Source organism: Calonectris borealis, chromosome 3, assembly GCF_964195595.1.
Source record: "Calonectris borealis chromosome 3, bCalBor7.hap1.2, whole genome shotgun sequence".
Lineage (NCBI taxonomy): Eukaryota > Metazoa > Chordata > Aves > Procellariiformes > Procellariidae > Calonectris > Calonectris borealis.
The window spans coordinates 108,128,527-108,250,422 of NC_134314.1; the positions used below are offsets into that span (position 1 = coordinate 108,128,527).

Below are 121,896 nucleotides of genomic sequence, written 5' to 3' on the forward strand. Positions count from 1 at the left end.
AGAGGGACAATATCAAAGATGTGGGAATTTAGGGAAGCCTGAACTGCTTTAAGACGTTGGAAGAAATCCCTCACTGTTATCTTCTGTATAGGAGCTAGATCAAGCTACCCCATTTAAACTAGCCTAGGCAAACCTAATTTTGTGAGGGATCATATTGAGGAGCAGACCAGCTAGCTTGAACTTAAAGAAAGCATCACTGGTTTGGGTTGGTTTTTTTAATGAATAGGAGGTGGCTTAGAAGAAATACATTAATCACCCCTTGAGCCAACAATGTAGCTTTTACACATTTAGAGGTTAGCGAATAGACAAAACTAGTAATGTTTTACAGGGTTTTACAAATATGAGGAGAACATTTGTTTTTCTAAGTCAACCCTGTGTATTATGAAGAGAGTGCATACGCCTTTTTCCCTGGAAGCAGCAAGATTCAAAGAAGAAACTCTTTTCTCCCATTCCTGACATTGTTCAGCTCTTGCATGGATGAAAAGGTGATTCATTCAGCTTCTTCCTGGCTGTTATCCCAGCATTTGTTCAGGTGCTTCTTTAGTCCATCTCCCAGATCTGTTTCTACCAATCATTTTCTGCCTCATGCTCTTTCTCTTCCAACACAACCCTCCCGAAGAACCCCAGCAGCCAAGCCCTCCCACCCACACAGGCAGGTGATGCTGTGCTGATGGGGGTCTGCGCTTCAGGTGAGAGCTGCACCAAAGATTTCAAAGATGGAGGAAGGAGTTAATGAGCGGCCAACAGTAACAAGTGAAGTAATTTGCTCTATTAAAGAAAGAGAGGATTTTATGCTGTACGTGCCAGTTATACAGAGAGAGACAGACACCATGGCAACAAGCTTGTCAGGCAGTAGCAGGGCACTCCTTTAAGATTAACTATCGCTGGGGACATCATTAGTGGTGAAGAAACTTCAAAAGCCTTGGAATTTGGGTTCCTTTCGCACCCAGAATCTCACTTGCTTTTATGGACTTTATTTGAATCTCCAGTCTCTAAGCTTAGGTTGGGATAACAACAACAGCAGTGGGATTTTGGATGCATCCTGAATAAGACAGAAAGGAAAAACGTGCTCATGGTATCTCAGCACTTCCAGGCCTGCCAGGTTGTCTAAACTGTATGGAAATGAAGAACTAAAACATACCATTGAGTCAGGTCCAGCCGAATTGTCTGAAATAAAAAATGAAAAGGATTTTGAAAAGGACTGCTCCTTCTGTGCTTACTTGTAAGCCACAGATCTGATCATTAGCCTGCAGTGATGCAAAAGGAGACATCTCTCTGTAAATCTCCCATTCTGGGAGGATGAGCAGGTGACAGATAACTGCATGTATGAGGTTGATTCTTTTTATCCTCCTAGCTCGTCAGCAGAATCCCAAATCCCCGTGATTGTCTTGTACCTCATGCAGACACTTACTCTGGTGCAAAGCTGCTGTCAGATGCTGATGTGGTCAGATTCATACCCACGGGATGTTCCTCTATAGGCAACCACAAGACAATTCGTGCACAAGGAGGTTGGAACTCTGAACATGGTCTAATGTGAATCACGTTTTACAAGAACAACGTACAGAGTTCAAGTTTTCCGTTCACGAGGCTGCAGTGCAAATGAAAACATTTCTCTGGGAAAGAGGAGAGAGAAAGGAAAGATCTGAAGAGCCATTGCAGAGTCTCCATGGGGGGGTCTCTTTTGCTCCAACTTATTTATAAAGTGCTAAGAGAGCCATGCAGCATGGCTTTCATAGTGACAGGGAACGTATCACAAATTCATGAACCTTTGTGACTTGCCTGCTTTATAATTCCCCGTGACTGAGCTACTCAAATCTAACAGGAGCTAGCAGTGCTTCACAGCTCCGAAAATGAAGCACGGCTAGCGTGCAGGGTATGAGAGTGCAGGGAGTCCAGATGACCAAGCCCTGGCTCAGCCCACCATGCCCCACTGCTTCCACAGCGGCTGCTGCAGGCATTTTAGTCAAAGGCATTTTAGCCTCATCAGGACTAACTGGGAGAACTGATGAGAGCAGACATTTGTTCAGCTTGCAGCACAAGGAAGGAAAATAAGGTGGACATTAATCATCTTTTTGCATGTGCGTCAAGTAAAAAGGAGAGGTGCATTCAAGGCTTATTTTTGAGCAGTTGTTCTCTGAGACCTGATAGCCAAGTGCTGTGCTCAAAGAACAAATGAAAGAGGAGGTGGCTCCTCTGGAGCTGCCTGCTTCCGAAAGATAAAGGAAGATGGAGTGCAGCACTCTGCCCATCCTGTACGGGAGGGTGAGAGTCACCGAGATAACTGAGAATTATTGTGGTGGGGGCATCTTGCTTGATGTAAAGGGAGAAGAACTGGGAGCGTGCAATGGATTTCTGTGTATGTTTGAGTTTTCCCAGTCCTGTTGAGAGAGGCCTTTCTGTGATCATAATTGGAATGAACTCATGAATAGCGCATGTGAGCAGAAAGCAAATCCGAAGCTGCAAGCAGTTAGCTAACCCTGCTGCATGGTTAGTAAGGAGAACGTGTTGCATACTCAAGATACACAGCAGGGAATGATACGTTCATCTTACCGAACAGGCAAAGCATTCACTAGAAAATTCTCAAAGTTTTGGAAACCTCAACTTGCCTCAGGTAGCTCTGTCTTCCAGGCAGGTGGAGGTACGTAGACATCTATTGTTGGTGAGCAGGCACATATCTACTATGAGAAACTGGTGGCAAGCTAAGACAGCTGCGTGCATGTCATGACCAGGCGCACAGGGACAGCAGGGGAAAGCCTATGGTTCCTCTGCTGGCTGTTTTTATTCTGCAACTTGAACTAAAAAGTATTTATTTCTCTTTTACTAAAGGTAACTTTAAGTTACTAAAGTACTTTAAGTTTCCAGCTAAAAGTCTCTTTAACTAAAAGTATTTATTTCTCTTTTACTGGGACCTCTAAATGAAAGCAGCAAATACCATCTATTAGAAAAGCAGAGCCACGCACTGAAACAGGTCATACATCCCTTTTAGTCAGACAGCTGTAGCCAGCACTAAGAAGAAATGCTGGGAAATGTCAAGCGGAGGCTTCGGGCTGTCAACGAGGCATTCTGTGTTTCGGAGGCAGGAACCGAACAACAGCTTGCTTTCTGCTTAAAGAAGGAGCTTAGGAACAAGCAGGCGTGGAGAAAGGTCCCTCTCAAACACAGCACTGAAGAGAGAGGGGGACGGAGCCTTGGCCCCACGTCTGCCTTGGGGACACAGATCTCCTGCACTCCTTCCACTCCTGGGGAGAGGTGTCAAAGACATATCATCTCATCAGATCTTTACTGCAAGTTACAGAAATGTTTTATGATTGCTAAAAAAGACTGCTAGAATATCTTGCCTGCATGGCTGTGCTATTACTCTTTATAATACTGTGAAATTAAATGCAGGGAGATTTTTTTTAAAGGGCAAAGGTTTTACAAGATCTTGGGAAAGCATAGCACTGTCAGCTGTTACTATTAGCGTCAGTTTCTTCTTTAAATCATGATCCACATGAGCACATCCCTCACACGCTCAAGCTCCTGGACCCCCTACACGTGCATTTTGTGTTCCTCCTCTCATCCTGGCCTTCACGAGCTTCTGGGCTCCAAGCACTCACGTCCTAAAACTCCAAACCCCACCTTTGGGCACTGAAGTACACATACGGACAAACATTCATAGGAGGAAAACTCAGCTGAAATAACTGCAGCAACTTGACTATGGCCTTCCATCCTTGCTCCTTTTCCTAGAAGACTGAGCCAAGACTTGTGGACGAGTGCCATTGCGTTTGCCTAATTCCCTGTTCATCCTTGGGGCTGTGTCCATGCCCGATTCCCCTGTGCTCTCAGCAACTCATCATCTGCCTCCGAGCTCCTCACCTCCAGCTTCTGCGGGTGCTTGGCACAGCCGAAGTGGGCAATTGGCTGGGAAGGGAGGTAGCCAGAGCAGTAACACAAATTTTGCCCAGGCTCTGAGCATGGGTTTCTCTCTGTGAAACATATGCTGGACATTGCAGGCAATGGAGATCCCTTCCAGGATTTTGAACACCGCTGAACTTCGATGCACAGTCAGAAGTCAAACCAAAGCCACCTGGGCCCATCTACGATAAGTCAAAATTTGTGACATTTCAGTGTGACACACAGAAATACTCTTTGGGCAGGAAAAGTAAAGGAGGTTAGGTTTGGGTTTATTTGTTTTATTTGTTTGTTTATCTATTTGGTTCAAGAGTGTATTTATTTTCTAACTGAAAAGAGATCACTTCATTTTTAGTAGGCTTAAAATAACTTGCCAGTAATAAAAACAAGTTTCCATAACAAGGAGAAGCCGAATGAGTGGTTCTGTGTTCAGAAGAGCCTCAGAGGTCTCTGCTGAATTCATCGACCGCGGTTCAAACCAGTGTGCAGCACAGCCACTGAGGGAGAAACAGAACAAGGAGTCAGACCATCTGGAAGGTCCACAGGATGCCACCAGGGCACTCTACCACGGCTCTGGGAGAACAAGCTGGGAAAGGCTGGAGCTGTGTTTTAATCTGTTGTACGTGTAGGATCCATCTGCTCTGGAACTTTGGGGAAATTTATTGCCAGGATCAGCCTCAGACGTTGCAAGTGGGGTCTCTTCTGAGGGAAGACCAGTTCTCCAGGGCAAGCTGTGTGACCTTTGAAAAATTCTAGGGTCGGAGTATGCAATGTACAATTTCAGCTAGATTTAACTAACTGTGACTGAGGGTCACAGGGCTTCCTAGCCATCCTCCTCCCTTTGAGCCGGTCTTCAGCTGAGAAGACTAATTGGATAGACCTCTTGGGGCCGCTTCCAGCTGTTTCCTGAGATATATTTGTATTCTGAAAAGGGAAGACTCAAGCTGATTGCTTTTATTACAGCTTCAACAGGAGACATTTGCATTAAAAACAATGCAGGGAAAAAAAAGACCTGGCATCTTAAAAGGTCTCTTCTAATTCTGGCAGGTTGATCAGTACATTCTCTGCCAGACAAGAACAGTTCCCTGCTGTTTGTTTTCTAATGAATTGACCACTGCCCTCTGAAAGTAGGCAGTGAAACACACGGTGTAAGCATCTTCTCAAGCGGCCTTAGGGGTTTTGAACATATCTTTACTTTTTTGCTCATATAAGGTAAATGTTCATTCTACTAATTTGGACAAGCCTTCCAAACTGAAGAGCTTTTTCACATAAACAAACTTTCCCTTTGAATCACTATTGAGTTTACCACTTATAATAATGATTTTAAATAAATGTATGTTAGTGCCGTCCATTGCTGTAGCTTAACCAGATGTTATTTCAATCTGACCAGCCTCACCTCAGCCAGAGAGAGCTGGATGACTCCACTCTTGTCTTTGTCCAGGAGATTAAACACTTCTGAAAAGTGGAAGAGGGAAAAAAAAATATTGGATATAAACCACAGAGTTTGGCATGTAGAGAATCAGTCTGACAAAATGTAGAAGTCTGGCTTTTTGCCATGATCTACTGGAAATCTAGACTGGTTCTGTAAGAGAATATTACAGCTGTTCTTCTTTCCTCTTACAAGTCGTTTCTAAGCCGCTTCATGGGGCGGAATAGTCAGATCTACAGCAGCAAACTGAGAATTGGCAGCAGGACAACTATAAAATCTGATGCAGTAGCATCTGGTATGATCCAGGGACAAACCTGTAAATCACTTCTGAGTAAGGACTGTAAATCATAAATGGTACCATTTATAGGAGATGGGACAACTTGTGGGCCAGAGCACTGACCATAAAGTGTAGATGACTGTAAAGCAGAAGAGCATGGTAGGTTATGAAAACATGTCCCCCACGCTCCACGGTCGTTCAGACAGAAAGGCTTTTGCTATTTCTCTGCTGCTTTCTCCAACAGACACAATTTTGCTGGCACCCTCACATTTCCATGCAATTTGCTACATTCACAGTTAAAAGACACCAAATACGTAACGAAACCCCACAGTTTTCAGGAACTCCCCTTGGCTGATGGACAGAGGCACTTACTGAACAGGGTCTCCAAGCGGATCATACAGGCCACAAAGCCATCAAAATCAATGGTCAGCTTGCTGCAGGCGTAGCGGATGACAATGCTGTGCTGCACCTGATTGTTGAGCGTGAAACCTGAAGGGATGGGAAGCACACGATCACTGACACAGCAGGTTAATGTGCTGTCTTTGATGTGACTTACCCATGGACTGCCGCAGCTGCTGGCAGACCTGGGTGAAGAATTGAGGACTCTTCCTCACAGAAGGTCTGTTGGGCTCCATCACCCACCTCCTCTGTTGTGGGTCCTTTCCAAAGCCCATTGTGCTCGGTGAAGAGAGGCATAAAGTTCTCCCACAGCATTCTGTCAGACTGCATATTTCACATTGTTTCACAGCATAACTAGTCCTGTGTTCCCCAGATAAACCCCTAATTAGCGAGTCTTGGTGCTGCAGCTGAATAGCAGTGATTGCAGTAGAGCCAATTGCTCACATAACACATTGGGCCCTATTCAGGCCCATATTAGTGCTATTTCTGTCTCTGGATCATTCACATAGACTCCACCGAGCACAAGACAGATCAAAAAAACAGTGCTCCTCTAGATGCCTCTAAGCTGGCAAGCACTGCTCCAAAAGCGAATAGCACACATCAGAGAGGATATCGTTGGGCATGCCTTGATCAGGCTTGCACCTTCTCTGGTGAAGAGAAAGGTGGTGGGAGGAAATGAAAGAAAAAGAGAATTTGGACATAGCTCTGAAAGAGGACAGTTAGATTAGGAAATAATGAGGCCAAAAATAGAGCAAGTCATAATCAGATGGATAAGCAATGGTCACAGTATGGACAAAAATATCAGTGGTTCATAATGCAGAACAGAGGATGGGTTTTCATGTATATAACAGCAAAAGGACATAGCAGTATGCGACTGTCAGGAAGGGAGAATGCCACTGGCAATGTTGTGATCTAGGAGACGGGAGGGAAGCAAAGCCATTAAAGGCTCTACTGTTCTTCTGATGTTTGGTGGGGGTCTGCAGTGATCCGACGGTGTCCCCGAGCAGGATACTCACCTGCCTCTCTCAGGGCATTTCGCATCTCATGGGAGTCGATGGTACCGGAGTAGTCACTATCCACTTTCTTATAGATTGCCTGCAGCAGAGGAATGAGGGAATGCAGAAATGGCTTTTCAATGAGTCCCCGTGCAGCAACGTGATGGTGCAAGCACAGGCAGGCTTTGGCTTTCATGGCTGGGTAACAACGGTAGCGAAGACATGGTAACATAAGGCTCGCCGGGAGGTAGGAGCCAGAATGAAATAATCAGGGATCCTCTAGGGTTTAACCTTGGTTTGCTAGTCCACGCTGCAGCCCGTGCCCTGCCATCCTCCCTGCTCCTGTAGCTAGATTAAAGCCAGGACATTCGTGCCTACCTCTGCCGCGTCCACACCATCACTCTGCTGTGCAGACACAGCCTCGGGTTTCTGATGGCTGGGACAGGGGCTGCCCCTACCAGCCCAAGCTCCTACTCTTTGAAATGTTAATGAGCAAGGGAAATGCTTCAAGTAGCTACTGGCAAGCAAGGCAGACTGGGAAACACGTTCCCATGGGCTGGCAGCCTGCCTGCCTTCATGTTACATGGTGGCAGACAGGTCACTGAGGAAAATATCCTATCATTTGGCAAACACTGCAACAGACCAAGTCCATTTTGCTTAATATTTCAGATGAGATGACAGATGCTTCCTACTGCCAGCAGGTTTATTAGCCAGAATTAGAAGCCACCCAGACCTATAGCTGAGACTGGAATTGGCTCTCAGGGCTTGCTCTGCCAACACCAGCCTCAGGACAGAGCCGGTGCCTCCGGCTGAAGGAGAGCTGAACATCTCCTCGTGAACCTTCAGGACAGATGCTCTGTGCTGACCAGCATCAAGCATGGTAGCAGCAGACTTGCCTGAAAGGGATACTGTCAAACAAAGCAGGTCCAAATTTGACCTTCCTTGAATCACCTGCTTGATTCTGGGTGCACTTCTTGGGATATTAAATCCTCTGCTAGAAAAATAATTCAGCATTTCTACAAGATTTAAAAAATACAAAGCCAGGTTTTTCTAGGTCCTAAAAAGATGTGTTTCTTGTGTTTGCTGATGCTCAGCTGGCAATGTAACATATCACATCAGCAGAGACATGTTCATATGAGCTTTAATACAGCAGGCAGCAGAGAGCTGTCTTTGCCAGCAATGAAAGAGGGTTAATCTGGCTTTCCATAAGGTGTTGCAAATTACGGAGCATGATGGGGCCAAGGTGAAAGAGGATCTGCTTGTGTCCTTTTAAATCAGAGGTGCTTCCGAGCCCTGGAACAAACTCCAGCCATGAGAAGGAAGGCTTCCAAGTATATCTGCCTATGGTGGCTTAACCCTATCTCAGTTCTGGATCTGTACTTCAGAGCTGAGAGGGAAGGGGAGACAGTCAGAAATATTATGTTACCAAATACTTTTGAATCTTCATCCAAAGTGTCTTGAATTCTACAAGTCCCAGGGTGCCGGTCCCATTGGTCTGGGGATGTTAAGGCATGGTTCAAAAATCAGGATTCCTCTATCCTCAGCAAAACTGGAGAGCAACGAGTTCTGATAAAAACAAATCACCCATCACAGTGCCATCTCAATGCCGTATTCATTCTTGCTTGTAACACATCTCCATCTCACACGGACATGCCCACAGCTTTACATTTGCTTAGCTAAAGGCATGCCAAGAATTTCTAGGCTATCTGCACTCTCAAGGAATGATATATGGGATTGCTAAATATACAAGCACGATTAGATCCACTCGCATTTTGTACAGTTAACAGTATATTAAAGCCCTTAGGGAAACAAAGGTCTGGCCTCAAGTGGACAAATGTTAGAAAGCAGAGACAGGAACGGCGAGTGAACAGAGTCAATAGCAGGCTACACAGTCTTCCCCCATGTCCTTCAGGGCCTTGAACATCCCTTCCTATGGAAAATTATGCAGAAACAAGGAATTGGCCCCCATGATGCTGTACTTATTGAGTTGCCCTGTTGGATTTGGGAGGCTGTGGAGTGTAGGGCAAAGGCATTGCTTCTCCTAACAGCCAGTGATCCACAAGATCCACAGGTAATCCCTGCTGACCTCAACATGACCACGTCATAAGACCAACATTAGTGTAATCCTGGCAGCATGGCTCTTGACCGTCCCAGTGCACTGGCTACCTTCCCAGCACGTCAAAGGAGTACTGGGCAGATGTGCTGACCTCTCCTTTTCCCTTGGCTATGCAAAGCTTATTAGGTCCCATGTGTCCTACAAGCTATGCAGAAGGATATGCTATATCTATATAGCATATATACTATGTACAGCATGTACTCATAGCCTTTCCCCTCTGAACAGACTCTCCAGCCCGTCTCCGCTGCTTTGTGCTCTGTGGTCTATAAGCAGTACCTAACTTAGAGATGGAAGTTGAGGTTGTGCTTAAAACATGCCTTCTGCCAAGCACGCTGTGCATGCATCCGAAACTGCACAGCTGCATCCAGGCAGAAGGTCCCTGCTTCTCCTCCCTGCTATTTTTAGGGAAAAGTTTAAGCAATGAGAGATGCAGAGCAGGTAAGAGAAGAGCCGATGACTAAATGGTTCAGGTTTCTGCCACCCTGAGCTGATAGAGCTGCTTTGCTGAATGTTATGCCTCCAGCCATGTGCCTGGACAATGGAAGTGTAAACTTAGCCTATCTTGTCAGGAATTTTTGCAAAGGAGATCCAGAAGCTTTAAAGGTGATGAAATGATGTTCAAAGGATACATCTAAAAGGCTGATCATCTCCCTGCAAGTATTAATGTTGAATCCATCACTTTTAATATCCGTTCCTGTAAAAAAAGGAAGTAAAAATCCAAGTCAGAAATACTTTTAGACAGATATTTTTCAGCAGACAACCTTGGAGATGTCAGCCACCTTAAAATCTTGTTAGGAAAGTAAATGCTCTGCCATTTCTTCCACTATTTCCCTTCAGCTGATTAACATGGGTTTTTTGGCACTGGGGCAGGGGATGCTAGTGGTCTTGGGGGGCAGCGTCTATCTGTCCACAGAAGTTATGCAGCAGCATAATAATATCTTCCCGTGGTCCTCCCAAGAAGGTACAGGGAATACAATGCCTCTGTGGGACATTGGCTGGCAGCTTTTGGAAGGGGAGCACCAGGTGGTACTTTTTCCCCCCATATTAGAGGTTCAACAAGCCAGGAAAAACTCAGCTAGGGGTGGACAAAAACTCAGGTTTTCATCACCCTTAGCTGGTAGAGCTGGGTTTTGCTGGCACAGATCCCATCTGTGTGCTGATGGACCCAAGCACAGACATTCACTCTGACCAAAGAGCAACTTTATGTCTCGCCATCTCAGCACGTGCCTCTCAGCTCCATTCAATGGGAACCACATAACGCTACTTACTCTTTGCCAAAACCCGGTTTAGGATAGTTTGAAGTTCAATTGCAGTCACTTCACAGTCCTGGACAGAAAACATATTTTAGGTGGTAACACAAAAACTATTTGAAACAAACTATATTAATTTGCTGTCAGACATCCGCAGACTATTTTCCTTCCAACCCTTATCTAAGGCATGTAAACCTTTAATTTTTTTCTAACACTTTACATTTACCATCAGACATCACATGGAGGAGATCCTCAGAAACCATTAATATATCCTAGCCTTTCAAATGGAAAATAAGAAGTTTGTTAGGTGCCATGATGACATGACACAGTAAATGTTCACTTTTTAACAGGTTTGACTGATTGGGTGTCTGCCTTCTTTCTCAGCTGAAGAGGTTCAGGAGAGCATTTGAGATTTTCCAGGCTTATGGAAACTACAACCAAACAATACTAAAATTGCCTTCTCAAAACTCAGAAAGGCCTTTCTAACTAACAAGATGTTTTCCCTCTTCAGTACCAGTGGCCACCTGTTCATTAAGAGAAAATCTGACGTGACAGCCACAGGCTAGCGCAGCAGGGCTTTGTAGATGCTGAGGTTTGTCAAATACAATAAATAGAGAGAAAGTTCAGGCAACAGTTTTTCCGATTCCCAGGGCTTCTAAACAAAAAGGAAGGAATTGGCCAACTAGGCAATTGTCAGAATTATACGCTAACTCCACAGGTAATTTATTTCACCATGGGATAATATTTTCACAGTCTTCACTCCCATCACGCCTATTTTCAAAGTTATTCCATGCCCTGCATTACTGAGGGAACAAATCACATTTTGCACCAATAAGAAGAACAATGTAGTAAAACTGTTCTATTGTAAAATAAATTGAACAGGAACTGTGAGTTCATAAAAGGGGAGAACTGCTTGGTTTTTTGAAGACTAGACAGTAAAAGGAACTGGCAAGTCAAATATTTGCATAATCATAATAGAGAGGTCCCAGTCTTTTTCTTTCATTTTAATCCACTTACCTCTCCAGAGAGCTTTTGAAACAGAGTCTTGAACTCATCATCTATATCTTTGTTATCAACATGAGGCTAGAGGAGAGAGATGACCAAGAGTGTGGTTTACAAGGTGATTCTAGAAAGCGAGCTGTGGATATTGTAAAGCAGCTTTACAGGGGACTGTTTGCAGCAACAGAAAATGAGCACTTGCTCTGCAGCAATGGCAAAACAGAGGCACCACTTAAATCACGACCAGCCAGGGGCTGGCTTCATTTGGGAGTAAATACTTTCTAAGACTGATGAAAGTGTTTTCTTCTGCTACCAAAATAGTTTTATAAAATAGCTGCAATGAAAATGCTGCTGCATCTGGCCATAGCATTTCAGCAGTTCCTTGGAAGTCTGCTTTTGCAATTTCTCTTGGGGCTTCAGGAAGACTATTTGTTTCTATGAAAAGGATCATTCAGTGCCCTCCCCGCCTTCTCCTACCTGTACTAGATGGAAGGATAATTTAATGTGTTCCAGCCCAGTCTACAAGGGTGCAGTTTCTGTTCCACATGGGCCCAGGTACATGAAAATGCACATGAAACTAAGCCATGGAGATACGTAAAGAATGCCCATAACCAAAAAATATTTTTCCTGAGCACAAACACATACTGTGATCCCAGCTCAGGGGAAAAATAAAAATCTCACCCCTGTTTTGCCCCCACATTATGAAAGAAAAGTCTGTTAAAAAAAAAAAACAAAGAACCAAACAAAACCCCAACCAATCTGCCCAGCTAAGACATTTACCTCATATGGTTTTGCAGCCACCACATCACCAATCATCCTAAGGAAAAACAGAAAAAAAAAAAATAATACAACAAGAAATGACAAGTCTATCATTTGCCCTTAAAATAATTAGCAAAATAAGCTGGTTTAATATAAGGGGTTACCAAATGCATAGAACAAGCCCCCAGGTTTCCTGCTTCCTACACCTCTGTCTGTCCCGCCTCTTCAAAGATATTTTCCTTCGGAAATCCAGCCTTGTTGTTCTTGTCTTATATCCAGACTCCTTTCTGGAGGAGTTTTCATTCAATGGCTGCTATTGATACAACCCTTTTTAAAATCATCTCCTCATTACCATACTCCCAAATCCTGCACTCTTTAATTGTGGGAACTTCTACTTCACAAACCTGAGGGATGTAATTACCACTTGAGTGCTTGCTGGAGGCCATCTGGAGAGCCATGACTCTCTACCATGGATACGTGTGTGTCACATATGGTAGACTACATAAGAAAATAGGTCCTAGAAATGGGCCTATATTGCTGGTTGAGGGAAAAGATAGAGCACGGGATGTGGGTGCAACACCTGACCTTTCCCTTGGTGTGCCTCACCAGCAGCAGAGGAGGCTTTAGAGAGGAGATACGCACTGCGTTTTAGCCTGTTTCTCAGAAAAAACTCGCAAGCAGAACTCTCCGTTTTTGTAAGGCTCAAAAGTGGACGGCACAATGAGGTACTCTCCCCGGGGCAACTTCATGCGGCTGGAGACTTCACGCAGGTTGACATAAGGATCAGACCGGGCTGCTGGTTGGTTCCTTGCGAAGAAAGCACGGTTCACATGAATATCTGTGTTATTTTCCAGCTGTGGGAAATGTGTTTTTGTTAGAAACCATTTGACAATTCACTGGTAATCCAGCCGCCCTATTGCAATTTCACTGCTTTAAAACCATCTCACTTTTTTTCTTAGCATAAAATAATAAATCCGCAAGTGATGGCGTAAAAGATAACCACCAGGGTTCTGTCATGGGAAACAGTCAGGCAGATAATTAGAAGGGGAAAGTATCTTCCTTTATAAAGATTATATTTTCACATGCCTCTCTACAGTCTGCAATGTAAAATAAATAAGAAGATCATAATGTGTGCTCATATCTGGTCAAACTTAAGTTGTCCATGTATTGAGCCTTTCACAGGCTGCTCATGAACAAGTTTAAATTTCAGAATGTTTTTGAGCAATTTATGGTATGGGATAGATCTCCTAATTGCATAGGACTTGTAGTCTCTGATTTATTTAAACAGACAGGAAATAATAGTAAACAGAATACAGTAGCAGTCACAAGGGTGAGACTTTTGGGGCCATATTAGATGATTTACCCAACTTCTATTAGTAATACTAAGGGTATTCCTTTGGATCATGTGGAAAATAGTACTTAACTTTTCCTTAATACGAAGATACTATTAAACAAGTGAAACATTGCATAGCTCACAAAACAAAACACCAATGTAACAAGAAACAGTAGTGTAAGAATAACATCTCTGTTTTAAACCTCCTATTCATGACTTTTGCTGCACAGGGATGTCTTTAAAAATGTATGATTCAATGATCCACAAAAAGTGCTGTGTGGTTGACACAGGGTGGGGAACATTGCATACGGATAAGATTTCTGGCTATCTAAGATCAGAGCATACAAAGATGTTATCAAACATTTTATAATCATTCAGTTTTTCTATTGTAAACTGTAGAAAAATACGGGGCTTTTTCCTCTTTTGTTCTGAAGATAAGATTGGATTTGGTATTTATTCAACTACCCCATCCTTTCTGCCCACTCAATCTTAAGCTAAGTGGGACTGCAAAGATTAAGAAGCCAGATCCATATCTTTTTCAATATATAAAGTTCATTTTCCCTTTGCATCTGCAAGGCTGTTAAAAGAACACAGTTAATTGCTACATGACCACACATTCATTTACTGAGAGAGAAGAAAAGGACTGAAAAGCCAAGGAAAAATTGGCAGTGCAGGCTGCTGGTCCTCAGTAATGAGTATAGGCTATTCCTTCTGCCAGACACCCCTGGGGTCTCTTTCTTCAGGAATGAAAGGTCTCTTTAACTCACTATTGACATCTGGGAGGATTAGGAAAGGTTGAGCGGGGTTTGTTCATTACCAGGAGCCCCAGCTCAGAACTATAAAAGGAATGGATCCACAGAGTTTGGCATTTCTTCGAAACAACATTAGCTACATTTTCTCAATTTTAGAGTGCAGAGTCCCTGTTCTGCCTTCACCTCTACTAAATAGACAAATTCTGACCTCTGTTATACAAACTTAGTGGAAGCCAAATTTCAACAAGTATAAATGAAGTCAAGATTGGGACTCAGATGTCTGTAATAAAGCCTTATGCCCCAGTCCCTTGGAAATGGTTAATCAGAACTTGAGATATTGGTCCCGTGATCCAAGAACAAAGCTCTCCAGAAGAGCTGTCATTAGTAAGGAAGAAGTCTTCCTGGTAGCTAAATTCTCCAGTGCAACAGCAGGAGCCCATCTGGAGGCTAGAAGTCTTCAGCAGACACTACATACCTCCTGAGGGATCTGAAAGGAAGAGAAAGAGCCAATGTTAAAGGGCTGCTACATGCCCACATCTATCATTAGAAAAAAAAATCAGATAAAGCCTCCTTCAGACACTTCTTTTTAATTTTCATTTACAACCATATATTGTAGTATCAGTTATACATGAAGTTCTAGCTTGTGCTAGAGCTGTTCCAAAGGAAAAACAGGATCTTCATCCAGAGGAATCTATACAACATTTAATTGCTTTTCTCCTGATATGGTGTTGTGAATTATACTATTGGTTGGAAATATTTGGGTAAGCCTTTAAATGTTCAGTCAGGAAAGTCAACAAGTTAGCCCCACTTTGCTAACCAGAAACAAACTGAGAATTTATTACAGCAGACCTAAAATTTACTAGTCTACTGTTACTGGAATATGATGAAAATATAAGGCTACTGTCACTAGGAGTCAGGCTGAGGATGATGACACTGTTGTAAGGTAATTATAACAAGTAACAAAATTCAAGATTTGGCCCTTCCTAAATGAACTAAATCGCTATGTTAATTTGTACCTCCACATATGAGGTAGCTTTTCCAAAAGCAATTAGTTGTCTTGAGAGCACAGATTCCAGTGAGAGTCAAAGAGAGCGTCCTCCCAAGTCCCAAAAGAGTTTTTGAAAATATTGCCCATACAATGATTCTGGGGCCTGAGATGGCCCCTTGAGACCTCAGGTCTTGTTCCTTATAACCAGCATACTAGAAGTCCAGCAGCTTGGTGATGGGCACACTTACAGTTATTATCAGTAGGCAGTTTGAGCTACATGGCTTGCAAAACCTCTGCAGGGCAGGTAGACTTAGGCATACAACTTTTCACTTTCTCCTGCAAAGAGATCTGCTTTAGGTCACCATCCACGCTGTCCTAACTGGACCTCCACAGCCACAGCATCATCTGCAATGGTGTAAATCTACAACAGTGCGTGACCCAAGTAACCTGGATCATAGCTGGACGTCTACCTGAGATGACTTAGCAGCCATGTCTTTCAAAAGAAAGTCTTCATCTTGTTAAGAGTCACCAAGTCTACCCCACTATGGAAAAGATCACAGAGGAGACAGGTGGGATGAAATAGATGCAAAGCACAAAGCCTCTGTTAACTTCTCCTGGGCTGTACTCAGTGATATGAGCAGACAAACATCCTTAATGTGCAAATTCAGGATGCCAATAGGCCAGGGTGCTTGGCACCAGGCAGATGGCAACTCGGAAACGTGCTTGGTGAGAACCATTTGTGTATGCAGACACTTAGGCACGAGGGAAAACCTGTCCTAGTTTTGAACCATCCTGCACAAGATATATTAGCAAGAGTCAGCCATTCCCATCTGCTCCCACCTGTGCTGGCTAATGATCTTCATCCAGTGGAATCTATACAACATTTAACTGCTTTTCTCCAGGTATGATATTGGGAATGATAATACTGGTTGGAATTTTTTATATTTGCTTCTCTCCCCTCACATCACAGAAATTAGAGGTGACACTGTAGATTTTTTCCCTACGTTATATTTTTAGAGACAGAAGCAATAGTGGGAGAATCAAAAAAAAAAAAAAATATTACTGAACCAGAACAATAGCATGGTAGACAATGAATCAAAACAATTTTCAAATGCAAGGAAAAAATAATAAAAAAAAGAAAGTGACTACTGAGCACTAACGATAGGCTGTAATCAGAAACACTTATCTGGAATTGCCAGGCACCCTGAACCTGCCCCCATTCAGATTTTGTAAGAGAAGGCTTTCAATGAGACTGGTGCTAAATTATTGCCTCTAGTTTTACACTGCTCTCCTGTTAAAGTGGGACAAAAACTGAGCCTAAATTTATCTGAATCTTCCCATATTATGTGGGTCAGGAAGAAATGAGAGAAGGATTTGAATCATCTTGCAAAATCCAGTTATTATTGAAGTGTAGTGCTGAATGTCAAGATGTAGCACATTGCTAATTTTTTACAGTGTAACAGAACAGGGAATAAAGCCTTTAATCAGGAACAAACTTTACCTGATAGAGCGAAAAACCAATACTAAGCAGAGCTTCTCCCATTTTCTTCTGTCTCCTGCGGTTCTTCTGCATCAAGCCCACCAGTATAGTACAGCACGGCTCATTCAAACTCCCTTCATGGTCATCATCGGGTTCATCCAACCGGATTTTAAACTGGGGATTGGTCCAGTATGTCGCTAAGAATTCCCAAGGCGAGACAAAAAGGAGGAGATTTTGCTGTCATTGTAGCCAAGATGGCTGTCGCTAGAATTACAGAGAATATCTCTTTGGAAGGACTTTTGCCTGGAGTTTTTCCAGTCCTTTCCATTACATTATATGTTTTTATGTTTTCACAGCTATGCTGAATATCAGTTGGAGCCATGGCAAATCAAAGCACCAAGGTATTTCCTGGGGAGTAATGACCAGCAGGGAGGAGCTGATATCGTTAATTCCAGCCAGTCATTTATCTCCAGGAAACGTCCTTGGCCAAGGCTGTTACTGTTGCAAGGGGACCAAATGCCAGACAGCCTCTCCAGAGGTCTAACCTGAAAATGAATGGCAAACAACACTGCCACCGAACTGTGACACTTTCCTGGCCTACCCAACCCGCCGGAGGATTACTCCAGTCAGTAGCAAAAGCCGTGTAAGCAGGAAAAGCAGACAGAGAAAAAAAAGGAATACAGCCATGAATTAACTGCTTAGTGGGTCGGTAATCCCCAACGAGGAAATAAGTGTGAATTAGATCTTGGTTTAGGCTGCCAAGCTTTTGCTTACTATCTAAAACCTGCAGAAAGTGCTGCACCTCCAAGCCCTTCCCACCAAAGCCCCCTCCGGTTCACAAGCGTTTATTTTGACTGTTGTGTTGGTATTTCACCAACTGCCCCCTTGGCTGGGTCTCCACCTTGGTAGTTCTGGCAGCCCCCAGCAGTCGAACCCCGTCTCCACTCTCCATTAAACAGGGTAAGGTCCCATTTATTGACTTCGTTGCTTGTCAGGGTGTCAGGAGTCAAGTTGCAGATCTCAAGGCGGGTGAACTGCCTTTGAAAATCCGAAAATGCCATCCTAGTGCACAAAAAGAGCAGGGTTAGTCCATCAGCCTGCAACAGTCAAGGCAAGCGCAAATGGATGTCTCTCCCAACAGGGCAGCAAACGTCGGTGCTACAGAGCTGCCCAAAACCCCGTTTAATTGAACTCTGAAGCTTGGCACTGGCTTTTGGAAAACAAAATTTCCCACTCCCTGAATGAGCTGTATCGCCTGGAGGCAGTTGTTCTCAATGGCTGTTACACATTATGGGCCATTTTCTGTCCTCCCCAGCCGTGGGCAATCTCTCATGGATCATACTTCATAAGTAAATTCACTAAAATTGGTGGAACAAAATGTGCAAGGAGATGCCATTTAATGGGAGTAAGAGTTGGCCCTTATGAAAGAGTCACTCTGTAGAAAAACAGTCTCAGTTTGTGTTTTGCTTTAATTCTATCGTTAATGTTGGTTTTACCATTCCTAGTATGTTTGCATGAGTGACAGACCTTGATCACTTCATGCCGCAAGCAGAGGTCTGTTCTCATTTCTCAGTGCCTTATGGCCTATATAGCTGATTACACTGAAAGGCGGTGGACGTTTATCTTTCCAGTCTAGGACAGAGTGTCATGGATTCAGTACTGATCCACATATAATCAGCTACCTGGGATGGGCTTTCCATTAGGTCTGGGTAAACAGACTCTTCCCAAGCTGGTAATCTAAACTTTTTCATTAGTGTGTAGCATTTAGGCAAAAAAACAAACCTCAAAACATAGAGCAGCTGAGGTTCATTCTTGCCACCTCATTAATTTTATTACCATCTGGTCTCTATATTTTGGATAAGCACTGAGTTATGCAAGCTCTAATAAAAGATAATACTTGAATGGGAAGGGAGATAAACAAGAGGCTAACAACACACACATATGTCATTATTAACCCTTTTGGTGCTGGCAGTTTCTCTCCATCCAACTGAAAAGACTGCTTAAAAAGCATACGTGCACAGAAAATGTCCAAAAGTTTAAGCTAACAGAATGATTCTCACCAAAACTCTCCATCATCTGCTTGCTTATCCAGCACCTGTTTTTGTTTGGGATCAACATAATTCCATTCAGGAGCACTGCAGACAAAGCACAAAAGCAAGCTATTCAGTTGTTGTATTTTATTCTACGAGATTAGAGAGTTAGGCTCTGTCTTCAGTTACAGCTGATAAAGGAGTATGTATTTCTTCAACAACTAGACCTTCTGCCCCTCCCAATGGCGGTACACACTGCGACCTGACTATACAGGGCTGGAATTAGATTGCAACCGTATTTGCAACAAATAAGCCTTAAATTGAATCATCACTGCCAGGTGCCAGAATGTGCAGATATTGCAGACTGGCTGCATTAGGTAACACGCAGCCTGAAAGGCGGGCAGAGCTGCTCCATTGTAAGATCTGTTGGGATGCTGGATAGTCTCCCTAGGGAAATGATATAAGCTCCACTGCTGGGGTCACCAAAGAACAAGAAAGCAAAAAAGGGGGATTAGAAAATGTACTGCAGAAAACAGCATTGCTCCTTTCCCATACTGATGTTACTGTGCAGCAAGCTGGATTCTGCTCTGATCCGCTCCCACGTGATGGTGCGGTTCTGCACCTGCCCCAGCAGGGTTCTCCCACGGTAAAACAGGTGCAAGAAAATCAGGATACGGCATGTGTGCGTGCCTGAAGTGGCTTATCTTGGGGCTGAGCAAAGCAGCTATGATAAAGATAAGAATAATTCTAATGTTTACCTCTGTTTTCTATCGTTAAGTGTTATACGACATCAGCACCAGTATTGCAGTCAGTCAGGACAGGAAACTGCAATCTCAAGTATTGCATGAAAAGACATCATGGCCCAAATTAAAGTAAAATTTACGCTGTTCTAAATATAAAAATAAAAGAGGTGTTGTCACTGCCATTCCCATGAGATTCCAAGGTAGCTGAAGCCCAGACAGTTTCTGATAGATTTTCAAACTTCTGGGTTCTTAGCTTAGTCAACATCCTCATTTTTTCAAGATTCTCTAGTGAAAAACAGATACTGGCCTGATTTAGAGCACAGCAACCTTAGAGTTGAAGCAGAGGCACAATGGTTTAGCCGTGCTATATTTCCCAGGAATGGGAATGGTTTGCATATCCTGCTAAGGTCCTGGCACCTTCAATAGGATCAATCTGAGAAAAGTCGTCTTGTAAAATAACGTGGATATGGCTTGCATTGCGCTGCTCGCAATTAAAATGTGGGCTGTTCTCTCTTATTAGAAAGCTTTGCCTGAGGCAGGGAAGAATGTCCGCTGGGCAGAGCAGATCAATATCTAACCCGGCTAATAAATTAATAGTGTTTTATTCCAACTGATTTAGTATCTCCCCTAAATGTGCTTTGTGATTGGATTAACTGCATAGTCCCAATTTAATTTTTAAAATATACCAAAATACACTGAAGAGGGAGAAGCAGGCGCATATAAAAACCTACTTATCACTCCAAGCTCCAGTCCATTCCACTTCACCCCAGGGATTTCTAAGCCTCATTAGTTTCTCTGGCTGTCCTCGGTAATATACCTAAAAAGATCCACAACAAACAGAGCCTGAGCACTTCCAATATTGCAATCATCACGGGGCAATTGTTTTTCAGACAGGACAAAACACAAGTTGTACTTGAGTGATGCAGTCTATTACAACTTGCAATAGTTAAAAGACCACCTACATACCTTCCACCCTTACTTTACATTATCCTGTGCCATCAAGTGAGCCATTAGCTGCAGCACTCACCATTTCATATAAAGACAGCAACATGCAAGGGAGAACATCAGCTACAAAACGGGAGGGTATCTACATCCTCAAAAGCAGGAGATGTCACACAACGCAGCAAGGCTGGTAAGAGGTTATTTGGCATGGACACCTCTGTAAGGATTCCAGTTTCAGAGGAGCAGGAGTATCTAGGGCTCACTGTGAAGGTGAGACTAATGGAGGAGTTCATGAAAGAGGCTGCTTCTTCTTTCCCATTAGTGCTGATTGGCAAAGTGCACGCTCCCACCTTATGCAGTAGGAACACGTGGGCAAACGGCTGCCTCTTCTCCTGTTTCTCCTTTCCATACCCTCCATTTCAGTAACAGCTTGGCCCACCTTTACATTTTGTATTCCAGTCTGTTGGTACAACACAAGTTGCAGACTGCACGGTATACTCTATAACTACCAGTACAGAGCTTTCAAACTGGCTAAGTACTACAGATGATACTTTCTTTTTCTGTAAGAGGGTGCATAAGGTAGCAACATTTTTGTTTGGTCAGTCACAGAAAGACATCAAAAAGTTGAAGGCACTGCAGTATTGCAACTCCAAGTTGTTTTGTATGATGGCCCTGGAGAGGCTGACTTACCTCTTCTGCTCCAGTGACAGAGTAAGCATGTCCCTTTACCAGCTTGAGACTTGTGATTGCTTCTATATCAGCTGCAGTAGTTATCTGGGACAATTAAAGTATACACATTTAGGACTACATATTGTGTACAAACACAGCTTTCATGAGCAAATTAATATGGGCGGAGATATCCAAAGTGGTATGCACAATAAATATCAATATTCCTGATGCAAAGTGTATTAAATAGGGGTGAGATCCACAGCAAAAGTTCACCTCCACAGTTTCATGCCCCTAAATATGCAGTCCTAGCACAACTGAGATTCGAGAATGTATCATGAAATCTAAATCTAAATCCAATTCCCAGCTCAGGTAACAGATCCAGTCATTTGCAAAGATGTGTGAGTTCGGCTCTAGCCTATCTCAGTTGAGATCCAGCATATCAAAATTTCAACTCTAGTAATCCTATATGCCAGGATTTCAAACAAGATAATGAAACGGGATGTGAAAGGTGTGGAGTTTCCAAAACATGTACAAATATAATCTGTAACTTGAAAGAATTTGCATTACAGGTGTCAATAATCTTTGGGATTGAAAACCAAAGCCAAAATCAGACTACAGGCTACAACGGAAGTACCTCAAAGAGTTTGTCTCTGGGAGTTGTGTCTGGAGCTGAAATTACACAGAATTTGAATGAGAAAAGATACTCAGAGAATGAAAACAGAGTTCAGGAAGACCAGTCCCCAGTTCATGGCTCAAAGTATTATCACAGGCTGTCTTGTAAAAAGGGAGGCATGACAAGAGTTGGTTATTTGGACCCTCATCCAAAGTTTTTTATAACTAAAATCAATAAAAGTTTCCCATTAATTGTAGTATGCTTTTAATTCAGACCTTCCTACCTATGTCTAACATTGGTCCAAGCTTTTTTTACAATATGGACCAGATCCCTGAGAAGAGGAGCTAGGAGAGTAAAGCGGCTGCAGTCTCTTACATCGATGGAACAGCCAAGCAACGACCCCACTCTCAGAGCCTTCTGGATGATTTGGTACAGGTCTGAAGGAGCCCTCCGCAGCTCATAGGACTCGGAGATGCCTCCAGTAAAATCCTCAAAGCCCTCCATTGTGGACCCTCCTGTGAGAGCTTCATAAGAGCCATTCAACCTGTGGGGGAGATGACAAGAGCTACATAAGGGGCCATCTCCACTTGTAAGCATTGGCACTGCAGAAAGAAGGGTTCATAATTTAGTATCCCTCAGTCCGTGTGATCATCAGTGTGACTTGGGGCACCAGAAGTAAAGCCCCTTGAAACAGACGGCTGGCAATACCCTTTATGGACCTAAAGGAAACTGTAAATAATGGGTGGAATGGAGGCTGCATTTGAGTGAAAGGCGTTGTGTTTAACACCACAACCGCCTGGGCAGTCAACTTCTGCAAACCCAGGAGCACTGCCTCCTGCTTAGCCACCGTACTTGGCGTAGGCCTTCTCCAGCAGCGCGCTCCAGAACTCGTTGCCTTCCTCCGAGTGCGTGAAGAGCAGTTTCCCATTCTTGGTGGGCAGCCTGTCATCCACCACGACGTCCACCCACTCCCCGTACTGCCAGAACTGGTGAAAAGAAGAAAGGAAAAGATGATGAGGGCCGGTGCGCACATAATAGCTTCACACTACCATCTTCCTACCCCTTCACTTGTCATCAGTTCCCCCTGGATAAGTCACTGTAAGGTTCCACTCCCGTGTTGGACTCCTCTCCCTTGTATTAGAGGCAAACTCTTCCCAGCCCTGTGAAGCACTGAGCAGGTTTCCTAACGCTGTATTAAATTTTGCTGAAGGTATTATTAACAGTAACTTGTTGCACATAACATCTGGAACACTGTCTGTGCTCCATGCAGAGCTTACATGGTAGAGAGTCCAGAAAGCTAGCGTGTAGACAGGGCACTCTAAAGTCTCTTTTCTTGTCTACTCTTCTAAGGCGCAATCCATTGAAAAAAAAAACAATGCCCCTGTAAAAATGCTGCAAGGAGAGGTCACCCAAAGGGGAAGCACTCAATAGTGCTAATCCCTTCTGAAAATACTGGGAAATGTATGAAACATTGCTAATGCTAATTTTTTACCTGAACACTAAAAACATTTACTCCAGAATTTGACGCAGTCCTGAAAGAAGATAATTCACACACCCTCTGCTGAGATGAGCTGGTGGAAGGGATAGGTATGTGCTCTATAACATCTGTCCTCACCAAAACACTTCCTTTAGCTTTGTAGAGTGAATCCATACTGCTCACACCTGAGCCCAACCTCTAGTCAAAGCAGGCTGGCTCAGTTCCAACACACGGGGTCTGCAGGCAAGGAAATCCAGGCAAAGGTGCAGGGAGGGAAGGGAAGGAGGAGAAACTGCGTCAGCCTGAATTCACTCTTGACCGTCGACAGCGACAGAGCTTGGCTTGACTCACGTGGTGTGATGGTTTGGCTCAGTTTACAAAACCTCTATAACTCACCAGAGCCCTATCAGCTGTAAGACAGCAGAACCTAGCCAGTAATCAGGTGTCACTTAATGTTATTTAACTCTACTCTTCTTTTCTTCCCCCTTCTCCCCACCCCCCCAATTTCACTTACACTGTAATTCTTAAATATTTAGCCTGTGCCAAACACAAAAAAGCTGCTTTTAGCTAAGTACTAGCATTTTCCTCTTTTATTCTCAATACTCTGATCATATAGGTACCTGGAAATGAAAGATTCCAGCATAGTCCTTCTGGAAACTCTGAGCCTTGGGAACAACGCGGTACAAAACATCTGGATTCAAAGTGAGAGATGCAATGGCAGCTAGGAGCCAGCAATCACCTAAAAACATATACGTTACAAGGCAGAAAAGTTAATTAATAAATAAGGGTTTGCCAAGCTGATTCTTACACCATTATGTCACGGTCTCATCTAGACTAAAATGCCAGCATTAAGTGCTTCGCAAGGTCCTGCCAGACTCGGTATTGGTTCAGCAATCCATTCTTGTTTTGGTGTGTTATTTACCGCTTTTGCTCGTTTTCCGCTCACCCAGACCGCATAGGTATCTTGGGGTCTCTGAGGCTGATCATGGTGGTAATTTCAATGGTCTAGTTTGGACTTTGCTGTTTTTATTTTTTAATGAAGCTGTGAAAGCAAGCTGCTTTATCTAAACTTGTCAATGCCCTCAGGAGACTAAGAACATAACCAGAGAGAGGAGGCATTTGAGGTACGTGGGTTGCAAAGCCTGGCTGGGCACTATAGAGTTAATGACCTACAGTACTTTAACTAGACCCAAGCCACCACACCTGGGAAAGGCAAGGGCCTAGAAGGTGTCCAGAAGAGTGCAAAAGCTCTGGGTTGATAGAAAGGTGGTGGGAGAAGATTCAATGGATAGCAGATTCAATTCCTATCTTTGGAGAAGATTCAATGGATAGCAGGCACATGCAGGTGGCTATTCCTTCTTAGCCCTTTCTTTGAACCAGCACTTAGGGCTATTGCTATGGATTTGCCCGTGAGTCTAATGGAAACTGAAGTCTCCTGGGAACTCTACAAGGAGGTGAGTCCTTTCTCTGTCCCACTCCTTATCCTGGAAAGGATGGGCATGCCCAGCCCACGCTGGAGGCTGGATGTCTCTCAGCTCGAGCTGTTTGCTGTGTTAGCTGCTTGTTGTGGATTGGAGGTTGTGCGTGTGGAAGCCTCTATCACACCAAAGCTGGTGCGCCTGGGAAACTCAGTGACTCATGCGTTTCTTACAGTATTTGCATACTGCAAGTAGTAGGAAGAATTTTTGTGGTTCTGTGTTATTTCTGAGGTGTGCAGAAAGTCTAGGGAAAAAAAGCTGCTCTGAAGGTACTAACATTCTCCGGGTTCCCTGTGGATTATCTGTGCCAAGACATAGTTTCTTTGTGCAGGTGCATATTCTGAAGAAGGAATTGGTGTAGCACCTCTTGCTTCAGTGGAAATAAGCTAACAGAGAAACCAAGGAAAGAGTTTAATCTGTAGCATGATTTAATATCTTAGAGCAACAGCTAACTCTTTATATTGACTTGGGCTTTATGATTTAGTGTCACGATGAATATAATTGTAAAGGTAAGATACGGGGACTTGCCTGGTGCTGTGTGCTCCCTGCTGCCTGTACCCCGCTGGGAGGTACCCAGGTGCCTCCTACGAGCTGAGCAAGAAACAGCTGATCCCAGTTAGGCAATCAGTGACCTGAGAAACACCTATAAAGAAGTGCCCCTGGTGTAATGACCTGTAACCACCTGAGCTGGCTGATCTGATATGGGTGGAAAACCGTGATTCACCCAGTGTGCCAGCCCAGGCATTTCCAATGAGGAGGGAAAACTTAGTATGTGAGGTGTCACTTGAGCTTTCCTTGAGGATTGCTCTTTGTCATCCTGGCTGCCACATCCAGGAAAGAGCATTCAAGCTGGAAGGGGGTAGAAAATGGCTGGATTACCTGCTTCTCCCCATCCACCTGCATTTCTTATGAGAAGAGGTTAAAAATTGCTTGTCCTGCTCATCCTACACAAGTGAAGTTTGAAGCGGAAGTGTGAGGCAGGTTAAATGCTACTTTGCAGAAAAATCGTTTGAGCCAAGAGCTCTTACTTGAAAGGTAATATTTCCCTTGCAGAAGAGAAGATAAATTAAAATAAAAAGGGTTGTGAGATGTTTAAACTGGAAATAGGAAAAAGTTGCTGCTGTGCATACAGAAGAGAGAGTCCAAAAGCCTCAGCCTCTAGAACAACTATGAGCAAAAACCTTCTAAAGCTCATCTTCAACCTACCTCTTTTACAAATTATTTTGCATTCTGTGGAAGAGGACTCGACTCACTGGCCTGGAAGGTTCCTTACAGCCTTAGGTACCTATGTATAAAATAAGTAAAATTGGGAGAGCACAAGGCAGGGGAAAAAAGGCCTTAAGAATCTCCTCTTACAAGAAAATGTAGATGCACGAAAAAATGAGACTGCAAACACTCAGACCTGCTTTGTATCTATTTCTTTGAGACTTTCCTTGGTACCGGTGTATGTCTTATGCTGTTATAACTTCTGCTTTTGCTTGGAGAGGTAGAAATAATGGTGATAAATCTGGGGAATGGCTCTTCAGAGGAGGAAGATGAAAAGCCTTATAAAGTTAGAACTGAAGCCCTCATTTTTTCAACTACCCCAGATTTTCTTGCTGCCCTGGCTGTTCCTGGCATGCTGCGAAGCACAGAAGACTATTTCTGAAAAGATGGGAGGGTGGGGGTCCTGGTGTCCCTGTTGTGTCCCTCCACCCCTGGTGAGACCAGAGGTCTGTAGCAGTGACGAGTCGGTGCTCTCCCAATGTGCAACATCTGGAAGGGTTTCCCCGTCCTGGTCCAGGACAGGATTTACAGTCAGTGAAGGGGAAACTACTCTGGGCTTTGCTGAGCATGGTGTATGTCTGATGCACAATTAGGCAGAAGAATCAGTGAAATGAGAGGAGTTGCCTTAAATACGTTATTTACTTCCCTGACTCAGAACTAAACAATTTCAGAATCTCATCCCTATAAGATGCCAAATGCAGCGTGAAATCCTTTATAGCTATCTTACGGTATGAATTAACTTCTTAGCATCTGTGAGAGTGAGTGGCATTGGCACTAGCACTTCTGCCTCCCTGCAAACGTGCCATGCAATCTAACCTTCCAGGGAAGCATTAGGGGCAAGTCTGCTCAAAGCTCGCCTGGAAAGAATTGTATTGGAAGAATTGCAGGCCTTAAAAATAGCTATGCCTGCCTTGAGCAATGCGGAGTCCTGTCTCTAAACCTTACTTGGGGGCCTAATATCTTTGGCTAAGCTTGCGGCTAAACAAATATTAACCGTGGCCTCTGAAAGGAACCAGCTGGGAATTGGCTGCTGTGCAGTAGCCTGATAAAAAGGATGGTTTGCATGAGGTGCCTAGATGCAGATGGTTTGGGGCCATATTTTATATAGAAGTGATGCATTACATTCAGATTCCTGTAATATTGGCTTTAAGACAAATGAAAGAGGATGCAGGAATCTGTCCATACCAAGGAGCTTCCAGGATGGAGCCTAAACTGTGCAGGTTGCCTCTTATCTTCTTGTACACCACAATGGGATCCCGGCCTATTAATAAGGTTTCTCAGCCCTACTGGATAATGTATTACTAGTTGTACAAAAGTACAAGTTGACAGTACATGTTCCTTTTTTCAAAGTTCAACACCATTTTGTCGGCACCAAATTTCAGAGGTTTTTTTGTGGTTGTGCCCACAGTATAGTGCAGCAGCACAAGCTCCCTAGAAAGGCAGCTTATGTAGGACCACTAAAACTTGTCCTGATTCAGATGGAGGTTATGCGTCACCTTTCAAACTGTGAGGAAAGTATTTGATTCCCTTCCTAAAAAGTGAATTTTTGGAGGGGGAGGAAATGAGGCCAATTGGCCAATGAATTAAATATTTAATTAAACTGTATTTCCAATACAGTTATAGTCAGAAAAAATGACAATATCAAAAAGCATTTCTGCTCACTGTATGCGTTTTTGAAGTTGTAGCCTTTTAGCTTATAAAAAGAAATTGTAAAAAAAAGTCTTCTCAGCATTAGCCCTGCAAGGCTAAATCACCTACGGACACATACACTGCTTTCTGCTCAGTCTCATATTTCATGAACAAAAGTTTCAGACAAGTGCCAATTACAGTGTTTACTGCTGCTGCTGAATGTGCTAAAAAGAGGCCAGCTTGATTCCCGGATCTGAAGTAATTTGTAATGTTGGTAAAGTCCAATTCTTTCTTTTCTTTTTCTTTTTTTTTTTTTTGTAATTTGAAATAAGCAATTCTGACCTTCAGTTTGTGGTGGAAAGGGCAAGCATGAAGCCTAGCTGTGCCTACATATATGTATATATGTACACACACACGTGATCTTGGAGAATTACTTTGCCTATTGGTGTACTTGAAATAAAACCACTCGCTGCTCACAGATGTACTGAGATGGCTCGTGTTCTCAGTGCTACGCAGGCACCTCCTGGTTTTCAGAGATAATCGAATTGCTGCAGAGAATACCGAATCCTTGGTGACCTGGGAGCTGAGCGACTCCTCTATATTGATGATGTTTACCCAAGCGCGCTGCACTCACAGAGGCCATAAAATAAATGAGAAATTTGATTAGTTTCTGTTGCCACGGAGCAGTGCTCAGTTTCTGTTTAGCTACCATCAAAGTGCCTAGACGCAGAGCATCTAAACTCTTCATTGATCTAGTGATGGTGAGTTTGAGCCAAAAGTCCAAGTGCCTGGTTCCAAGACCTAATGGACAGTACAGAGGCGTTTCTGTCCTGACTGTACTCTGGCTTGTCGCTATTTCAGCAATGCCTGGGGTTCAGAAGGGATCCAACTAAAATGCTGTGGCTCTTGCTTCCCGGTTTGTCAAGCAGATTTGACTCTCAGCTTTAGTCCCTGCTGGAAGCCTTTCTTCAGAGCTCGTAGTACCTGGGGCATCCTACCAGACATCAAGGAAGCACTGACACGCTAGCTTTATAATTTCTGGCAGTGCAGGCTGTTCCTGCTTTGGGATTTCTAAAGAAGGCTTCCTAAAGTTTTTTGAGGAAATGAATTAAGCTCTGCAGCTGTACAGAAAGGCAAAGGAGCACTCAGCAAAGGAACAGGCTTTCTTCTCTTTGGGATCCGAGTTGTCAGTGAATGTATTTCTTGAGATCTAGGGGATCTATCTCCTAGAACAAGGATCTCAAATACCCCTGGGCCCATGGGACTGAACATCAGTAGGGTCATATATTAATGTCTATGGAAAAATAAGTGAACAAATCCAGTACTATTAAGCACTCTCCTGCCTACAGGAGCTCCAAAGGCTCCCTCAACAGGTATCAGATTTATCTCAGAGCTGTCGAGCTTTGGTTTGTTCTCCAACCTACGCTTAACCTTCTCAAATCTGCACACAAAGACTGTGTGGGGTGGGCTCCTCAGCTGGTGTGAACTGGTGCATCTGCGTTGGCCTCAGGGAACTTCTCCAGCTGACAACCCAGGCCAAGGGACCTGCAGCTCCTGGAGTGCCCTCTGAGCCTGCACAACAAAAGGCGCCCCATGAATATAAATGGTGCAGATCTGGAAAGTTAATATTAAACTGAGAGGGTTTGAGTATGTTTTATATTCTTTAAATTAAATTTCTGCCACTTGCTTCTTAAAACCTTCTGCAAACAATTCTGGGGTTAACTTATTCAGATAGCTGCAAGAAAACTTCATAAGTCACCTTCAATAACACAGGCTATGTGACTGCATTTCAAGTTGTTACTAGGCTATCAAAAAGATATGGTTCAAAGAATGTTTAAAATATTTCAAGTCTTTCAAGTTCCCATCAAACTTCCCAAGCTGATATTCATCTAGCTTACACTGTTGTCAAAGAAATAAGTTTAATGGAGTGAGACTAACTCTGGGGTTTCTTGTTCCTTTTGTTCATATAACCCCAGACCTGTAGCGTTATTTTTAAAAGAAAAGAAACATGTTTGAGAATATTATTAAAAATAGGCTCTATTTCCCTAAAGGACTTGTTAAGGGGTCACATACATGGCTTATGTAAATATGTAATGAGGGTCTGTTTCAATAGAAGTGTTTTTACGTGAGGGCTTTAGTAACAAGGGCTTTGATATTTAAGGTGTTGGATCAAATACCAAAAAAGCATAGTATACCTCAGAGATGTAAACCAAATACCTGAATGCTAAAAGAGAATTCCCATGCCTATATTCTGAAGTTTATTTTCGTGAAGGGTCAGCGTGTGTAGAAGTGATTGTAAGGAGCCTTGCAGAAACAAATTGGATTATCTTTGATTATTTTTTCTTTGAGAGAGAGAGAGCGCAAAGGAAGTTCCTTTTCTCAGAATCAGATATTGGGGCTTTTCTTCTAAGTTTAGGAGTCACTTTCAGGACCAGCACTTGGGGTAGTGCCCACTGAAGGCTGGCTTGAGAAAGCCCAGAAGCAGACACCGTCCCCAGATTCACGGGAGGCTTTTGGATCCAGTTCTGTTGTTTGGTGGATTTTGGCACTACTCTCTAATGAAAGCCCATTTAGCACAAAGGACTGGGACTCCACAGAGACATTCAGGAGGTGGCAGAAATAAAAAGGGTCTCCGGGTATTTGCATTCAGTTTCTAGGCTTAACACAAATAATGCATTGACCTCTTCTAGTTTAAGAGCAGGTAATATTCTTCAGCCCTTTAGCTTGCAATCTGTCAAGGAAAATGAGGTTTTACTTCAGGCATATGATAGATATTTTTTTTTTATGCTATTATAGAAACTTCCCAAATTGGAGGTGACAAGAAATGTCGCTTTTATTACTTATCTGAACCATTTTCCTAAAATACAGTAAGTAATTTCCCCATACTCTGTTCCAACATCCACTGAATAAATATCCTGGAGCAAGTATATGATTGGGTGTCTTATTTTTAGCGTTTGGAGCACAGGCCCACACACCAGGGAATTTTTTAGCAATAGCTTTAATGGTGCTGTGTTTACAGGACCAGCATTGGTATTATTTATTGCCAATGACTTGCAGAAATTGTTTGAATCTCATTTGCACAATGGATGGGCTCGAAGACCAGTAAGGTCAGGAGTACTGCGGAAAGCAGCGCAGGAGGGAGAAAGGCTGATTTCTCTGTGTCTAATCTATCAAATTCTCATTACAAGAGTTTCAGCCTTCTCGCCTCTATATGTAGTCAGGAGAGGTTGCTGCTGCTGTCTTCTGGAGCTGGATCTTATCAGCGAGGCAGGCAGGCTGCTGCTGCAGCTCTTCGAAGGGGGAATAAAGCCCCCTTACAGCTCCCTTCTGGCCGCTTGCGTAGGAGCTCTGATTAAACAGCAAGCACTGGAGAAAAACAGGTAAGAAAGTTTTGCTATGATGGATCTCCAGGAGAGGACGAGTGCTGTCTGAAAGACATCTCATCAGTGTCAGCCCCTAATTTGGGGAGCTGAGCAACACTGCCTTTTTCGGCTGCGTTTGCACAGCGTGCCCGGTCACTCCTGCCTCTGCTCGCAGCTCTACACCAAACGCCGCTCAAGCAGAAGGACCGTTCAGCATGAAGGGCTTGGAACAATTTGCTTGTTGTGGATGGTATTACAAAGTTTACGTGCTCTGTTAATTTTTTTACGATGTGGTCCTTGTTTCTAACACGTGCCTGCAAGCAGATGGGCCACCCTGCTTGGCGTGAAATGGAACGTCATAGCCCCAGCCCCTGTACTAAACCAGTTCCTGCTCTGCCCCTTGGTTCTTGTGTACTTGTTTTGCGTGAAACTGTGGCCAGAACTTGCTCTGCCTCCCGAATAAAAATCTAGGCTACTGGGTGAAATTTCCCTGGTGTCCCTTGTCCCCTGAGTCTTTGGAGCCGCTCTTGCTGGGATGGGCATGAAGCCCGCTCTCTTGCTTCAAGGCAAGTGCTCTCATGATTACGTTGGTGTCCAGCTCTTCCTCAAGAGGTGAAAAGCAAACAGTCTTCTGCTCCACAAAGGGATAATTGGCTTTCTACCTCCAAGAGACAGTTTGGTGTCTCCCAGGTTTGATAATACTCTTACAAGCCTATATACACCCCGTCCCAGCCAGCAATGCTGCTGCGTGAGTCCCCTTCTTGGGTATCTGCCTCTCTCCATGCTATGTCTGGCAGATAGCCAGTAAAATGGTCTGTGTATGAGGAATTTTTAAATTAAGCTGCTTTTTTTTTTTTCCCTTCTTCCAAAACAAAATTCAGAAGCGCTGTACGTACCCAGGTCTCCTTGGCAGACATCTGTTCGAGTAGCTCCTCCAATTATAAACTGAGGGTTGCTGCATAACTCCTGAAAAGACACATTTTCAAAGTATGCATCACCCTTTCTGGTCTGAAAAGTTCCCGTTTCTTGTTCATTGTTTCAATGTGAAGGTTCAAAAAATATTAAACACTTTCAACATTTCTTAAAAAATATATCCTTTGCCCTTTATCTGATTAATGTGGTGTCAGAACAACGTTGCCTTATTAAATTAAAAACTGCACGTATTTTTTGGAGGAAAATCCTGAAGCCCTTTGCTACTTGAGACTGTCAGTGATACTGGTGAGCATTTTTGCTACTGTGAGGACAGAGGTGAAAATTCAACCTCAGCATTTACATCTTATTTTGTCTTGCTGTGGTTTTGGCTCAAGCAGCGCAAATGAGTTTGTGACCGTCACTGCTGGGTCTGACACTGGAGCTGAGTTGAGCTTCCACTGCCACCGGCATGGAGGATGTTCCCCCACCCTGACCCCGCTTCCTGGGAGGCCAACCACCCAAACGCTTTTATTAGTGACCCCCCATTTCTTCCTGGCCCTTTGGGGCCAGCCAAGTAGGTTATGGCAATGACTGCTCCTCCTAACCCACCTCTGAGCCCTCCAACAATTCACGCCCTATATTAGGAAGTTAATATTGTCTCTCTAGAGACAAAAGCCTTCCCTTTCTCCCGAGCATTTTCCATAAGCTTCTGGATGGCAGCAAGGGGCAGTTTATAGGAAGCCTAACTTGGTGACCAGCGTTGAGGAAGGCTTAAGCTCTCCTAGAGAGCGGCGGTTGTCAGCTCTGAGCATCCCCATGTCACTGAGCCACGGGACAACCCAGGACTTCTTGTGTGTGCTGAAGAGCCAGTTTGTGAATCTCCTCTCACAATAGGTGTGATCTCAGCTACATCCTTTTTGCTTCTGTGGTTATCCAGCTGGTCGGTCTCAGTGGACAGGAGTCAGGAGTTACCTACCACACAGAAAAGGTTTCATGTTGGTTTTCCTCTCCTCCTTCCAACTCGGTGCACATGGTGGCAGTCAGCTGCATGTGACTTATTACTCGCCTAGACACCTGTCCTTTCTGAGCCACTGCCAAGTGCCACATACACCTTTCTCCCAACTGCATTTCCACCTTCTCCCTTTCTATAAACCCACGGTTGAACTCAGAAGATAAGTCTTTGATGGCAGAGTGTCTAACACTCACTGTCTGCAAACCGGCAGTCACAAACCAGGGGGAGATGACCTCAGCAGTGGATATTTATTTTGCAGGGCGCATTTCTCCAGCAGAGCTCTTCCAGATTGCCCACTGGGTCCTGCTGCCTGTTTCAGATGCAGGCAGGTGAGTGAACAGCGATCCCATCAGCCTGCAATTGTGGGCAGTTTGTAGATGGAAACTTGTCGGTTGGTTGAAAAAGTCCAAGCAATGAGCAGAGCTGTGATCTCCTGTTGGAGTCATCCGCAACCCGCAGAAGTAGGTCAGATCCAGGTTCCTCCACAAGAGAGCAAAGCAGAGGGTTTGTCCCCAGCACGTGTGCTTGTGCCACCTTGCAGCAGGGTTGGACGCTGCCCGATGCATAGGGATAAGCCAGTGGGTCCAGTTACTTGAGGGCTAAGTGTCCATAAACTGCTTGTTTCTCTGCTGAGTGCCGGGAGGGCAGAGGGGTCCCACGTGGGCAGGTCTCTGGCAGGCAGGGCTGGGACATTTAACCCCGCTGGATTTCAGCCCTCGGTCATTCCTGACCACACTACGCTTGTGGCTGTGCCTCTGCCTGCACCGGGCACAACGTTGCTCTTGCATGAGGGACCAAAGTATAATTTAATGAGTTTTCTAAGGCTGCTGGTCTCCCAGAGTAGACAAAGCCAAGAGATACATCCACGGTACTTGCTGCTGAAACATTCCGATGCCAGAGTGAAGTGCTGATGGACAAATGGGGTTGCCAGGTTAAAAACTTGGTGTTATTAAGCCTGCAAGTTTCCGTTTCTTACTTTTCAGGTGGAAAAAAGAAAAATCTAAGCCTTGAAATTTTCCCGTCTTCTCTCATTCTCCTTTCCCCCATCGGAGGAACGTAAGTTGGTTTTTTTCCTTCCTTCCCCTTTTTTCAATTGTTCTTGACATTGCAAGGAGGGGCAAAATGACAAAGGAGGAGCAAAGTAGGGACAGAAAAAAATGACTGAAAAATGAAAGTGCAGAAAAATCTCTGAAGCCCTGATTTTGTGGTTTTAAAAAAGGTCAGCATCTAACCTTTCCTGATGAAAATGACCATTTTTAAATGAAAGGCTACTTATAGGATATATGTATTTCAGTAATAACAGTTCCAGATAATTGTTCTTTAACTCTTCTAGGTGGCTTGAAGTGAGGCAGAGGATTTTATTTAAGTATTAGCCTGATTTCCTGAGGTGCACAGTGGCAGGACCATGATGTGGGTACCGTTACAATTGATGGTCGGTATCTCCCGGGGTGTCCTGCACTCTGTCTGGATACATGTGGTGTGTTTACATCGTCTCTGGATTGTACCCTGGCCTTATAGCTCCGTGGAGCTGGGATGGACAGAGAGGAAGCAGGTTCCCATGAAGCAGTTATAGGATTCCTTGCTTTATAAAGGGCTTAGGAGATGTGGATTTTTTTTTTCCCCCACCCCCTTTTCAACCTTGCTTCTGCTAACCATGAGGTAAAGCGAGATAGAAGAAAAAAACCAAAACACACACGAATAGCAGATATTCAGGTTCACCACTGATTTAGCATGGATGTTCAGGTGTGCTTTGATTAGATCTGAACCCAGTAAAACAGGCAGTTATAAAGCATTCTTACCGTGGGGCGCTTCCAGATTATCCCCTGGGTTTTGAAGGAGTACGGTCCCAGGTCCCGGTAGCCCAGCACGGAAGGACAGGCTGGGAACTCCTCATCCTTGAACAGGGTGCCAGCCTGCAGGCACTGCTGCTTCAGGGCTTCGTAGTCCTGCTTCAAATACTTGATGGCGTTCCTGTTGGATCCCAGCCCATCCGCGGCCGCTCTTTCTTGGCACAGCCTCGCCGCGACCCTGGACATGCCTGCCCGGCAGCCTGCCCTCCCGGCGTGCGGCACGGCTCTGTCCTTGCCTCCTGGCCCAGAGGAGGTGAATATTGGCAGGTAGCAGGCTCGGGTGGAGCCGGGGGCTGCCCTACGCGCTCCAACAGCCCTGGAGGGAGGAGGCACCAGAAGCGCAAATATGTACCCGAGATGTACCTGAGAGACGTGGGCAGGGAGCTGGCAGGGGCCGCAGCCGGCGCTGCTGGGACTGCGGGCACTGCCTTGTACTACTCCCCCGTTATTTGCTTAAAAGCTTATGAATTCCCTGCCCCTTTTTAAAATACACTTTTAACAAGGAACAAGGGAAAACAGTGTTTTTGCAGACACGCCTATTTACACATGAAAAGTGATTGTGTGCGTTCAGTGTGCTGAAAGTCAGGCTTGAGGACCAGCGCTTTAAAAATCCAGATGAAGATGGTTTAAAACGCCTTTCCTTCCTTCCGAGATCGGGCCCTAAACTGTTGGAGGGTAAAGCAGTCACAAAACCTAGTGCTGGATAAGCACTAGCCAGGAAAATGTTGAAAAATTGAACCCACTTCTGGCATAAGTAATCTTTTCTAAAAAAAATTGTCTCTGGTACTCTCAAAGCAGTGTGATTTTTATGAATTAATTAATAAGCAATAAAAGGCATGAACTTGACAGAGCTAGAGATGGCCCCTTGGCCGTATGACCTGCAGAGGGCAAGGATACAATCCAGGAGCATGACCCAGGCCAAAAGTGGAAAATTATATCACCAAATAGGAGGCAAGCTGGTAACCCCTGCCCCCCATCTCCAGTGTGACCTTGGGCAAAAGTCACTGTACCTTCCCCATCTATAAAAACGGGGTCTTATCTCAGCTGGTGAGAAGTTAGCCATCATGTTTACAGTCTTTTGGTGGTGCTTCCTGCATATAAAATGTTTATGAGCAAAAAAAAAAAAAAAAAAAAAAGCATGCCTTGGGTGCAGAAGGCTTTTTAGATCTTAAAAAAAAAGTGGTTCCTGCTCTTGTAGTAGAAAAACTCCAAGTTTCTACCCATTTTGTACTGACAGAGGGGTGCACACCTCCCCGGCAAGGTGGCTGCAAATGTCTGTAGGTTCAAGAACTGAAGCGGGAACAATTTTCCGCAGAGCACAGCTGCTCTCTGCTGTCTTCCTATTTAATGCCCAGGTTTCCCCAGCAAAGCCCACTGCGTGTCCAGCTGAGAGCTGGGTAAACAGTAACGTTGTTTGCCAGAGAGTCTGATGACTACCCCTTGGGAAGTTTAGACAGGAGGTGTGGGGAAGGGAAGACAGGATTTTTAAGGACCGAAACCGTTGAGATAAGGAGTCCAAACAGAGGCTAGCCGGGTGGCTTGTCTGCAAATATTTGAAGAGCATGAATGCAAAAGAGGAAACGAAATGACTTGGCCGGTTCCACGTGGGCACAAGTAGAGAAGGCTGGGCTGAGGGAATTACTATACTGGTTATCTAAAAATTAAATTAATACTGTTAAAATTGAGTAAAGGAGAAGGACAGCCAGAATTTCATCTCTGTTACATTTCAGTACTTCTGGGTGTCTCTGTGTACTGAATCAGAATAGAATGTGTAATAATAAAGGGTTGAGGGGAACATTTTTTCTTTCCAGGCTGGGTTTTTTTTCCTGACAAACAGACCCATTCAGAGGTACCCACTTTTTCTGCTCGTGAAGCAGAATACGGGTTTCTTTCCCTCCCTGCACCAGCCTCTTACATTGAAATTTCCTCTGATCCTGGGGCCCAGAGGCACGCTCCCGTTTTGCTGCGCTTGCTGTAAGCTGCAAGCTTTGGCAACGTGGCTCATGGAGAAGCACGGTGCTCCAGCATTTGGGAAATGCCATTTTGATCAGGAATCTTTTGTTTCCCATGTACTTTTTTGGACATACACTTGATATGCTGTGTGCTCTGTAACTCCGGTTGCCACTGGACATGAGTGTGCACGGAAGGGGTGAACCACTGTGCATCACCAGCGTGTTAAGGTGTGATACAGAGGAAATACAATCAGATTTTAACCTTTCTAAATTCCAGTAAAATGTGCCATGGAATTTTTTCTGTCCTGTAGCTCACATTTGGGAAGAGGCTGAGGACAACCATTTTCTCTGACAGAGGTCACCCAGTGTGACCACCACAAACCTCTGCTGCTAGTGACCTGTAGCACAGCACTTCAAATCCATTTCCAAGCTTGATTAGCGGCAGAATGATTTATTTTGTGTAGAAAGTGATACACAAGCACCATCTAGAGGATATAAAGAAGAGGAAAAGATGATGATTATATAGTTGACTACAGCCACAACTGACAGTTATATTATGGGGGGGAAAATTTTCAGGTTCTCCATGATTCTCAAAAATGCTGAAGTGGCATTAACCCCTAGGGAAACAGTAACCAGAAAAAAAAATACTGAAATTATTCTGATTTCTGTTCCTTCTGGGATTTGCATATTTTTGTCTGGCTCTTCCTGTTTTCCTTCCCCTCTTCCCCTTTCTTGTTGATAGCAAGAGGGTGAGAGAAATGGGGAAGAACAGAATAAACCAGGAAAATGTACCATCTTAGTTTCGAAGAAGAATCTGAAAATTCCATTAAATCAAAACTGTTCTGTATCTGCGGAAATCTTTAGGAGAAAATAACTGCCAATACCTAACAGTTCTAGACACGTTTTTGCTGTAGTGCATTAGAGGGAAATGAAATGGCTCCCCTGTACTGCAGTACTTTGCTAATGAGAATTAAAGCTGCTTAGTCATATTGTAGACCCTACAGTGTGAAAAAGGATTAGCTTGATTTCGAGAGCTTGCCTGCTCCTGTTCTAGATGTATGGGCTCTTACCCACTCTATTACGGTGAAAATGAAGTGTCTATTAATAGGCAGACTAGTGCGAGGTGTGAAAGGTCCTAAATGTTTGTCTATAAGATTGTTCTTTTAGAGGATGAAATATTTCACTATATGTTTGGGGTGGGGGAGTGTTGCTACAACCTGCAGCCTAGCGGGTTCCCTATAGAGAAACGCATCTGAAATTAGCAGTGATCCTGCTCATTTGCTTTATAAAAGCCAGAAAAAAATGTTGGTGCCTGAGGAGGAGGAAGATGATGTGCTGCAGCGGTAACGCCTGCACCCCAGGTGTGAAGCCCCACGACACAACAGGCTGATCCAGGGGAGGTGTTTCAGCACCATAAGGAGCTGGGAAGGGCGGCTGCGTTTTGCAGGATGACCCAGGTCTTTCTGCCACCTCTCACTGCATTGGCCAGGGCTGCAGCCAGTCTTGCGCCGATGAGGAAAGCGCAGTCCCTCTCCAGATCCCACGTCCAGAGGGGAAAGCAACTCCCTTCCTTGTGAAACATCACCACTGCTGCTGCAAGCCTCCTCCTCTGGGAAGCCACCCTCACCCTGATGAGGACAGGGCAGCTCCTGGGGAGGAGAGGAGGAGCCCAGCGGGTGCATGGCCCTGTTTCCCTCTTCCTGGGCGGTTGGCCAGTTGCTCCCCATTGTTGCCCCAATATCTGTGTATAGTGGGAGGCAGATGAGCAAGAGGGAGGAGGGATGCTGTGAGGCAGAGCAGCATTGAGCTGCTCACAACTGCTGAGTGTGGGCATAGGGAAGGAGAAGCCCATCCTACCTGGGACTCGAGGTTACGAGTGGCAGCTGGATGCTCCTTATCAGCAACCAGCATGAGCTGCTGCAGCAACAGCTGAAACCACTTCACCTGCAAAATGTGAAAGTTAGAGACTTTTTTGAACAGCTGCAGGTGTGCAGAGAGCTTAAGAAAAAGTCAAATTTCTTTTTCTTTCTGAAGTTGCCTAGTTTTAGGGGGATGCTAGTGAGTAACTATTCTTGGGGCTGCTATTTTACCTAGGAGCATTACACTTGTCTCACAGTCAAGTGGAAATCACCCCTTTCTTTAAAGAAAACGGGCATATTGTGTGAGTATGTACAAGATCAAGGGATTGGCTCGTGTAGTGCTCAAAAGAACTTCCTTCTCTCTAACTGTGGACTCACAGCCACATCTGCTGCTGGGCTGGAAGCGGCTGACTTGTCAACTTACCTGGCTGCAGAGAACTTTGTGGGTAGGCTGTTCAGATGGCTGCTGGTACGGTCAACTTCCCATATAATAAGTGAAGTCCTGTATTACACCAACATATCCTTGTCTATCATCCCACCTGGGACAGTACAGCCCCTATATGTTTGGGACGAGTCTATCTAACAAACCATGATGGCAAATATACCTCTTCTCTGCATTGCCGCAGGTACCTCTTCCACCACCTACTTGAATTCTTGCTGGCTCAATTTCCTTCTGGCTTTGCTCCCTTCTGTCCCTCTCCTTTTCTATTTGGCTCTGTCTCAACCCCCGCCCCACTGCAGAGACTCTAAGAAAACTCTGGTAACTCTGACGGCGCAGTGCAGCCATATAACATGCTGGTACACACTCCACCTTCTTGATCATTGTCCAAGCGGAGGCTGCCAGCACGCTGCCAGCAGACCCTAGCGTGGTCTGTGAGTATCATCTATGGGACGCAGGGGAGACGACTAAGAAAAGCAAAGCGATTATATGACAGACTTCAACCCAGCTTAAACTTCTCCACCTACTGGAAAGTGGCTAGAGAAGTTCACAAACCCAAACGGGTTTTGTGGGCCAGTGAAAACTACTGCTTTAAACTGACACTGGTTTCCTTTTACCCTGACTCTTGAAAAATCAGAGAAGTCTGGTCTGTGGCAGCTGTACAGATTTGCACCACTGTGTGGAGCCAAACAAACGCCTTTTGAGCAGCTCTGCAGCTCCTGGAGCTGTCAGGTTAGGATGCAACACGGCTCGTCGTTAGTTAAATTCTGAGGTGGTGAGGAGCTGTTGTCTCTTAGTCTCCTGGTTGAGTAGATGGCCTTCTTGCCTGCGAGATAATTCAGCAGTGCTTAATGAATCGAAACAGTCGAGCAAAACCATCCTCTGTTGTCATACTGTGTCCTGCTAGAGCTTCAGCACAGCCATGCTGGAGACCTTGGCTAATGGCATACTGGTAATTGAGTGCACGCAGCATGTACCAGCTCTGCGCAGAGAGCACTTACAGCATGTAACATTACTTGATCTGCTTCCAGTTTCTCCATGTGTGACTGATTTCCCACGTGCCTCAATATTCAGCTAAAAATACCATTATTCTCTTCATTAGGAGAGCCCCTCTGAGTTGCAAGGAAGAACTGACACCTTCAAAGCAGTGCAAAGTCGGTCTGCGCCTGGCCATGTTCGGACAACCTCAGAGGCAGCATTAGGACTGCTCCTTTGGATGGCCATGATCTGCGCAGATGTTGCTGGCTGGTGTGGCTCATACTACTCTCCTACCTAACTTCAAAAAGATTTTGGGGGCTATACTGTGAATTGAATGGGCAATGCTTACCTTGTTTTCCTGTTCAATAGCAATGGTTTCCCACGTAACTGTGGAAGTAGGACCTGTGCTGGATATAAGCAGAGGAATCACAAGCGACTGAAGACCAAAGCCCCCAAGCAAATGGACAGTGTCTCCCAGGACATCGAGGCACTATATATGCCTGTGGTGCAATGAAGAAAAACTTCTGATTTATAATTTTCAAGGAAAACTTCCCACCAAATCTCAGCAAATGGTACAGCTGGGTATTTTATGGTTCTTTAGACATTTTTCAAGCAATAATGTTCATTTTAGTCAGATAGGATGGCTCCAAAAAAGTGTTTAGTGCATCCAGGGCTTGGGATATGACCCACAAAAGGAGGTGCCTCTCCTTCCAAGGCAGCTGGGCAGCCAGCGCAGCGGTGGGTGCAGCATTGAGGGCTATCAGCCTCTGCGCTGCCGCCCGGGGAATGCTGCCTGGCACCCAGCACATCCTGAGTCAGACTTAAAATATGAAACAAATGGTTTGAATTCTCCCTTGGAGGTTTGCTGTACTATGCGGGTGCCAGCAGCAGCGTTTCAGCCATCCTTGGCAGCAACACGCAGCCGAAATGGAGACACTCCTTTTCCCCCAGCACACAGCAGAGGTGCCTGTTTGGGGGGAACTCGCTGCGTGCGGTTTGGGCTATACAGGGGGGTGTGAATGGATTCATGCCAGCGCTGACAGCAACACATGCTTTGGTTACCACCAGCAAATGAAGCTGTAAATGATTTCTGTTGTGTGCAGTGTTCAAAATTGTAACAGGATGACAATACAGGGTACATATGTACCATATTAGTTTTTCAGCTGCATTAGTTTTTTCCCTTCCTTTGACTTTTTTCTAAGCTTCCAGATTTGAACATGGATAATTCTGGTTTTTACGCAGGAAATGTTGATTTTTTTTAACTGATGAATACGTGTGGCAATACAGAAGCCAGGGCTGGCACAGCTGCGGAGCCGATGAGGTGCCGGCTGCGAGGGAGACGCATTTCCCGTCAGGTCCACGGGGAACAGAGATGGAGACCGGGGGGGAAGTTTCTTCATCCGTGACTCGGTGGGCGTGCGGGTGACTCCCGGTGCAGAGGGACTCGAGCAAACCGGTGGATGCCGCAGGGCTGAGCACTGGCGGCACTCGTGACACGCGCAGGGGGCGGGGGGGTGTCAGACCGGGCCGGGCCGGGGCGGGGCGGCGGAGGCGCGATGGCGGGGATGGCGGCGGCGGTGGCGAAGGAGCGGGCGGCGGCGGTGGGCGCGGGGCGGCACGGCCACGCCGTCCCCTACCTGGGCCAGGACTTCGGGGCGCTGCGGCAGGAGTGCCTGCAGGAGGGACGGCTCTTCCAGGACCCTTCTTTCCCCGCCGGCCCCACCGCCCTCGGCTACCGAGAGCTGGGGCCCAGCTCCTACAAGACGCAGGGCGTTGTCTGGCGCAGACCCACGGTAGGGCAGCGGGGGAAGGTCCCGGTCCCGGTCCCTGTGGCGGTAGCATCCTTGCGCGGCCCCTCCGCTCCTTTTCACCCGACTTTTCTCTTCCCCCTCCCCTTAAATTGGATTTGATTTAATTCTGCGGGGTCTGTGCGTGCGCTGTTTGCGCTCCCCCTTCTCGGCCCAGCCGGCAGGCGCCTTTCTCCGGCCGCCGCCCTGTACCGGCAGCAGGTCGGGACGCGGATGCCGAGCGCGGCGGGGGCGGCCCGGGGCGGCCCCCGGCTGAGACCCGCGGCCGCAGCCTCTCCGGGCAGCACCCAGCGGCTGCAAAATCCCGGTGGGCCCGTTTTGTGGGGCTGCGGCCGCTCAGAGCGCTGGGGATATCCGTTCGCCCGGGGTCCGGGCTGGCAGGGCGACATGCTCCATCTGGAAAACAAAACAACCAGAAAGCCGTTCTCCTCTCCGCCCTGAACTCTCTGTGTGGATAAACCACTTGCTTTGGGTAGCGCTCAGGGCTGTCGCTTTAGGAAACTCTTTTCCTTAGCAGAGAGATGAGCTGACCACGATGCAGAGTTTTCCTTTACGAGCCCTCGCTCAGCCTGCGCCTCTGGCTACCGAAGCAGCCCTGTCTGGCCACGGGAGCCATCGGGTCAAGGGGACTCCGGGGTGCCTAGGCATTTCTGAAAGACCCTGACGTAGTCAGTGGTGGGGAGGTAATAGCGGTGCGGTGTGTGCACGTGTGTAAAAACGCAGTGGACCTCCTAGCACATACTGTGAAGCGAGATGGCTGCCCACAAGCTTTGGTCACCAGCCCCCTTTCTCACGAGCTTAGCGTGTCTGATGCCCGCACTCATTCGTGACCTGCTCCAGCTCTGTGGTGTTGTCCTGCTGTGGTCAATTGCTTGTTTAAATTTGCTGCAAGTGGGACCTTGTTCCCCTCCTTACCTGTGGATATATGTAATGCACGGCTTGTTTCCTTCCCAGGAGCTGTGTTCCAGCCCCCTGTTCATAGCCGGTGGAGCCACTCGCACAGACATCTGCCAAGGGGCCTTAGGTAAGGTGGAGGCAGAAAGCCGAGTTTTCCATGCCAGTGCTGCCCAGGACACCACGGTCCCCTGCTGCACCATCTGGATTTATATTAGGCTGTAACTCACTCTGCAAACACATCCTCTTGCATTCTACCATCTCTCTTCGTATCAATCCAGATCTTTCTTGCCTTTCCTCGACAGCTGCAGGTAGGGTCCCTGTGTGTTTGGCCGCTGAGCGCAGCCTTGCTGTGCGCACTGAGCCGGGGTGACACAGACTGGTTTCCTGATGGCTTTTCTGATCACTACCAGTTCCTTTCATATCCGCACCTGTGTACCTGAGAGCGGCCTGACTAATTTCTGCTACTAGCAGTCTGCTTAGAAGAGCAGTTGTGTGTGTAGCGGGGCATTTCTTTCCCCAGTGGGAGAGAGTGCTGCCGAGCAAGAGAGACCCCCTGAAACCTGGAAGGATGCAGTACGGAGAAAAAAAATTATACGGAGGGGTTCCCAGCCACTTGCCGGCTTTGGAGGAAAACAAAACTGGGGTATTTCAGGAGGGATGGGCCAGCCTGTGAGCCCTCTGCTTTTGCTGTGGCTGCCACTCAGTTGGTATCAATGGGTCAGCCATACTGGAAGAGCCCCGGGAGCTGCAGGGAAGCCCCGGGGGGCTGCACCCCAGGGGACAGCGGGGAGTGCGTGGCTTAACCTGGCTGTGCGTCCACAGCTATCCTGGTCTTGAAGCCTCTCTCCTGCCTTGCCCGCCAAAAGGGGTTTTAGGTGAGCGCCTCCCGGAAGGCAGCGTGGAGGCTGGCGAGGAGGACAGCTGCGGGGATGCGAGAGGAAATAAGCTGAAGTGGAAGCAGTGAGGCTCCTATTTATTCCATAACTGGAGGAAGAGGGGTTTAGATTCAACTGATAGCATGGTTTGAGGGAGAGCTCTAGGTGTAGGGAAACATGACTAATACGTGCTGTGTGTTGTGTTTTCGCAGAGGGGTTGGCAAAGGAACGAAGTTCTGTTTGCTTTTCATCAGCGTAATATTAGTCACGTTCGGCTTCTTAGTTTCTAGTCCCGCTGCTGCTATTTGTTTTCAAAAAATATATATATATGTCCAAAAATATAAGTGGTAGGGAAGCTTATTTCACCTGCTTTGTGCTTATGTTTTCTTTCAGAAGTTATTCAGGTTGGTGCTTTAGCAACTAGATACAATTTGTTTGAAAAAACCCTGACAATAAAAAATACTTGGATTGTGAATTTAGTTCTCCTCATGCCCCCAGTATCATCTGTGGCGTGGATTAGGCTCTGTTGTATAATCGTGAAGTCCTTAGCATGTCACCAGCTTCCTTCGTGTTCGCTCTCTGCCCAATGTCATGTCTCCCACCGTGACTACTTTGGCATAAGTAGTGCTTAACACACATGCCAAACATCTATTCTCTTTTTTTTTTATTGTGAAACTTAACAGCTAAGGAGTTGTTCAACTTGAAATTACAGTTTATTGTAATGCCATTTCAACAGCTGTCATTTTGCAGAGATGCTCGTTTCTGAAGGCACTGAGTTGCTTTCTGCCTTCTGCAGGCTTCCAGCTTTTCTCTCCAGATGTTTTGGCAGCAAAAGTACTGTAATGAAAGATTTGTAACTTAGTTTTCAAGTTATGGAGCTGCTGTTCCTAATGCCAAACCTTGTTTTAAATGGATGAAAGCATTTGTTGTCTTAATGGTCTTTGGACCAGTCAGATGTTCTCATGAGGTTATAGTGTGCCACCAAAGCTGATACTGGCTCACAGCTGCTATTATTTTACCTCTTGAAACAATATTTGAATAGGAGGTTGCTAGTGTTCTTGTTTATATTACTGTTTTCACCATGACTAACTACTGTTATGACTCACCCCACTATCTTCTTATGAATCTGGGCAGGATTTTGGTATTGTGTGACAGTTTAGTGGTTGATTAGAAATTAGATGCTATAGATCTTTTCTCTGCATAGCTGTTGACTTACTAAGAGCCTGTATAGAATCTCTGCTTTTTCACACAGGCTAGCAGATGTGCTGTATAAATGCTTTTTTTTTTTTTTTTTTTGCCACTGCTTGATCTGACACCAGTGTTTGTATCAATATATTTGCTTAAGCTGCCATTTACTTGAACTTTGTGTGCTGACTGATGTCCCATCACGTTTTAGGATGTCACAAAGATTGCACTGGAAGATGTCAGGTGCTTTGGAAACCTGTACTTTTTATTATGCTGCTTTTTTCTGTAGGAAGCTTTTGTAGTCTATTTATCACCCAAAAGCTTGATCACAAAGCAACAGACCTGTGCCCACGTGGAGTTTCATCGCTGTTGCTAAGCCATTCAAACATCTTGGAGTACTGCAGGGACAGATGAGGCATCCAAAGCCACGCACCCATCACTGCTGCAACAGGCTTCTTGGCAGGGGATGTGTAACCGAACAGCTCGGCTAATGAGCAGTGGTACAGATGTTCCTTTTAGCACAAGTCTTTGATCTGTGGGCCAGATGCAGCCTATACATTTGTTTCATTGTTTTTGACCTGGACTATACGACGCTGCAATCATAAAAGGCATAGCTGATCATCAATACAGAAAAGGTTGTCCCTCAAGGCAGCAGTTCATTAAGTTCTCCAGACACCAAAGTTCTGCCTGTTGGGCTTTGGATTATCCTTTATTCTGTTTTGTTGCTTTTTAGAAGAAACTTCTAAAGGCGAGTATTTGGAGTTAGTTTTGCAGTATCAGATCTGAAGTCAGTGATGGTATTTGGCTAAGAATGGCAGCGCTTGGGATGTGGTGACTCATTACAGCGGAGGGGAGGAACCAAAGCCACTGCGGAGAGGAAGCTTATTCACCCTTAACCGCCTTCTTTGGAGGGGATGTCACCATGGTATCACAACACTCGGGCGTACACAGCGCAGTGTCTCTCGTCTGCTGTTTAGACACAGGTGTCTCCTCCTTAAATAAATATGTGTGGAAAAATAATGAATTGGGTAGGATTAATTTAGAGAATTAGATGCATGGTTTTCCCACGCTGGCAACCGCTGTAAGTAGGTGGCCACAGCCTCATGTTTCTAACCAGAAAACTTCCTGGAGTCCCATGGTATTAATATAAATACGTTCAGCTGTTGATGTTGCTAATCTATAGCTATGAGTGTCTTAAAATAATGATGTGTCTGTGACTGGCTGAATGTACATTTTCCCTTTGACCCCATACTCTTACATGGGCTGTGCAGTGACCAGAGGAGCTGCCTTTCGCTTATACCCCTGCAGGCGCTTCATGGGGATGCTTTGCTTGGCTTTGCTCTCTAGAATGGCCAATTTTAAGCCCTTATGGCTATTTGTGCTTGCCTTGCAATTACTTTTTTTGTAACATTCTTGTTGGTAGCTGGAGATTAGGTAAATCCAGAGATGGATGTATAGAAATCAGAAGTAAAACATTGAAAGCGGCAAAAAGGAAGCATGGCAGGAAAAAATAGTACTTCTTGTTAATATAAATAAACTCACAGCCTGATAATATTCCCTTTTTTTTGAAAACTTTGTTCTGCCTATTGTATTGTGCATTTACAAAAATTCTCCATGATTAACCTAGCCTTGCTAACATGCCTTTCAAATTCTTCATACAAGTAACCTGTCTGTTAGCCTCCTCTTGGACTTTCCTTCTCTATCAAAGGAAAGTCGCTGTCAAGAGCTTTACAAAAGTACCAGTTCTTATAATTAGTTAAGACTACTTGATAAAGACCCTGCTCAGGCTAACTTAGTGCAGGCTAAAACTCCAGGTATTGTCACAAGATCTGTTCTCATCCAGGCTTTGAATTATCAGGTCTACTTTCAGTGATGACTGTTCTGAAAGGGAGGGATGATACGACTGTTGAGCACTTTTAAATGTGGAAACCAAAGGGTCCTGTGTCTCCTGCATATGCTGCATCTGCCTTTTAACCTCAAGACCTTGCCCAGAGTTGTCCAAGTTAAGATCTATGTTTGTCTGATTCCAAATTCTCCTTAGAAACCAGTATAAAGTTCAACAGAGAGGTTTGACAGCAAAGTCTGCTGTTTCTTTCTCTTCATGTCTGCCTTGATGGGACAGCTAGAAAGTAAAGGGAATTCTTTATAAACTCTGCTTATGGGCTTAAAGATCCTCTGGGGGCAATTTCTCCTCCTTGAACTTCAGTGCTCCTTGTCTACAGAGGAAACCTGATGTATTATAGCATTAAAGGGTGTATGCTCTTAATCTAGATGCCTGACGAGCTTCATGACCCAGGCTTCCTGAGCCACTGTGGTCATGTCAAGTTGTTCACTTATTCTTTCTGTGCTGCTGTCTGCCTGCCCAGCCTCTGCCTTGTTTATGGAATAGAAATGCTGATATTTCTTTGGAAGAGTGGTGGGACAGTTGCTTTCTGAGTCAGACTTGCTAGTACTTTAAACCAGCAGCATTTTTCTGAGGGTAGTGACACCAATTTCAAATGCTCTGGGGGTCTCTTGGAGCGGTCGAGTTTGCCTCGTCGAGTAAGGCTGTGCAATGTGAACTCTGGTATATGCTGCAGATTGAGCAATTGAGAGGAAAAACACCTCCACAGCTGACTGTGAACAAGGGGCGTAGGACATGCCTCCAGCTGTTTCCACCCACCCGACAGAGCATGCACAAAGTGCCTTCAGCTCTGCCTGCATCTTTGTTGTAGAGGCCGGGAGCTGCATGGTTTTATCCAGCTGTGCCTTAGGACTAGCACAGTGGTGCTGAGCAGGCTGAGTTGCTCTCTTTCTGGGTTTATCTAATTTAGTCTGAGTAAGAGCATGTATCTGCCTAACCGTGTGAAGGCATCCTAGCAGTCTAGGTAAGGATACCTGTGCTGGCTTTAGTCTAGCTGGTATAGGTCTAAGATGCAGAGACTCACTTTGCCTCCGAGTTGTGCGTGTCTGTCTGTAAAAGCCTTGCAGAGCCTGGGATGCATGCCGGGGTTGTTCTGCTGTGGGTTATCAGTTATTTGGCCTCTGTGCTGAGATCAGGCTGGTTAACCTACCAATTTGGATATTTGTGACTTGTTTCATGCCTATTCCTAGTGTCCAGGATGCTTTGAGATTGCCTGTTTGTTAGAAGTCTTACTAAGGCTTGCTAACTTTTCCCAGCTGTGAATGATTGTTCCTGCTGGAGGGATGGTGGCACAGCAGGGAGAACAGAGATCCCCACTCTTTTCCTTCTTTTAGGATTTTGTTGATCTTAAAAACAGCTATGAGCCAGTGGCTTGTGGGTGCTAGAAGAAGAATATTTGTGGGGGAGGCCAAGGGTTCTCTGAGTGCACCACGTGCAGTGCTGGGGTGTTGATGGAGAGTGCTCCGCTCTCCTGTGGTGTGTGCTGGTCCAGTGCACATGTGTATTTACATCCATCCCCTTCTCCCACAATGTCTCTGACATTTGATATTTCTACTGCCAAATACATAATAACCCACTGCTCTCTTGACCCAGAAGAGCCCTGTCACAAGCTGTAACCTCCTTTAACTCAGTAAGACAACAGAAAGACTTTTTTTGTCTGAGTTAATGAATCAACTTGCTGTGTAATGAGTGCCAGTGGGACAAAAACAAGAAGGAAGGAGTGGAGACAATAAGATACTAATTCAGCCTCACCCCACAAGAGCTCCAGTCAAAGTGCCGGGGCTGTTCTCTAGGAGGGAGTTGTCCCTTGGATTTGAAGAACCCCAACTCTTGTTCAGAAACTACCTGTTTCGGAGACTTAAGAAAAACAGGGATCATCAGAAAGGATCTCTGGGCAGTCTCTCCCCAGTGTTTACCATGTTGCCGGGTTTGTCTGGAGACTCCTTTGGTCAAAAAAACAGAAAAAAAAAAAACCCAACACAAAAATAACTTTGTGCAGGCAGGCTGTGTGTGGGAGAGCACAGATCTAAGCTGAGCTGGAGCTGAAGCCCTGTTGTTGCCTTTTGATGGAAGGGTTTGTTTGCAGAGCCCTTTAGTGTCCTCCTCTGTAAAGGGAATTGATGTGAAGGGTCACTGCTAAAGCCCTCACGTGGCTGGAGGCCAGAGGATCGTACTGGTAATTGTAAACTAGCCTATCTAAAAATGTCTGTTAGTATCTTCTGACCCCAGTCTCTTTCCCAGCAAGCCCATTTGCTGTGCTTGGCGGTGCCTCTGAATGCACCACGGCACCAGAGGGTGCACAGCTCCCAGGGAAGAGCGTCTTGAAGCTACAGAGGAGGCTGTAAGAAGAGTCGCCGTTTTGCAGGGTGAGATGGATGTGCTGTCGCAGAGGAGGGAGGAGAACATCCTCGTTGCTTCATAATCTGTCACAGGAGAATGACAAGGTGACTTTCTTGTTTGAAAAATTTCTCCGACACGATTTCTCCATTGCAGTACAAGCAGCCAGAGGCAGGGCTGAAGGGAAAGTTTTATGTTCGGTTCTTCCCCTCTAGGTTATGAAATTGTAAAAGCATCTCAGGTTTGGAAATTACTCTGAAATTCCACGTCTTCCACCTTTCATGAGATGTGAAAAGGGCCATGGGACAAATGTAATTCACAGAGCTGATGCTGGGGATCAGTTGTGAAAAGCGATGAGCAGCCTGGAGGGAGTTGCAGGTTGCCTGTGTTCCTCCTCCTTGTGCTGTCTGAGTGGTGCTGGGTTTGAGCTTGAGGGTGACCAAGAGCTGCTTCTCCCCGAAGCTTTCTCCCAGCCGCCTATTTGAACCCCAGCTTCTCACCTGTGAGCTTTTGACCCTTTTCCTATAGGAGAGAGCTGGCTGTGTAGAGATTGCTGCTTTGCTGGCCCCTTTGCTAGCAGCTGTGGCTGGTTCATGTTTCTTGAACCTGCAATCCTACACATGCTGCAGGACCACTCTGTGGGATCTGATGCCTAATACCGACTTTCCTGTGTTCACAAAGCAAGGCAACAGCAGATCTGGTGATGGTAACAAGGAGTTTTGTGTTGGGTTGTGGGAGTCAGGGGGGCCAGCTGGATCTTTAAATCTCTAAATCACCTTGCTAGTGGGCTGCAGAAAACCCGTGGCTGAGCAGCAAGGTAACGACTCTGTTAAAGTAACACTGGTTTCTGAAAAGAATTACAAAAAATAGAGGTAATGTTTATATAGTTGTGGTCTTCTGCTCCCTCTGCTTGGTAGGAGATGGTGTGGAAAAATACTGTCCAGACAGCCTGGACCCTGGGACTCTGGCGTGCAGGCTCGGTGTATGTTGGCTCCATCCCAGGAAGGGTGAAGAGGTGTGTGGGACTGGGGAACAGTGCCTGCCTTCAGACCTTTCGTGAGTCTCTGGTGACTAGTGCCAGAGACGAGATGTGGGACTAAACAGAGAGGCCTCTAACAAGAGCCTCCAGAGATGTGTAAGGTGAAAGGAGCTCCTATTTGGTAGGAGGCTGGCAAGAGACCTTAAAGGGAGCTCGTCCACAGGGTAGACCTCTGGATGGCAAGTCAACAGGCGTTTATTAAACATGGAGGAGGGAAAGGAAAACAGCCTATGCTTAAGAAAACACTGGCCTTTTGAGGAGAAACTGCACCCCTGAGTACCTGTGCGGACCCACAGGCCCTGCTCTTTGCCTTTTCCCCATGCTGCTTCCTAACCTGTTGTCCTGGTTTCAGCTGGGATAGAGTTAATTTTCTTCCTAGTAGCTGGTACAGTGCTGTGTTTTGGATTTAGGATGAGAATAATGTCAATAACACACTGATGTTTTAGTTGTTGCTGAGCAGTGCTTACACTAAGTCAAGGACTTTTCAGCTTCTCATACTGCCCTGCCAGCGAGGAGGCTGGAGGTGCACAAGAAGCTGGGAGGTGACACAGCCAGGACAGCTGACCCAAACTGGCCAAAGGGATATTCCATACCATGTGATGTCATGCTGAACAAAAAAACTGCGGGGAGTTGGCTGGGGGTCGTGGCCGCTGCTTGGGAACTGGCTGGGCATCGCTCAGCGGGTGGTGAGCAATTGCATTGTGCATCACTTGTTTTGTATATTCTTTTATCATTATTATTATTGTTTTCCTTCCCTTTTCTGTCCTATTAAATTGCCTTTATCTCAACCCACGAGTTTTACCTTTTTTCTGATTCTCTCCCCCATCCCACCTGGGCGGAGTGAGCGAATGGCTGTGTGGTGTTTAGCTGCCAGCCGGGTTAAACCACAACACCTGTAGACGCTCAACTGAATATTAAGTTTTCTTTCAAATAGTCCCAGCATGGGTGATAACTGCTGGTAGATCATAAAAAGCCTGCTTTTACTTTTTTTATTACTTTGATCTTGAGGAAATGCAGCATTTGTCTGGAAATGGCGTGTATTTGTGTACATGCATTTGATCTGCCTTACAGGTAAAGTGATGGGAGGGACTATCTCATTGCAGCTGAGGTGATTATTGGTTGTAAACGCACAATCCCTATGAAGTACAAAAACTAAAGAACAAAGTTTCAATAATGACCTTTTTTTTTTGACAGGGGACTGTTGGCTCTTGGCAGCTATTGCCTCTCTCACTCTGAATGAAGAAATTCTGGCCCGTGTCGTTCCCAAAGACCAGAGCTTCCAGGATAAATATGCAGGAATTTTCCACTTCCAGGTAGGTGGAAAACAGCCTTCCCCCCAGTGCTGTTGGCCAGGAGCCGGTGTGGCTGGCCATGGCTACGTGTGTGGTGTTTCCTGGAACACTTTGAGGGACGTCAAAGAGCCAGGTAGGAAAATGGAGACATCCATGAAGGGTGATCGTGGTAGAAGGAAGAATACCGCTAACCAAAGGGAGCAGGGGCTGTCTTTGTGATCCTTCGTCCATCAGCAGAACCAGCTGAGGACGTGCATCCCTGAACAGGGCGAAGCTGGCTGTGAATTGCTTTTCCTCTAGGAAATCGGTGGTAGCAGATAAACGTCTTGGTGACCTGAGTGCACAGCATGGGGCAGTGACGAGGTCTTTGTGCTCCCTTTCCAGTTCTGGCAGTACGGGGAGTGGGTGGACGTCGTGGTGGACGACAGGCTGCCCACCAAGAACGGGGAGCTGCTCTTCGTGCACTCGGCGGAGGGCAGCGAGTTCTGGAGCGCGCTGCTGGAGAAGGCCTACGCCAAGTGAGTCAGGGCCAGGCTTTCACCCCACTCAAATCTCCCAATGCCTCTGCTTCCCCATAGCATCCTCAGCTGCATGGATACTATGCATTTAAAATGTCAGCCTAATTATTAGCCTTTACAACTTCTGGGGTATCCCACAATGGCTACTTTAGTAAAGCTTTGCTGACAGGTGCTTAAGACAAGTAGCCAAAAGTACTGGCTTTGTTGCTAGCCAAGAGAAATAGCCCTTGCATCTCATGGCAAGGCTGTTCCTGTCACCAGGGCCTGGGAAGCTCCGTTTCATGTGCTCTACACACCTGAGAGGGCTTGCAGCTGCAGTGCTTCGGCGTGCAAAGCGCACCAGTCCACACGCCCAGGTTTCTGTTCAAGATGAAGATGCTCAAATCTGAATTTCCCGTTTTGGGATGGTCAGGGAGGAATTCTGTCATCTAACATTACTGTTTTCAATTGACTTAAGAAATTGAGCTGATTTAGATAAGCTGAAAATCAGACCCGTAATTTTTAAAGGGATTGAAAGACTGTGTGTGGAACTAGAGAGGCAAATTGTTGGGTCTTGATTTTTTTTTTTAATGTTATTTTTTCTTCAAATAGTGTCATTTTGTCATTGATACGAACCTGCAACCTGCATACATGGTCGTATAAGATTTTATGCTGGGCTTTCCAAGTACAGAGGTCTAAGAATCAAAGCTGAATGGGGCGTGTGTTCACAGCTGCTGTGGTACTGTTGAAATCAGAAATGCTGTGACGGTTGGCACAACTGAGTGTGCCTCTCCAAGAGAAGAGGAGAATAGGGAGCGTGATGGTTGTGGGTCTGTGTCCCCTTTCATGCAGGCTGAATGGATCTTACGAGTCTCTCTCTGGTGGCACCACCACTGAAGGCTTCGAGGACTTCACCGGTGGAATTGCAGAATGGTATGAGCTGCAGAAGCCACCACCCAACCTCTTCAAAATCATCCAGAAGGCACTTCAGAAAGGCTCTCTCCTTGGCTGCTCCATTGACGTGAGTTAGCGGGCATATTGCTGGACGCTTGGCTCCCGCTGCGCATGCAGGCAGCTGGGGATGGACCCGTGCTCCATCCACAGGAGGTGCACAAAGGATGTTGGTGTCCCCTGCCTACGGTTCTCTGCTCTACCCTGTGCCTGGAGAATTTGACCAAGAGTGTGACACAGGCGCATGCTCTTCTTGGGGCGTTATGTCTGAGAACAGGTTGAAGCGTAGACTTCGTTAGTTCACGTGTAAAAGCTCATTGCCTCCCTTGGTTTCTTTCTTCAAGATCTAGAGCTTTTGCTGGTTTGTAGGTTCATGGTAACAAATCGTATAGGGAACTCATTAGGGGTCCTGATCTTTGTTCTTAAGGAAGCCTGCAGCTTGGCAGCAGGTTGGTGCAGGCGGAGTGGGTTTGGACAGAAAGCTGCTGCTAATGGCTTCTGCAGTCAGGTACTCAGAGGTGGCAACCTCCACCCTTGCTGTAGCCTGTTCGTTGCACAAATTGTACCGAAATGTTCCCAAAAAATCTGGGCTTTGTTCTTGAAGCAGGGAGGCTCGGACTGTTGCCAGGCCTGTAAAAGGCTTTATCGGAAAACACGTCGCCAAAAGCTGAACCTGCACCAGAAGGAAAAGAGGAGCTTTGGTCCTGCCTGCAAGGATTCAGCATCGCTTTTAGCCTCACTGAAATGAGTCTGAGTATGGTTATTATGATAATCATCTTGCTTCCAAAGGAGATTACATCTTAGTTATGTGTAAAGGCAAGGTAAACTGTTTACAGGAATTTCGTTCATAATATAAACTCAAGTGTTTCCTCCCATTTTTTAAGTTAAATTGGAGTCACAGGAGAGGAAAGCTTCACAGCAGGAAAAGTACTTGGTTAATGTCAGCGTGCGACTTCACAGCACTTTCGAAGCCTGCTTTGCTAGTTTGCATTTAGATAAGAATCTGACATCTGTTTTTTTGCCCCAGAATGATAGAAATCTCTTGTCAAGGGTGGGGGGGAGTAAATATATTCCTTTGTTGGTAAGTGCTGACTCTTTCTATATTGTAAACTAATTATTAGTGAGTTTAGCCTCTGAAAAATCCTGTAAAATCTTTTCTTCTCTTCTGTGAGAGAAATAGGGACACAGAGGTTAAGCATTACATGGAGAGCGCGCTGTCGGGCAGTAATAAGGCATGAATTGACAGCAGGAATCCTGCCTGCTTGATCCCACCCTCTTTTTAAGCTTCAGATATGCTTCTTTAAAGATCACACACTTTCTCAAATGGTGGGAAGGCAATGGCAAACACACATTTCATAGAGGTTTAAGCATCATTAGAGGAAGATGTCGAGCAGTCACTTTCTAGCAAGAAGTGATTTTTCTCTGCAGTGTTTATAGGCCAGACTGCCCAAGTATTGTAATGGCCACAAACAAGTGAGAGGGTGATATGCCTTCAGGTATGAATGGCATCCAAAGTGCAGCTTTTTCCCTTGCTCCCTTGCATGGCATGTCCCAGGGTGGTGGTGCTGGGGAAAGGAAAGGGAACCTCCCACCCCGCTGTGAAGCCAAAGGGGGTGTTTTTACCTCGAAGTAGAGCCCTGGGGCTTGCTGGACTGGGGTGTGATCCCTGGTGATGCCTGGGCAGCCTCAGGCCAGTAAGCCCCCGTGTTCATCCTGGTCCCTTGAGAACATGGAGTTCATCGTATGTATCCCCTTTTTACAGCGATTGGAGGTGCACGAGAGGGGATGCACCGCACCAAGTGTTTCAGAGCCAGGAGGGAGCTTTGCTGCGGTGCAGGGCTTCTGGCGTGCACCCCGTGCCACGAACATGGGCCCCGGGGGCTCCAGCACCGCCACACGTGCTGCCGTCCCCTCTCCCCATTCTGTCATGCAGATCCCTCTCGTTGCTTCTGTGCAGCAGCTGAACCACCCCTGCAGCCTCCCAGCGAGACTAAAGCTGCGTTGGAGGGGGAAGCTTTGCTCCGCTGGATCCCCTCCGCGTGGGAAGCCATGCTCACCGAGCTTCTTTGCTCCTCTAGATCACCAGTGCCGCGGAGACGGAGGCAGTCACTTCCCAGAAGCTGGTGAAGGGACACGCGTACTCGGTCACCGGGGCAGAGGAGGTAGGTGTGCCGCCCCAAAGGGGCAAAATGCAGCCAGCTTTGTTTGTGGTCTGGGCCATGGCAGCCAGAAGTTCGTCTTCAATGCTGCAAATTCTCCAGTCTCACCTGTTTTGCTGAATCAGGTTTTGAGTCCTTTCTTTCTGAAGAAATGCTGAATTAGTTGCTGTGTGTTGGATAAACACAAACTTGACTTCTTGGGGTCTTGATGAAAAAAAAACCTTTTTTTCCATGAGCACCGCTATTTCCCAGCGAGCGGGGCGGTGGGAAGCCCAGTGCGGATGGCACACTACCCTCTGCTGGTGAGGGGGGCCCTCAACACGTCTCTGTATAGCAGGCAGCTCTGTACCTGTACCTTAAATGCACACCAAGATGTGCGAGAGACCTGTAAAAGCAAAAAAAAAAAAAAAAAAAAGGATTATTGTCCCTTAAAAGCCTGCCGAGCAGCACCTTTCAGCAGGGCACAGTGTTCGAACGCACGGTGCCTGTCCAAGAGCAGGTGACCGGCGAAGGTAAGGCGAGTGAAAACAAAATAAGCGGATCATGGCGTCCTTCCAGGTGTGTAATGGACTTTCGGTCACTTCGCTGATAATTGTTTCTGAAATAATGTCTGAAACTTCAGAGTGAGGTGTAGAGAGCTGCTGACATGCTGCGCTGAGGTGGACGCTGCTAACGGGCAGGTTTACGTGCTTGCATTTGGTCCTCCTCTCACAGCAAAAGCAGCGAAGAGGGAGTTTGATCTTAATTCACAAACAGGCTTGATTTAGCCAGGCTTTTCCTTTAGAGACATGTGCAGGCTTTGTAAGGATAGTTCATCTTCAGCACCGGAGCATCATTTCTGGACTCCGCGCTGCTGATGCTCTGTGCAGTTTTCTTGGCTTCGGGCTCTAGAGATGTGTCAGCTCCTTTCTCAAATTAGTGCCGCATGTTCCCTATAAATACTGGGTGTTCCCACTGAAACTCGTACAGCTTTGCTTGGCCTGGACTCTGCGCACACAGAGATGAGCAGATAACAAGCCAGGGCCTCGGGGCAGGGCGAGGAGGTGCTGTCGGGGCAGGGCTGACCCGCCGTGCCCTGGGGCATTCGTGTGGCCAGAGGGGTTGTGGCCAGACTGACTATCCCACCTCTTGTAATCGGTGCAGTTCGATTATATATAGGGGGCGGGGGGGGAAAAGGCATTTGAATGTGAAGGGGCAGTTTATACATAGGTGACCGCTTTGGAGAAATATGCCCTTGTACCTGCTTTTTGGCAGTCCTGTAGCAGCTTTATGTTTCCTTTGCATGAAATCCCATCAGAGGTAACTTTTTTAGTGGCACAAAACAGACATTTTGGTTATCGTGAGCTTTGATTGCACAAAAACCTTCTCTGGACAAGCTTGGGTGCGTGGAGCTCATCCAAAATCAGTTTGACTTCACGTCTTTTGGATCAGATGAGCGCGTGTTTGTGCATATATATTTCAGTCTTCGTGCAGCACTGAGATACTTACTCTGTCGTGTCCTTTAATTCCCATAGAAAAGGTGGAAGGGAGCGCAGTGCTGAGTCCCTGGGTAACTCTCCATATGCTTCTGATCCCATCAGGTGAGCTTCCGAGGAACGATGCAGAAGCTGATCAGAATCCGAAATCCCTGGGGGGAAGTGGAGTGGACCGGGAAGTGGAACGACAAGTGAGTCCAATGGCTTGCGTGTCGCCCGTAGGCTTTTACTGCAGGGGTATGATCATGTTTCTGCTGTCGCCTGTCTTCTCCCTACCTCAAATTCCTCTCTAATGTGGATGTGATGTTTGCTCAGAACTGTTTAAAAGAAGCATCCCACCACTGTCACCTTCCACATAGGTGTCACAGTATGCAGCGCCCTTCATACAAACACCTGCCTTCGTGTAAGATGCAGTTGGTGGTTCCTACAAGCCTCTCTGTAGTTTCTGCTGCTTTAACAGCCCAGGTTTAGTGGTGAGCTTCTGAAAACTTACTTTCTAAAAGGGCTTTAAAAATCCATTCCTCTTGTCAGCAATGAAAGCTGGAGTTTACTCACTTCTGTGGCTGGGCAGTGTTTATTCTGGGTCTTGCTTTTTCTAAACTAAAGCTCCGACTCAGTCAAGGCCTCAGCACTTTCTGCAAATAAAACTCTGTTTATGATCCTTACCTTAGATACTTAAGAAGCGAGGTATTGAATATCCCAGGCCCCTGTATTTTAATTCTGTTATGGTTTGAGAGCCCTGGAGCTGCTACCAGCTAGATATTGTGGAGTATTGCAGTTGCCTGGAGGTGTAAGAAAGTGAAATCATTGTGCCAGAACAGCTACGTCAGGGTTTAACCTTTACTGTACCCTGTAGTTGATTTGGGGTTGTCTTTCAGCTGCCCAAACTGGAGTGGCGTTGAGCCCGAGGTGCGGGAGCGGCTGACCAGGAGGCATGAAGATGGGGAATTTTGGTAAGTAGCACTGGGCTTCCACGCAGGCTGAAGGGAAAGTCTTCTCCTCTGCTTTTTTCACACGAAGTAACCTCTCCCAGTACACTCCCCAAGATGAGAGAGCAGATTCACCCCAAATCCTAGTGCTAAATCGCAGAGGGAGAGAGGGAGGATAGACAAGGTGGTTGCATAGAAAACCTGTCTGTTCTAAGGAGACGTTGCCCCTGGCATTGCCTCCCACAGGATGGCGTTCAACGACTTCTTGAGACATTACTCCCGCCTGGAGATCTGCAACCTGACTCCAGACACGCTGGCAAGTGACAGGTACAAGAAGTGGAGCCTGCTGAAGCTGGATGGGAACTGGAGGCGAGGAGCCACTGCAGGGGGCTGCAGGAACTACCCAAGTAAGAGAAACTGGAAAAAACTTTTACTCATCCGCTTGTACTTTCTCTGGGAGCTGCTTCTGGGAGCTGGTTTGGGGTGGCCTATGGAGGACGAGGATGTACCTGGGATATCCAGGACTGATGTCCAAAAAGTGCAAGTGTTTGGGAAATGTGGCTCCCTGATGAGGGTCTAGTTGTGGTTGTAAAGGCTGCGGGGGGAGTGTTAGTTTTTCCTTCTCACAGCTGGTTCTGGAAGTCAGAGCCGCATCTGTCCTAGCTGACATGTATGTATCAGCGTGGCTGCTTTCCAAGAAGCCTCTGAGCCGTTTGCATAAATCCAATTCCCAGACACCTTCTGGACAAATCCACAGTATTTAATCAAGCTGGAGGAAGAAGATGAGGATCCCGATGATCCTGAGAGGGGCTGCACCTTCCTCATTGGCCTGATTCAGAAGCACCGGCGGAAGCAGAGGAAGATGGGAGAGGACATGCACACCATCGGCTTTGCCATTTATGAGGCAAGTAAGGCAGTACAGCTGCATGGCAGGAAAGGGAAAACTCACGCACACTATAAATGGGGTAGTGCACTTAGACTGGGCTTTCTATCAAAACTCAGCCGGGTCGAGTTGGACACCAGCTGCAGCAAGGAAAATTCCACTCAAATGTTTAGAAAATTATCCTCCACAAAAACAGTGGTCAAGCACAGGGACAAGTACCCAGAGAGATGATGGAATCTGTGTTCCTGTAGATATTCAAACCTAGGCTGGACAAGGTCCTGAACAACATCGTTAACTTTGGTACTGGCCTTCCTTTGAGTAGGGGTTTGGACCAGATGACCTACAGAGGCTCCTTCCCACCTATAATATTCTGTGCTTCTAGATGGAGGAGCAGAAAAAGTATTCTAAAATAAAATAAAATAAAAGTGCAGAAATCCAGTCTGACCTTCGCTTGTCAGGCTGTGGTGAAAAGCCGCGGAAGGAGAGCAGCCGTGGTAGGGATGTCACGCTGGCTGCGACACCTGCGCTAGCTTGGGGAGTGTGAACCCAGCAGCAGAACCAGCCAAAACACCTGTAAAACTCGTTCTGCTGAATGAAGGGTCAGAGACGTGTCTATGGTAGCTCCTTAAGCAGGACATTTTGTTCAGAGCTGCAAAGCAGCGATGATTAACTGGCAGTGAAAATAGGAATAATGGTCTTGCCTGCGGGTTGCTCTGTAACCATAGGCAATATGTGCAACTGCTTGCTTTCTCAATATCCCAGCTTTGGAAAAGCTTGTCAAAGAATCTGGTCCCCGTAGGCAAATAAGGTTTAAAGCAAAGCTAGGTCCCCTGAACCCATAAGGAAACAGAAAACTGCATTATCGTCTTGCTCAGCCCCTGCCGCTTCTTCTGATGGTGGGAGAGGTCAGAGGGGCGGGAGGGTGAAAGAGAAGGTGGAAAGAAATAGTAGAGAAACTGAGTCTACAAAAAATATCACAGTGGGCCGCAGGGTAGAGGGTCAGGAGGAAACCACGGCCAGCCTGGCTGCGTCTGTGCCAGGCCGTGCCTGCGCTGCGCGGGGTGAGCCCCACCGGCCTCCAGCATGGGGTCGGGACCTGAGCCAGCCGCCAGCGCTGGGGGACGTGGGCTCAGCCCTCACCTTCCCCCTTGAACTGACTTTTTTTTCAAGAGTGTGGATGTACCCGCTAACCAGCGGTGAAAAGAATTAGCCCTGGAGCTGCCATTCAACAGGCAAATAACTCTCCGCTTTTCTCCTTGCAGGTGCCCCCAGAGGTATGTAGCATGCATTGGTGGTCAAGGTGCGGAGTTGGGGCTGAATGGCTTGTGGGAAGAAACGGTTCAGAGGATTCTCCTTCACTGCAGGACAATATTGACTCTGCAGAGGCTAAAGTTAGAGGCCATTTATTCTGGAAGGGGCCTTGAGCCCATGTTGCATTTCCAGAGCGTCTTGGGTTGGGATAAGAGCTCTCTGTACTGCAGAAACTCACCAAAGGTGCTCTTCCACGGATCTTCTCCCAGCCCAGACCCACACCTGTTCCCCCAGAGCACAGCTGCTTTTCTCAGGTTTGCACAGAGTTCGTGTTTGACACACAACTAATATTCCAAGGAGGCGTTTAATTTTCATTTCCCTAAGCACCGTCTTTATTGGTTTCTCCCTGCAGGTAGCTAATAGCATGCCCCAGGGACCAGAGAGGGGTGTGGAAGGCAGTGATGCCTATGCAATACGAGGCAGGGCTGCAGACACCTCTGAGCTGTTGCTCCTCAGAGGAACGAGTGAGGTTGAGCAAAATGCCAGGGAAACCTCATTACGGGGCTTGCGGTACCTGTGAGGGTGCATGCAAAGCAGCCGGGGCACCTCGCAGCTCCCGAGGCTACGCTCAAACCAGCTGCTGCTCTGTAAAACTGGGTTTCATCAGGAAGGAAATGGTGCTGCCAGTTAATTAAATTTCTTACACTTTTGAGTGCTTTAGCAGTACTCTGTCAGCTGCTCAGCTCTCACCCTAGTGGTCCAAAAATCTGATTTCCATAAAAAAGAGACTCTAGCTACAGTCCCATGACTTTTCTTTCCCCTGAAAGGTGGAATTTTATCTCCCATCATGGCAGCAGGTCTGGCAGGTTTTGCATTCTTAAAAAGCCGGGAGGCCGGGAAGGGGGAGGTTTCTGAACCTCTGCACATTCCTGATGTTTGCTTCTAGAGCTGAGCTAGCCCACCTGTAAGACCCTGCGCAGAAGAGTTTATTCTGGAAGATGTTACACTCCAAATATGCTTTTATAATGCGTAACGTTTATTTTATTCTTGGAGGCCTCCATAAGCGGGCTCTCTGCTTTAAGGCAGCCTGACCTCAGAGGTGGAGCTGAGCTGCAGTACCCTGGTGGCACCAGCTCTGGAGACCAGAGGGACATCGGTCGTAAGCCGTCTCGCTTTAAAGAAAAATAGGTGGTGGAAGAATTTACCAAAAGTCTTCACACACCCATCATCATCTGCAAAGCATAAGCTTGACCCGAGTGATGTATTGAGACGATCTGCAAAATATGTTTGCACCCACCGCTCAGGAGTACTGTGGTGGGATGCACCCACCCCCTTTCTCTTCTCTCTTTTAGTTCTGTTGAATGGACGTATCTTTTTTTTTTTTTCCTCTCCCCCCCCCCATACATCACTAATTGTCATATCTATTATATTTTTAATTTGTAAATGCAAATACATGCAAACTGTTGGGTTTTTTTCCTTCTTTCTTTGCTTTTCATAAGTTTTCTGGCCAGACAAATATTCATCTGAGCAAAAACTTTTTCCTGACCAACAAAGCAAGAGAAAAATCAAACACCTTCATCAACCTCCGAGAAGTGCTGAACCGGTTCAAGCTCCCTGCAGGAGAATATATCATCGTGCCCTCGACCTTTGAACCCAACAAGAATGGGGATTTCTGTCTGCGAGTCTTCTCTGAAAAAAACGCAAACTCCACGTACGTAGCTTTTTTGTAACCATGTAAGAGCGGTATGGGCACATGGGCAATCTCTGGCCCCTCTCATGGGCGTGGAAGGGTGGAGCGGCCCGGGGCTGGGGTACATCGGCTTCCCACAGGGAGCGGGAAGGGGGGATGCGCAACCGTCCTGCATGGATGGGATCACGGTGGTTCTTGTTTGTCCCCAGTTTCCCCATGTGCAACTGAGGAAAGTTTGAGTAAACTTAGCAGGAAGGAATGGTGGAATAATAATAACAATAATGTAGTATAATATAACAAATTATTGTTGTTGTTGTTCCTATTATTATTATTATTATTACCAGTCCTACCTGGGCAGACATATTTAGTTATTGGGCTGTAGGCAGCTGGGTGCCACCGCACAGGTTGGTCTGCGGAGAGAAGAAGACCTCAGAGAGCAGCAGGCTGGGCTCTCTGCTTGGGAGACCAAAATGCCTGTGCTTTCGGCTGTCTGGGAACACACTGATCGCAACAAATGATCTCACGCCTTTGAGATCAGGCTGGAAAAAAATTCAAGATATTTCCTCAACCAAATGATAACTGATAAAATTAAAATGGATTTTAATGGAACTGGCTCAAACCACACCATTAACTGTGAAGCCGTGAAAAAATTTAGACATCTTGAAGAGCAGCTGGGCTAAGGCCTTGGGAAGGGATGTGGGAACTTTTTTATCGAGTTCCCTAATTAAAAGCAAGGAAAAACCTTTCTACTATTCTGTAATCTTTTGTTGCATGTTTCTGTAGCGGTGAGAAAACTGGCACATCAGTTGTGTGAAGGCACATTCAGCTTCTGATGGGTCCTTGGCAGTGCTTTTGCACCCTCCGTAGGTGTGATGCTCCCACAGCAGCTGGGGGACAGCGTGCAACACTTCTCCTCCCACTCTGTCACGTCCGAATGACTTTAAGTCTCTCACTTTTGCCATGTTAAAGGAAAAAAGATAAAGAAAAAAAAAAAACTAGATAGAAATCTGATTTGCACCCACGAGCCTGGTCCTGGGCTGAGGTCTGTAGGCAGTGGCACTAAGTGACCCAAAGGGTTACGCCTGACCCAAAATCCGTGACTCTGCAGGACGTTGCGCAGTTTGTCACGTGTTTTGAAACTCTTGTTGCTGTAGCTGGCAAAATACTGCTTTCACTGGTGGTATGCAGTGTCTGTGGTTGATTTAATCCTGTAAGCTCTGAGCTTTGAACATTCATCGTTACTCCTGTAACTTAAAGAATCCCTTTTTAACTGAAACTTGAGGCAAGGGCATCAGAAAAGTGACTTATTTTGGTTTTAATGTTGATTTCTTTATCTTTCTAGGGTTATAGATGATGAAATTGAAGCTGATTTTGAAGAGGTATATCTTAACTTAAATGTTTTAAATGGAGATAATTTTGTTGTAAATAAGTGGGGTCATTGTCAGGAACTGTTGTCCCGCTTCGGAAACAGATCTTTTAATATCCATAGTTGAATGGCCAGCAAATGGAAACATCATAAGCAATAATGGAAACACATGTTGTCCCTTATCCGGAGTGGTGAGCTTGGGCTTGCCAGGTAGAGGAGATCGGGTGCTCTCTGCCGGGTAACTGGAGCCACGGGAAATTCCTTGTGCCCTCCAGGAATGCAGGAGTGCAGCCCTTTAGCCATAGGGGAGTTTTTGCATGTGATGTTGTTTCCAAGAGTAAGAAGTGGCTTGCCATATCTTTAGTCTTGCTAGAGCTGGGGATGTTTCGCCTACTAATGCATCTACCACTTGGCGGGGGGGGATGTTTGTTTTTTTTTTTTTGTTCTTCAGGATGAGAACTACGTTTTCCTTGCTTTGCTTTAATGAAGACAGCTAGTCTAATAGTAGTAGTAGCAGCAGCAACAGTGAAGTTCTGAATTGGGTAGTGATTTTTTTAAATAAAACAAAGAATTTTTAAATTTTTTTTTTTTTTTTTTTAGTAGAAGCTATTGCAAAAGTACTTAGTTCCTGCAGTGTTTGTAATGCCAGCATTTTGAGGCGCCTCTGAAAATAAAACTGATTAAAATCAAAGTAAAAGCACTCTGTACCTTCAGCTTTGCCATTTAAATTGTATTTTACTAGGGACAAGGAAATGCATTAAGTCCTTCTCAGGCAGAAAAATTCCTCCTTCCCATATTCTCTATTTCTCTCTTCTAGACCGAGATCAGTGAAGACGACATCGAACCCAGCTTTAAAAAGCTTTTTGGACAGCTAGCAGGAAGCGTGAGTTGTGGGTTTTTTGGGTTGGTTTTTTTTTTGTTTTTTTTTTTTTTTAAGGACTTGCTGGTAGCATGGGTGAGTGGGTAAGAGAGACGCCTCCCCTAATTCCTGTGCTGAGTCAGATCTCAAGCATGAGCATAATTGTGCATGCAAAAATCTGTGTAGTTACCCGTCTGCTTACACAACGGATTTGTGAGCGCTCCTGGCAAGCAACCTCTGCTCTCTTTGAACTGCAGGCTCGACTTTTATCTCTGCAGCTCCCTAATTCTGTCCTTCGGGCAGAGCATTTGGTGCAGGCGCATGGGTCCCTCCGGGAGATGACGAGGGCTGGGCTGTGCCTTCTCCCTAGGCTGCTCTCGCCTGCCCGAGGGCTCAGGCAAACCCCGCAGCCCGGCCTGCTAACACACCCGGCAGGGCTGTGCTACTGGGACTTGGTGGTGCTGATGGGAATGGGTGGTGGGGAGACCTTACCACTTGCGTTTCCACCCAAGGGAAACTTGAACTCCAAGGGGTGTTTGAACTTGGCCAACTCGCCCCAAAGGAGTCAGAGGCTGCTTATGAGATCGTGTCTGCAAGCTCACAATGAAAAATTTATTTTCCTCTTTTCCACAGGATGCGGAGATCTCCGCCTTCGAACTGCGCAACATCTTGAATAAAGTCATGGCTAAACGTAAGTACCTTCCTCCAACCGTGTCTTCAGTTGGCCACCAGCAGGTTTCCAGCGTGGCCATGAGAGCAGAGAGCGCACCGCTGACCTGGGCAGAGTCAAACCCCTGGGCTCTGCCCCAGACCTGCCGCTTGTCTCTCCGTACGGCCACGGCCGCGTGCTATCCTGCTCCTTCGGGGGCTGCAGAAATGCTGGGCGGTGCCTGCGCTGAGGCACGTTTCGCAGGATGCGTGCTTTGGCAGGGTGCATATGGGTGCCTTTTATCCCAGCATCTGCTACTGGGAATTGGCTGCCAGCAAGGTGGACGGATTTGATTAATGCTTGATAATAATCAAGAGAAGGTATTGCTGCTACTTTAGTATTGAAGCACTCAAACAGTAGCCCTGCCAATGGTCTGGGGTGTCCCTGAGGAGGAGGAGAAACTTTGAAACTCTGGGCTGCTTTTTCTGTGAAGTGATTCAGAGCTTGGCTCTGCATTATTTTCCTTTCCATTAAACAGTGCTCGAGAAGTAAGTGCTTGGAGAAGTAAGTGTCTCTTTAATTTCCGAAGTGAAATCTTAGCCAGGTAGCCAGGACTGTGTTGTATGTCTGTGTGCACCAGCCAGTTAGCGATGGTGTATTGCTGGTTACCAAGCTTGATTTGAAGATTCTTCCCTTGCATGAAGCTACCTACCACTGACCTCCATAGGTCAGAAGTCCATGTTGTCCACAAAAGTCCACCCTTGTCTTTGCAGGCAGACAATAAGGGCAGGAAAGCTTTATCTCTGTCTCTTGCTTCTGTAGCACACCAAACAAACCCAAAACTGGGCTGTTTGCTTGGGAAAACATCACAGCTAACTTTCACCCTAAGTCTCTTCGCCAGGAAATCAGAGGGCTGCGTATTCATCATCCATTTGCCTGCTTCAGTGCCACGTCCTTCTCATGTGCAAAACAAGGACCATCTTATGACCCTTTGCCAAGAGCTTTGTAATTCTTGCACATGTGTCCTCCCACCTGAAGCTCTTCCTCACTGGCAAGTCCTTCCCCACTGACCCCACCTCCAAGCGAGCATTGCCTCCCGCTCTGCTGGATGCCAAGGGGTTGTCAGAAGTCGTAGCTCACCTCAGAGGGGGTACCTAAGCAACGTAAGGCAACGGTTTCCCATCCAGCGTTGGAGGGAACTGTAGGGTTATCTGGACGCAGGTATCCTGACTACAGCTCTACAGGCACCACATCCTCCATAGTCTGCATTGCACTACGTACTTGCCAGATCCCAAAGGCTTCGGATGATATTAACAATTCCCAGAGCAGGAGGCAGGCATCCCCTGCTGCTCACTGCACTCATCTGGCCCAGGCTGCAGCAGCGATACAGCTGGACACCTATTCCCAGGGGAGGATTTGAAGTAGGCAGTGGATTGCCATTGAGTAACTAGCAGGTGTAGATCACAAACAAGGTAGAGCACTAAGCACATGTTACGTAGAAGCAAAAAACCACACCGAAATGACAAAGTCATCTTGCCAGTTCCAAAGCAAGTCAGGGCTGAGGTGTATACACTGGTTACAGGGCTCCCGAGCAATTTAGGAAGGTGTTGTGGTACAGCATGCAATGATAATCTGGTCTTTTGCTCTTTCTTTACAGGCCAAGATATTAAATCTGATGGCTTTAGTATTGAGACATGCAAAATAATGGTTGACCTGTTAGATGTATCCTTTAAGGCTGTTCCTAGATGATATTCTTCTGCCTGTGCTGGAGTAGGTGAGCTGCTGCCTTTGCAGTGCCAGGTCCATACTGATATACGAGCGATTCCTGAGGTGGAGAAGCTCGTTTTACCCTGGTTCCCCTGAATAAAAATGGTAGCCCATGCCATTGCTGCTGACCGTGGCATGTGCATTCTCCCAGGCAGCGGGGAAGATCCATTTTCAGACAGGATGATCTGCTTTGAAGTCTTCCCAGCTGTTGCATGTTCTGGTTTAGCTGGGGACAAAGTGATGTTTGTGCTGGGGAAAAGGCACCTGGCTCTCAGCATGGTGTGGATTGCCTTGGCTGATAGGAGTTCGAACGTTGCATTTCACTGCTTTGTTATCTGGCTGGAGTTGGTAAGGGCATCGTAAAGCCATGAGGACTTAGCAAATAGAAAATGAGGAAAACAAATACAGGAGCCAGAGAGTATGTTGGCTTTTAGGAGCTTCTACTCCTAAGAATAAGGGCAAAGGCGTAGGATGAAGGATTCAAGTCTAAGAATAGTTGTGTTCAGCTTCTCTGTGCAGTGGGAGTTGAATTGCATAGTCAGAAAAAGGGAAAATTACCAAAACAGAATGATGCTCTGCTATAATTTGGTGTAAAATATGGCAGTCTGAAGGGACTTCTTAGTGGTTTTTGGGAGCAATGCAACGACCAGGTTCTTTTGTTAGCTGTTTGTGCAAGAACTTAAATCCTCCAAATAGCAGGCTTAGTCGTGGCTTTTCCTGTTTATAATCCAGACTTAGGACTCATCCTTCTGTAGGAGCAGGTGTTGAACCAAGGATGCAGAACAAAATGGCATCATCATGGCTGTTTTATATATGTATTGAAAAGATAGAGAGCTGCCAAAGGAGAAGCAGAAAGAGCTTGTGAACTGATCATGGTTTAAATGAATCAATCACTTTATTGATTTAGAAAGACAAGAAATCTTGGACAACAGTTGTATATTCGACAGGATCCTTCAGAGAGGACTTGCATCCTTTTCTTAATTGCGATTTTTTTTTTTATTAAGTAAGTAAGTAAACCCAGCACGCGGGGGGGAACCCTTTTCCTTCCCTCCAAAGAGACTACCTTAACTCAAAGAAGAACGATGGGAGTGGTAAACTGGGACTGAAGGAATTCCACACCCTCTGGACAAAGATTCAGAAATACCAGGTAAGACGCAACCTTTTTGGTTGGTACATGCAATCAAATGTAGAGTGGGTGTAGACTGATTTGTCTCGTACAATGTATACAATAACTCTTCCCAAAGCAGGGACTCTCGCTTCAGCTCACGATGCATTTGTGTCCTCGGTCCTCCAGGTTTTGTCCCTTGGAGTCCAGGGGTGTGACGGCTTGTCTTTCAGGTGCTCGGCTGAAGGAGAGGTTACCTGTCTTCCTGCCTTACTCTCGGAGGGGTTTCTGTTTTGTTTTAACTCGCGTCCAAATAGGTTTAACCTTCCCACTTAACAGAGCAGGTTTGGTGTCAGTCTTGCCACTTGCTTTGGTAGCAATAGTGCCATTTTGCACGGGCGTAGAAGGAATTCTCCGGAGGAATTTATCTGCTCTGGCTGTTGCATTAAAAAGACTTACTTTCTAAAGCCACTTTTAGATTAACTGGAAGATAAGTACCTAGCCCTTCAGACCAACGTTGCAAATGCTCCTAAGTAACATGCAGGCTGCATTTCAAAATGTTTGACTTCTGACAAAAGCCAAAACATGCTCTGAATTATTGACAAGTTTTGACTTTGGGTTTTGTATTCTGCAGAAAATTTACAGGGAAATTGATGTGGATCGATCCGGTACCATGAATTCGTATGAGATGAGGAGAGCGCTGGAAATAGCAGGTATTTATATTGGTCTGTCTCTTTTCAGGATTGTATCAGTTTCAAGCTGGGTTGATAGATGCTCACTAGTCTCCTGTATATCACTTGTAAACTGAAAAATCCTGTGTTCCCAGACCTGAAAGGCCTCCGTTTAATCTAGGTACTCAGCCTGGGCTCTTGTCTTTGTGTAGCCGAGGCACACTAAAAGCATCTCAGAGGAGTGACAGGTTTGCAGTTATTTTTTTTTAGTGACCAGCTTTTGGAGAAGCATAAATAACTCCCAACAATCTGGTCTTGTAACAGCATACTGTTGTCTTTCAATGAGTCTCTCTGGGTACATGTGAGTTTGGCATAAGCCAGTAAAACCAGGATACTGGGACCTAGGAAATGGAAGTGGCTTGACCAAGGGGTGATGCTCACAAGAGTGTTAAAAGAGTCAGTTTGCTACTGCAGCCACTGAAAAGCAAATCTGAGTTTTGATGGTGCGTGAGGGGAGTATAACAGAGCCATACGATCCCAAATTAACTTACTGATCTTCTGGGGCAATCTTAACATCTGCATTTGGGCTCTCTGGAGCTTTCCCCTCCTGTCACCCTGTAACAAGGCAGCATTTCTTTTTGTCCCAAAGTTTAGATAGTCTTTGGAAATAGAGACCCATTTGCCCACAGAAAGCCACTGCTTCATGTCAGGTCCCAGTGGGCCAAGTCTGGCAGCTGCCTCGTCACCCAGGGAAGGACCACCAGCTGGAGCAATTGGCCGTGTCCCCTGGGGAAGAGGAGTACAGGTGTGGGAATACGCAGCAGGAAGAACACGTTGACCTAGTCACAGCTCTAAATCACTCCAAGTACAGAAGGGGTTGTTGGGAGTTTCCAAGATGGAGTAAATACTCTTAAAATTTGAGAATTCAACCAAAAGTAGCTAATGGAATTTCTGGCAGTGTATAAGGTTGGGTTTTTTTTCTTTGTTGGAGCTTTTTGCATTTTTTCTTCCTATTCTTTTTTAAATTCTTGACATTGTATTTTTAGGGTTCAAACTGAACTGCCAGTTACATCAAATCATTGTGGCTCGTTTTGCTGATGAAGACCTCATCATTGACTTCGATAACTTTGTCCGCTGTTTGATTCGGCTGGAAACCTTGTTCAGTAAGTACACGCTTAGTAACTAGACAGTCTCTGTTGCTTGCTGTTTTCAAGTCCAGGATAAGTTATTCATTAAACTTAGTACTGGAACCAAAGTGACTTCAAAGCTGGGCTATAAATCCGGCAACCCAGTCTGCATGTTCCTCCTAGATCTAGGAACCAGCCTTTTAGGCCAGACTGCTGAACCAGAGCCAGACAGTTTTCCACGCAAACTATTAAATGTTCATTTAAAAAATAATTAAAAAAAAAATCGAAACACTTACAGATTGATAAATAGTGTTAATATTACAGACTGAACCATTAAAAATGTTCAGTCTTGTTCTTGCTTATAAGCATGCAGTGACTTTAGAGGGGCATTTTCTGGTTTAGGGTGTAGACTGTGGGACTAAATTCCGTTTTGATCCCAAAGCACAAGGAAGGGGAAGGATCCCAAAGCACAAGGAAGAGGAAGGCTTTCCAATTAGTTCCTATATTCATCCTTGTCTGTTATCTCTCTCCTACGGCAGAAATGTTTAGAAAACTGGATACTGAGAAAACTGGAACAATAGAATTGAACCTTGTTAATGTAAGTTCATTTAGCTCTAAAATGTTTGTTTTCATCTTTTTTTGGGGGGGAAAGGGCTTAACAGTAGAGACCGTCCTGCTCCATTCTGACTGATTATGGCTGGTTATATGTATTTACATATATGCTGGATTTATATAGCTTGTGTATTTATAAGCAGTCTTAAGAAAGTTTACCCTTTTTTAAAATGTACCTACATCACATTGTAATCTCTAACAAACACACAAGGTTACTTAAACCAGAAGCCACTTCTCCCTTACTAGCAGCAATTTTGGCTGATATGTATGCAGGCTTCTTCCCTGCCTTTTCTGTCAACAACAGGGTAAAATGTAGGTGCAGTAGTGACTCATGGTATTGACCATGTCTGCTTTTTTCTGCACCATGTGTGCCCTGTAGAAAGGACAAAGTTCAGAGAAAATTACCCTCCTACATGTTTGACTTGCTTATTACCTGAACATAACTTATTTCTGGACCTAAATGAGGAATGCGCAAATCATCCCAAAACTCTTCTGACTTAAATGAGATATAAATTTAAATCATTCCAGAAAGATCCTAAAATTACTTCTGTAACAATAGACTTTCTTCCTCACGCTAGAAATGGGAACATGCATACTTGCTACAAGTATTTTTTACTAAACTTAACCTTGGGCCATTTTCCTCTCTCTCATTATAGTGGCTGTGCTTTACTGTCATTTGAGCCACTGACATCAGCTCAAGAGACCTCAAAAAGAGCAAGATCAGGTGAAGATAATCAAGCAAACATACAAGTAATATCCTAACGTGAATGTGCCTTAACTTATGCATGGCAAATTTTGCACACAGTTGTAAGGAGGAAAGCATTCTACTTCAACAGCAGAAGAATCTACAACCTCGTTTTTAGGGGTCTGACAGTCTTTATCTACTACTGCATATCCTCTGTACAAAAGCTTTAATTTAATATAAATCCTTAGTGCAACTTTTGAAAATGCTGCTTTGCTAATATCTTTGTATTTAAGGTGTTTTACATGACTTCTGGAAGAAAGCTCATTATAACTTGACAGTCTGGTTTAATAAATGCTTTTTGAATAATAGCTCTACTCCATCCTGCATATCTGAAACTAGAAAAGGGATGGTATTGCATATCTCTGAATATAGGTATTTGTAAAGCCCCCAGCATTATTCTGGTTAAATATTCTTTGAAGAATTTGAGTAGCAAGTACATGTTTGACCAAAGTGAAGGACAAGTCTTTCTCTTCTGCCCATTGATCTGCCTATAGCAGGAGGCTATTGGCAACCAGACTCTTCCAAGAGAAAGCCCATGCTCTCAGGTGGAATCTTGATTTCCTGTATCTTATTTATCTTCCTTTGAAATACAAGGAAGTATTTAAATAAAAACAGTAGAAATAAAGTTTGCAAGGCTGTTATTCCTTCTGCAAGTAAGCACATTTTTTTCTTAGAGATAGCTCATCATCACAGAGCAGGTTGCCTTTTAAGGGGGAGAAACAGCATTCTTGAGCTGACTAGGCACTGACAGACATGCTGCATGTGTGTCCGTTAATGAAATGTTAGATAGTCTGATACTTCATCTGATACTTTAAAAGATTAATGCTTGAAAAACTAAAGGTTTCCAAGAAAGGTAATTGATACTATATACCCCATACCCAACCTATTAAAATCATGAGGATGTGAACATGAGCAGATTTGCTGCTTCCAAGTTTGCCCACCTGAGGAATTGTCCCCTCCTTCCTACAAATAATTTCTTGTATTTATGGGCACCTTTTCAGAAAGCAGTAAGGATTTCCTAGCAGGAAAACATGAGCCTGAAGGGTGAGGCAGTGAGGCACTTCATAAATACCCTTAAGGAAAGATTTGATCTTCTCTATTTAATAGTGTTCATTATCAAATGATTATTCCCAAACAGATAGATATAAAGGATAATTCCACAGGAGGGGCTTTATTTGGAAAACACTTGCATGAAGTTTCCTTCTTAAATATGTCCCTTAGCTTTTAAGGTTAACAAAGGTTATATGCAACTAACAAATTCAGCTTAATTTCAAATGCAGAAGGGCTGTCTTGAACAAATGGGGGAAGAGAGGTTCAATTTAATACAGAAAGTAGTTGAATGTTACTGTAATGTAGAACAGCAGTGTGTCTTACTGTTAACATTTTCAGATGGTCTAATAAAAACTTGACATTAAAATATCCAGATTTAAAGCTTAAGAGGAGACAAAAGTTTAATGGTATCACAGTCAAGTAAAAACAAGTTGTCAAGGACTACAGAAAGTTTCTACGCTTAGTTTTCAAAGTACAAAATACAATAAATACATGAGGGTCTTTGTAAAAAGAGGAATCTAAAACTACATTGTCTGTTACAGCACATAATATTTTGAATACATGGAATTCCTAAGATGCTACAGCATTTTTAAAAGTTATTGCTTAATGGATTGGTCAGGTGGTTGTCACTGTTCAGATGCACTTCAGTTTAGCTTCTTTAAACATTCTGTTTCCAGCAACAAGCATTTGGGTACTGTGCACATACTTTAATTTAATTTCTCCCATCTGGAAAAAGCCTTGGGATAAATTTGGACAAAGCCAAGTTGTTTGTTTCGCGATGATTCCTTCAATGGTAAATTGAAAAGGTCCTTGTATTTAATGCAGAAAAATGTGAAATTCTTTTCTGCCATGTTTGAAGAAATCAGAGTGGGTACTTGAACATAATGGCTTGCTTAGACCAAAGGCAGCAGAATTTCATTTGCTTGTAAGCATTATTTCATCTTGTAGAATGCCCTCATCCATTTGCTAATGCATCAATCCTTCATTTGTTTTCAAAGCACATTCTTCATAGCTTTCAAATTACATTGTCATTGAAATAAGTCTCATGATATTGGAACCAACACAAAATGAATTTTTTTTTGTAAGTCATCCATGATTAGTAAGTACTTCAAGAATCAGGCTTCTGTACTATTTCATGCCAAGCTTCTTTGTCTAGGTTTAATCCTTGGATACAGCTGAGGGTAAAATAGAAATGAGATTTAAAATTTTAGTGCTTTAAAAGGTTACTTTTTTTTAAAAAAAGGAAAAAAAAAGCAAAAGAAAAACCTCTCTTTGGTGCAAAACCTCTCTTCGGTGCTACAATTCTAATGTAATCTCTAGTAGCAAAAGCATAGTTATAAAAAACACCCAGAGCACTAACAAACATAAATTTAGCGTTCTTAGGCAAGCTTAAAAAAATACTAACCATGTCAGTACAAAAGGAAGGCATGGAACAGCATGTAATTCAGTACCTTCAGCTCTACCAAGATGGGTGGGCTAGGAAAAGCATGTGGCTTTATAAGTCAAGAGACTTTTGTGTTCAGTGAACTATAGGATTTTTCCCTGTTTTATAAATGGAAATAGAGAGGTATTAAAGTCTGTTTTGCTTTCTCTCTCTCAACACCTATCAGCCTTTACATATCTATAGCATTGGGCAAGCTGGAAACATCTGGCTGCATAAGGACTGTGGAACTGTAGGAGCTGTGCTTTAGTTAGTGGATAGTGGGTGGCCAGTTAAATTCCTTTAACCGCCCAGCAGTAAATCAGTAGCTGCCACCCTGCGGTCTTTGAGCTATGTGCTATTCACACATTCTGGCTATGCACACAGAGCTATAGAGACAGCCTCAGCTGCAGGGTGACGATTGATGGGACACGGCTCGACGCAGCAGTGCCAAGATGCTTGGGAAGCTCTTGGCTCCCACTTGCAAAGGGCTTTAGGAACAGTTACTGTTCTGCAAAGCATGGCTACTGGCATATAAAAATAGAAGGATACACTTCATACAATTAGGAAAGACGAATCCTCCATGCTCTAAAATAGCAATGCAATGTCTATATTACATCCTGGGTTTTTTCAGCTAAAGTTATCCTTAAAGATGCCCTCTTCTCTCTTCAGCCAGACTCTGGCTTTCTTCTTTTTCATAGTCAGCTAATGATTAAGAGAAGACCAACAACTTGACCCACAAGGTTTGTCTCGGCCTGCTATGATTTCACCACTAGCAGAGATGAGGTCAGTCAGTCACAGTAGCGTAACACCTGATAGTGTTCAAAAGATTTTGTTTGGTATTAAGAAGTCAGTATTTTGACAGTATAATCTTATTTGCATTCAGTTTTAGAGCTCTCACACAGCTTAGGGAGCTAGTGAGTTACTAAGAAGGGTAAAGTACTGCAGATAATTTCATCCTTTCCTTGTTTTTATTCAGTGCACCTAACTGCACAAGGATAAAGAGGTGTGATAAAAATACAACTTAATATAAGAATTTATTAAACTACCAAACATTTTCATCTGTGCTTAGCCTAGATTTCAGCTGCTATATTAAGAGTCCAGTAATTGCTTTTGAGAATAACCACATAATACTTCGGTAGCAGTACCAGAATGACTGAACAGACACAAGAGTGTAACAGTTAATACTGGGCTTGGGTAGTTTTTCCCAAAGGTTCTGTTTGTTTATATTGTGTTGTGCTTAGAAGGATGAGTTGTGATCCCCAGTCTAAGCTGTGTTGCCTTGTACTTTTTATTACAGAAGCATGCTCCTTGTATCCTTACACACTTGTGCTCAGGCTGAGTGCTCACACTTAGAAGTAGCACATGCACAATTCACCCCGGGACAAGGGGAAAAAAAAAAAAGCTGCCATTTCTGACCTTATTGTGCAGGGCTGATGGCTGCTCTCAATTTAGGAATGTTTACATTTGGAGAGGAAAAAACTGAGCAGAACTACTATGTTAGGGAGAATTGAAAGTGATACAGAAATGAAAACTGATTTTGCATTAGATATAGTCGCTCTGCAAAATCTAACCAGTTTAAGAGTAAGGATTATGTGCATGAGGAATGAAGAGGTTCAGCCTCTTTCAAGCATCATACATCGATCAGCTAAAATTCACAGCGGTTAATCTTTAGCATTGGCAGAACCTCTTATCTCCAGCAGCAGGGCAACTGGATATGTAGAAAAAAGCTTAATGGAATTTTTATACATGTGTCCATCTGCTATAGTTTTCTAGCATCTTAGCCGTGAGGAGAAATATGGGGACATAATTGAAAATACCTATTATTTGTATACAGTTCTTTTTAATAAAAGAGGTAGTACAGAAGGTGATGAGGAAAGAAGAGGCCGTTAATTTAAGGCCTTCGACATATGGTTAAGTATTATTTAAAGAGCATAGGAGAAAACAAAGATCTGCCTTTATTTGGCAATCTGATCTCTTTTTCAACACTAGAAAAAAGATAACTATAGAATTTTGCAGTGTTTGCTTTCAAACTCTCTGTGAAACCATCTTGGATCACAAGGTGCACTGTGTACACCTGGACAGGGAAGGATTCGTGACTCATTCTTCATACAAGTTTCAGTTTTTAAGGCCCTTTGTGCCAGTCTATCACTTTCTAAAAGGGGGGAAACCCAGTTCTGTTCACATGCTCAAAAAAACCTTATACACATGTCATGTTCAGATAAAAGGGTTTTTTTTCCTCCAAGATGGTGAGACAAGGTTAATATTAGAACCTGCTCTGTGTAGCAGGGTGGAGATACATGTTGTTCTTTTATGCACCCATTGATATAATCTGTGTTAGGTATCTACACGGAGGGTGTTAACCCACTCTGCCAAGGTATTCAACTCCCAGATGAATAAATGGAGAACTTCTGCTCCTTCCTTTTGACTTCTGAAATTGCACCTAACCTAGATGCATGACAATAATGCTGTATATACTCCACGTAGTGCAGTGGGGTTTTTTTGACTCTGGAAAGATCAAGGACTCACCCCTAGCAGGTTGCGGGGAACATAGCCTTCCTTGTCATTCAGCCGTGCCCACCACCACTCAATTTCATCTTCATCTTCCCGGCGCAGGATTGTCATGCAGTCTCCCTCTTTCATTGAGAGCTCATCGTCATTCTGAGCCTCATAATCCCAGAGTCCATAAATCACTCCTTTGTTCATTATTCCCATTTTCTCCTGGACTCCTGCAACATTAAAAACACAGAGCAGCTCAATACAAAAGTGAAAAAAACCAAAACAAACAAAAAAAACCCACAAAAAAAAAAACCAGCCAGCAGTTGGAAAGACTGCTGTACTCTTACTGGAGAGCACTCAGGGAGAATTAAAAAAAAAGAAAAAACAACCAGCACACAAAAAACCAAACCACCAACCTCGATTCCTATCACACTTGGCACCTTGTTGTCATCAGCCTACTGAAAGTCAGTCCTGGAACAGGTGCCATTGTGAAGTTAGCCCTTGCACACGGCAGACAGATTCCTTCCTTACACGTGTTCAAAAAATACGAGGTAAATGGGGAGAGGAGCACTGATTGATAAAAGGTTCTATTTTCATGCTAGTGTTCACACTTCCTACACCTAAGTGATGAGCAAGAAACACTTGTTTGTACTCTTAGTTCATCAGTAATCTCTTTCTGTCAAAGAGAGATAGCAATACCTGCTTCTGTTGACGACCATTGTTGTTTTGCTGCTTGAGGTGTCATTTGCCACCCGTGTCACTTTATTTCAGAACTTTAAAACAAGCTGCATCTCAGACCTATAGCGGAAATATTTCTCTGCTACCCGCCAGCTGCTTTCAGTTAACTCAAACACTCATCTCAGCAGTTCTTAATTTCTGCCACTATTTTAATTATTTTTTTAAACACTGGCTTCAGAAACACAATTCTGTTAAATTGCTTCTGGACCAAAGCGTTTTGGAATACATGCATACTTGCTGACATTATTTAGAACTTGCTCATTTTACAGCTGTAGCCAAAGATGAAATACAATTCTTTCCACACACATTCCTCAGCTTCTGAGCAGCAAACTGGAAAAGGTATCTTAATCAACTGTTATACAAACTTTCTCTTAGATAATTATTCTATTTTAAAATACTGGGCTTTTTGCTTGGTTTTGGTATTGCCAGGAGCAAAGAGTACGTTGCACATCGGACCACAACATTTGTCATTTCCCTTTTCTCCTCTTACCTATTACAACCTATTGTATAGGATTCTTACCTACGTCTGCTTAAGGAAGCATCCGCTCAAATCAAGTTCTTTATTTCTACATATCAGCTCATCACGTAAAATTAAATTACTTCCACTGCATGGTTAGTTCTGCTCAGAGAAACTCTTCCTTTGCTTTGCATTTGGTATAAAGGTTTGGCAAAAGCTGTGCTCTGCACTCGCGTGGAAGGCAAGACCGAGCACTGAACATCAAAGCAGACAAAGAGAAGGTTCACAGAACGGATCCGGTTTTCTAAAAAGGTGTTAACAGTCGCACCCAGATAGCAGCGCAAACATGCTCTTAGAGACAGCACGGGCATCAAAACTTAGAAAGTGAAAAATGACATACTTAAGCAGCATCAAACTCATCATTTAATCGATGCTAAAGGACTAGCAGTTTTATTTACACCTGCCTGTACTTGTTGGTGATACTCAATATTGTGCATCCTTTACAACAAAAAAGGATTGGGTGAATCAATTAATTATACCAAGATTGCTCGCCTTACAGATGAGTTTAGAGGGCCAGATTTTAATGCGGTGTCTGTTCTGGAAACAGACAGATACACATCCCCAAACTTCTTTTACAGCAAGAAACAGATTTAGCCAGTGAATGAATTTCTTACTGTAACTATCGGCAACCAGAAACAGTTCTTAGTAGCAATAGGATTAATTCCTAATGGAACAATATGGAAATCTGATAGCGGAACAGCCAATGTATCAAGAGATACCTTAGTTTCACATATGGTTTCAATTTGGAAAAGGCTGGCAATAAGCCAAAACCTTACAGTCCTTTCAGGACCCATTGAAAAGTATCTCATAATACACAAAAAAAAATTATCCCAAACCCAACAAAACCCAGATATAGTCCAAAACCCAAGTGATATAGTCCAAAAAACCCCACAAACAAAAAGAATGTGTTTGTTCATGCTGTATATAATAAAGCCATGGACCCCCTTCCCACAGGATCCTGTGGGCTGTTTACCTGAATTTAAGAATTAGACAAATTCCTGAAAGAAATCTCTCAAGACCTATTCAACACAAAGATACCACCTCTTAACTCATATCAGAGTTAAAACCAGTAAGAAATATAGGACAAGTATTATTATTTTTAATCTAGTCCTACAATCTTCCTTGGGCATTTGCTATTGATGACCACCATTGGAATCTGGATACAAAACTAAACGGAATTTTGCTTAGCCCACAGATGCTAGTTAAATAGGCTTCCTCCTTCATAGGAAAAACTATAGATTTGGCACCAAGAGATACAGTTTCCAAGCTTAGGGAGGACAGCTAGACAGACAGCTTTGAAATATGTTGGCTGAGCAGCTTATAGAAACTCAGATCTCGCATGTTGCACAAAAACAGAAAGGCTGTATTACAGGTTTTTACACTGCATTACACTGCTGTTACTCTAACCTCTTACAGATAGATGACACTCCAGCTGGTAGGTACCTAGAGGACAAGAACTACATACAAAACATACAGAAAAGTAATTTAAAACCTCATTGACTAATACTCATCACATTCTAGGAGGAATTCATTCTTTCTGTTAAAAGATAGTTTCCCTGTAGTCTTACTGTTTGAATAAAATCTAAATTTAATATGGGATTTCTTTTGAAAATGCACAAGAAAAAGGCAAGAAAGATAAAGTCAAATTCAGTGCTTACTAGCCTCCATTAAGGCAAAAAATTGTCAGTACCTTTCCTGGTTCTAAAGTGCACATTAGGAAATATTCCTCATTTAAAAATATCAGGTAGCAGATATGAACTGTCTACTGAAATATCCATACCACTTCTGGTTTTATGTAAAAAAAAAACTAATGTATGTAGTAAGATTCACCTAACCATCACCTCACACTAATGTATTTGTCAATGCACACGCTTAACTCATTTCAAGGTTTTTAATATAGAGAAATGTTTTGTTACTCAGATCTTCTCTATAGGTTGAATATTATGAAGTTAGTCTCAATGGACCTCATTCCGTAACAAGAAGCTGACTAAAACCTCTCTCTTTCCAAGAGGCATGGGCACATAAGTTAAGTGTACAACTTACCACTTCCCGTCCAAAAACATACTCAAAAGTGCCAGGTGAGTCCCTAGCATGCTCCAGAACTCAGTTGTCATCACTCACCATATAAGAACTGGGAGCACTGTGTGTAGCCTTCCTCCATTTCCTCACACTTGTCTGCAGCCGTCTGCATGTCACTGTAGGTCATTGCAAATACAGCTGCACCTGACTCCACCAGGAACTTGCACACCTGCACGTTATTGCAAGATGCTGCACAGTGTAATGGGGTCCTGCAAGCCAAGAAGAAAAAGATGACACATTACTTTTATTGTTCATAGCAGTGCTTACAGACTCCTGGGGGCAAACCACTTTTGTGCGTGACCTCCAGCAATCAGTACTGCATCGCTGAAGGCTTCCGACCAGACGCACTTAACCCAGGATGTCAAAAGCAATTGCTTTTCACGGGTAACAGGAGTAACCAAGAGCTGCTTGAGCCCTAAAGCAGGGTTTCCATATGGATCTCTGGTTATGCTACCTTTTTATAATCCATTAACATTTTAAGAACATTCATTAAGGCAATAAAAAGAAAAAAATAAATCAATAATAAAAAACCACTCAGAAATCCTCCTGACATCATGACTCTTACAATCTAGACAATTACTTCAAGACCTGACTTGGTGACAAGCGCAGGTAATTGGGATAACAACCGAGGTTGAGGGACAACCAGCATCTTTATTCAGTCTTGGACCTTAGACACTTTTGTTATAGGCAGAAATAATACTAAAATCACTGCCCCCCCCTAGCCTTTTGTAAATAAGCTTCCTAGCTACCTGTAAGAAGGATCTGTAACCCATTATCAGTTGCAAGCCTAGTTTGTAGGTTTTGGTTTTCTGCTTTGTTTTGAAGTTGTCCGAGTGTTGGACAAAGAACTGAGGAGAGTTTGCAGGGCTAGATACTGCCGAGAGCATGTGTAAGGTATAGGCTAATCACACAGAGAGGACATTGGAAATTTCAGCAAATGGCTCATTATGCGTAAGCTGTCTTCAATATCTCAAAGAAATAGAGCGATTTCCTCACAACCGTATCCACCCTACTCGGCCTCAGACATACACTTTTTTCATATAGGGAATATTAGTATAATTTGCCTATTTTCTCCTCTGTGCATTCTCATATGATGCCCCACAGGGAACTGCTGTTGCTTTACTGTGGAAAAGTCACTGCCAGCTCTATAGGAGCAAACTGAGGGACCTTGTGAGGGACCTGTAGCAGCCCTCAAGCTGCAGCTCTCTTGTGGAGAGCACCTGTAAGGTACCACTTAAAGAAAGCCTTACCATCCATCACTATCTGCAGCATTCACGTTCACGCCAAATTGCACCAGGAACTTCACGATTTCTGTGTGTCCAGCACACACAGCATTGTGCAGTGCTGTGATCCCTTCATCGTTGGGCATGCTAGGATCTTCAACCTATTCAGCCAGAAAAGGAGCCATTCACATTCCAGTGAGAATCTCTACAATAAACATCTCTTCACATATAAAAACAAGTTTTCTTATTCTAAAATATGATTTTGAGCCATATTTCTATGAAGGACATGAGCAACAGGCAGAAAACTACAGCAGTAACCAATCTTGCAAGAAGACTCACATGTAAGCTTGCAGCCTCCTTTTAATAGTGAGAACCTAAACTGGTTCAGCGAAATAGTATCTTGATAACTTAGTAAAAGCATTTGTAACAAATTTCTGATATTTGCCTATTTAACTGTAAGAAAAGTTCACGTGGATTTTGCTCATCAAATTATCTGATAACATGCCAGACAGGGGATGAAACACTACATAAGAAATGAGGAAAAAGTTGTCCTGCAAATTTACAGTCTTGATGCTAAATACCCAGTGTGGATTTAAACACTGCTAAAATCAGCCTCCAAGTGGCCACGTCCTGTTAGGACTTATCATCTCCTCAAGGGCAGCTCTAGGTTGTGCACTATTATTTTACCTTCCCCAGTCCAGAAAAGCTGCGACTTCCCAGTTTGAACCAGGATTGCTATTCCTTCTCTTACAAGTTAAGACTTGTACCTCATAAATTATTCTCTGCACGAGGTCAAACTCCCCCTCCAAAGATGAATCCAGAAGCAACGCGAGGGGATTGAATTTCACTCTCATTCCATGCCCAATTCTCTCAGAGCCAGTTTTACGCAAGTTCGTCCTCTTCCCCTGTGAAAAGGTAACACAAGTTACAGGCATTTTTTTCCTGGGAAGAACAAGAACACGGAATTACTTATTTGGGAATGGCAGCAGCAATGACCAATTAAGGTAGTGTTTAGTACGAAATTTAGACTATTTTCTACCAATTCCCCAATACATTACAAATATAGTAGGTTAGGCACGTTATGAAAGACCTCTGCCTTCATCTCTAGACAAGATCACTATTCACTACTCAAATAGAGAATTCACCTTGATCAAGCACATCATCAAAATCATAAAACTCCCAAATCCCTAAGATCAGGAAAAAAATGCAAATTTTTTGTATGCAGACCACTTCCGCATTAGCTCTCAAAGCTGTTACACAAACCAAGAACCTTAAAAGACTCCATGAAATATGCTACTTTTTAAGCACTGATATTAAATTCCTAACATTTTCCTAAGTTTCACAGAGTTTAACAGGAACAGAAATAGTTATGGAAAATGGTTTTGAAAAGAATATAGAACCAAGTGTAGAAAACACTTTAGATGCTCCCGGTGATACTGGAAACTAAGTATTTCTATAGCTGAGTTTGTACTCTTTCCTTTAGAGAATATGCACACATTAGCTCAGCACTCTCCCCAGCTGGCTGTGCAGCAGCAATAAACGCTATTCATAAGGGTATGTAAATTTCTGACAGATGTCCAGGCAAAGATGAATAGAAATGACTCATGTTTTGCAAGAGCAAACATGTGAAGATAAGATATATAAGAAGAGATTCCCAGAAAATACTCTTTTGCCTGTTGATTTATACATAATACCAAAAAGTACAGGCTTTTTAAAGAAAGAGCGTGTCAGCACAACCCAAGTATTTAAATATGAAATCAAGAAGTTGGGCCGGTTTCTTCTCATCATTGCAGAATTATTACAAAACCAACTAGAAATGAGTTCTTACAATTTAGAAAATCCTACCGCTCAAGTTGCCTTGTAAAAGGGAGCAAGGACAAAGTATTAAAAGCATGAAAACACGCAATGACTATTCCATAAAGAAATTAGAAGGCTAAAAAAGCACATTTAAAGCTTTTAACTCCTCTGCACTGAAGTGATGGAGGAAAAAACCACTTTTATGTATCAAGTTATTAAAATTCTATTCACGATAGGTTTTAAAAGAAACTCTTTGAGGAACTGAAAGCAGTAAGCATTTCTATTCTACAACAGTGAGATAAGACCGTATCACACACAGAGATACAAACTTCCAAAGCAAACAAGATGGCAAAACGCTGCCGACCCTTAGCCCAAAGAGACTCCATTTTGATGCAGCTTGAGAACTGACTGATGCTAAATCAGGTTCCAAAGGAAAATTCAAAAAGCATTTCAGTAGAGGAAGTGCAAGCAGTTGATGTGTACAAATGAGTTTTTAAAGGAGAAACTAAAGAAGTCTGCTTCTCCATGTTTTTCAAGCAAGGAACTTTCAGATAAACAAATGCAATCCAGGATTAAGATAATTAGTTTTCATCTCATATCAGCAATAGTGGGAAATGCTTGTGAAATTTGTTTTTTGTTTTTTTTTTTTTTGAGGCACAGATACAACCACACACCACACCAAAAAACACTGAACTTTAATTTCTCTTAAGATGGAAATATAGTTTGCTTGTAATAGGCAGACTTCTATGAGGAATGTTCTTTACAGCCCAGAAGAGTTTTACTAATTTCATTTGAAACTTTTCATCATGTCATTAATTCTAGAGACAACAGAGACTTTTCATTACTGTCACTCACTCTGGAGATAAGAGCATCACACAAATAGAACAGATACCCACAGAGAGACTTCCAGCCTATTTGTGTGACTGTTCTGTCACATCTGCTTAAGCTCTACAATAAAAACGCACAGGATTTATGGCAGAGCTTGAGATGACTTATTGACAGGGCACCCAAGTTGTAGGCTAACTAATACTTACAGGAGGCAAGGAAAACTGTCCAGTAACTTCAGGAGGCCTCATATTGAATGAGTCCTCTCCCAAACTCTCTGGTTCCCCTGATGGATAGGGAGGTGGTGGGTATGGAGGATATTCTTCCATGTATACCTCCAGTGGCAGTGAAGCTTCTAGGCTTGGTTCTTCCATTTTTGGCTGCGTGAGTTCATCACCATCTAATATTCCCTCAGGTACAGTGTCCAAAGCTACGGAAGGAAGAACAGCTTCACTCTGATCTGCTGGTGCATTTTCTGCTTCCTCAGCAATAGCTGGTTCTGGCATAGAAGCAGCTGTTTCTTTTTCCGATTCTGCACTTAGATAAGGATTTGGGATTTCTGTTGGGCTTTCAGGACTGGAAGCTGACGCCGTCTGTTTGGAGGGATGTGATGGAGCTGAGATAGTCTCCATTGCAGCCAGAGTGGTCCTCTGATACAACAGCTTCTGAATATTGGGGCCGTTAGGTCCTTCTGGCTCAGTAATGGAGCTACGTTTCTTCAGTGGTCTGGGTGCGTTAGACAACTTTTTCCGTAGTGCTTCCAAATCAGCATCACTCTGGTTGCGGTACGGATTGGATAAGAAAGGCAGCAATTTGGTTGGGCTAAGGGGACGGGGTATTCGCTCTGTTTCGTGATTCTCATGAGCAGAGGCTGTTGTTTCCATCTCAGGCTCTGGACTGCCTGGCTTGCCTTGGAGGTTCGAGTAGACGTTCTCTGTCTGCGGCAGCTGATTCTGTACACCTGCTCCTGCCATCACAGGCTTGCCATACACTGCAGAACAGTTCAGAGAGGGGTGTGGAAAAAACAAGGGCGAATATTTGACCAACGAACTTAAGAACACAAAACCTAATTCACCTACCTAGGACAAAGAAGCAGAATAATACGATCAACCGAACAGAATTAACTAATCATAGTAAACCTGGCTACCAGGTTATCTTGCAAATGCAAGACAGCTATTCTGCACTTCCCGTTAACACTGATATACAACATGCCAGATCCACCTAAGATACTTACAGCTGCACTAACCCGCTTCCCCCGAGGAACAGCTTTGTACCCACAGACCAGGTGGAAAGTACATCTATCTGAGGTTTATGAAGACAGAAGATACGCTTACCACTCGGGAAGTGCGGTCCTCTGGTCTGTGCCCTTGTCAAAGCACTCTGCACTGCCTGCTGGAAGTTCTTCCCAGGAGTCTGCTGTTGCGTGTACATGCTATAAATTGAACTTGCAGCCACAGTTTGAGGCTTTCGAAATGGTGGGAGTGAGGTCTCTTTGGACGGCTGAGGGGTAAAAGGTCTCACAGCTGCTGCTGGGGGACTCTCCTGTTTGGAGGAGGGAAGAATTTGGTCCTGACTAGAGGAAGGACCTGCAGGAGGTACAGAAATTCTTTGCTGTATCTGCTGAGAAGGATGGGAAGGCTGCTGTGCCACTGGTTTTTGTTTGTTCCCCATAGTTACAATAGCCAAAGGCAGCTTCTGCAGGTTTCCATCCAGCTTAGTATCAGAAGGTTGCAGATGACTGGCTTGACCAAAGTAAGGCAAGTTTATCTGTTTTGGTTTAGTGGGGACAGGTGGTGGTACCTTTGTTACATTTTTATTGGCTGTCTGAAAGACAAAAAAAGTTAATTAAGATTAAACAGCAAAACATGTTTTAGGAGTTCTGCTGTGAAGGACCAAAGATCCTCAAAGAATGACACAGCATCTAGCATTTCTACTGTTGCTGCAATACTGTTTACAACATCATTAGAAACATGAACAGACTTCTTGTAAACAACTATGACGATAAAATATTTCTCTTTGAACCCGTTCTCTTTAATTCTTTCTGTAGCAGCTATGTTTAAAACATCAAGCAATGGCAGGGCACAGTAATTTCTCTAGAGATAGCGGAGGCACTTAGTAGCATCTGTAGGCAAGAAGCTTGTTTTCCAGGGGAGCAATTGTCATCCCCAGTTCTGCTATGTTACCTCACCCTGCCTGATCAAATCATGCCCTTGTGCCAAGATTTAGGTGGGAAGTCTTGCTGCAATCAAACATCTGAAGGATACTGCTGCATTAAACAGTGAAACAAGTATGTAAATGATTTTTAAAAACCCATGCAAATGCCTCTGTGCATATAATTTTTGGGAAAAAAATATACGCACACACACTAGGTACAAGTAAACACAGCCATTTTTATATATTCAGTTAAAATGTAGATTTTCATCACAGTGACTGTAGGGAATGATTTTGAGTTACCAACTGCCATTAAAAGCTTAAAAGACTTTTTTCCTTGGAAGCAGTCTTTTAAAAGAAGACCTAGATACTTTTCAAAGAGCTTCCTGGCAGCAATATTTGAAAAGCTGTCTAATCCCTGTCAGATGGAGTACAGTAGCTGGAGTTTCCTGCATACCTGTGCTTCTCGCAGGAGATCTTCACTACTCTGGTTCTTTCTCAGTGTGCCCAGCCCAGCAGACTGGTCCACAGAATCAAACATGGAGAATGGACGCACTTTCTTCTCTTTGTCTCGTACAAAAGTTTCTCCTTCGGCTGTTGTCAGAGAGAAAGGAAGACTTGTAAGAGGGACAACACAATTGTAGGAATAAGAGTCCTGTTCTGTGCAATATTCAAGACAGTGTATGCAAGGAATGCTTTCTGTATCTATCCTACCCCTGTGCTAAGGACCCAAGGGCTGGCCAAATGCTGTATCTTGCAATTTGAACAGGAGCATATATGAAGGCACAAGTATCTACTTCACCACCTGAAACAAGTTTGTTTGTTTTTTAAACACCATACTAAAGCTTATATGGCAATATTCTTTGATTTTTTTTTTGTGCTTTCAAATGAGTTCTACGTATTTGCTGGAGCATTTAGAAGAGACAGACATCATTAACTAGATTCTGCATATTTTAAGATTAGCCAAGCACGTAAGAACATACCTTGTCCTTCACTAGTCACAATTCCTTTTCCTGAAGTCAAGGCTGATCCTTGACTAATGTGATTGTCTGCATTTGAACTACTCCAGTCAGTGGCAGATGGGGAAGGTTTCGCACTGGGGATCACAGAACCTAGAAGAGAACAAGTGGAACAGATTAAGCTAAAATAATGTTTTATTGACTTATTTATTTCAGGTAGGTTTTTTGTAAGAGTCAGGTCTAGACAGCATACAAGTATCATATACAGGGTAACTGCTATAAATCCTATCACTTTAGATTTTTGCTCATTTGTTTGTTTTAAAACAGAATGCAAAACCAAGCTCAGAAACAACTATCAAAGCAGCAGCAAAACTATTTGTCCTAGCACACGTTTGCACTTACAGCATTCAGACAAGAGACTTCTCCAGACTGCCTTCTTTCGAGTTAGTAAGAAACTTTTCTTAGATATTTACAGTAAGTTAAAAGTGACAGGATGGTAAGAAGGTATGAGAGAGATACATTGTGCAAAGAAAAACGTGATGCTTTAAAGCATATCACAGCTGCCAGTGATATCCAAAACAGTAGAAAAATCATCTGTATGTTCTATGTGCATATAGGCACTGCATTAAAGCTGATCTTTACATTCACTGGAGTAGACATCCAGTCTGCTTCAAAAATAACTAAGAAGACGCTTGCAACTTGCTATTAGTTTAAATATTTCACCAAATTCTACAAAATTCTAAATTATCTTGTACAATAAGTGATATTAAATTCAAATAGTAATGATAAGCAGCAGGAGAAAAGTTTCATTCTGACAAAGTATCGGATACTATCTCTCTAGGAAAGCAGTCATTTTGCCCAAATGCTTAAAAAATAAAAAGAGGAGCGATGTTTTAGTTCAAATAGCACACCACCACACATCCCTATAGCGAAAATTCAAATTTTGTATGGACTAGAGCTAAAATTCCACTCCAGCAGTTTTAGGATCTGCAAACCAGATAAAATGAAACAGTTCCCCATTCTCCAGTACAGCAAGAGGCACTTGGACTGGTTTTGTGTCATGGCTACTTTAATAGTATCTGCCAGAACTGGAGATGGAAGGAGGGAGATAAAAAATAAACAGAACTATTCTACAAGCTCAGCCTCCATTTTTTCCTTTTGAGAAGATCAGAGTTTCTTTTATCTCCCAGCTGAAAAGTGAGTCTTCTCCCAAGATAGCATAGAAGAGATATTAGCAAGTCTCCAGTTTCTCCAGACTTCTACTCTCACAGAGCTGAACTGTACCTCGTAGGAGAAAGCCACAGAGAGAAGCCAGGTAAATCTCCATTAACACTCCAAGCAGGAGAGGCCAAGCTTTGTGTCAGGTGTTGGACTTATGTCTCTCCATATTCCTACGCCATCAACATGTCAGCAAGTTTATTGCTATTTCTGTGCTACAATCAACTGCCTCCTTTATAATATTTCTGTAATCTTGGTACATCCTTTACATCTGTCATTTCCAAAATGCATGATCAGAAAACTGGGCTTTGCTAGTTTTTAAAGTCCAGGCGCCAATGTTGTTACCATGTATGTCCTCTAGAAACTGCCTCTAGAAACTCAAACAAGCACTGCTGTATAGTTTTAAGGAGTATTTTAAAATAAATAAATCAATCAATCACTAGTTTACAGAAAAATCCTCCTATGTTCTATGCTGTAGGACAACTCAAATTGCTCACTAAGAAGATTACTTCATTTATAACACATAACACATTGAATCGTATAACCTCAGTGCTTATAAAACATATTCACTGGGGCAGGAAAATTGCAAGTATTAAGACCGACATCTCAAATAATACTTTGCTTTTTTTTTTCCCTTCCTTAAAGACAGAACTGGTAAATAAGAAAACAAAACATTTCTAGAAAAGAAACATTAATCATAAGCTATTACCTGCAGGAGCTTTAGCTTGTGAACTGCTCCCAGCTCTCATGTTGGGCAGAGTTTGTGTTTTTAGTGGACCATCAGGTACCTGCAAAGCTTGTGTCCCATCTGAAAATGCTGGTTTCACCAAAAGTTCAGGTCTGGAAGCAATACGTGGCATAGTAGAGGACTGGATATAAGGACCTACTGCTGCCACTCGACTTGGAGCAGAAGCCACTGGCTGGGGTAAATTCCCATCTGAAGAAACCTTTGTGGGGAAAAAAAAAAAAAGAAGAAAATTTAAAGAATGTTATGCTGCAGTATCCATCCATCAGAGTTTGAAACAGAAGTCAAAAAGGATAAAACAAGTAGAAAATGATACTCCAATATTAAAAATGCTTTTATAAAAAAGCTTTAAGAGATATAAACATGAGGTAGTAATAGCAAAAAAAAAAAAATTATCTAAAAAAAAAATCCACGACAGCATAAGGAGAGTTCTTGTCCATAAAGAGTAAGTAGGTTAACACCAACGTACCATGAAAAGTACTTTAGCAATACAAGACTTCCACCACGTATGGATAAAAACAACAAGTCTAGCATCTGAACAGCCTTCCCCACAAGCAAGTTTTTACTGCAGACTGTATGGGCCACAAATGAAATTAGGGTTTTTTGTTATTAAATATCCCACACTTACTGGTACATTCTCTTTCTGTTGCAGAGCTGCCTTTTTCTTCCACAGGCGCTCTCGCAGCTCATTAACACGCTTATCCATGACTGCCACCTCCGAGTTGCGCTTGTTCAAACACTCCCTCTGTTGCTGCAGCTTGGCATTCTGCTCCTGGTTCAGTTTGTTCCTCAACTGAATAAATTCACAAAGCCCGGGGGGGGGGGTGGGGGGGGGGGGGGGGGGAACCAACAAAAATCAAAACAAATTAACTTTCAGGATGGGGGACAGGAAACAATTACAGAGAGAAAAGCCTTCTAAAAAGTCAAGTCATGCTGGCAAACTCAGATTATTTTCTCCAGAGAAAGTGTTGGTTATTGCAGAAAGGAAAGGTATATACACTGCGTGCTCCTTCCCCTGTTTACCTTGAACCCAGTACAACTAACCCTCCATCCTCAGCGCGCTGGCAGCCACTCAACTCTGTCAGGAACAGCAATGGGATTTCTTTCCGACGAGGTAAGAAACGACCCAACCAACTTTTAGCCCTTAGAGTCGTGGGTCATGAGCTGGCTTTCCATTACCTGCAGCTCCTTGTACAGGCGGTCAAGCTCAGCTACAGCCGACTGGTTGTCGTGGTAACCATCAATTCGGCCATTCTTCAGCATCTCCAGTTGCCTGGTGAGTTCCTCTACCTTTGACACCGCCAGCACCAGCTCGCGCTGCTTTTGCTGGAACAGGCTGTTCATCTGTTCAATCTCCTCCACTGGAGAGGACGAGAGAGCACAATAGCTGCCCTGAGAAACAGACGAGCGTGGGCTGCTTCCAAGGCGGCGGTTAAGGGGACAGAGAGCGCCCTGCCGGTCTCCGGAGCGGTGCTGCACAGAGGCTGCGGCCGGCTGCCGCAAACTCACGGTCCCTGTCAAACCAGCTCTGCCTCGAAGCATTTGTAAAAGCAAACGCAGTAGCAAGATTATGTAAATTCAGTCTACTTAGAGCACTAATGGGGAAGGAAAAAGAACATTTTTTACTTTCTGAAGTATGGAAGCAAAAAAACCAACACTACCAGGCTGAATTTCATCTGTAGAAGCCTAAATTTACTTAACGCTGAATTCTGCAGGAAGACACTCGCTGAACCACAAGGCATATTTATGATATTTAAAACTCTGAATTTAGGTTGCAGGAACTCAATGACAAAACCTCGAGCTGTTGTATTAAACAAAGACTCAGAGGGCTTTTTAGCGTCTACTACAAACGGCTCTCATCAGCTGCTCCCACTGCCGAAACTGTTGCATTATAGAACAAAGTTTAAGGAATCAGTAAGAGTTCAAGCAAGTACCAAGATCAGACCTGCTGAGGAGGGTGCAGGGAAACAGATACACATGCTACAAGATCTTGTATTACTCTATCATCCTTCCATTCCTTTAAACTGATGTTTATTTTGTGCAACAGAACCCAAACAGAAAACACATTCTCCCCATAGAAAAACACTTTTGCTTTATCTGTAAAGCACAATGCTTCCTAATAAAACACTATATTTATATTCTACCTTAATAAACCAATAGATTTTCATATGAGTCCAGCTGGAAATGACAAGTTCCATACAATGTGTATAGAGGGAGGATGAAAAAGTACGCAGAAGAATGTGTGTTGATATGAAGTATGAAATAAATATTTAATGTTGCATCAACATGCTGAACTGCAAGCACACAACTAGTACTGTAGCAAGCCAGACACTAGTCGGATTTCCGTAATTAAAAAGAAAATACTCAGCCATTTTGGCCATTAAGTTACCTCTTGCATAAGAGGCAACATGGGTATCAGGCCAAGCTTTATTATAGGCCAAGAAAATAACACTCTAGATGTGTGGTGTTTTAACATCAAGGATGGAAAAAAGTTACTGTGGTACACAAAGGTATTCAAGTAAGGAAAAAACATACACTATAATTAAAGAGCAGATATGCTAGGCTCAAAACACAGGGTGCCCTTACGGGCTATTTTAAAATACAGTAAGGAAATATATTTTGTTCTAGGTCATTGAGGAGTTTTCTTGGTAAATACATGATGTGAAATTGTTCAGATTAACATTTCCTGGAACGCTGTAAATACCTCCTCTGAATCACTGAAATCACCAGAAATCTTAGAGTTCCAAGAACCACACATCATGAAAAATCACAGGCTACTTTCCCCAAGCAGCGACTCACCTAATTTACCATTGCTGAGTCTTTTTTGCTCCACGTGGCCTTTCAGTGCTCTCACTTTCTTAAGTTTGGCTTCCTGATTCTCAGCAATTTCCTTTAATCGCTTCAGTTTTTCCTGTTCAGCAGCTTGCTGTTGCTGTCGCTGATCTTGCTGCTTCAGGAATTTCAGGCGCTGTTCCTGCAGTCAGGACAAGGAATTTTTTTTTTTTTTTTTAAAAAAAAAATGAACTTATGGTAAGGTACTGACAGAAACAGTCTTAAAAGCAATTGCCACAGCAGCTCAGAGCAGCTTTAGCCCAGTATCCTGACTTCCCAGAGTGTCAAGGGAAGTCTGAAAGAACAGAGCAAACACGTACTGATTCTGTCCCAATACAATCCTCCAGGTACAACCATTCTGTAGTACATGAACCTACTGAAACAGAGGTGGTATCCATGTCTAACAGCCCTTGGCAAATTTTTCTTCCACAGAATTGCTCAAAACCCTTTGAAGCCTAGGAAAAATTTTAGCATTCATGTTCCATGACATTTGCCAGTTTCATTTAATCACTACTTGGCTCTTGAGTTGCAATAGTTAACGATTATTTTCTCTCTACCTTCTCCATGCTGCTTGTACTTTACAGAACTCTATTATATGTCACATTTTAAACAACTGTAAGTCACGCTCAAGAATATTAGACATTCTTTATACAGAAGGTATTCCATAAATTATTGATCATTTTCATCACTATTTGTACTTTTACTAGTTCTGCTAAAACCTCCTTGAGATGGGGATCACTGCACACCAAAGCTCTGAACATTGACCATTCCCTGGTAATGATCACCACTATCACAACACAGGATGATTGAAGACATGGGAAAACCTTCACAGGGACCTGGCCTCCATCTCAGTAGAGAGGATCCTTTTGCCTCTCCAAGAGTATACGAGTGAAATGGTGCACTATCAGTTTCTATATACAGATGTCTATAGCTTAGAGCTAAAAGAAACCACTAGATCACCTATAGAGACTTCCTTTAAATCACTGGCCATTACACATGGCTTCCAGTTCTGGAGATGACAGGTTATAGGTTTTTCCTGAGGTAGGACAACTACTAAGACTTTCCCAAGCATCTACTAACAGCCAAGACTACCACTGCTTACTAACATTAGAACTTGACACTTCCTTAAAAAAAAAAGTATATATATATTTAAAAAAGTCACCAGTCATATTTAGAAACAGGGACTCTTGTGCACTTTGAATAAAAATGGAAGAGCAAAAAGGGAGTTTGCCTTCCGGAGAAAACCAGGCAGCACCTACAGTGTATGCGCTAGTTTAGAGTCAATCCCACGCAGGAAAATGTCAAAAAATAGATATTACAGCTCGCGTCTAAAAAGAAAGTGCATTTTTCCCCCTCAGAATCTATTTTTAATATTGCATCTGATTTCAGAACGCAGGAAAGAGGCAATGGAAAGCCTCTCTTTCAAAGGGCATCTAGGAAAGCAGGTTTGTTCCAGAGAGGCACATTAAATGAAAAATTCTCTTGGTGGGACACCCACAAGGCTACTCTTCTTGAAACCACAGGCAGCAGACACCTACCTGATGGGTAGCTATCCAGACTCAAACTCATAATTTTTTTTTTTCCCTTTTAAATCTTTCCAGTAAATATATATAATGTTCCTATTTCTGGTTTCATAGATATAGTTACTACAGTGTTATTTATAAGACCAAGGTCTATTACCATCATCTGTGAGTGAAACAGACAAAAGTTATAAAAGTTTAGGCTTCCCTCTTATATTTAACACATCTCAGCTGGAACTGAGAACAGGGCAACATTCTGCCTTGGCAAGTGAATCAGGGCAGAACCGGTATTAACTGTGCTGCTAAACTTCCAAGTGAAAACTCTAATTACTTGGTTGATTGACTAATTTCTTACATTTATAGTTGAACCTTCTTCATACCAGTTCTTACCATAAAACAGAAATAAAGTTTTATTGGCTATTTTGACAGGCCATAGTATCACTTCGCAGGTGCTGCAGAACCATTAGAAAGCCATGGTTTGAAGCACTTCCCTGTGATGCAATTATTGAAAGCCAAGGGAACTGAACAAGATGCTAAACATACAGGGCAGGGGGGGAACCCAGCTGATCTCAAAAGGAGAGGGAAACAGGGCTTCTGACAGAGGAAGAGTAGCAAGACAAGGGCCCCAGAGCAGCCGCCTTCCCCCGTAGAGCACATTCTGAAAAGCATGGGAACTCATCCACCCAGACAGCCAAGCGCTCTTCAGGATGGGCTCACATTTAACGATTCTCTGCCAAAAGCAGCATTTTCCATGGTATTTTCAGGAGCAGTGTCTACCAACCACACTTAAGTCAACTATGAAATCCATGCCACCATTCTGCAGATACATTCTGAGTATTTTTTCCCCAAAATGATTCAGGAGCACCCTGTGTGCTTTCATTAGCTTTTCTGTTATCGTTCAGCAAGCATTTTATAAATCACTCTCCTAGTTAGTTTTATCACATACATTCCATCTTTTCCAGACAGCTGTCCCAGGAAACCAGGCACATTGAACTCTATCAGGAGAAAGCAAGATATCACTACAGGACAGCATTATATCCAGAGACAAAAGCGTTGTTCGGTGATCAAACCAGTGAATGGCTGGTTACCACACGGAGCACAAATAGGGCTGGCAGAGCCACCAGGATGAACAACAACATATTAATGTTATATGATCTACCCTTTTAGTAAGCTATACGGACACTTCTGTCACTGGCATTATTTTAATGTTTTACTATTGGATATTTGCACAGGTTGACTTTCAAGTTTAAAAAGAGAGCGCCAAAGAAAGGGAGCCCTCTGTTTATAAGAGGCAAAAAAAAAAAACAAATCCCCAATCCTCCCGCCACCTCATGTGACTCTTACTACCTTTGTTCCTGGCTGTAAACAATCTCATTCCAAACTCACCTTGTTAGCCAGCATTTGCTGTTGAGCCTCAATTTGTTGCTGCTGGCGTGATGCCATTTCCTGAAGTTCAGCCAGCGTCATATCCATCCTTGGAGCACTGACCTGTCAAAGAAAATCCAAAGCATGCTAAGCTTAGAATTTTTAATTTGGCTGGTGTGCAATTCAATAGAGCTACTGCAGAAGAGTACGCTAAAGGTCTTTAAAAAAAATGATAACAACTGAGTATCCAATAAAATAATTAGAAAGAAATGGCATATTTCCATGGTAAAAGAATAAATAGTTGTAAGCTCATACACATGCATAGCCCAATCCAGCAACACACATAAGCTGACATCTCTTGAAATATTAATATTTCTAGCAAAATCCCAGCAGCATTTTACAGAGGTGTTTCAGAGCCCTTTATAATTAAGCTCAGCATGAATCAGCTTTGACTGACTGAGAATGCTCAGCACACAGCAGGATGGATCTGTGGTCGTAGGTGTATCATTGCAATTCAAAGCACTTCAACGTAAGTTGAAGAAAATGGAAAGTTTAAAAAAACAACCACAACACCCTCAAAGGTAGCACTATTATTACATTATTATTACATTAGTTATCTGTTCACATATCTCCTGAATCTAGATTCAATCTTATATCCATAATTGTATCTTCTGGAGCAAGAATAAATGACAGACAATGAATTCAATGCTGAAACACTGACTGGTTTCAACTTGAAATCTGGAACTAAGGTATCTCCGACACAAAACTGAACACGAAAATAACCAATGAACTGAAGGAAAACAAGCGAAAATTTTCAATGGAAGTAGAAAAGGGAAAGCATGCTGAGTATTTATGGGTGATCTCAGAGCAGCAAACACAGATATAGCAGCCAATGGACCTCAGAGACATCTCAAGAACTGAAATCAAGGGTGATAGTTGGCTTTTAGATAGTTTAGAGGCTTTTAAAGCAGTCATTAGAAATCTCTCCAAAATAGTATCTTAGTTTCCAGGATTTGCACCAGTATCTCAGAGGAAGGGAAGCCTCCATTTTCACTATACTGGCCACTGCATCAAGCACTTACTCCATTCTCTATTCTTCGATCACCAGGCACTTTCACACCATTTCTTTTTAAGGCTGGATCTTGAGACCTTTGTCCAGTCCCTAGATAGAAATACAGGATAATCAAAGATGGTAAGGTATTTTAGGATTTTTCTTATCCCTTTAGACATAGCATTCAATACAAAAGGAGTAACAGTACAATTATTTTGGTTTAGCATCTGAACATCTGTCTTTCCCATGCTCTTACCACTAAGATAAACTCAACTGATGACACAAGATATGTTATGAAGAGGCTGCTGTTCAACGTCAACATTTATTTTAGGATGTAAGACTGTTTAAAAGCAGACAAACAAAAAAGCTTAACCAACAGTAGGCTATTTCAATATTTCTCCCACGGTCAACAGGCCCCTAGTAAGTCTGCATTATTACAGATGAATAGTTACAAAAACGTATTCTCCTCTCCAAATGACACAAAAATATCTGATTAATTCACAGAGAGGCATTTGGACCACAATGTCTTAAAACCAGCATCTGGATGTTCTGGTGTGCCTTTGTCAACTGCCTCACAGAGAATATGAATAACAATAGTTAGTCACCTATCATGAAAGATGCACCATTTAATCTACAGCTGATTATTTGGACACAACGAAGTTTAAAAGCACAACATTTTTTCACTGTGACAGTAAAGATGCTACTTAACTAGAATCCTACTTTAATGTTTCCATCAAATTATGTACAAATGGTGTTCAGATGCCAAATACCAAGCTCACTCATTTCCCTGTAGGACATACATGTACTACAGAATGAAGCCATCTCTGTTAACTTCTTGGCCCACAAGAGCATATTCCTGCAAGACTAACTGCAGAGCTCCTAACTATTCATTTGCTCTTCCTCAAACATATTGCTTAGCAATGCTGTGGCCAATAAAATGCCAATAATCCTTACACTACAAGCACCCTGGACTTGAAAAATTACATCCTGACAACTAAACTGCACTGTAAGAACCTTAGTAGATAGAGATGGCACAGCTTTAACTTTTCATGTACTCATTCTATCATCATTAAACATTTCAAACATCAAGATACATTTAGCCATTTTAAGTGGCATTGTACCCAGCATATGTTAACACAAATGCAGTGTTTCCAATACTGAGGAAGATTACCAAAGATGAAAACAGGAAAAGGGGAGGAAGAAGAATCCAGTAGACTGATTTAAAGGTAAAAGTCTTAAGGATTCTACTGAAGAGATTAATAATGGGATGAACAGAAAAACCTTGAAAAGTAAAAAGTCATTTTCTTTATAGGTTTCCCATTTAGATTTATAGTGCATAGATACTACGTTCTGAGAGAATTTGACTAGGCAGTTCATTTAATTCTATTCCTGAAACTAATATAAATGCGTAGGTTGTGGGAGAAACATCGAAGAACTCTATCTTTTGCCAAGTTTAAACTTTGCTAAGTTTATCACCATGGTAAAGTATTATTCAGGTGAAACATCCTAAGCCTCAATAATAAATTACATTACTGGACAACAGTTTGGTTACTAGGTTTAAAAGAAGAGACTATCACAGATCTCTAGATATTTAGCTGTGGCTAATATATTTAACACAGGATGCACCTGGATGCTGTGGTGATGACCAGCTCTAGAAAACCTGCAAAAGTTTCAATTGGGATTTAATGTCCCCAGATCTGGCAAGGGAGAATGAATTCTCTACTAAATGAACAAGTTTTCTGTTATTAGCATTCTCTATTCATAAGAAAATAACAGTCAGACCAAAAAGGGCTGCAACATCACACTGACTACCAACATTAATAAATAACATAGGCAAGCAGATTCCTTAATCTTGAGGAATGAAATGAAACTTAGACAAATAAACCAGCTGAGATCAATACCTACCTGCTTCCCGGCAGGGAGAGCGTTCATGCCGAAGAAAGAAACGAACCTCACTTCTCTGCATCCCAAAGCGCTGCAAAACATCCAGCATCCGTTCATTATCGGCGATGGGACGTTCTGAAAAGGTAAAAAGCCAGTTGACTCTTACATCCCTATGTAGCTTGGGCACATACCAAAACAAAACAAAAATACCTGTCCATCATCTTTCACTTGAACACCTGTTATTACTCAGGTGCAACGCGTGCACCTAACCCTTCCCCTCAAAGGCATTTCTACCTTTCCCTTAGGAAGGTGCTGTACCACTCCTTGCTTCTGAAATTAAACCAACACCTCTGAAAAGCAGATACAGCCCTTTAAAAGTCCACCCCCAAAGGGAGAAGCTGACGCACTGTCGCAGCCCAAGAGGAAGCAAACAGGCAATTTAGAGCTTTCACCTCTACTGCGTTAGTTTTGTATTTGCAAATCATCTTACCCCCTCACCACCGCAGGAAGCGTGCTGGCGTACCTTTTGCTCCACTGCTGTGGTACCTCGGACAAACTTATTTCTCAGTCATTCCCACCCCTTCCTCAAGGGCTCCTCTGCCCTGATTTCTACAGGGACTCATTTACTTCCTATTCCAACAAGAATTAAGAGATGCAAAGATAAACTCTCAAAGAGGAATTCTTCTCATAACGCTTCCTAAGGATTGCAATCAAATGCCGGACTGCAGCCCTTGCATTCAAGCTCAGGCAGAAGCACTCAAGACCCTGAAGAGGCTCCTAGGCAGTACCCAACGGGCCTGATCCTCAGCCATCACAGGTCCTGTCACTTGAAGTGTTCTCCTACAGCACCTGTCAGCCATAGATTGGGCTCATTCTCTCAGACAGCAAATTTCATGAAGTTCAGATTACATGCGTTTTGAAAGCCCCACTTCTGATAAACCTGGAAAAGCTGAACAGTTTTGGATTCACAGCTCAAAGGAAAAAAAGATCAGACAGTGAAAAGTGATTCCAGTAAGAACTTGCCATTTTCTTTCAGAGAGTTAAGATGAAGTTTCTTTAAAAGTTACATGCACAAGTTCCACTGAATTTCCTTTCCTGCTCTTGTTCCCAAGTTTGGGATGCAGTCACATCTCTAATTCTGAAGCCTTACTCGTTACATTTTGGTATTACAAAAATCCAGTGGGAGTCTAGAGTCTACGTCTACTGCCTTCATTTACCAGTATTCCTCCTTTTCTGTATTACTGTTCTTCCAAAATTTACAAACTTCATAGCTGGGCATTCACAGACAGGATATAATTAGAATTACCTATTGGTCTCTAAATCTTTATATAAAAGCAATTTCTTTCGTTATTCTAGACATTTTACCATACATTTTTATGCCTATTTAAAAAGTAATGGCAACTACGTCGTCCATATATCATAGTAGTCAACTTTACATAGTCAGGATACTGTCATAGTATCTTATGACAACATCTGAGACTCATGATCAGGTTGGATCCATTTGCGCTGGGTGCCAGACAAACAGAAGATACTGTTCCTGGCCTGAGAAATAAGACAAGCAGACAAAGACTGAAATTGAATACCACCACTTTTGCACCAGTTTCGTTTTTCCTGACATTGCTTTTGTTGGATGTTTCCTTTCATTAGTCAAGCAAGGGAAGAAAATAGAAAGAAATCATGGAGTAGTTCATTCATATTCAATAGAGAATCTTTCAAAGTCACTATCTTGATATGGAATAATCATTTTGGGGGAAAAATTGTTGGTGTTAAGAATACATGTTTTCAGTTTCATAAGAAGAGGAGCCACTAACATATGTTTTCAGCTTGTGAAAAGCTCTTTTCAACATAAAAATGTTTCTTTAAATGAAAATGCTGCAGCTGTGCTCAAGCAATCTAGGAAGGAAAATTTCTGGAGTCACTGTCAAAAGAGATTAGCTTTACAGAATAAGCAAGTAGGTCACTGTTACAGAAAAAGCAGTCTCTTGGCAGTTACTTGTCTAGACAGCTAAAAAAGCTCTTCATCTGCTAAACCTTAATTCAAGAAAAAAAAAAAGGCAAAACCAAAAAAACAACAGTACACTGTCAGATTTCCACCGTAAAGGATATACAGCAGGCTTATGAGACGGATATCTAGCAGCTCGGCAATACGTCAACTGAAACTCTATAATCAAGGGAGATGCCCTTTACACAAGGATTCTGTCAATACCACTCAGTGACTTCAAAGGAAGGTCAAAGAGATTTTCAAATACCAAACAAAACTACATTTGGAAAGCTCAAGAAGAAAGGACAAACAACCAGACTTCTTTTTTTTTTACTCCCTATCTGTCTCAAAAAAAAAAAAAATCTTTATACACGCACACACCTTTTGACTTGCTTTCCACGGTTGCCAAGGTAGTTGCCTAACAGAATTCTGGCAGTAACAGGAAGATCAAGAAAGTTTGCCCTGATACTCATCAAATTCCAAGCAAAACTGGGAGGACAGGGAGAATAGTAAACTTGCCCCCTTCCGGGAGCAGCGTGCCTCAAGCGCACTTGCAGCAATCTTTCAAAGTATGCTTAATAAGGTCTGACAATAGAAGCTAAAACTCCTGAGCAAGCATCAGAAAAAGACAGAGAGAAGCGATCTAAGAAGGATCTCAGTAATTGAAGTCTGAGAAGTCATTTTCCAACATAAATCTTTTGTTTCTATCCCAGAAGGTCAGCTGTCGTGCGCCACGTTTGTTTTAAAATAAAGTTTAATTTGTTCAGTGTAAAATGCAAAGAAAATAGAAGCCATGGCGTATCTTGGCAAAACAAGATCGTGAACTTTGCTGACATCTAAAATGAGATTAGGTAAAAGTTAGAAGTATTTCTCCCCTCCCCCCAAAAAAAATCCAAGATATACATGAAAATGAATTTTGCAAATGGTTGCTACCAGATATTATACAGATGCTTAAGAAACGATATATTTCATCCAGTACTCAAGTCTCAGTGTTTTATGATTTGAGACTACTACCAAGTACAGTTTGAAACTGTAGACAGTTTTACATACACCAGTGTTCGTATATAGAAGTAAATAACTAGTAAATATGACAGAATCAGTGAAGGGAACAAGAATAATTTGATTTCTAAAACCAAAGGTTTCAGGTTTTCATTGAGGTCAAGTTTTCACAACAGTTTTCTGTTGTTTCACAACAGTTTTCACAACAGTCAACGGTTTTCACAAAGGTCAAGGTTTTCACTGTATAAATTATATGGTTTTTTGGTCTTACAGCAGTAACTGTGCAAGTAACATTTAGATATCTGTTCTCACGGTATCTCATGAAGTCTTTGCTCTTTAGCAGGGCTCCAACTTTGGTAACAACAGGAGAACCCTGTCCCTCACCATCACAACCTATGCTCTTTAACAGGCCCTGGGGGTAAGACTAACTATAAATTCAGTGATTTTACCTAAACCTTTTTTTACTTGTCTTTCACTGCAGACTTCGTTATTGTGATGATTTAGACAGAACTGGACAGAGATGTACAATAAAAACACTTTCCTAAAAGATCTCTTTCCGTGCTGATTGGTGATTTTATTTTACAAACGCCATCACTCCGAACATACCCCCCGCTTCCTTCTTCTTCCCCCAGCTTTATATGCTGAGCATGACATCATACGGTATGGAATATCCCTTTGGTCAGTTGGGGTCAGCTGTCCCGGCTGGGTCCCCTCCCAACTTCTTGTGCACCCCCAGCCTGCTCACTGGTGGGGTGGGGTGAGAAGCAGAAAAGGCCTTGACCCTGTGCAAGCACTGCTCAGCAGTAACGAAAATATCCCTGTATTGTCAACGCTGTTTTCAGCACAAATCCAAAACACAGCCCCATACTAGCTACTATGGAGAAAATTAACTCTATCCCAGCCAAAAACAGCACATATATATAAAGATGCTTTCTTTTCTAAGGAAAAGTAAAAAAATTTCTGTTGCATTTCTTAAACTTAGAAATATCAGAAACATTACTTCTCTGTCAGAAGGGGCTAAAAAAGAGACAACTCAGGTATCTCATGCTATTAAACAAACATCCAGTTCACCAAAGGCTTCTTTGAACAGGTGAGCCTGAGCCAACAGCAGAGGAAGACAGGAACGTAAGTCCTTATCATCCGACTCTAATTTTGTCTAAGTGTCTCAAAAAAGCTGGATCAAATATCATTATTTTTCATGACTTAAAATCCTGTCTGTGATTCGTCTTTTTTACACTTCTGGGTGCCTACCAGTATCTAATGAGTACCATGGAGACAGGAGATAGCTGGGAGTCCCTTCCCATTGAAGCCATAAAAAGTTAGCCATACTTTAGCTTTTGATTTGCTTGTTGACATGTTCTCCAGTTCCAATGGAGCTTCTTCCATGGGTTTAAAACACAGGACAGGGGACAGCGCAAGGTAGTTTCGATCTCTTCTCTCCCACCCACCACACACCTTCTTTAGAGCACTTCACATCAGATTCCTTCCCTCCAAGAAGTAGGAGTTATGTTACCAAACTCAATTAACATTATCAGGAGCAACAAAGGCATCATCAGAAAAAGGAAGTTTTCCTTTGCCACTGCAGTCGAAAATGGCTATGGGGTTGAGAAGAAGATTCCGTCTGTGTCACAGAACCACTGATACTTATTACTTCAAAAACCCCACACAGGCCACAGGGATCCCACTGTGGGGAGAAAGAAGAGAAAACAACTCCCCCACAACCTTCAGGGGCTCGTTTGAGTCAGAGAAGAGTTGCACACACACACAGTAACATCTGCATGCTTGATTCCCCTTCTTTTGCTTTTAATCCATTTTTGCACGTGTGCATCTTCCTGTAGATGCATTATCATACAGCAGGTCTGCCGGAGAGATTAACAAAACGGTAAGGCAGAAACCCTCTGGGACAGGACCACGCCTGTCAGGTCTCTGTGCACTACCTTATTAGAAGCAGCGAATGCCCAGTAACTCAGTGAGTCTAACCTACCTGAGCCACACCACACTTCAGCCAGGTGGCACTCGCTCTCACCAGGCTCCTTGCACAGCTCCACCACATCTCTGCAGGTTGTTTCGGGGGTGACTGGCACCTCAGTGAAGTGCTGCTCATTGTTACTGAGGTACACTGTCAGAAACATCTGGAAAAGACAAAGGCAACAGCACACAGTTACTTTACAGCACAACGCCAGACTGCACATACCCTCTCATTAAATGCATTATTTTCAACATAATAGTATCATTCGTTCAATAGTATCATTCATTCAATTACTGTGCATACCGAATTTCAAAACAAAACCAAATTTCTTTTTAAGATACAAGTAATTGAGACACTACGGAAGTAATTCTCTGCTCAAGTAAATTACATTGCTGGAGGATTGTTTGGTTTAAAATCTGGACCTACTGCTCCTTCCTTCTCTCTCAAGGTGATGTGTCAGAACTCCTCCCACCTTACTATACGTATATACTATACCTAATTGACACAGCAGGAGAAACAGTCGTCTAGAGTTCAGAAATATTTTTTATAGTGAAAAACAATGGCAATTACATCTGTAAAAAAAAGACCGGAGCTTATTACATAGGCAATGAAGTGGAAACATAATTTGCATTCCCATAACACATTTCATCAGAAGGTTTCTTAGAAACACAAGTCGACTTGCTACGCCCTTCGTCTCAGCCTGAATACAAGGTCCCCCCACAAAACACCATTCACAGGAAAGCAAGGGTATTTTACTTGGCTTCCTCTTCACAGCTGTAGAAGGATCCTTGATCTTTGGTTATTATACTGTATAAACACACCACACAGCTAGATGTTATTCTTGCTCATGTCTTTCCTGCCAAAACGAGAAAATGAGCATTTTAAAAATTAGTTGCCTTGTTTGATATTTGATAGAAAATATTGATGATTGCTGCCTCTGAACACCACCTCGCTGTATGCTATTAATATTAAACTGCTACCAAAGTTTAGCTGCTAGCTAAAAATTAATGTCAATTCTCTTCTGAGACCTATTCTCAACTTCAGTATCAACTGGCTGCTAGCCTCATGACTTCCAGCAACACAAAAATCAGTCAAATGTCTCTAGAAAGCAATTACTCCACTAAGGATTTCAAGCAACAGAAACCTTATCAATAAGCTACACAATTCAGTCTTTTTCATATGGCTAGAAAAGCTGTTTTTGCAGGAAAAGACACAAATCCTTGCCTGTCCTCATTTTCAGAGAGTAAAAGGGGTATACATCCTTACAAACAACAGTTCAAAGGTAAAAAAAAGAAAAAGAAAGAAAAAAAAACAAGAAAAAAAAAGAGTGCAAATCAAACAAGGTAAGAGAGAGGTATAAATATCCTTCTGAATTAAAACACCAAACAAACAAACCAACCAACCATCCATTACCACAAGCATTATTTCTGTGATTTTGTGTGAATACTCTGGAACAAGTATTCATTTTGCAGTAGCATCCAAAAATTTAGCCCCATCTTCTTCACAATTTTAGGAACCCCCTCTTGGGGATTCTCCCGGAATATAACCTGCATACGCACATCCCTGATGTCTCCAAAGCCTTTCCAGGGCTCTTTCGAGTGCCAAGATCCCCTCCACCCCTATGACAGGAGCTGCCTTTATTCTTTTAAAAACTTCTACAAAAACACTCCACACTCAGCATGTCTTGTTATACAGAGTATAAGTATTTGTCCCACTTGTGGCAGTATAAACACTTGCAAATAGTATTTCTGGTCCTGGCACTGCACCAAATTTAGCACCAAGAGCATGCAGAGTTTCTGATCTCTGGTTTTGCCCAGCCCCTCAAGACAACAGTTTCCGAGTTCCTAAACACCTTCTACAAATATTCACTGGGCAGAAAAAGCCTGCTGAAAGAAAGCTCAAAACTGCCTGTAATCCTTAGGAAAATGTTTAGATCCCTCAACCATTTCCTTATCACATTATGGGGGGGAGGGGAGAAACCCACACACCAAACCCTTGGAGCTTTTAAGGAGAAGAATTAGGAGAGAGAATGTGGAAAATGTAAAGGCGACAACAAAATTCCCATTACTGACCGAGTGAAGCCGGAGAATCCCGTGGAGGGCTGGCAGGCAGATGGAGTGGGACACCCAGCGCTTGAGGATTTTAGCTTGAATCAGGGCTGCTGCACACTCCACGGTTCTGCTCTTTGGAGGGGAGCATCCCGCCTGCCAGCCGGGGTCACAGCTGCTCACCCACAGGCGGCAGAGAATTTGTTTTAACGCTGCTCCCTCTCCGGTATGCTTTGAGTGGGCCACAGCTGCGTGGCAGGCAGTCAGGTAGGATCAGCTTACCACATACACTTATTATATAGTGAAGACGGGTGCAACCGTTGCGCTGTTTACAGTATAGTGCACTGAAGTACTGACCTAAATTAAGAGACAAAGCTTTCCAAGCAGGAACTCTGATACTCAGCTTTAATCTTTTGTCATTGAACATTGCTATCTTTTAGATACAGTGTTTCTAGAGGAGGCTGACAGCAAGGGATGCCACATGGAACCACGTAAGAATACCACTTAATCACAAAAATCAGGGCAGAAAAGTATAAAATAAAAAAGAGGCTCTAGAGCAGGGTTATACCGGTATGTAAAACACGTCACCACTTCACATTTAACGCTGTGTAACTTTGTATTCAGAACAACACTAAATCGCACAGACCGTGTATGTGCAGGAACATTTGTTAGTTTTAAAAGATGAGCTTATAGATGGAATTAAAAGAAAATTATTAAAAACATGGTATTATACAGAAAGCAGACCTAACCTGACCCTACCAGTGCTGTTCACTCTTCAGTGTGCCTGTTTATATCCAGTTGTTAATCCTTAGGATTTACCAATACAGACAACTACGCAGGAAGGATCACGAGTCACCATTTCTATCCACAATGCTCACGATAATTACTAATACATTAAGCCAAGAGCACTCAAACCTGGTGTGTGAGGGCCATTTCTGAGACTTAGTAGTGTCTGCATTACCTCTATCCCACATATTCTAGGAACTGGGGGATAAAAAAGCAACCAAACTCTGCAAATTCCCTAAAAACATACCTCAAAGTCTTAAGAGTCTAAAACAACTAAAAGACTACAAAATTGACGTGACCTTCACAGTTACCTCATCGCACTTCCCTTTAGCTCCAGGGACAAGGCTGAGATAATTCAGAAGTCCTCTAAGTAGTTGAGTCCCTCCTCTCCCAGCCAAACGGCTGTAACATTTATCACCTGCAGGGGAGAGGCAAGGAGCTAGCCCTGCCTGCTCCACTGCCTGCATATCTGCAAGCTCTCCTGGAGTAGCCTGCTCCCCGCCTGGCTGCATCAGAGCCTGGGGCAAGCACAGAGCAGAGAGTATCCATCACAGAGATATCTCCCTCCCCAGAGAGGGCTAGAAAATGTAAAGAAGCTGGTGTGAACCAAAAGCCCGCTATGGCTTCTTGGCGCTGCTCATAACCCTTGGTGGCTGCTGTGGCTTTGCACCACCTCACATTGGGATCGCAAGAAATCGTCCTTCCCCTGGGAATGGTTCAAGTGCAACATTTATTAACCACCCCACCAGCTAGTTTATATTGCCGTTTGATTACTGTGCAGCAGCGAAAAACAAAGGAAACAAGAATACTCTCATTCTGAACTCTTGTTCAGAAGTTTGAATCCTGTAGATTGCACCAAGCTAGAGTGTAAAGCAGTCTTTTGCTCCTCCCTGAAACCAAGGATGTTAAGACAGTTATATATAGGCATCCAGGAATTAAGATAGAAGGAAAAAAAGAAAAAACAACATGAAAAAAAATTCAGTTTCAAGCTAGGCATAAATGAAAGACTTGATAAAAAAAGGGGAAGACAAATCTCAGTCAGACCTTGCACTTCTTCTAAAAACAGCATCCAGGCAAATACTGAAATATCTGACAACTCCATATAGCCTTGGATCAGAGTTTTTTTCTCTCAAACTTTTAAAGATCGAGTTTTAGGAATGCCAAGTGTACAGGCTGAGCACTTTTAAACAGGAGTCAGGTCCCTAATGAAGTTCTAAACTAACGATTTCCCTCTCACTCCTCACCTCACCCCCAAGATGTACTCGCTGTTTATAGGTGAAAAGCTTTAAAATGCAAAAGCATTCCAGTGCTGTGGCATACTTGCAAGAAACCAGGGATGTGTTGTGTACCTACTGAAGCAGTTCTTTTTAAAATCACATCACAGATTTCAGCTGACTCTGCTACAGCTTAGAAAATAAAAGTTTGCAGTTATGAAGCCACCAAATGAGGCAGTTCGATCGGGTGCACCAAGGGCATCAAAGGGATAACCAAGGACACATGAGCTACAGCAAGAGATAGTTTTTGCAAGGAATGACTGCTACGTTTGACTTAGAAACTACCGAACAGCGAAGTAGAGTACCGAACGTAAGGGAGGACTTTATGTCTCAAAAAAGCCTGCCACCTAAGACACAAATCTAAGAAAATCCAAATTGGTATGAATTACACCTTCAAGTCCTCTCAGCATGAAATATATCATTTTGTTCCAACCCATATTATTTATGCATCACCTCCAACTACAGCCACTAAGTCTGGACTGTAACACACCCAGAACAGCAAGAGAACATAGCAAGAAAAGCAGCCAAACAGGAGGACAGAAGAGGGCATCAATTAAAGCAAGTCACACACCACTTTATAATCCTCCAACTCTCTTCTGCACGCAGTCCTAAATAGCCTCACATTTGCCAGCAAATCTGACCCATTTGTTGTTAAGCTCATCATCATCAGGATCATTTGGTACAATTGCACTGATACTAAATACAACATAACAGGTCTCAACATCTGCAAATAAGTTTTCAACTGAAAGCAAAATATTTAAGAATGGCTAGCTCTACAAAAGTGCTAGGCTGTGACCACACTACATTTTGGCTCCTGCTTTGTCATATTAAAAGAACAAAAACCAGCTTCCAAACCTGTTTGGAACACGAACCTGAGGAAACACGTGCCTTACAATTTACATCCCACGAGATACCGTTTCATATCAGAGACCTCATACCAATCTTCTCCTGAGATCAGAAGAAGACCTCAATTATTGATTCAAAGAGGGGGAGAAATAGAAATGCAATTTAATTCTCAGCTTTGATAGTGTTCCTGTAAGGGTCAAACTTCTCTTACTCCTTACTTATTATAAAACTGATATCACACATCTTAGGTATTAAAAGGCTGTTAAATTGGACATTTTCTAATTAATATACTAATAATATTCAATTATTCAGGATGCAAGTATTCAGGGGAAAACTCCATTATCATGCATGATGCAAATTAAAATACAAGGACTTCATTAATTCCTGAAACTACCTGAGTTTAAAGGATGAACATACTTTTCTTCCCCAACAGTTTCTAGTGAAGTATCTAATTCAGATCATAAAATTTCAACAATGGACAACAATCTTCCAGGGCAAAACTCAGTCCCTCATAAAATATTATAACCAAGTAGAGAATTTATTAAAAAAAAAAACCCCTAACTTAACCCTGATTCCCACTATTTGCTGAATTCCTAACTTTACGCAGTCTTCCTGCACAGCATGTAACATACAATACAAACTGTGGTATCTATTCACATAGTATTTTTCATCTTCAAAGCATCTACTGACCAGGAAGTTGTGACACAAGCAAGCAGTTTCCTACTTTACAGGCAGGGAAACTGAGGCATACAACATGGCAATGACAGAAACAAGAACATTATCTGGTAGCCAAACGAGCATACTGCCTCTGGAAATCATGATTAATTTCATTACCTTGCATTAAAGCTAATAATATAATTCTGTACCACATTCCATATTCTCTGCATTTTAGACCGAAATCTAATACCCCTGAACCATGTAATACTAGAGTAGGGGTTTTTATATTTCCATTATATTTTATATAGCCATAACACAGCTAAGTAATGGTCTTAGCTTGTGTAACAAATTTTCTTAGCTCTCATTTTTAAGGAGGCATTTAAAAGTCACTCTTAAGATTGACAATGCAATGCTTTGCAATAATATTCTCTCTATTGTTATCTGAGTTATACCTATCACATTACACTGCAAATGTTTCAACACAGGCAATATATCTTCCTACAACATGGAGAGCATGTACACCTGATGTGCTGTATAAACATCTCCAAAAAGGCGCTCATAGCACGCCCTTCAATGACTTTTCTACGCAGTGTGGTTACACAGCAGCAATATACATCAATACAGAAAATATATTTCACAAGTATGTGAAATAGCTTTTGTTAAACACTGCATGGGATGGAAAACAAGTACAACAATATGATTTACAACCTGAACTAAAATATATTTTTAGAAGCTAATTTTAGTTAGCTGAAAAACTCGCAACATAAAATTTTTACAATGAATAGGTTAACTATCAAATTTCAAGTACAGATGACAGAAATGAGAAATAACTGCTTCCATGCACAGACCTGATACCCACAGTTTTAACCACAAATGAGTCTTTCCTGATAAATATAAAATCCCTCCAAACAAAGAGTTTTAAATGGAAGTCTTGCATCTTACCTAGTGGGAACACTGATGCTGCACCTTCCCAGATAGCCGCAAAGAAATCAGCTGCTAAAATAGATATTTTTGCTGACTTGATGCAACTTTCTAAACAACAGAAGACGGCCTGCACAACAGTACACTTTCCCGTTCTGATAAGCAGCATTCTGAGCTGGTGCAGAATTACAGCTCTCCATTTAATGCAAAGTATATCTCAATAATAAAGTAATTCAGCAACTTTTTCGCATCAAGTTCCTCAGAACCCTAAAACAGTCCCTTCAGTAGGCAACATGCTCACTTATTATACCTGAAGATTAAGGTAAGCAAAAGATTAAGGTAAGCAAAGATTATAATAGACTTACTAGAAGATAGGCACATGGGATGATTGCTATCCCCGATCCTTCTCATTCAGCTGTTCAATAAAGCTAGGTTCAACAGAAATGCAGAGTTAAGTTTAATATTTGCCTATAGCCACACTGAAATGCATGGAATTAGGTTCTTGCCATCTCACCCGCTGCACATACTACTCCGTTTATATTGTACTGGCTTTTGGCCATAAATATGAGAAAGGAAGTTATGATGCAAGGTAGGTGGAGTACAGTAGGAAGCACCGTGGGATTGTTCAGATTATTCCCAGTCTATATAAAGCACAGCCCTTTTCCCTTTCAATTGTATCACAGGAGAAAACAAGACTCAGCCTTTACTCTCAAAGGCATGGTAGTTTCTGCTTGTATAGATTATTTTAAAGATAAGTTTATTATGTATTTGTATTTTGTCTTTGGTAAAAATGTCAATTTTTTCCAGGACTTAAAATATAATGTACATCTGTGTGCACTTTTGGGGGGATGGGGAAAAAGAGCTGGAAACAGCAAAGAGGAAGCTTTCCCCCCTCCCTCCTTTTTTTCCTCCCTCTTATCCTTAATGAGAGAGACCAGAATAAAAGCCATCTGCTTTTGGTATACGCTAGTTAAACTGGGCAAACGCTATAGCACAAACACCACATTACATCTCACTATCAGGCATGCATCTGAATCATCATTAGGGGAAGCTTAAGAGCTGCAAGGAAAACAGTTTGAGTTCTGGCCAAGCATTTGAAATTAATGGATATAGGTTCGCAACCCTCCTACTTCATGGACTGCAACCTCAAAGACAGAACTCAGTGCTTCAGTTCAGACTTACAAATGAGGAAGATGCAATTACAATCTTCCTGCCAAACCTTATAGTAAATCATCATCATCACAGTTTAGCCATTTTGGTTTTGTGAAATCTGTCAGGCATAGCTCAGGACCGATAAATACAGGATTCCTAACCCAAATCCCCCCTTTTTCAGTAGGGTATTACGCACAAGGTCATTAAGAAGAGATCTTTCCAAAGACTTTTACTTTGAACCCAAGTTACGTTTTCCGACTTGACATTTTTCTTCAGTCATTCTCATACACAAGGAGAGAGCAAAAGTCCTCCCGTAAGCCAGACATCAGAAAGGTCTATGCAAATGAAGCTCACTATTTTGGATGAACGCTAAGCACTGGAGCAACACACTCCACACTCCTTGGTTGAGCTACCACCTAACACTGAAGGCAAGAACGTCTCAAATCAAGTGTGGCTTTTAAAGCCACTTACACTTTTGCACTGTGGGTATCTATTGCAACATCAGCATTAAGAAGAAGAAGATGTTCTAAAACATAGGGGCCAGTTTGTTTGTTTTTTAAGATATATAAACTAAATTGGTTTCAGTAACATATGTAGGAAACCACAGCCTTTTACTGAGCACCCACATTTGCCAACACATCACGTACAGCTCATTCTGCTTAGACCTGAATCCACACTTGGATTTGCACCAATTCAGTTAAACAACTGCAGGAATTCAGGGTAAACAAACCCTGAATACATTCTTCATATTGTACCACATGGCAGTATGTTCACAGATCTCTTCCCATTGCCATCTGTGAAGTTCCTCTCCTCCACACAGTCTCCCCCCGCGAAGTACTCTTCCCCTTTCTCCCCAAATCCTTCCCCGTGGCTCCTTAGAGCCACCACTTTTGCACTGTTGGACACTTCACCAAAACCCGCTGCCAGTTGACTGGCAGAAAAGCAAGCCTACACACGGTGTTTGGACTTGTATTGTTGGTGTCCTACTTGTAGCTTGCTCCTCCTCCTCCTGGAGTCAGCAAAGGAGAATTGGGTCTTTGGAGGCTTGCCCCTTCAGGCAGACTCTGCCTCATCTTCTGCATTCAGCACTGAGTTATAAATACTTGGTACACAAGAAGAAAGCAACTAATATTATTTTCAGGCAGATAAAAAAATGATACCACGTAATTCTTACAATAGGTACTATGCTCTGGAAAAGGGTAACAGTCTAACTCATACAACATAACCACAGGGGTTTACAGTTGTTCCTCCTCCCATTCTTCAGTATCGCAACACACGTTGCACCTAACAAGTGCCTAAAGCCAAGGCAACATCCAAGCATAATGAGCAGGGTTATGAACTCAAGCTTAAGCCTGAATCATCTCAATTTTCTGTACTTGCGTCAAACCCAGAGGCAGTCTTTGTACTAAAAAAAAAAACCCAACTAAAAAAAGGAAAATAAAAAAGAAACTAAGCTGCTCTTGCTGCTCTAGAGCTTTGCATCCCCCCCTGCCAATTAGGAATAAGTGTTACTGTTCTCTTAGCCTCCTAGATGGCTAGAGGCCAATAAAAAGCCACACTAAGTGCTGCCTGTTGGGACACTTGAGAATTATACCTCTGAAAATAGTCCTTTAAGATCTATGTATATTCTTACAATGAAAAGAACACCTAGTATTTTTCCTGGTAATCAAAAAAGATTTTGTACAAGGCAGGACCCTTCATGGAGAAAAGCAAAGTTACACCCATATCAGGGATGAAAGCATATTTAACACAACCTACACTTCAACAGAACAGGCTATCACAGTAAACTGGCACCTATACCACCCACAGCACATCGCCTGCTGGCTAAGATACCAACCCTTTACTGGGTTTAAAAATACTTGTTTTCTGCTTTTCCAGCTAACATGTAAGAGTATCACCAATAAAAGGACAATCAACACCACACCAGGAAGCACTCGACCTCAGCACACCAAAACATGCAAGTCAAATCCACATTTATGATGCAACAAGTGCCTGACCCACACATCAAGCAAATTTATTACCTTCTATTTAACGGCAACAGGGCGCTGTGCTCCTCAGAGCACCCATGGGGGAGGCAGAGTATTGAGCTAGAAAGGAGGATTTTTTTTTTGTGAGTCAATGTCTATCTCAAACAGTTTAAAAAAAAAAAAAAGAACAAGAGCAGAAGCTTTGTGATTTAATAGCAACACAAAAAGAAATCATGTAGCAAGTCAGAAAAAAAGAAGCGTAGAACACTGGTTTACTCCAATCCCAGCAACTTCATAGAGCTCAGTGCCAAATACTTTTGAAAATACTACTCCTTACATCATGTTAGTCACTCTTCCAGGAAAATAGCTGCCAGAAATCTGTGTCCTACCTCGATGAAACAGATCTATGACAAATCAAAATACTCATGACATGCACAGGTAGGTCAGAGGACACACCATTTCTGGCACCTGAAACAATGACACATGTTTAACCACATGGGTAATTCCAGTGTGGGGAAAGTCACAGGATAGACTGTTTGGGCTGTTCTGTGATATAAGCTGACCAGTCTGGTATCCTAAAGTACATTACTACAATGGGAAATTCAGGGGCATTTTAGTGCACTGCAGGTTGATGTCTCCTTTATGCTGCAACCCCAGAACATGCTGTTCAGCCATCTACCTTCGGGACAAGCAAAAAAGAAACAAACCCAAAACAGAATTTCAGACCACATAGCACAACAGTCTGCATGCTTTACTGCTTTCAAGGTCAGCTCCAGCTTCCTATACACTTGCCTCCAGGAAGCAGAGGCTTCCTGCTATATGAGCTTCTCAGTCTTCACCAGGATAAATATATGTTTGTGTTAGTTCAACTTAATCCTCACAGTGAGCGAGAATACCCAAAGTTGATGGAGAAATTCCCCTCTTACCAACTCTCAAGATAAATGGAGGTTAAGGAAAGCATAAGGTATCATCTGAGTGCTACAGCTTAGCCAACCTAAATGGTGAGCTAACAGAGGTAACCCATGCTCTTCTCAAATCCCCCCCATTATGTCTGATTATGCAGCAACATGGCAAATCACTTCCACCATATAAACCTTTTTGTTGCTTTTTGCCTTTAGTGTAGATAGCATTTCCTCCCAACCGTCACCCAACTCCTTACTAAATTCAAGGGTAAGCTACAAAAGACACGTGGCTTTGGGTGGGGATAGAAACCAAAGGAACAACATCATCCATTTGAGCAGCATCCTACTATTAAATTAATTAGGTGTAATGGCACACCATACCTTTGCAGAAGGGTAGCCCTTTCCGATTCATCACCAGTTCTGGGTGGGAACACTCTCCTGTTGCAATGGAAGTGTACCTTGAAGAATGATCTTCGCTTGTCAAACCCTGATGACTGCCAGCGCACCAAGAGTGAGCAGCCCGTGCATGGCAATGCAGGCAACCAACATAGCCACAGCAATGCCAAAGACAACAAGCACGAAATGCCTATGCTTGGTGATCATATCTACCCAACATCAACAGCTAAAGTTATTATTCACAGCCATAAAGAAGGGTTTTTATCCTACTGCTTCTGGGCTGCAAATACACAGGAAGTCATTAGTAACTGTGCAGATACTGAAGAGTATCACGCTACAGCAGCACGCGTTCAACTGGCACAGAAGGCACATTGAGCTTTTGCACCAAAATAGATGGACTTTTTTGTTATTTTGCAAGTTAAAAGGGATCAGTGGGGCTATTCCAACACTGGAAACGATGGATGGTCATGATGATCTTAGTCAACCACATTACAATGGGATACGTACAACTTGCCCACTACAGCAGAACTGGGAAGGAGAAATCTTGCCCTGTCAGTCAGCTTGTTAGCCCACCAGGCACCCCACTTGATCTAACCTTTGCTCCTGTAACGTGGAGCTCTACATGCTTTAACTGTCATCAGGAAACATTCAGCTACTATAACAGAAGCTGCAGAAGGGTGGCAGATTGTAGAGTTGATCACTGTCTGACAGGTTTTATTTAAGTGCCGCTCATTCCCCAGAGCTCTTTCTAGGCAATACCAGGCTCTACGCTGACACACCAGCTGAGAAGCGAAGGAAGGGAGAGCAGTTCATCAGAGCAAGGCAGCAGGCTTGCTGGGTGGCTCTGCATGTCGTCACCAGCAAAGTCATGACCGTGATCTTTGCAGATGGCCTCGTGTGAAATGGTGGTCACTGAGGTGATGTCACAGCTATTTTAAATGAATTAAACAGAGTAGAGTTTAATCAAATCAACATTTATATTATGCTGGGCTCCTCAACAGACTTCTTTTGCCCCAAGAACTCCAGAAATTGTCCCTCTCAGCCTGTTGCTATTTGGCCACTCATTCTGCTTCCCTGGAGGTAGAAAACTTCTTCTCTAACCCAACCCCACTAACTGCTATTTGCAAGAGAAGCACTCTAAATAACAATGTTTTTGTGCAACACTGAGAAACCACACTGCAGAAAGGCCTCGTGGGTAAGACCTACGTACAATAGCATAGGAATAACGATGCAGAGACAAGAAGCATGCAGTGCCATCTCCATAGCTTCCCCACACAAACCCTTACTTCGTAGTGAAACGTGTTCTCAAGAGGCTGGAAGGCACAGTAGCTATCACTGATAAAATGGCCATGGGGCAGCACAATAAGTAGGCAATGCTCTTCAGAAACACTAGTCATACGTGACCCATGGCAGAGTCACTTTGTCATTTTTGGTATTTCACAAGAGAGCTTCATGGCGTTCTTCAAGGAGGCCTGGAGTATTTTGCCTAGTCCCTATGCACCCTGCCTTTCACGACTCAGCAACATCTCCCTCCCTCTTTTGCAGCCAGAAATCAGTCACATTCCCTGCTATGTCAGCTTTTCCTGAACACTTCATTATGTTGAGACACATACAGAGTCTTACTACAGTTGAGATCAGAGAACCTCAAACAAATTCTGGGAATCCCATCCTTTACAGGGTCTTCCCAGCCCCAGGGTGCCCAAAGATGGCAGTAATGGGTTTCACTTTGCTGGAGAAGCTAGGGCAGGAGCCATCAATCACTGCTCTGCATGGCCCAGATACTGATCTGGGTGAGGTTCTGCATTCAGGGCAGCATATACTTATGTAGGATGGAGAGCAGGGTGAAAAAAGGTGTTTGCACACACTTTAAAAAAAAAAAAGAAAAAGAAAAAAAGAACACCAGTGAAGCCACCGCTCTCAAGCAGCAAGGAAATTACCACCAAGTTATAACTGTGCACAGGTATGACAAACAGCTGAATAAGCACCCCAGGTACAGGGAGTAGCCTTCCTGTACATTTCTGTGCGATTTGCTAGCCCAGCCAATTTGCACAAATTCAACTTTGTCCAGCAAAACTAAGGAATAGGGGGGTGAGATCCTTGTGTGTCTTGCTGAAGAAGCTTGTGTCTACTGAAACAAGAAGAGGACAGCCCCCTTGCAGAAGGCCAAGCCTCCACACCTTGAGAATGCAAGAGGGGTACTCTACACTAGTGCTTACGTGTAGTCTTCCAGCTCCTTATTCGCATATTGCAAGGCTGCGACATGTTCACAGACCGGCAAGCTGCTGCTCCACTGGAGTACCAGAGCACATGCGCCGTTTGGTGCAACATAGAGCTCAAATGGGATAACAATGGCAGCATTAAAAAAGAATCCATTGAAGATGATTAAGAAAATATGGATTTTCTTCTTTTAAATGACAGAAGAAAACTGAAGGTAAGAAAAATAGACGATTCCAGAGACTCTTCTTTCAATTTAAAGAAACAAAGGGATTTAACACTCTATTGCAATAGAGGAAAACTAGTAATCTAAGCTTAGATCTAAATTGCTCCTTAAGCACTTAAGCCTTACAAAATAAGAGTATCAAAAGACAAGGAAAATCTCCTAACTTATGTGACGAAAAACAAAACCCACATGCTGCTTCTTATATCCAAGATATACCTTAAGCAGTGAAAAGGGAATATTCACTTTACATACATGTAAAGGATTTACAAACAAGCACCTCTTTCGGGGACTGTTCTAAAGCGTGGAACAGAATGAACCACCATCAAGGTTCTCTCCCCATTCACGATTAATCCTACAGAAGTAGGGGTACAGGCAATGTAATTACTTTAAGCAAGATCATTTAATACTTATGTTGGATGTGACAGACTTGTATTCCAGCTGCACCACAGTGTACCAGTTGGTTTGACTCTACAGGAATCCTGGTCTCCCAAATCCCAAGCTAAACTCACTGCATGACCTTTAAGAAGTGGCTTAACCTCTCTACAGCTTCCGCTCCCTTTATTAAATGCTCTGATCCATAGCAGTTAGTATTTTACAAACCAGATGTTTGATATTGAACAACTCAAAATAATGTCAGAAGCTTTCAAGTCAGCAAGGTGAAAGTGTCCATGTTTTTACTTGAGTTTGGGTACTATACCTATAACCCAGGTACACTGCAGATAAAGGTTTTCCTGAATCAATTTAATCATCAAGAGAACCATGCAGAACAAGGGATAACTGCAGTACGTTTGATTTTAAAATGTATATGCTTTACTTTGCAAAAGGATGAAATAAAGATGTAAGAGTAGGATTTAAAAAAAAAAAAAAAAGGCAAGAAGCATTCCCCTAATCCTCCTCCTAATCCTCCTCTATAGATGCCAATAAAAGCTAGGGCACTGTACACAGCCATCTATTAAAGGATCATATCATATTAAGACCTGGAAGCATCACTGTAGCATAGAAGAAATTGGTACAGAAACAATGTTACCATCTCAGTAATAAAATTCTTGTTATTAACACCACAGCAACAAAAACCAAAGGGCTCATCCTTTATACACAACTGGGTTCAACATCCATGTAATGCCATCACTATGGTGAAACAACTGGTGAGGACACACGCATGACTAACTCTAAACACGAGCAGCAAGATCCAGAATATTAATGATTAACAAAAAGCAAATAGCAAAAGCAAGCAGACGACTGGTTTTTGCCTTTTAACATGTCCAGCATCATGACAGTGTCACGATTGCTGTTCTTTCCCCAATTCACTTACAGTTCCCTTTCCACGAACGTTTATCCCAAACTACAGCAATAGTTGTCTAACACTATTTTAAACAATGTGTCAGGTCTTTCATGTTCCACAGAAAAGCCTGAAACCTCTAAAACAGTTAAGCAACAGTGACTAAGATAATTAAGTATACTTCACATGATGTCCAGGATTTCTAGTGACCTTTGTACACAATATCATCCGACTGTTTGAGAACTGAAGATCAAAAAGACTGTGCCTGACTCACAAGTGACTAAGCTGAGAGAAACTAGGCCTAAAGATAATAAAACTGAGAGCAAAGAAAAGAGTTTTATCTGCTCATTACCTCGTGAATAGGAGCATCTTCCAGTTTCCAGAGCATTAAGTAAGTTTTTACACTTCACAGAAAGTCGAAAGCCCACAGATTAAAAGGATCTGGGGGTTCCTTTGTTATCAGTGGGCCCACACAGAAGGGAGCGAGGAGTCCTCCTCCAGCTGTGCCACCAAGCCATGGGAGGTAGCTTGAGTCAGCCTCCTCGGGGTTATCCGGCTGCCTCTTCAGAGAGGCTGTACAGCAGCAAGGCACAACTCTGCCCTTAATTAAACAAGCTCAATAACACGCACAGTGGGAGAGAAAGGAGAGTCCCCGAGGCAGACTACTAACAAGGACAGCGGCTAGACAAATGGAACATTTTCAAGACGGTTTCTTAATCAATAATTTGAAAGGAATGCTAGGCACATTGCCATTGCCATTCTGCTAGTTTATTCTGCTGAAATAACCTTTACACCTGCCTCTTTTGAAGTCCAACTGCCTTGCATGTAAATTAATCTCACAAAGCAGACCTGCTCACTAATAAAGCAGAGATCCCATCTGGCAACACTAGGAAGAAAAAAAAAAAGAAATCCTGTGAATTATCCACCCATCCCAAACTTCATCACTGCATACTAGCCCTTGGAACAGTAAATGCAAGAGCCCCACGAGGCACTCCCACCCTGAACTGTTGAACAGATCAGAAGCAGCATAAGTAGCTATTCCCATGGCCTCTACAGCTTGATCTGGTATGAATTTGTAATATTGCCCTTCCTCCACTTCTGATAAAAGTCACACAAAGAAACAGAGATATTTAACATACTGCAGCATAATATAACACGGACGGCTAAGGTATTAAAAAAGTCATCTGAGAAATTAAATGCATTTAAAACTATTCCTGGAACAATTATTCATGGGACCAAAAAAAAAGATCTTGTTGTAACAGCATGGGGGGGAGGGAGGAGGAAAAAAGAAAAAAAAAAGAGTACTCTGGGAACCTTAAGGCAATATTTTCTATTGTGCATAATACAGGTCACAGTCTATAAGAGAAGTGCAAGACGTAGGAGAAGTTTAGAGCTAAGAAAGCTCAGCAAAATAATTACCTAAGCTTTATTCAGCATTCTAGACAAAATACTTTAAACACTGAATACATTAAAATGTTTGAATACAATCACAATATTAAAGCTTTTAATTACTAACATTAAATGGAAATTCAGTTGAAAGAACACACAACAGATACTAAATACTTCAATTAGACGAAGATACGAGGCATATGCTCGGAAGAGCTCACAGTCTGAAGTCCCATTCATGCACTGAAATCCATGTAGGCAGACAAGAAAAACAGTATTAATGACTGATAAACCAGATCGGAGCTTAAATAATTAAAAGACTACAGGGAATGGGGCTGAGATCCTACAGATGACTTACTGGTATCATAACTGCAGGGAATGGGGCTGAGATCCTACAGATCACTTACTGGTATCATAACAAGTTGTTAAACTCTACCAGGGGGTCAGTTTGTTTATAAACTTATAGCTGCTCTTACAAAGTGCAAGAGATTAATTTCTGTTAAAATTTCTTTAGTTAAGCACCAAGAAAAGTGTTTCCCAAGAAAATTGCCTAAGATGAGCTACTACTACACTATTTCAGTAATTCAGAATTCATATGGCAATTCCAGTTAATTGCCTAATGGAGCAAGCAAAACAACTTTAATTGTAGGGGTTTTTTAAAGATTAAAAATACATATAAAAAAAATAAAAACATTCACAAAGTAGCGAGTATTCTGCAATGAAAATGTGTACTTTAAGTCCAGTGCTCACTGGACGTAACAGCTCAGAGAAGATCACTTGGAACAAGGCATTCCACAGACTTTAGAAGGAAAGCACAACTCATAGTATCAAAGCTGCAGCATTACACTTAAAGTGTAGTTTAACTGGTTTAGAAAAGAACACGTAGTTATCAGGAAACTTCAGTTTCAGAAATTTAAGTAATTTCTGATGATAGAAGGCAAAACTAACTTAGGAATTTAAGTTCTCCAGTTTGCCAAATTAGTCCCTAACCCTGACAATGTATCTGCATGTCTGGATCCATCCTGATTTCAAGGAGGCTCCCAATAACTATTGTACATAAGACAAATTGCAAAATGGACCCTTATCTAGATCATCAAGGGGTTTTGATCCAAAAACTTCACTGGGCATTAAAGGGTAGCTCAATCTGTTACCTCCTTCTATCTTCAAAAAGCCATTTATCCAGTATGCATAATGACGCAAATTATTTCTCAATACATGCTCACCTTTAGGGTAATAATGTAAAACAAGGGAGAGAGACCAATTAAGCTGCAGAAAAATATGCTATTTTTGAAAGTGTTTCCAGCTCCTTTCACTGCTTAACAGTACCAGTCACACTCCCACAAGCCTTCACAGATGAAAGGTGAGACAACTTCACACAGCTTGCCAGCGTTAACCCTGTTATTACCTTCATCAGTACAGCTACACACAAATTACTTCATATTACACCCTTATGCAGACTTTTAATCACATTGTCCTGACATATGGTTACAACAGCAGTTTAGCTCCTATCTGTCATCACCGCAAGGAAAACATTCCCATTTCAGGGTAGTCTCCCAAGAGCACGAGTGGTTATGCTGCTACAGCAGTTTCCAGGCTTTTCACTGGTAGCTAGCTACTCAGAGGTGAATTCCTGGCCGGGCTCATGCTTGCTGTATTCCCCACTTGGGGTCACGAGCCCTCCTCCTGTGTTCTTTAATCCCTTATCCACGCTGCCTTCTGGAGCAGGGGAGAGATGGACCTAGAGCAGAGACTTAAAATCTTATACAATTGCATTCGGAGGGTGGGAAAGAGAAAGAGACACCGTAAGAAACGTTAAGCAAGAAACAAAACATTTTGCAGGTGGTTTTGGGCCAGCCTACTACTTCTCATTCAAACAAGGCAGATCATGGTCTTGAGTATCTTTAACACCTCATTAGTGCATAAATAAAAGGACACTCAATGTTCTGCTCCCTCCTTCTCTTCCCACCCTAAACTCTTTCAATCTCTTTATAATGAGAATTAGTTGGGGGGGGGGGGGTGTCTAAAAAAAAAAAAGCAGCAAGGAGATATGTAGAAATACTTTCCAAAAAGATAAATAGTAAAAATTACTTTTGGCACTGCATTTTCCACACTTTCGGATTCACATGAGTATATTTATTATAAAATTGGCCCTACAGCCACTGGACCACAGAACTTTAACACCCTTTTGCACTATTTAATAACTGTTGGACATCTTATCCCTCTGAAGGTTATACTAAAACTCAGGGTTTTGTGGGTTTTTTTAAAGGTGAATTAAAGTTCTAATACTCGTAATACTTATATTTTTAATTCCTTTAGCCACATTCAACCCTCACAAATCTTTCATTATTCACAGTAAACACAATGTGAAGAAGCTGTATCCATCCCTTTATTTATGGGTTAAAAACCAGAATCACTAATAAGTTGAGTCATCAGCCAAAGAAAAGTCTGAGCCACCAGAGCGATGCATACTCTGGAACTTGTCACCTGCAAACACTGATGGGATAAGACCGCTCCTGCTTATTTCTCCTTCATTTGAACTCAGTGACAAGGAACTGGCCAACAACAGCATCTCTTGGAGATTTCGCTGTTATACGAGGGTGCTTACCTAGCTCGGTTTTGACATGGGTTGAATTAACACCTTATTATATTTACTGCTTGTTTTTCTTGATTTTTCATAGGTAGGCAACACCACAGTTGCACAACACATTGGCTATTTCGTCTGTAGTTGGGCTCATATTTTGTCTGTTCCTCTCATTAGTTACAGCAGTAGTCACCCAGCCTTCTCTAGTGTTCTGCGAGATCAAATTGTCAGTCATTATTTCCTCCTAATTGCAGAGGAAGAACTTCACACCGACAGCAAAACAAGCATCCCTGAAACGCCCATATCCTTCCAGCGTGGATTCCCAGTTTCACCTCCCAGTACAGTTCCTTCCTCACTTGTTTCAGTCAGCTCCTGGAAGAGTTAAACTGGAAATAATCTTTAATAGAAGAGTGCTGTTGAAAGGACTACCTATGCGTGCAAAGCTACTCGGTACCGAGCGCGGTAAGGCAGGCCGTATCGCCCGGGGGAGGATGGCAGAGAGAACATTTTAAAGCACCCTCAACTCAGACTAAGCAGGTATTAAGCTTGCTGGGACCTTCTGTACATATTCCAGTCTCTCGGAACAATAGATTACGGATTTCACGGGGCATCTCTGCTGGCAAAACCAGCTATTCAGAGGCAGGCGTACCTGTTAAGGAAACTAAGTATTTTATGTCATCACCTTCACGTATTTTGGGCTGTAAAGTAAGCAAAGCTGCTGTGCTATGTTTTCATCCAACTTCAGCTGACAAAAACAGTGTCGTTTTAAAACTCATGTTAAAACTCCGATAGGAGGTGGTCCTCCCTGTCCCTTTTGGGAGTGTTAAAACAGAGACACCTCCCAGAGCAGGGCAGGTTTAACACACACAGCCGTGAACAACAACTGAAACTCTCCCAATCGGGGGTGGGAATACCTACCCCCAAGAGCTAATCACTTTGAACCGTAAACAACATGGACACCATCTTCCTCTTGGAGTCCGGGCACTCGAAAACAAAACCACCACCCCCTCCCAGAAGCAGCAGATACGGCTCATTTCAAGCCAACTTTAAGAACTTCATACCATTAAAAAAAAGAAGCAGGATTCAGAGGAGGTGCCTGTTTACCCCGCGGGGAGCGGAGCGGAGCGAGCGGCCCCAGGGGGCAGCCTTATATCCCCCCCAGGAGCGGGGCGAAGGAGGAACTTCCCGGGAGCCGTAGGCCCCCCTCCTCCGCCGCCCCCGGCCCTGCCGCGGTGCTGCCGGGGCCCCGCGGCCCCCCCTTCCTCCTGCGCTGGCTCTGCTCCAGCGGGCCCGTCTAACAAGTTGATCCCGGCGTGAAAGAGGAAGAAAAGGAAAAACTGAGAGGAAAAAAAAGCCGGGAGGGGAAGCCCCTGCGCGGCCGCACCGCGGCTGCGGAGACCGCGCTGGGCGGAGGGAGGGAGGGAAGGCCGGAGGAAAGGAGGGTCGCCCGCCCCCCCTCCACGTCCGCAGGATCCATTTTCTCTCCCGCTGCCCGCTCCAACTTTCCGCACCCCGAGGGCGGCCCCCGAGCGCCACCCGCCGCACTGCTCAGCTCCGAGCCCCCGCGGGCCTGCCCGCCCGGGACTCACCGGCATCATCTTGGAGCCGAACCGCATGGGGGCGGCCGGTGCCGGCCCCGCCGCCCGGAGCGGGAGACCGGCGACCCGGGAGCCGGAGGGCCTGCGCTGCCGCCGGGACGCGCGGGGAGACCTGTTGCGGGAGGCGCTCGGCTCGGCCCGGCCCGGCCCGGCCTCGCTGCCCGCTCTCCGCTTTGTTCCCACCGGGAGCCGCACTCCCGCCGCTGCCGTCGCCCCCGGCTCCGCTCCGAAACTAACCCCGGCCCGGCGAGGAGGAGCCGCCGCGCCCCGCCCGCCGCCCACCCCCGGGAGGGGCCGGCGCAGCTCCCGCGGGGGACGGCCCGCCTCCTACCCCCCGCCGCCCCGGTGGGGGTGCCTCGCCCGGAGGAGCCGCTGCGCCGCTCCGCACCTGGCCCCGGCCCCGGCCCCAAGGGCTCAACGTCCACCGCCGGTGCGGCGGGGGTCAGCCCTCCCGGGGCCCGGGCCGGGTCCGAGACTCGGGGGGGGGGGCTGCGGCAATACGAGATACGTGTGAGTCCGTACGGGTCTCCTCCTCCCGCACATCCCCCCGAAACACGCCGGCCTCAGGGCCCCGCCGAGGACAGGGGCACACGCAGCACCGGTCCCTCCCCGAGGGAGCCTCCCTGGGTCGGCAGCGGGGAAACGCGGGTGGGAAGCGACTGGCCAAGCTCAGGCTTCGACCCTGGAGCCTCCCCTAGTCTGATCTGCGAGTCCCTGCCTCCTCAAACGGGTGGTCCTACCGGTCATCTCCTTTTAGCTCTTCGCATACGCGGCCAATTTAGGATCCCTGCCCAAGGTACGTTTTACTTTTTTTGCTATTTTCAGTTCGACCTGGCAGTCCAGCTACAGTGGCCAAGTCAAACCTCGCAGAACATCGTTGAGATGCCAGA

At 43.7% G+C, this 121,896-nt stretch overlaps 3 protein-coding genes across 4 annotated transcripts; 1 reads left to right on the forward strand and 2 right to left on the reverse strand.

Annotated features, from left to right (window-relative positions):
• Positions 1-4,253: 4,253 nt before the first annotated feature.
• On the reverse strand, positions 4,254-36,084 carry CAPN8 (calpain 8). Its single transcript, XM_075148163.1, has 21 exons — positions 34,601-36,084; positions 31,774-31,843; positions 23,763-23,881; positions 22,518-22,651; positions 22,041-22,209; positions 21,074-21,157; positions 20,173-20,258; positions 18,729-18,803; positions 17,570-17,730; positions 16,690-16,865; positions 14,676-14,687; positions 12,758-12,969; positions 12,137-12,173; positions 11,375-11,440; positions 10,376-10,433; positions 9,737-9,801; positions 8,418-8,486; positions 7,013-7,091; positions 5,970-6,086; positions 5,288-5,346; positions 4,254-4,388 (listed from the first exon to the last, which is right to left on the reverse strand). Exons 1-21 carry the CDS (start codon positions 34,835-34,837, stop codon positions 4,365-4,367), a joined length of 2,109 nt encoding a protein of 702 aa, XP_075004264.1. The 5' UTR covers positions 34,838-36,084; the 3' UTR covers positions 4,254-4,364.
• Positions 36,085-41,429: 5,345 nt separating this feature from the next.
• Positions 41,430-70,578, forward strand: LOC142080922 (calpain-2 catalytic subunit). Its single transcript, XM_075147195.1, has 20 exons — positions 41,430-41,672; positions 42,642-42,711; positions 51,118-51,236; positions 51,600-51,733; positions 52,565-52,733; positions 54,742-54,825; positions 56,403-56,488; positions 57,176-57,250; positions 57,473-57,633; positions 57,961-58,142; positions 60,860-61,071; positions 62,393-62,429; positions 63,234-63,299; positions 63,909-63,966; positions 65,582-65,646; positions 66,770-66,838; positions 67,431-67,509; positions 68,514-68,630; positions 69,134-69,192; positions 69,863-70,578. Exons 1-20 carry the CDS (start codon positions 41,436-41,438, stop codon positions 69,884-69,886), a joined length of 2,103 nt encoding a protein of 700 aa, XP_075003296.1. The 5' UTR covers positions 41,430-41,435; the 3' UTR covers positions 69,887-70,578.
• A 798-nt stretch (positions 70,579-71,376) lies between these two features.
• Positions 71,377-121,248, reverse strand: TP53BP2 (tumor protein p53 binding protein 2). 2 transcript variants are annotated; one of them, XM_075147193.1, is made up of 18 exons: positions 120,998-121,248; positions 100,789-100,936; positions 95,846-95,959; positions 93,972-94,051; positions 92,911-93,012; positions 89,972-90,146; positions 88,352-88,533; positions 87,801-87,965; positions 87,137-87,374; positions 85,234-85,362; positions 84,708-84,844; positions 83,434-83,923; positions 82,309-83,090; positions 80,245-80,382; positions 79,505-79,638; positions 78,297-78,463; positions 74,951-75,150; positions 71,377-72,176 (listed from the first exon to the last, which is right to left on the reverse strand). In XM_075147193.1, exons 1-18 carry the CDS (start codon positions 121,022-121,024, stop codon positions 72,135-72,137), a joined length of 3,450 nt encoding a protein of 1,149 aa, XP_075003294.1. In that variant the 5' UTR covers positions 121,025-121,248; the 3' UTR covers positions 71,377-72,134. The 2 variants fall into 2 exon arrangements, with proteins under 2 accessions (XP_075003294.1, XP_075003295.1); XM_075147194.1 differs by lacking the exon at positions 100,789-100,936 and having other exon boundaries at positions 120,998-121,233.
• Between the last annotated feature and the right edge of the window lie 648 nt (positions 121,249-121,896).

Bases quoted from the DNA above. Each gene is read 5' to 3' on its own strand.
- CAPN8 (XM_075148163.1), bottom strand. From the start codon at position 34,837: ATGTCCAGGGTCGCGGCGAGGCTGTGCCAAGAAAGAGCGGCCGCGGAT. The intron at 20,259-21,073 runs GTAAGTCAGCCT...GGATCTTTTTAG, and splicing joins CTGTCACTGGAGCAGAAGAG to GTATATTACCGAGGACAGCC. The intron at 9,802-10,375 runs GTAAGTAGCGTT...CTTTTTTTACAG, and splicing joins AAACCGGGTTTTGGCAAAGA to GAACGGATATTAAAAGTGAT.
- LOC142080922 (XM_075147195.1), top strand. From the start codon at position 41,436: ATGGCGGGGATGGCGGCGGCGGTGGCGAAGGAGCGGGCGGCGGCGGTG. The intron at 41,673-42,641 runs GTAGGGCAGCGG...TTTCCTTCCCAG, and splicing joins TTGTCTGGCGCAGACCCACG to GAGCTGTGTTCCAGCCCCCT. The intron at 56,489-57,175 runs GTGAGTCCAATG...GTTGTCTTTCAG, and splicing joins ACCGGGAAGTGGAACGACAA to CTGCCCAAACTGGAGTGGCG.
- TP53BP2 (XM_075147193.1), bottom strand. From the start codon at position 121,024: ATGCGGTTCGGCTCCAAGATGATGCCG. The intron at 94,052-95,845 runs GTAGGTATTGAT...ATTTCTATCTAG, and splicing joins CTCTCCCTGCCGGGAAGCAG to GGACTGGACAAAGGTCTCAA. The intron at 75,151-78,296 runs GTGAGTGATGAC...TTAATGTTGCAG, and splicing joins GTGCTCCCAGTTCTTATATG to GAGTCCAGGAGAAAATGGGA.